Source organism: Amblyomma mixtum, chromosome 9, assembly GCF_055824585.1.
Source record: "Amblyomma mixtum isolate Tamu chromosome 9, ASM5582458v1, whole genome shotgun sequence".
Taxonomy (NCBI): Eukaryota; Metazoa; Arthropoda; class Arachnida; order Ixodida; family Ixodidae; genus Amblyomma; species Amblyomma mixtum.
In genome coordinates this window covers 119,032,648-119,175,038 of record NC_143020.1, presented here as the reverse complement: position 1 = coordinate 119,175,038, position 142,391 = coordinate 119,032,648, and the positions used below count along the sequence as shown (strand labels likewise).

At 45.1% G+C, this 142,391-nt stretch overlaps 7 protein-coding genes, 1 non-coding gene and 1 pseudogene across 11 annotated transcripts in view; 8 read left to right on the top strand and 1 right to left on the bottom strand.

The window, feature by feature from the left end:
• The window catches only part of LOC149330972 (uncharacterized), a 14,129-nt gene extending 12,529 nt beyond the window's left edge, over positions 1–1,600 (top strand). The window contains exon 6 of the mRNA XM_089559522.1: positions 1,458–1,600. Within this exon, the coding sequence (XP_089415648.1) occupies positions 1,458–1,600 (143 nt within the window). The remainder of the gene's footprint in view (positions 1–1,457) is intronic.
• A 12,939-nt stretch (positions 1,601–14,539) lies between these two features.
• Positions 14,540–19,625, top strand: LOC149330971 (uncharacterized; annotated as a pseudogene).
• A 10,697-nt stretch (positions 19,626–30,322) lies between these two features.
• On the top strand, positions 30,323–37,063 carry LOC149330970 (uncharacterized). The gene is made up of 5 exons (XM_089559520.1): positions 30,323–30,454; positions 31,775–31,932; positions 33,983–34,056; positions 35,710–35,793; positions 36,816–37,063. Exons 1-5 carry the CDS (start codon positions 30,323–30,325, stop codon positions 37,061–37,063), a joined length of 696 nt encoding a protein of 231 aa, XP_089415646.1.
• Positions 37,064–49,148: 12,085 nt separating this feature from the next.
• LOC149330969 (uncharacterized) lies at positions 49,149–57,172 on the top strand. Its single transcript, XM_089559519.1, has 5 exons — positions 49,149–49,280; positions 51,207–51,364; positions 54,141–54,214; positions 54,489–54,572; positions 56,934–57,172. Exons 1-5 carry the CDS (start codon positions 49,149–49,151, stop codon positions 57,170–57,172), a joined length of 687 nt encoding a protein of 228 aa, XP_089415645.1.
• A 4,055-nt stretch (positions 57,173–61,227) lies between these two features.
• LOC149330968 (venom metalloproteinase BumaMPs1-like) lies at positions 61,228–78,933 on the top strand. The gene is made up of 14 exons (XM_089560033.1): positions 61,228–61,276; positions 62,054–62,226; positions 64,392–64,484; positions 64,585–64,708; positions 66,094–66,156; positions 67,617–67,753; positions 70,034–70,105; positions 70,943–71,064; positions 72,384–72,436; positions 73,459–73,567; positions 74,369–74,536; positions 75,042–75,183; positions 77,195–77,308; positions 78,889–78,933. The coding sequence occupies exons 1-14, from the start codon at positions 61,228–61,230 to the stop codon at positions 78,931–78,933; spliced, it is 1,464 nt and encodes a 487-aa protein (XP_089416159.1).
• Positions 78,934–97,907: 18,974 nt separating this feature from the next.
• LOC149330964 (uncharacterized) lies at positions 97,908–134,270 on the bottom strand. 2 transcript variants are annotated; one of them, XR_016285754.1, is made up of 5 exons: positions 133,886–134,270; positions 123,988–124,080; positions 106,161–106,281; positions 103,711–103,845; positions 97,908–99,140 (listed from the first exon to the last, which is right to left on the bottom strand). XR_016285754.1 is itself a non-coding variant. In XM_089561695.1 (4 exons), the coding sequence occupies exons 1-4, from the start codon at positions 133,902–133,904 to the stop codon at positions 99,089–99,091; spliced, it is 327 nt and encodes a 108-aa protein (XP_089417821.1). In that variant the 5' UTR covers positions 133,905–134,270; the 3' UTR covers positions 97,908–99,088. The 2 variants fall into 2 exon arrangements, 1 of the variants encoding a protein (XP_089417821.1); XM_089561695.1 differs by lacking the exon at positions 123,988–124,080.
• On the top strand, positions 102,682–102,773 carry TRNAI-UAU (transfer RNA isoleucine (anticodon UAU)). The gene is given in 2 exon segments: positions 102,682–102,719; positions 102,738–102,773. It is a non-coding gene; the product is annotated as a tRNA-Ile (tRNA).
• LOC149330966 (uncharacterized) lies at positions 107,701–118,900 on the top strand. Its single transcript, XM_089561283.1, has 7 exons — positions 107,701–107,840; positions 110,478–110,666; positions 113,567–113,724; positions 115,255–115,328; positions 115,996–116,076; positions 118,199–118,422; positions 118,502–118,900. Exons 2-7 carry the CDS (start codon positions 110,556–110,558, stop codon positions 118,898–118,900), a joined length of 1,047 nt encoding a protein of 348 aa, XP_089417409.1. The 5' UTR covers positions 107,701–107,840; positions 110,478–110,555.
• LOC149330965 (atlastin-3-like) lies at positions 121,034–131,618 on the top strand. Of its 3 annotated transcripts, none has more exons than XM_089561693.1 (12): positions 121,034–121,122; positions 121,304–121,373; positions 123,259–123,583; positions 123,641–123,853; positions 123,931–124,149; positions 125,115–125,279; positions 125,333–125,389; positions 125,453–125,524; positions 125,586–125,732; positions 128,428–128,679; positions 130,316–130,552; positions 131,408–131,618. In XM_089561693.1, the coding sequence occupies exons 3-12, from the start codon at positions 123,266–123,268 to the stop codon at positions 131,456–131,458; spliced, it is 1,731 nt and encodes a 576-aa protein (XP_089417819.1). In that variant the 5' UTR covers positions 121,034–121,122; positions 121,304–121,373; positions 123,259–123,265; the 3' UTR covers positions 131,459–131,618. The 3 variants fall into 3 exon arrangements, with proteins under 3 accessions (XP_089417819.1, XP_089417820.1, XP_089417818.1); XM_089561694.1 differs by having other exon boundaries at positions 121,043–121,373; positions 130,316–130,393; positions 130,448–130,552; XM_089561692.1 differs by having other exon boundaries at positions 121,043–121,373.
• Positions 134,271–142,391: the final 8,121 nt, after the last annotated feature.

Below are 142,391 nucleotides of genomic sequence, written 5' to 3'. Positions count from 1 at the left end.
ACAACCACAGCGACGGCGCGAGGTGGGCCCCCGTTTCTCACCTGTCGTGACGTCATCGTGTCACGTGGTGTGACGTCATGTATCACGTGATTTGGAGGCGCATAACCACGGTGAAGGGCTGAAGTGGTAGCTAAAGTAGTATGCTTCGCATAAAAATTTATTCTGCATTTAGTGGGAATCTACATCATGTTTATCAACTACACCGGCGGTGGCTCTACTTCTCGAAGTTGTTTTGAACTTCTGTTTGCAAACGCGAGGACGCCGCGTCGCAAGTTGTGCGCACCAAGTTGGTAAGTGAATCCTATGTTTTTGTAATTCTCACACATACTTCCGTTTCAAAAAAATTATTAACGTAAAGAATGGCTCCTTCACTTCATCTGGGCACGTTTTGAATGTGCAAAACCTTTTCATTATGCCGTGAGGGCCACGTTTGGGCCTGTATCACATGTGATGCACTATGCAGTTAGGGGTAATTTTTGTGTGTGAAAACGCGTTGGAACTTTTTTGAGAGAAATATTAAATTTGTATTGTGATTTGCTTTATTTGCGTTTGCGCGACGGTGAAGAATTCTTTTTTCCATATTCCAGGCCATGGATGTCGGCACTTTTTAAAGGGTAAAACAAAACGTGGAGTCCGGCCCATTCTAGGTGATGGCGATAGAAGTAGCGATAGTGAGCTGTCAGACGACGACCAGGAAGAGATTTTTAAGGCGAAAGCCTTTAATGGCTTATACTGTTGTGACCAAGGCTTGTTAGCAAATTTGTCCGCGTTTCAGATTGGTAGAAATGGTCGTGATGTCACTGCGCGCGAATTTTGACGGGTGTCCACCGAAATATGCGAGACAGTTACAAATAAAATTTCCTTTTGTTCATTACGGTCCCTCTTCCTCTTTCTTCTTTCACTCCACTTCTTCTCTTCCTGTACGGTGCGGTTCAGGTGTTCACCGAGAGGACAAAGGATTACAGTGCCATTTGCTTTCCTCAAAAAGTGTTGCGTTCAAAGGGCAACGCATCATCCCGCCGGACATGATGCGCCGAACGGGTGTTCGCGTTCCGCTCCTAAAGGCAAAGGTTAAGCGTCATTAATTTACAGTTCATTAATGCACCAACAGAATGTCAACAATCGGGTAGCAGAATGCAGCACTCAGGCTTTCGCCTTTCACCAATTAAGTCGCTAAAGTTCCTCGTAATTTTTCCGACCCAGGCGCCGCCACTCCTGGCAGATGAGTCATCCGAAAGCGAGGACGATAGTGAAGATGAAGCTCCGCTGGCAGCATTGAGTACTCGAGACAGAAAAGGGCTTCTCAAATGCCCGCCGAAGTGGACAAAAGCCTGCCTTACTAGGGACCCAAAAGAAATAGAGTTCAATGGTAGCGCTGAGATGCCGTCAACTATCTCATACCTTGTCACACCCTCAAATTTCTTTGTCCTGTAGAAATTTTTGAGATCATTTGCCAGGAGTCATTTGCGAGGATCTGCTGGACTCGAGTTTGGGCTACTATCGGATCAAAATACGGTCCAAGAAGTGGTACCATCGGATCTTCTTTCACTTGATGGACCTGACCGTGGTGAATGCCTGGCTGCTGTGGCGAAGACAATGAAGTGCCAAAACTCCCCTTCTTGAATTCAAGTCTGCCGTCGCAGAAGGACTCTGCAAGGCAGGGAAGCCACACGAGCGAAAGCGCGCAGGGCGACCAAGGTTGGGAATTGAGACGCTCATCCCACCCAAAGAAGGGGGCTCCGCTCGTGCCGCTGCCTACTGCTGACGTCCGCCTGGACAAAACGGACCACATGCCTAATTGGCTTCACAAGCGAGCGCGCTGCCGGCTGCCCTCTTGCAACCGGCTCACAAATGTTTCATGCAAGAAGTGCAATGCTGCTCTCTGCTTCAACAGGGAGCGAAACTGCTTTGCTTTGTTCCATTAGCATAATCATCAGCATGAGAGGGGCACAGTCGATGACGTCACCTCACTGCAGGAGTTTCACTGTTAAAGTTGAAGAGATTTTCGTTTTTCTGCAATAAATTTTGTTATTTCACTTACTCTCTACATATTTGTCACTTTCTTTTTTTCTTCATATCCTATGTTTTTGTGTATATCCACAAAATATACCCGTAACTGCATGATGTATCATATGTGATAGGCGAGGAAAATACTGTTATAAATTGCAACTGCGTATTTTTTTTTAAAATAAAGCATGGCATGAGTGTTTCTGTTACAAATCCAGGCCAGTAAAATTTTTTTCCGTAAAAATAAAAATTCATGCGGTAAGGGGTTAAAAAGAGCACGGCCGAGAGCGGCCCGAATTGTGTTCGACGACCGCGGAGCTCGCCTGCTGCTGCGTCGCAGCCGAGTCACTCAGTTCTTTGCCGGCGCAAGTCAGCCCAAATAAAGAGTTTCGTTTAGAAGCCATTTTCGCCGTTTTCCTGCTCGCCGTACTGCAGTCAACATCACGTGAAATGTTGCTCCGGCGAGAGAAAGGGTGTTCAGCGCTCTCTCGGCCTGATTTACGTTAACGCATGCGTACGGCACAGTTCAAAAAGAGATGTCGCATCCTTTCCCCTTCCTTCCAAACACCTAGTGTGGATAACCTACCCCACTTTGCGGCTTGATGTTACGAGCCGGGATCTCAACAGGACGAACAATGTTGCTTGGATCTGCTTTCCTCATTCTGCAGCTGCTCAGAGCGATGGCTAACAACCCGTTTTATCCGGAACTTCGAACCGACCTTCAGAGTCACCAAGATATCAGTCACGTGAGCTTGGTGAAATAACTTCAACCCTCTCAAACAAATCTATCTGAGAGCTGCGCTCCAAACGCGAATAGGCCTATATGCGAGTGAAAAAGAGAGTAAGCTGTAAGAGAGTTTGCTGCAGGAAAGCTTACTCTTCTTTAACTCGTTTCTTTCCAGGGTGTATGTCTGCCTCATGACAACCAGCAGTGTTATGTAGGGATTGAGAGCAAACGCAGGTCTCTTGGGGCTAACATGTTTCGTAGTGACAGCTCGTGAAAATTTACCTTCGGAAAACACGCGAAATCTTAAAGACCAGACCACAGAAAATCTCTGGCTATTCTGTCGATAAAACAGACCGGGATTCCTAGAACCTTATTTGTGATGAGAAACCCTAGCCAGGTGTGGAAATGGCCTTTTGTCTGTACTCCGTGGTTTGTCTCTAAGGGACTAAACAGGAATAAACGCATTTGATTTGGTTTAACCTACTTCGAAAGGAAAACTTCTTTTGCGCCCACGATTTGAAAAATGCCTAAAATTCTTCACGTATTTTTTGAGTGTTTTAATACATACCCCTGCTTTCTATCATGCTGTTGATGTTCGGAGATAAGTATAAGCATAGAATGTATAAGAAAGTGGTATACGGCTGCTGCCATCAGAAAAAAAAAACGGCGTGATGTCTATCATATTTTAATTTTGTGTTTCAAATGTCTCACAACATCTGTCTGCATAAAATCTCACAACATAAGCGCCATGGTATGTAAGTCAATTACCAAATACGTTTCATTGCTCTATAGTTTCCTACAGCCGATCGCCAGCGACGCTGGTACAGAACTTCAAGCGAACTCTGCATATTATTGAACAAGGCTGTGGCTTTCTGCGTAAGCCGCAGGAAATACGCATGACTAGCTGACTGATGGCATAACCTGAAGCAAGCTTCAAAGATGTATTGGTTGCGTGGAACTGACGCCCGCAAATCATACCTATAAGTGCGCCATCATTATGAAACGATAATGTTCTGTTTATTCGTGCATTAAGAAGTGCCTCAGATGTACTACAGGCACTGTATTAAGCCCGAAATCCTACCTTTCAAAGTGACTTAGATATTTCTCAGAAGGCCCGAGGCTCCGAAAACCGTGAAAAATCCTTTTTTTCAGCGGAGCAATAGTAAAGAACACCGATATCTAAGGAGTCTTTTTTAATTTTTGAGAAGGCTGCATTTGGGCTACAAAAGGCGTCCGAGGCTTGATTTTCCATCAACTACGATTGCTGCGATTTCTTCAAAACATACTTGCATATTCAACCATAGAAAATGTTTCCTTTTATGAAGGCAGACGCAGGTACCTAGCCTATCAACAATATTGGGCTGTTCGTATCCCGCCAGGCAATAGAACACATCCTGAGAGCTTGATAAAATTTGCACAGTCATTTAGAAGAATAATGTAAAACGAATTTCATAGTAATGGAAGCCCAATAAATAGCATTGTTTCTGTACTGTGTGTTTCAAGAATATGGCCGACTTGTTGCCAACATGGAATGTAGTCTTGGAGAAGCGGACTATCCTTTTTCCTATCAACAAATCATCCATATGGCCCGAGTACCCAAAAACGAAGAAGAAAGCAGCACACTCCATGAAATTCCTGGCGAAAAATTTCACAGTGTGCATCTTTTGGACAATCGTTATTGTCGCCCGAGTTCTTTCTTTTCTTTTCTTTTGGCAAGTGCAGTGCTTTCCAGATGTTGGAGAGTGGACACTAATGTACAGAAACTACTACGCTGACGTCAGTTTAGGAGGAACGGAAAAATGCACCAAATTCGGCCGATACGGAGAATATGCTAACTTCAGTACGCCCGTTGTTTATACTTTTGGACAAAATGGATCAATGTAAGTATGTCGGCCGCTTAATCTAATTAATACTACTGCAATTTTGTTTCTTAATCTTTAAAGACGATCCCAAGCAGATACTCGGCATTATGTCAGAATCGTACGATTTCTTCCGCCATGCTTCAATATTTTCCGTTGGAGATCAAAATTTCGTAAACGCCTATGTTAAGCTTCCTGTGCGTTTTTCGGGACCGGTTCAGCTTCCTGCTAATGGCATATTTAGTTTATGTTTAGTTTATGGTGGTTTAACGTCCCAAAGTGGCTGAGGCTATGAGGGACAACGTAGTAACGGGCTCCGGAAATTCCGACCACCTGAGGTTCTTTAACGTGCAACTGACATTGCACACTAAACGGGCCTCTGGAATTTCGCCACCATAGAAATTCGACCGCCGCGGCCAGAAACGAGTAGCCGAGCACCATAACCACCGAGCCACCGCAGTGGCTAGACATAATATTTGACAGACTAAAATACTAACGTTTCTATGATGAAAGCATGCACTGACGCTTACATTCCTGCGACAAACGCTCGCATTTCAGCAGGTATGCTTTCTAAACAAGCTAATAAAAATGATGCTTCATTCCATTCCTACCCGCCGCGGTGGCTCAGTGGTTACAGCTTTCGGCTGATGGCCCGAAAGACGCGGGTTCGATCCCGGCCGCGGCGGCTGAATTTCGAAGGAGGCGAAATTCTAGAGGCCCGTGTACTGTGCAATGTCCCTGCACGTTAAAGAACCCCAGGTGGTCGAAATTTTCGAAGCCCTTAACTATGGCGTCCCTCATAACCTGAGTCACTTCGAGACGTTAAGCACCAATAAATCATTTCATTCCGGCCTCGAGTACAAACAAACATGGTGTGCTTTTATGACAAGTCTGATTTCTACACACATTCGAGTATATATGTTTACATGGCGGCGCATGCTGTCTGCATGTTAAATAACATTTTAGGTACGCGTTACGAGAGCGTGTACGATTTTTTCACGCAAACACCGGCTGTAAACCAGGACAGCACATTAGTCGTGACCATAAGGCATTTTCCTGAGTGAGCCGCTAGAAAGTATTACGACTTGTTTTAGATGGCGACCGACTACATGAACATGCAGCTTTTAGTATGTGGATCTTACGAGAAGACCGCCACCTTACCACCATAAAAGGAGTAATGAAGCGAAAATTAGGCGCATATTTTAAAGGATAAACTTCTTACTTTAACAATGAAGTTTTACAAGGATGTAACGGCAAAATGGTGATGATGATAATCTATGTGGCACGCTAATGGTTATGAAGCATGACCTGTTTTCTCTTCTGTAGGACCGCCAAACTTACCTTTACTTCGTCGAGCTGTTACTCTGCGAAAAATAATGTTTCTCTGGTACCAGATGGTAAGAACGCACATGTCGTCTGTTTTATTTTCAAGCGCTGTGTCTATCTCTTGGGTTGGCAAGTTTCATTCGCATGAGTTAGGTAAAACAGCCTGTGCAAGGGTAATAAAAGACAGTTTTAGCCGAGTGATTTTACGGTCCAATCCGCTTACACTGACCTGCTCAGCATAAGCGCAGTGGACGTGCAGCGAACATGTTTCAGCAAATCGTTGTGCTGGTACGGCTGAGCGGAGTAGGTTTGAACTTGTGGCGCAATCTGATGGTGAAAATAGGACCACTTTGACAAACAGGTTCAAAATTAGTCTTTCTAGTTCACATTTCTTTGTTGTTGCTTGCTTCCACGGTGCTTTATTGTTGTTAGGTGAACAAGTTTCGTTGAAAAACACCTGTTCGTGTAGCTGAATTAATAAAAACGCGACTTTCATTGGTAGCTTGATCCATTCAGACTCAAGCCGCACTGTTGTTTGTACGAGTGGCCGCTTTCAGCCGTTATTTCGGCGTTTTTCTTGCTTCCTACGCCGTACACAACACGAAATGAGACCCCGGCAATGTACAGTTTTTGTCAAAAGTTTAGAGCCCAGCGGGCTTGCTTCTAAGCCTTGTAGTGGGAATCCTGAAGCATTCGTGGCAGCCCTACCCATTGGAGGAAGCAGGACCAGAAATCTTTTTACCTTCAGGAAATTTGGAGCGCTGGAGATGCATTATGAACCACACAGTGTGGCTCAGAAGCAAACCCCCTGGGCTCCAAACTTTAGACAAAGGCTGTACGTTCCCTTTCTCGTGTCTAAACTGGAGATGAATAGACGGCCTGTTCGGTTGGAAACGGTTGCAGTATGTCGAGGTGAACCCCTTTGCATATGAGTGCACTAACTTTACTTATTAGCGAAATATACTGAAACAGGTGTGAAGACAGCGTCTTACTTCCTCAAACTTAATTTGCATCCTGCCGAAAATAGCCCGCAGGGAGGTTTACGTGGTTCTTCAGAGCGCGCTACGTCAAATCGTGCTTGACTGTGACCATGGCTTTTTCTCGCACTCATGTCCACATGTCCACACAACTACGCCGCCTTGCAAATAGGGATCCTTGTCGATGTTGAGCTTCTGTAGTAGGAGAAATGAACCCCTCATATAGTGACCGTCGGGTCGGAGGCAACCATTTTGAACTGACCGGAAAACCCGAGACGTTTCTATACGACGCGGAGCTCCGATAAGCCGGCGCACCAGCGGAACAGAGGCGCCGCTCCGCTAATACGAGTGAGCCTGCAGGGCATGCTTACTTCAGCGCCCTCACCGCTCAGTCGTGGAGCGGTGCGTAAAAGCGGTCAGCTAAAACTGTCTAATAATTTTACAACACTGTGTTCAGGACAAGCTTCCTGGTTCTACGGCATCGGCAAAGCGCAGGAGTAGTCAGCAAATTATGGCGTCAGATGTGACATCAGTGTAGCGCACCTGAACAATGCATCACAGTCCGTACGCAGTGACGTCATGAGTGAGTGCGTAGTGACGTCAAGCACATGCTGTCAAAGAAGAAGAAAATGAAGAACGAATAAACGGAGTAGCTGACCACAGCGAAACGATGGCGTCGAATCCAGCAATGCACAGTGTTAACAGCACAGCGATTTCTTTTGTTCGGTACTTCAGTGACTGCCGAATAAATAACATCGGAATTAAATAGCATTACGTCTAAGATCAATGATACAACGTCGCCGAAGCTATCAAATATCGCGGTAAACTTGTAAAGCAGCGAATTGTTGGCAGGAAGAAAGTTTACCTTTATTTTGGCCAACATGCGGCGTTCCAACAAAAATGGCGTTAATGTAAGGCGCTCACCCGCTAAAATCTAAGACACCTTTAACTAACCTGGTAATTATAACACGCAATTAGAGCAAAATGCTAGGCAGCAACTCCACTTTGGAGGCTGAATACAAAGGCACCAATTCATCCGTATATGCCAGAAAGGAAAGTCCAAGGGGGTTTTCCCCAACGTCTTATACAGACAAAAACCGCCTCAGTATTATAAATATTGCATTGAATATGCAGTGGAGAAGGCAGGTGGCATAAAGTTTATATTGTGCTAGCTCCTAAAAAGTGTTTTATTGTGTAGTGCTGAAAAATACTCAGTTGTGTGCGGAATATCCCCTAAAGCTAAGGTTAAATTCAGGCAAATGCCCTACGTACATATGGACCACTGTCTTTGCCCAGTAGTTGATAAGCAAGTTTCAATTACAGGACACGGATTTCTGGAGGTCTTCCACGCGATATACATTGACTGCGACTTGTGCGTTGTGGTTCGCCATCCTTATGCGGCAAATTGTAAGGTGCACATGGTTGTCTGGAATTATGACATCAAATTTAATTGTTAAACGTGCGCATGTTCTAAGATTATGCAACCTCTCCTTTTTCTGTAAAAAATGCGTGTTCCCACAATGCCGCACCCTTTTCTGGGAGTATTTTCTTGGAACCAATAAACAAGAAGCCTGTTTGCTTATTTCCCTTCGTAGGTATATCACAAGTTCCTATCGACTCCTCGAATTTTTGCCGTTTTGAAGCCATAAAACATGAAACTACAACGAAATCTGGTTTGCGGATTTAGAGCCCGTAAGAAATAGGCAACTCTGATGCAGTGCCCTGTCACTGCAATCATTTTAATCTAGAAACGAATCTATCGTGAAAATTAAACAAGCGCCATTTTTACTAAAAGCTATTTCGTACTACTATAGTTCTAAACATGCGGCTAAAATCAGCATTCTCTGATTTAATTAGTTGTCACTACCGGTAGAAAATGTATTATTGCTTCTTGAGAGCGATTTAACGGTTTTTCTGCAAGGAATGAACAATGCCCCCCAAACCACATCGGTAAATACAGCGTTTGGAGTGTCCCATGCCTTTGTGGTTCGAAACTTTTTGCTCTAGTGCACAGATATTTCAGTGCAAGGTACAGAACGACTGTGTTCTGAATACTTCTGCGGTCTTCAAACGTGGCGAGCTTTACTAGTATGTGACGCATATAGTAATGGCGTTTTAAAGTTTATTGCTTATCAATACAAACTCTTCGCAGCTCACTTAATGGCAGTGGCACGAACTAGATAGATACCAAAGGACCGAGAGCACTCAAACAGGCAGCGGAACGCACGGAACAAAGGTATGAAGAAGCAGCACATATTTAAGGTGATATAAGAGCTCTTCTGCTTTTGAACGCCGTCATCCTAGATCGCCATCCCGATTTGCTGGCACGTGAAATGTCTAAGCCTACGCCATAGGCCACGGTGGGCGCCTTGGGCTAGCAAGAGATAGGTTCTGCTGTAGCACCAGGACAATGCTCGTCTTCATTCTTGAAAGGTGGATCTGGTTTGCTGGCATTTGTTTCCTTTACGAGTATTGGCTCCTCTTTGTTGCCTTATTTGTGTTAACTTCAGTTTGGGCTCTAGCCAATAACTACAGCCAACAAGCTATCAATTCACAAAACTTGGGATACAAGCCTTATGCCTCGCTGCGCAGGCTATGGATGTTCGCTGTGGCGACCCTTGAACGCACTCAATCAGCCTGCCGATTGTTGCGATTATATCTACGACGAGAACTGCGGCTCATCACCCAAGTACCGAATGTACGACTCATCCTGCGTCTGGTAATGGTGTATATGTGTAAGCTACTCGTGTAGCTAGCCTTATTCAATGAAAATAAAAGTGTGAAGTGACATTCGATGTTTCTTGTGTTACGTGCAGTAGTTTATTGTGAAACAAATGACGAGAAGACACACTCGCTCCAAGAATCTCTCGCTAGAAGCGCGGCGTTGGAATTCAACTCTACTGCTGTGATTGCTGACGATAATCTATAATCATATGTGTCGGGCTTGCAGTCGTAAACAGTGTCAGTTCTTAGCCTATTCGTATTTTAAACACAACTACAACACTCGGTTTTCAGCATCAAGGCCTGCTAGTGTTACTGCAGACGGGGTGCTCTTATGACGGGCTCCTCCTGAAATCCAGCCGAATGCTGCTCAGTGCAGGCCACGCAGCGAGCGTTTCCTTTCTTTAGAAAAATGCCATCTTCAGTTTCTTTTTTGCATATTTCACTACGTCCAAGGCTCCAGTGGACGGGAATTTCATGGCCGGATGGTTGTGCTAATCATAAATGTGTCATTCAGTGATGCGCACCAAGTCGGCAAGGTGGCGTTGAACGAAAGCTCCAGCGGGGAGGTGACTGTGCTAACAATTCCGCAAAAAGAATAAGAAAACAAGGAGAGGACAAGAGAGCGATTCATGGTTGTTTTATGCGGCAGGAGTTGTGCATGGCTGGTGCATGTAAAGATTTTTGATTATATGATTTAGGAAATAGGCAAAGGCCGACGGGATAGCGTCCGGAGAGAAGGCGTGGACCGTTTGATTTAGATTTAATAAGAGTTTTACGGGAAGTGTATTACTAATAATAAAAAAACTTAGTCGAGAAGCCCCGTTCTTGACTGTCACGTAAAATTTAGGTGTTAGTGTGGTAGGTGTTATGAGCGACGGGTGCACACTGGTCCACGTCCTGCCAAAGATGCAAAGGCATTAGCCCTTTTTTTTACGAATGAAGCGGCTAATAGAGCTTGTGTATATCATTTTTTTCTGTTATATCATTTGTCATTGGCTTTTTGAAGTGTACAAATGTGCTTACCCACCGGTCATTATGTTGTTTTAAAGATCGCAGTATTTAAAAATGAACTAAAATAAAAAGTGTAGTAACTAGCGCGCAGATCTCACTGTCCCTACGCATACTGAAATTCATCATGCGACAACAATAAAAAAGTACTAGCTCTAGACGTGAGTCAGCCTCGATAACCAAAGCAGTTTACCATTTGTCATTTTCCGCCTGCTGCTTCGTGCACGAAAACAACTTCCCGTTTCTCACAGGAATTCGGGTATTAGACTAAATTTGAAACATCCTTCCCCCTAAGGTCACTCAGCTCAAAACGCCCCATGGTAAAAAACAGGGCTATTTGGTGTAAAGGAACAGCATACTTAAATCATCACAACGATGTGCATGAGCAACGAAAAAAAAAGAGTAATGTGTAGGGTCAGGTTGACAACACTTTATAAAGCTCAATTGGAAGGCACGGTATTTACTATAACAACTCCGTCTCGCTGTCCCTTCTTAACCTGATGACCTGCCCTGCACTGCGAACGATTTCCAAGAGTTGTTATTTGAAACCTTAGAAGCCTTAGACGACATCAGCGACAATAAGTAGCTCCGAGCAAACCATAACTCAGTGTTCACGGCGATTTTTATGCAGCGTATGTCGCTACTCTATTGCAATTGTTATTAATGCCTAATCATTCTATGGCTCATCGACAAAAATACCCGGCGGTTACAAAACTTGCGACTGGTCGAAACGGTGTGACATCCTCAATGGCGGGAAAATATGAAATGTTAACCAGTAGTGTTTACTTCTAGCAGTTACAACTGCATCAAGATCAAAGAAATAGAACGAAAACAAAATTCAAATTAAATTGGAATACAACTATGATAGAACCAGAGTGAATTATAACGGAACTGCAATGCTTTCGTATTGTTTCAACCTAAGCTTTTGAAGCGTCCTTGCTAATTTTTTCCTACATGTTTGCAACATGCATGTTCGAAATTCCTTTTAATCAGGGGTTAATTACTCATTAGCACCCACACAAGCGCATCCATACGGCTAGGAAGGAAAGCCAACAGATTTCAGAGAAACTTCGTAGTTAAAAAATCCGTCCTGGTCCTGTTTTGAATCTGGAACCACTGCATCACCAGAGCAGTCACTGCACCAACTCAGCGAAACTGGACGGCTAGCATATGGTTAAGCGAGCGTGAATGGATGAGCGCGAAGTCGGAAAAAATCTGGCACTAATGTTTAGAGGAATTCGCCAGGGTGGCATAGGTTTGTAATAAGGGAATAATTACTCAGTAGCTTAACCGAAACTTCATTTTTGCTTGTAATTTGCATTCCTGAATAGTATCTGAGCATACAATGAGCAGTGAAGTTTGTGTTTGTTTTTCCTAACCTTACTGAAAAAAAAAGCCCAAATTATGAAAACAGGAAAACTGTTTCTTCTTTGCTGCCTCGGATAACTAAAAGATAATTTGATATCACAGACAAGAAATCGGTGTCATCCTCTACGCTAGCAGGGTCATAGGAGAACGCGAAAGATGTGCCTTACTACAAATTCAACAACGCGCAACTTTTGACAAGTTACGCACAAATAGGATTCACAGCTAATTCGCGCATATCTGCTGAATCTACAAAACACGCAGCGAAAAACATGTCGAGAAAATTTAGTACTCTTCTCCTTGCTTCTTCGTCCCAAGCCAGTTAACTTACAGAACTAATGACGCCAAACTTTCTCATGATGTGGGTAGTCAGACCTATGTCATACTTCCAGACTTACAGAAAGCATTCGACTAAGTTCGAACCCCACGCTGCAGAATACTTTCCACGCTAATTACGTTGTTTCCTTAGCTGCCGGTCACATTACGCATGTTTTAACTCGACTTAGTCTCCTTCGGTGCTTTTGTCATCAAGAGTCCCACAAGGCTCAGTTCTCACATCCCATCTCCTGTATAGTAATGACGCGTCATACCATGTCAATTAAATTCACTTATATGCTGATGGTAGCTTTCCTTACCGTACGATCATACCTTCGTATTATTATAAACCTGTTAATATGGCGAAGAAAAACTGATATTGGCTTTCATAGAGAGGTTACCGCATTTGAACGACAGACACTGTTTTCATTAAAAGGGGATATTTTAGAGGTGTCGCAAACACCGACTTCTCGAGTAAGCTACTGTCAACAGCTGAGAAGGGTTGTTTTGTAGGCCAATTGGTCATACATATTTCAAGAAATGCTTCGGCGCGGCAGACAAGGACAAAACGTAGAATAACACCACAGAGCGCCAACTAACAACTGATTTCATTGGAACCCGCGTCAACGAATATATGCTTTGCGCTCATCAACGACAAAAGAAAAAAAAAGATAACATGCAGTGAAGACAGCATTAGGCACAAAATGATCAGCACCCATGGCACGTGTGACAAACGCGTACATCGTCATGCCCCAAATCTAATCATTCTGATAGGAATTCTAATTCTCTCTTGAGAAGCGTCACTCATGGATTGCTCACGCATGTGTTTGTCCCCGAACGAAGGATCACTGCTGCTTCAAAAATTTCTCTTGGAAGCTTGTCTTTTCTGCGGCCTAAAATAACTGTACCGCTGAAGAGCGGGAAACAGCCACATTCTTTGCAGTGCGCCGGCACTGCCTCTCTTGGCGCTCTGTGGTGTTATTCTACGTTTTGTCCTTGTCTGCCGCGCCGAAGCATTTCTTGAAACTACTGTCAACACTTTTTTGGGGGCTCCAGAGGCTAGGCTGTGCCTTGGCTACACAGCAAGTGACTGAAAAAACAACGGCGATCACGGAATCTTTTTTGCGCCGAAGTCACAAGTTTTAATCATGTTGCGGAAAATTTAAAACAATAATTTTTTTATGCTACTTATGGTATTTAGCGCTTTGTATTCTTTATGAGCAGTGTACGCATACGTCATTAAGCACTTGCTATTTGATTCGGTGTACCGTCGTTGTTCTAATCGTTTATGGCTCACTTCTGCTACTTTTAATTCCCCACAGGTTTCGCCTCAAGACGTGCGTTTTACTGAGCACGAAGCGAAAGCATCCATAACATATTGTCGACAGAACGAGAGGAGGACCACTTTCTTTCAGTGCTTCCTGCGGCGCCTGTCCAGTCGTTTCCTTGGGAACATATACTGCATTTTTTCCGTTCGTCTACACAAAGCTGTGAACCGGCCTCGCACTGTTTTATTGTGCACCTTTTAAGCATACCAAAAAGCCACGTAATCGAGCACAAGATTTTACTCCATGCTCCCATGGGTGGGTAATTGTTTGGGCGAATTCGCTGTTCATGACGACAAATGTAGTACTCGTAACACAGGACCAAACGCAGAGGACATCGCATGCGATGGGACGCCTCGTGAACCAACATTGTTTGATGAATGTAACCACATCACTTCCTCAGCCCAAAAAAAGGCGGAAATTTCGCATGCTTTTATTTTGCATCAACTATTGATCTCCGTACTGTATTATACGGTGATTGTAAATATAGGTGTGAAAACTTTATGCCTTACCTTTAACTGTATTAATCTTTTAAGCAAATAACTCATAACTGTCCACAGAAAATGAAGTGATAATTATGACTGCAAATATACGCGATGCTTTTGTGTGAGCAAGTGATGAGATTTCTCTTCTTATGCACCTTCCGCTTCGTAGCACCACTGCAATTTGATGGGTGTTGTTGCCTGAAATGCCACAGGAAGTTTAGCGCTACCTCGGGATATTTTGCGTTGACACGTGCCTGAAGCGCAATTACTGAAACAGACGCTACGTCCTTTAAACTTCCTTTAAAGCACGCACTGCGGATAAACTGCCACAGTTTGGGGTTTAAGGCTGGGAGCCAGGAACTCTGCAAGGCTCAAAATGTTTCTTTCAACTTCCATCTTCATTCTGCAGCTCTTCACAGCGATGGCTGACTTTCCGCTGTATCCGGAACTTCGAAGCGACCTGCAGAGGTACCAAGATACCAGTCGAGTGAGTATGCTGAAATATCCTCAGTCCTGTCTAGCAACGGTGTCTCTCGGAAGCAAGAAATGCGTGTTAATGACAGGTAGGGCTAAAATCAGTGAATTGGGAGCGATCAGAGGAGTCTTGAGGTTTACATCTGTGCTGCTATTATCGGTATTTTTTGAAGAATTTGTCGTCTCACAAGAACTGAAATTAAGAAGACCGTAGAAACCTGTAATTACTCCGTCAAGCAAAGTCTACTCTCAGATGCCTGTACTGTTTAGAAGATAAATTCAAAGCGTAGAATTTGTTATTTTTTCTGTCCGAGACTTCCTAATCAAGTTTTGACATTTAAATGTACATAGTATCTCGTCATTCTCACATTCCTGTATTTATTTTGATGTTTGGATTTGTCAGAAGCTGTTAAGCCTAATGCTGTATCCTTAAGTCATCCGTCAACTTACCTTTTCTGCTCAATTTTGGCAGGAAACCTTGTGTTCCCATATTCTATGTACCACTCTGTCCCTTCCGCTGTGTCTTTGATGTTCCTTTCTTTATCTGTATGCATGATTGGAGTGCTGCCGACCTTTTCAGGCTTCGAGAGCCTGACAAGCTGAGGGGAGCTTTTTGCTCTCGATGTCCGTACTCGCTAAAGAGTAAATAAACTTCATCTTCAACGTAGGCGTCTAGCCTGTTAACATTATTGGTCTACTGTTGATCCCCCAACTGACCAGAGAAGGGGACCTGCGAGCTGGCTAAAATATACTCAACCATTTCGGAGAGTAACGTAAAAAAAAAATTGCGCAGTAATCGAAGCCAAATAAACACCATGGTTTCTGTATTGTCTATTTTACGAATTTACCAAATTGATGTAGATGCCAAGAAATAGGCCTGCAGTAGCTAGAGTTCCTATTTGCTCATCAGTGAATCATTCGTTTGGCACGCATACCCGAACTCTAAAAGTAATGTAGCAATTTAAGAAATTCTTGTGAAAACTTGGCACTTGATTCATTGCTTTTGTAATGTTGTATTGGGCACCTGATTTTTTTCTTTACTATTTCCATCAATGCAGTGCTTCCCGGATGTTGGAGAGTGGGCCCTTATTTACCGAAACTACTACGCCGATGTAGATCTGGGAGGAGCGGCAAAATGCGCTAAATTCAGACGAAACGGCACCTATGCCGACTTCAGCACACCCGTTATCTTTACATTCGGACAACATGGATCAATGTAAGGGTACTTGCGACTTGCTAGAATGAAGTCGATAAAAGCTCGTCTTGTGTCACTCACTACAGGCGACGAAACATTTTCTGTATTCATATCAAAACTTTATGATTCCTTCAAATATGCTTCATTATTCTTTCATCGAAACGTAAAATTTGCAAAAAGAAAAATGAAATCATTCTGTTTCCCTGTGCGTTTCAAGAATGATTAACTGAAATAATGAACCAGATAGTGTGAGCCCCCGTTCAATATGGAGTGATATCATAACATTTGAGAGAATAAATGAATACATGCCTTGTTAGATGCAAGCATTCATTTACGCCTACATTCTTCTGGCGTAGTCTGCTGTTTGAAATGATGTGCTTTCTATAGGTTCAATAATCTTGTAAGGACAATGAATGCCAATTTTATTGCGGCACGTAATCCCTGCCAACAGTCGTAGGGAAATTTTTTTTCATGTCAGTGGGGCTCGCATAAAATTATAGTTGTTTACATGATGGTGCTTGTTGCCTTGGCTCTGAAAGTATCTAAGGCACACGTAGGGATATCGTGAAAGGTTAACACCAAAAACCAGAACAACATTATTCATGATCTTAAGGCCTTTTCCTAAGTGGGCAGCTAAAAAGAACTTAGCACGGCATTCGACTGTTCACCGCCTTGCTGAGCACTCAGCTTGTAACATGTAGACCTTCGTACCGAATCTTGCCACCGAATGATACTAATAAAATAAAAAATTAGTGCATCTTTGGGAAGATGAAACTTACGTTTTAGCAATCGAACATTGCAAGCGTTTCACTACAAAAAGTAATAGTACTTCGGTAATCAAGTATTATTTGCTCTCTTTCATGCAGGACAGGAAGATTTGACCTCGCATCTTCTCCGTGTTACTCTGCGAAAAACAATGTTTCTTTTGTACCAGATGGTAAGAACGCACATGTCCTCATGCGTTTGGTTCTTGAAGTACGGACGCCTTCTCTTTTCTTTCCTTGTTTCAAATACTTGACATTGGTAAACTAAGAAGAACGAGTTGAGCATGATGCTCTGATAACCATTTTACAGCGATATATGTTAAGGGCACCGCCGTTAGCGATGTCAAGGTTTCACTGCGTCATGTTTGTTAATCAGCCTGCATGACGTTACTGATTACGTCATCGCAACGCGTTCCGATATTAGACTCGCGTGTAAAGGCACCACGTATTACGTCACTGTAACAAGTCATGCCTGCACACTGCAATCTGAACACGGTGACACCCATTTGAGAAAGCTGCGCGAAAATATGCGGATGGAAAAACAAAACAAATACACACAAAACAGTTTATGCTCTGCGTATGCCTTTTCTCGTCCTCGTGTCCTCATATTTTTATGTAGTTTTTAATATTAAGGATTCACACAAACTAGCCCGCAGGACACCTTCGACAGTGACGTCATGTCACAGCATAGTGATGCCATGAACACTGTGCCTGAAAACAAGGCAACTAGTCAGAGAATATGCGATGTATTGCACCACATGACTCGCTGAATCTCGGGTTGCAAAGTGACAATCATCCCGAGTTCTTTTACTGGAGCCCCTGAGAGACTGCCCAGTAAAGAGCATCGTAATCGGTAACAGTTTCCTTAGGAACTTCCGGCAAGCTTACTGTTTCTTTAGGAAGCATTGCAGCGATTCCTACCTGTCGCGGTGGGCAGGAGCCGAAATCTTGTCTCCAGGCGGTTTTGAACTCTGGGAATTAATCATGAGCGACACGATGTGGCTCGGAAGCAAATTCCTTGGGCCCTAAACTTTTGACAAAGCGTGTACCTTAAGCGCGTTGCGTGAGCGGGCGTTACTTCCGAGTGTTAATACTGGGCATGTCTTCTTGCTTCGCTACATTTTTCTGGCCGGATGAAAGCTAGCGAATGGCTCTTACACATCCTGTTTGTTGTCTTTGTCTGCTGTATACGTTAGAATGCTTCCTGAAAACGTAAACCATCTTGCCTGTTCAAAAGTTCATACACTTACTTTCGCCAGCATGCTGCGTACCTGCGCAAATTTCGTCAATGCAACATTGCTAGCAAAAACAGCGTACAGGGCTGTTTAAGTGATCTGATCATAAAGTTATCATGAATTGCTAGTTAGCAGGTAATTTTTGGCCGCAAAATAAGTAGGTGTCCATATCGCCTATAATGCCTATATCGCCGTATGGCGGGAAGTCGCATACTAAAACGAAAGGTTTCTTCGCTCTTTTTTCTAGCCGGTCCCTGCCTTTGTGGGCCGAAAATTTAAAAAGATATTCTACGCAGACAGTGCGATGATTAATGTTAATGATATCCATTTGCATCACATCAGCGATAAACTGAAACAAATGCCTTAGCGTAGTAGCTGATAAGCTACTATCAATTTCAGGAGACGGAGTTCTGGAGGTTTTCCACGCAATATACATTGACTGCGACTCATGCTTTGTGGTTCGCCATCCTTATGCCGCAAACGGTAAGTACACCGCATAGGAGTGTCCGGAGCTATGGTCGAAAGGGCAATTATTAAGCCTGCGCATATCATCACAACCTGCAACCTCTTCTTTTTATGTGAAGAACATGCGTGTTCGGTGATGTCATATGCTTTTACTTGATTGTACACAAGATGTGAAGCGATAAAAAATTTCAAGGCTTCCCCAAAGGGAAGCTAATGAACACTTGACACTCTCACAGCTCTAAACAGACGCAGGGGAGACAACGCGAGCGATGAAAAGCGCTCGCCTGCCTGCGTATTTCATACCGTGGGGGTATCAAAGATTCCTTTCAACTCTATCAGCTTTCAGCAGATCTCAATCAAGTAAATATAAAACTGGATTAAATTTAATTCGCGGATTTACAACACGAAGGAAAGAGACAGGCTTGATGTCATGCACTTTAGCCACAGTTCTGTTTAGAAAAGGGTTCGATGTGGAAATAAAACATGTGCAACCTTCTATTAAATTCATTTCGCACTATTCATACATCTAAAATTACCGCTCTCAGTTTTAATTTGTTTTCTCTACACGTGGAATATGTAGAATATGTCCTTGGTCACTGTTCCCGGTATTTAGCCAAGGAATGGCCAACTTTGCCAAAAACACAGCGATGACTACTGCGTTTACTGTGGTCCAATGCTTTCTCGCGTCATAAAGTTTTCGTCACGCGTGCTGTTTCGTTGTGAGGTAGAGACCAAACGTAGTCGAAATAATCTGGCTAGCTTTCCACCATTACCTTTCCTAAAACAAATTTTGCTACGGTGCTTCAAAGTTTTCTAATCGTTTTACATACGCTTTCGAGACTAATTGGCGGAAGGTCCATGAACTCGACAGACAGCAAAGCACAGAATACACTCAAGACAAAGAAGCACAAAGCAGCGGCACACTTTTGAGATCGCGTAACTGTTCTGCTTTTTGACGTCGTCATCCTCAAACACCACTCCTATTCGCTGGCGCCGGAATTGACGAGGCCTAATTTTTCGACTGTGGAGGGTATCTTGAGTTAGCAAGATATTGGCTGTGCTGTAGCGCCTGGAGTCATATTCATTCATGAAAGGAGGGTGCATATTCCTGCAACATGTTTTTTTTTTGTTTTCCGCGTTCTCTTCTTTGAGTTATCTGTAGTTTGCGCTGTGGCCTGTGATTATGCTGTCAGGCTACCAACTGACCAATCTTGGGATACAATTCCTATATGTCACTGCACAGGCTATGGGTGTTCGTTGTGGCGACGCTTCGACACACTCCATGAGCCTGCCGACTGCTGCGAGTTCATCTATGACGAAAATTGCGGTGCATCACCCAAGTACCAAATGTACGACTCATCCTGCGGCTGGTAACGACCTATACGCTACATGAGAAGCTACCGTCTTCTTTGTCCAAAATAAAATGTGCTAAAAGGCTACTGTTTCTGTGCAGTACAAGCTGCAGTGATATTGTGAGAGAAATAATTAAAATACCCACCTACTTTATGAATTGTCCGCTCGGAGCGCGAAGTTGGCATTCAAGACGAAAGTTGCGATTCATCATCCCAATTCTTACACGTAAAGTGTTCTGCATGCGAGCAAAAATCTGTCTTAGTTCTTGTCCTGCTTCTATTCTGAACATAGCTACAAGACACGGGTTACGAAATCAAGGACCACAAGTGTTACTAAAAAAGTGGTGGTCAAAAAGAAGGCTTCATCTAAAATCCACGCGAATGCCCCTCACCTTGCTCCATGCATTCGGCATCGCTATTCTACGAAATGCTACCCTTTAGTTTTTTTAGCTATTTTATTGAGTCAAAGGCTGCCTGAATAGGCCAGTCTACGGCAGGAGAGTTTTAATAATTACAGATGCGTCTCACAACAGAGAGATAGAAATTGTCATAGTTATGGTGAACGAAAGAGCGAGCGGAAAAGTATTAACTTTTGAAAATGTGTAAAAAAAGCGAAGCGAGCGAGACATGGCAGAATACTGTTGTTTTAATCAGTCAGGGGCTGCGGTTCACAACTTCATGTCACAATTTATATAAGAAGGACGGTCGGGTGGTTTAGCGTGAATGTATAACAGGGAGAATATTAGTTTGTAGTTTAATTTCAGTAGTTCTGCCAGAACTAGAACAAAAACTTGATCCCGCCGCATCGTTCTCAAATAACTCGAGGAGATTATGTTGACAGGGGTCAGTGAAATGTTTAGGGGAATCCCCCAAGGTGGGGTATATATGTAACAAGTGAGTAATTACTCATTAACATCCACCCGAGCGCAGCAATACGGCTACAACGGAAAGCTATACAGCTTTCTCAGAAACATCGTAGTTAAAGAAAAATTCGTCCTGGTACGAGGTTCAAACCCGGGACCACCGCTTCACCGGAGCAGTCGCTCCACCAACTGAGCTAACCGGGACGGCAAGCTTATGGCAAGGCGAGAGCGAATTGATCTATAACTCGAAGTGGGAACTGTCAAGTGTTTGGGAAATACCCCAAGGTGGAGTAGCTGGAGTAGCTTTCCCTTGTAGACGTATGGCTGCGCTCGGGTGGATGTTAATGAGCAATTACTCCCTTATTACTTTACAGGGGTCGCAAACATGTTCCCACGTAACTACAAGTCTTATGAAGGCGCAGAACGTTAGCAGTTATGAAAAAAAGGGCATAATGAAACTTCACGCCGATATGGCAGCGGAGGACGTGGTTAGATGCTTTATTCTAGTTCCTTGAAAAAGATGGCCCACGGAAGGTCGGCACAAAAGTTTGTAATTACTTCTGTGCGGGTGTAAAAGAATCAGGGAAAAATGGCTGTAATAAAGGTCAATTCATATGCGTTGCGAAGGCATAGCTCGAGTGCTGCCTAGAACCAAGAGAGAGCGGCCTGAGATAGGACAGTAAAAGGGAAGCTTCAAAATGTGATGAGTGGTGAATAATTGATTATATATTTCTGTTTAAACACCACGTAAAACACCGTTCTAGTTACTAGTAATAAAGACGCGTGAGTAGCGCGCATTTCTCTAAAAAGTACATGTTCCCTAATAAATAAATATTTATATTCGTCTTCTGTCACAGTGGTGTTCAGTGTCGAAGTGCCGCTGACCAATGTGCCGCTGACCACTGAAGTGGCAAGGCATTTCAGTCACTTTGGTATGCCGTGTCACTCGGTCCCTACAGCAAACATAAAGGTGCCTTAACTGCCTTGGTGAGAGGTGCCAGGTGAGACTTTCGGATGATCGCTTGGTAGTAGTAATACATTTATTCGCATTCATTTATTATTCGTAGCACCAAGCCAGTCGAGACAGGTGGTGATGAAAAGGGAAGGGGATAGGATGCCGGCAGCTGAGCAGCCTGGCAGTAGAAGAGGCAATGGGATAGGACCTCATATGTAGAGGATCAGTTCGGACAGGAAGGGTCCGATCGAGAGCGATAACAAAATAGTTAGCGATGGGGGATGAGTGCATTCATTTGATGCGCCGGAGAGGCCAGCCACCGGCACGATGAGTGATGAATGAGGGAAAAGGTTTAGGCGCTTGTCGAGACGAAGCTTGAGGCAGAGTGCCTTGATAGCGAGGCGCAGGACAGTCTCCTATAGTGCTCCGAGGGTATGGACCAACTTGGTATCAACGGCAGCTGGTCTAGAGTTTCGCGTGCGACCAGATGGGCGAGCTCATTGCCGACAATCCCCTAATTCCCAGTTACTCAGCGACCGGCCGTCGTTACACGGCCGCGCAGCACCATTCCCCTCTCGTTGCTACCCAGAGAACAGCCCACACAGACGCCTGTTGTCATGGTTCCTCGAGGTTCTTGCGGGTGCACTCTATACCATCTCCATCCTCCTGCACCTGAACCCAAACCGGTGACCTCTACCGCCGCTCTGCGGATGCATTCTCCCTCGTGGTCCTCAGCATTGAGACTGCGACTCCCAAGAACCGCACCCTACCCTATTCACACCAACAGGAGGGAGCACTAGAGGCCTCCGCACTGCGACCTTCCACCGTTTACCGTTTACCATCACTTGGTAGTTTGCACGAAATAGCGTGTCCTATAGTTTATTCCGCTCAATTCCTTGCACCTGCATTTTGACAGTGATTGTGCGTTGTGTTGACTGTACTGAGTGAAAATAATAATGATAATCTTTTGTACTCAAGGAGAAGCAACGCCACGATCAGCCTGCACTTGGCAGCGCTTTAATGTCTATGATAAGATGTACAGGGCTTGCGTGCTATGTAATTGAGGTAGATTGAGGAGTATATATATATATATATACTTCAGATCTCTCTAAATGCTGGAAAATTGAAAAAAAAAGACATTGGACAGAGCTCTGTCTGGTGGGGAAAGAAAAGGCACGCTGCAACTCGCCCGCAGTCGCCCCTGATGAAGGAATTGAGTAGGTTCTGAAACCTTGTTTTTTCATTTTTTGTTTGTTCTTTTCTAACTGAAACTGAATGTTGGGGAATGCTTTTGAGAAAACTATAGCACGATTCGTCGTGAGCTGAACGCTGCCTTGAAAGTTTGCGCTGCTAACATGCTACTGTGCACTATTAACAAGGTCTGAAAATTCTTCGGTATACATTGAATTTTGTAGATATTCTGTTCTTGCACCCATTTTATACGGTCTTATTATCATAGGTAAGAGAAGAAAGTAATGTATGCTGCATGGCATGGTCTACTCTTTTTGCAGAATCTCGATGCTGAGACGTATTTTTATTTGTTCGTTAAGCACAGAAATCTTTAATCCCGTTGTTTCATTAAGAGCTTCGAGCAAAATGTCTTGGTGCAAGTGCTTGCTAATTGCCGTCACTTGCCAACGTTTTGCCGTCATTTTTTGGGTCAGTTCAGCTTTTTATCGCAGTGAGGAAAATGGCTGCACTCTGTATGTACTAAAAGGCAGCGCTAATTTGACTGGGAAAGTGCAACGCTTTTTTACAGCGCTCTTATGCCAGCTATAAACAGCAGGCAGGTAGCTAACGAAGCTCTTCCAGTGTAGATTTCAAACTTGTCTTGTGGCGTAGTCTAGCATTCTCATGTTCCATCATTAATGTTACCCTGAATGATATATCCTTGTTTTCAAATAATAAAATATTTGTTTAAGGAAACGCACTACTGCTCCATTTTCTGCGCGCAAAAATCGATCAACGGAATTCTGTCACATACCATTCCTCTCAAACTCTAGCGCTCGAAAACAGGTCCAAAACACGGAGTCAAACTCCCAAAAATGTACCATTCGTGCATTAAGACAAATAACTGAGCTCATTGTTACGTTAACACCTTGAAACTCAGCATTACACACAAGGCGAGGACGAAGGAAGAAAACTCAACTAGCGCTGATTGTCTAGAGCTTGTAGCGGTTGTCATCGCGCGTCGTGTCTTCATTCGTTCTTGTCTTGTGAGTCGCGCTGAACGTCGAGACTTTCGAGCATGTCTCTTTCCCGCTGAACGACACGTATACAATGAAGCCATGTTTGGGGGCTTTTAATTATGACGCCATTCTTTAGCGGTGCACTGACTTCGCAGGAGGCAGTTACTCCGCATAACAATCCACCTTGTTTTGAATGTATGGGCTTCTATGGAAGCTAGGCTACCACTCTACATCTACCTTGCAGCAATATAAAGACAGGATTGTTATATCTAAGCAACTGAGACTGCAATTAAGAGAGCAGTTAAACGAAGCATGAAGTTGCTTTTTTTCGGCACTTCAAGGCAATAACTATGCACTGCACAATGATCAGATGTGACACAGCCAGAGTAACGTCGCTTAGGACTTAATCGAGTTTGTTTTGAAATGGACGAATACTAGTAGATAGGTAAGCTTTGCTGTCGTTATTGTTAAAGAAACAGAAGCGAATCACAAGCAGTGCCCCTGTGGAAGACCTGAGATAACGTGAGAGGCGAGTAACTTGCGTTAACGAAGCGACGCCGGTCGTTAAATAAGTCGCCCATTCAATCTTATCTTATAGAAGCTGACTAGAAGTCGGACAATAAATTTGTAGATATATACGTTTATAATGCACTTACCGAACGCGTTTTCAAAGCCAAAGCTCAGTTTATAATAAAGAAACGCTGAAAAACCTGGTACAGAAACAGCCTTGACTTGCAGCTGCATAATTTCCCCCACTTTGTCGGGATGCTCCGGACCCATCGCATTGTTTTCGGCGTACTCTCACAAACCAAACACGACAACTACAACGCCTGTATCCTGGAATTATCCCATTCGCGGATGTAACTTTCACCCAATCACAACGGGCCGGAGAAAAACAGTGTTGCTAGCTGAAAACAGTTTACTGGCGGCACATCTGTCGTCAATATTTATCTGACTACATGACGGCTGGTGAAAGAATAGCACAAGGCTTATTTAGTGGTGTCAAATCTTCTTTTGAGCTTAGTCATCAGATCCAGGCGGTACACGTAGAGGCAAGAAGAGCTCAGTCAACCTGGCGTACCGCTCCCACAAATAGAACACAAAAGTAAGCCGCCCTTTTTTTTTTTTGCAACTTCTGCACCACGCCATCATCACTTAATACTGTTCCTGCGCTTAGGATGCCAGGTCCTTTTTAAATTCGTCGTAACCAAAGCGGCTAAAGCCACTGCTCAGGATAATAAACAAGCTGGACCGTCAGAGCCAACGGGTTCGGATGTAGCCTTGGTAGCTTGCGTGTTGCCCGAAAGGCGGCAGTCGAGGCGAGACCAGCGCGCGAATGCGAATTGAAAAAAAAAAACGACAAAATATTAATTTGATGTTTCTTTCTTCTGCTCTATATTCTGGGGTTCGTGCACTGACATCGCACAGCACACGGGTCTCTAGAATTTCGCCTTCATCGAAATTCAGCCGCCATGAAAGTAGTGCCAAATATTGTTTTAAGCATAAGGCTCCAGTGCTCACCTCAGTCTAAAGCCACTCGATGTCTCGGGTCTTCAGCATGTATGGAGCAAAGAAATCAACGCTTAACGGAAATAACAAATACCAATTGACACTCCATCTTTGTTAATCCACAATTGTATTGCGTCCGTTGCCATTTCTAATAAGGGAGTCGATTTTTTATCGCTGTAGCATGGTTTGCTATACGCAAATATACAACATAATTACCATTATTAACATCCGCTTGACTCAGAAAGCCTTTCCGAAGATCATTTAGAGACCGATATCAGAGAAAGGTGCCATCGATCGAAATAAACTCAGAGTGCCACGACTGACAAAGCGCACCTCAGTGAACGCCCTAAACACTGAGAGGTTTGTTTTGCATGGTTCGGTTCACCGTTTGCATGGTTTGCATGGTTCGGTTCACCGCGTCTTGATCATGCCTTTAAAATTAAAGACATCAGGTGTAAAGCGAACTTCTTCAAGATGTCGTCCTTCCCCCGAACAATTCGAGAATGGAATAAACTGCCACATGATATTGCTACCATTACCTCCACTGATGTTTTTTTTTCCTCACTGCGAAATATGCATTGTAATTGAGCCATTGTTTCTTCAATGATTGTGAAAGTGTTACCTGTCTGCTTGTTTGATTGTAAATTCAGTTGCTTGCCTATCTTCTTTTTATCTGCATTTCCTGCTTTTTCGACTGTGTTTGAGTCGTCTTCCCCCCCCCCCCCACTGTAAAGCCTCACGGCGCTGCGGGTACTGCAATAAATAAATAAATAAATAAATAAATAAATAAATAAATAAATAAATAAATAAATAAATAAATAAATAAATAAATAAATAAATAAATTGCAGTGTGGCATACATGCTGTGTTTAACACGATCATGGGCACATGATACTTCCCTGATCTCCAGAATTGTGGTACACATACTAACAAGACATAGCAGTTCGCTATTTCGCAGGTATTTCCATTATTAACAATAAATTCAATCTGGTTCTCGGCGTCATCACTCTAAGTTATCACTACCACCTGAAGGAAACAACGTAGAGCGATCTCATCACACCACACGGTTAATATAAGAAAATTTTCAGGAAATATAGAAAATGACAAATAGAGATAAACAATTTAGGGGACTGGACAAAAAGCGAAGTCAAGAAGCAGACGAGACTATAGCACGAAGAATCGGGGCCTGAAAACAAAAATGAACCTGGCATATTGAAATAGTGAATTTAAAGAAAGTATAGGAGACTAAAAGGTCGCAACTACTCCGCACCAGGGTATCGGCAAAGAGGAGACACATGTCATAGCTCCTGTAGCATGTTTCCTCTCGGTCCGTGTTTGTGTGCGCTGTATTCACGAAAGCGCGAATTGCCAGCATGCCCACTCGGTCACTGACGACCATAACGGGAACAATGTACTGCCAACTCGAAATACTACGCAGCCTTCTGCCGCGGGAAAGACTGGTCCTAACAGCCCACGGGGGTGTAATTGCGGTGGAGTCGTGAAGTCTGAGAGCCCTCGGATGGTCCAATGTATTGGGTTAATTTTTGGTGGAAATTCTAAGCTCGAGACGTCATGCATAGCTTATGATCATAAGCTATGTTTACATTGAGGTTTTTTCTTTTCCGTGCGTAGTTCGTTTTCTATATTCCTTACTTTCTCCTCCTTTTCTGCTTCACTTAAGTCAAGCTCACAGATGAATATTCCGTGTTTTTTATTTTATATCTCCTCAGCTTAAAAGTTACGCTCAGTGCTACGCTTATTAAAGATGTCGTACGTAAATCTCTCTTCGAGCTTCGGTTCAGACAATACAAAATGTCTTTGCGGAGGGCTCTCATCAACTCCTACTGCGCAAACATATTGCCACGTATCATTGTAGCGTCCGTTCGTTCGCGCAAGGCCGCAGAAAAGGGGTGTTATCATTTTTGTTCGTGACGCGAGAAACGGCCGGACTAATCTCGATTGTTCACAGCCATGAACAACTACATCTGCGTGTTTCTAGATTACTCTAGATGATCTCGACCTGTTATCTCGAAGTTTCCTTGTCGGCTTTAAATTGAACGATGCCGCGAGCAGCGGGCATTCGTAATTCGACGATTGACGAGCACGCTTGTTGCTTACGCCGCCACCGAGTGAGTCAGTTCTTTTGCGGGCGCAAGTCAGCCCAAATAAAGAGCTTCGTTTGAAAGTATTTCTGGTGTCTTCCTGACCGCTGGACTGCCGTCACTACAACGTGACAATATGATGTACGCCAGTGATAAAAATGCCAGAATTGGGTCTAGTTGCTTGTTCACAATGGCAGCAACGGGCTAAACATTTGACGGACAAAACAGAAACGAAGACATAATACGAAGGGAGCGGACCATCAAGCCAGTGATGCCTACAAGTGGTGAATTATTTTTTCTCGCGCAGATAACATTTCGTCAGAATTTATGTCAATGGCAGGGGCGGCTGTGTTGGTTATCTTAGAGTGTCTGATAAAAAAGTAGGCAGTTTTTTAATCTGAAATATGAGGCACACGAAAAAGTGACAGAACACCACGGATGAAGCGAGGAGCAGAGTATACGCATGCATGTGAGGTCTGCGCTTATACAAACAGTGAGAGCGACAGAGGCTTCAATGAATAAAGGAGAGGTATGCCTGCTTATTAGTCTAACATGCTACGCCAGATTCAAACAATGATCCGAGTTCATAGACTCGTGTCTAATATTGGAGAGAAAGAAATGGAAAGGAGCCGATTGTAAATACCAAGAGAACATTATCTCCCTGACATTTATTGCTTACGACGTCAGCTGTATAGTTCAAAAGTCAAATACCCAACCCTAAGGTAGGCTGTGGGTTGAGGACGGTTTAATTAACGTTAAAATTGTAAAGAAAACCCCAAGCAGTAAATCAACGTTTCACCATACAACTTTTCGTAGTTAGTGACAAAGTGACACTACCACTCGATATTCAGAATTTTTTACGCAACGGCCAAAGCAACGGAAAGCACCACTTAGCTCTCGATTTGAGTCGCCATCGCTAACCACCCAAATTTCCCGCTTGCCATTTCCTACGTCCTGTTTTGTGCAGAAAGGAATTAGCGACTTTTCGCAGGAAGTCGAGTATTATAATAAACTCGAAGATCCTTCCGCCTGAGATCACTAAAGCTAAAACGTTTCACGGTAAAAGCTGGGCTATTTGGAGTAACAAAACGGTATAGTCAATTCATCATGTATCCCACATGAGCCTCAAAAATGGGTAATGTGTAAGTTCCTGTATATCACACGTTAAACGTGTACTGACAACTGTAATATTTGCTATGACAGCCTCCTCTCGCAAAACCCTTCCCAACCTTACTAATCAACTAATCAATCAATCACTTCAGTTTATTTGTTCTTCACAACATGACGTACACATTGCGAAAGGGGCCAAGAAGAAAAGCCGTTCCTTTAAGGATTGAAAAAAAATCTTGGCCCCCCTGGCATTGACGGCAACGAAGCAACACAATCCAGAAACAAATGTACAGAACAAAATGTACAGAAACATACAGAAACAAACAAAAATATAATTTGACATTTTTATGAATGATATGGCGACAAGCTCATGTCACGGTCGCGGAATAAAGATCGTTATAATGAAACAGTGGCGAAATATCTCTACTACCTTCCTGTCTCTGCAGTCCATATCCAAGCTCTCACCCCAGACAGCATTCGCCTAAGTTTTCTCAAAGGGAAAGTGAACAAACATCATGTTCCATTAAGCCGCATTCATAATGCTGTGCCTTCACACAATTCAAAACAGCGGTACGAGATTACCGACAATCGAGCACCTTACACATTTGTTCACAGCAGTTTATCTGACACGCTTGATGCTTTTCAGATATTGTAATAGTTACTCCGTTACTTTTCAGTGGGGAACAAAGGCAAAATCTGTATGAAAATTTCTAATTCGCGAAATATTATAAGCTGAGCCAATATGAAGATAATACTAAAAAGAATTTTAAATGCTTGGAGATGGGAAATATACGGAATAATGAATTAGCCTCCGCGGTTATACACTTTTGAATTGGTTCTTAATTTTGCTTGGTTGATAGAATACATGCTCAAGATAAGGGAACGGTGCTCGGTTGCAATAAAATTTTATGAAAAATTTCGGCATTTTTTTTGCCGTAGTTTTTGTATATCTTGGGAAGTGTGTAAATAGATTGGCACTTTGCTGTGTACACGAAATTGTGTGCTAGTTTGCTCGAAGGCCAGCGAAAAGAAGTTTTTCGCTATGGATAAGAGGACAAAGACATTTCAGTGAATGGACTCTAGTATTGCCATCTTTATAAAGTCAAATATTGCCTGACTCTATAAAAAAAACCACGAAGAGAGCAATCAACGCCATCGCGTCATACCCTTAAAGGCTGTACGCTTATTTTTTTACGTTTTTGTTGTGAGCGCGGAAGCTACGCCGGTGTCAACACGTGTTTTAACCGCATTTACAAGTGCTCCAAGTTTCCGTCCAGCCGTCGGTCCAATATGAAATCTCTTTCAGTGCGTAGCAGAATTACATCAAACAAGGCACCATAAAATGGCTTCAAGTTCTGGCACAGCTTATAAATGCTAGCTCCAGTCTAGTGGATTACCATATAAAAATAACGATACAGAGGAAATTATTGCTACGTTTCTTGGCCCTTATAGGGCATTGTTCTTGTAAGCCTCTAATCAGCGCAGCACGTTTTCTACACTACTTCATCGCAGTTTTCTGAAGGAAACGGCAAATTACCTGCTCGAAAAATTTGCATTCTCTTTTTATCAAAGTACCCCACGTGGACTATTTGATATAAACAGCTTAAACTAGTGACAGTGATTGACTTAGCTGAAACACATTCGTTGAGCAGGAACCTCAAAGCGAACCGATTTCTCTTTCCATGCCCTCAAAGGGCGGATGTGCTAGTTCTGGAGCTTCGGAATTTGGACAACGGATATCCGGGCATTTGAACCGCTCACCCATAAACGATGAAGACCTGTATAGATTAGCTAATGTAATTTAAAAATTTATTACAGAAAAGCACGCCGGAGAGAGTGCACATCCGGAAAACATGGCGGTAATGACGCGTTGATGACAGCTGCACAAAGAGCTGATCGACCGGGACAAATTATAGTGGGCTGGTTTATATTGGCCTAAGCAAAGCTTGGAAACGTTAGCAGGAGAAGTGCCCCTCTACTTGTGAAGGCGAAATGTCTGCACGACCAAACCTATTGTCGATATGTCTCTTGCTCTTCACTTTGAACCTGCTGATAAGGCTGGGAACAAGTAATTTCTATCCAGAGTTACGAAGTGACCTACAAAAATATCAAGATTCAAGCCGCGTAAGTGCTTTCTCAGTTTTTCGTAAATTGCTCACATTTATAGCCCGCTCCCCCCTACATCACGCAAAATCATACGAATTCTAAGAGGGAATCTGGGCGAGACAGATGGCGTATGATGTTTAGTGATAGAAACAGCGCTAATGACAAGGAGTTTACAAGGTTACGCATGTTACATAAACTCCTGTGTAGTGTTGTCCCGTCCTTGTCATTAGTTCTGTTTCCCTCACTTAACACAGTAACTGAAGTTATTCAGTAATTAATTCGCCGTGCTCTGTTTCTACATCGGAAATTCTCTATGCACGTCTCCCGAAGGGCCAGGAATGTAACGGCACAGGTGGTGCTGAAATTAGGGCATTGAAATACATAAGATGAGGTCAATACATGAGCTAGACAATTTCTACCATTTTCTGTTTGTTTATATGTATTTAGGATTACTTGCGCGGCTGCAGGAAACAGTACTTAAAAATATCTGATGAATAAACCTCACGGAGATGACAGGTACAACAGTTAACACTAAATGACGTGCTCAAGACAAATGTTTAAAAAAGATCTCGCGAGATGCTGGCAAACGAAAGTGACCGGGAAAACTTTTCTGTGTCCAGTTGAGGTTTTATTCGAGCCCAATAACGCGAGGATTCAACTGATAACTGTTTTGCTCATATCATCTGGCGGTGAGGTAATAAATATGTGCAGCGACTGTGAATTCCTCATCAGTAGAAAGAAAATAACTTATTCATATATCTGGTCATGCATGATGCACGCTCACAGTTTGGCAAGCAATAGGCGGCAGGTATAGATGCGACTCCGTACATTTCGACGAGTTGAAATGTACGCTAGCAATCATGCAGCTTTCTTCGCTGCCTGTTTTACACTCTGGAGGCACCGCCCATCGCTACATATTTTGTTCTGCTCCAGCTTTTTTTAAGCAGACTCTGTGCCTATTTCCTTCCTTTAACTCACCATAGGATGTATGAATGCAAACCGTTGCACTGAGATTAATGAACCAGGAAAAAAGACAAAACAAACCTTTGTAGTTTTTTGTTTTTGCTTAAATCCCACACGCAAGTCCGCACTCAAAGCGAGAGAATACGTAGGGTTTACTCAGTGCATTATTATGCATTAATGCACTTGATGAGCAACATGGCGTATTATGTGCTACATTAAATGAACTCAACCAGACTGCAGTTATGACCTCCAGAACAATATGATAAAAACAAACGCTTCAGCCAGCCACAGCGACTGCACTCGACATACAACTAATTGTAGTCACAGACGCACTGAACCTTAACCTTTTCTATGTGGTCAACTGTGTCTTTGCAGTGTTACCCCAATGTTGGAGAATGGTACCTCATGTACAGAAACTACTATGCCGACCCAAACTTCGGTGGAACGGCTAAGTGTGTCAAGTTTAACAGATATGGGGAATACGAACAATTCAGCACACCGGTTGTCCTGACTTTCGGACATGAAGGCTATCTGTAAGAATGTTTCAAGTATATCTTTTTGTTGAGAGTGACCTCTGTGAATATGTCTAACCTTCTTGCACTTTATAAATAAAATTTCACGCACCGCTTAAATGATGTCAATGCCGACCTTCTATTCCGGCAGAAAATATCGAGAAATATCTCCCGAAAATCACGGAGGTAGCTCCTATTAGTTTTGAGAAAACGGACGAAGAGACTATGTTTGCAGACGTCCTGTCATCGGCAGTGTTTCTACTGGCAAAATCACGAGGACACTTTGGCAACTGAAGTGTTGAGAGGCGAAAGCCGAGGGCACTATGCCCTAACGACTTCCATTCGATGTGACGTCACAGCGTTCCCGTGGCTATATTGATACCCAAATTATACATCTTTCGGGAACCTTAAGTGTTCATTACGCTTAATTACACATTTTTTCCATCTCATTGGACACAAATCCGATGTTTTTCCGACCATTCTGTGACAGTTTTCAATATGCCGTGACGACTTGCTGTGGATGTGACGTCACACCGTTCCCGGGGTTATAACGACGTCACCGCTGTTACGACGCAATTTCTACTTTCTTGCCTGTAATAATTAACTAAATAACCTACGGTCATGAAATTTTGCTTCTAGGTTCATTTTTTCCTCCTCTATCTGAAGCAATCTCTGGTATCCTTCTATATTTTTAGGTTCTCGAGGGAAATGCGTGTGACACGCTTCGTTAACGGACGACAGTATGAGACATTAAAGGCTTTCGCCTTGAAACCATTGACAGTACAAACTGACGACGTAGTGAATTGCACTAAAATCCACTTGAAAGAATTTACTAATATCAGGGGATATATATAGAATTCTAAAATGTGTTGCAGTGAGTTTTTAAAGTAAAAAGACGTCACAATATCTGAATGGTTTTGATTAGGCAAATTCGAAAAGAGATTTTGTGTGGCAGCGTAGACGTGAGCGGAATATCCGAGGTCTGCGTGACGGAGTATATGATGTCCGACTATGTGGAGCGAGAATACACGGTGACGTTTGAGCAGTGACGGTCCTACCGCAGTTTCCCGCAGTCTATACCATCGCCACCATTCGCGTAACGATGACGCACTGATAGCTGTACCAAGATCGACGCAAGAGTGACGAAAACTTGGACAGTGCATTGACATTGACAGTTCTCGCTTTCCTTAGCAGTGGCGATATGGAAGTGTGCACTGCCGCTTACCTCATGATTTTGATGGGAAAGCACTACTTGACGATGTCTAACCGGCTCACTGAGTCTGTGTAAAGCTTGAGCTTGAATTTGACCTTGACGATACCTAGCATAGCAACAGCCCATACAGAAATAAAATAAAAACTTCCGCGACATGGTTTTGAACCCGCGCCGGCGCGAGCATAAGAGTTTCGCTGGCCACTACACCGCAGAACTATGCCAGCTGATCACACCTCGAGTTAAATTGCAACACATACTCGAGATGTGCATTCTTTCTCGGCAGCGCGAGATTGCGCTGCAAGATTTCTCCGATTTGTGGGCTTAACACTAACGAGTCATTTGAAATTTAATTGCTGCGTAGAAACAGGCGTGATTATTCATGTTAGAAGACATGTGAGGAGTAGTTGTCTTAAGCTTTTCTAGGCATCGCAGGCTTCCGACTTCTTTTATTCATTAATCCAAAGAAACCCATACTGAGAAAAGCATATGATTTAAAGATAACCTTCTCGTTACCAGCTTTACATCCCAAGATTTCAGGTACACTGTGAATCGAAGGTTGTGTTTTTCGTGGTGACAGCAAAGTGTTAGTGTAAAAGCTGCCCAAATGCAAATAAATTCTCCCTTCAGTTACTACGAATTTATAAGGGTTCTATTTGAAATCCACAAGAGTACCGTATATATTGAATGACTCGACCTCAATGAGGGATGCAGTGGTCTCACGAAGGATCAATAACAAGAGTATGCAACCTGATTGGCACTTGTGTTGCCTCAATTCTTTGAGTGCGTAAAATCCTAGAAAGTTTATGCTGCCTGGTGCTAAACATAATAGCCGGCAATAAAGCACTTTTCACCTTTCAGGAAAGGAAGAGTAACGCTGAGCTCGTCACCATGCTACGTAGGAAAGAACAGAAAGATATTCACTCCATACGGCGGTAAGTACATCAACACAAATGCGATACGGAACGTTTCAGATGGGATGACCATGAGGGTAGTGCAACTGAGCCTGGCACTTCCCCTTGCAAAACTTTATGAACTTTTCGCTTTCGTATTCTCATTTTCTCTTTTTGTGTGAAGAAAAACAAGCACATCAATTTAGGGAAACGCGCTCCCATACAGGATCTTTCAATCGCATCGGACCAAACCCATGCGGAACCATTGTTTTCAGGCCCGGTCACGTCAGTCATTACTGAAAATACTTATGGGGAACGAGACTGAAGTGACTATCAAACGTTCGTTTTCCCTGATGAAAGTCCAACCTATAGCGGCTATACTGAACCTGCATGAATTGAAAAGCCGTAAAAAAAACCGGGACGATTTTTATGAAACCGACAAACTAACATACGTTCTGCAGGAGGCAGTAAAAGCCGCTCATGGCCACAGCCATGTTGAAAGGCATACCTGCAGTTCTGTAGCAGTTCTACCGCTCTAAAATATTAAGGATTGCTTAGTTTGTTTGGCGACACCTTGTCACCACGTCGTCCAGTGCACGTGCTCCGCGTGACGGCAGTGGAAGCAGTTTTACAGGCAATGGGTGCCAATTTCACCAATGCAGCCCTTTGTCGGCTATCAAACACGTTAACGCGAAGGTGTGATGAAGGTTAAAAGGAATGCTTTTCTGCAGGAGTGCTTTCTGCCTACAAATACTGGAGACACGAGATAAGGCAGCCAATCACAGTTGCTCTTCGCATAGCTTGGGTTAGTTAATTGTTTTTGCCGCTCGGAATAGTTACTAGCAGAGCAGGGACGGAGCACGGGGGACATAGAGACGGGCACAGACAAGACAAACCCCATTACGCTGTCTTTAACTTACCAGTTTATTCCGAAGACAGAAAAATAACGTCTTTGCAGTCTTAATTTGAGTAAGAATCAATCTGCACTAATTCTGAAAAAAACTTCAAAAGCTGAAAAATTTTGTAAACTTTTTTTCTCATCCTGGAGCCTGCTCACAACAAAAATTCTTGCTCTCGGCGTTCATTGCGACAAGCTCGCTGCATTTCTTATAAACAGGGCACCAAACTTTTTTCTATTTATGCCGGTCCTGCAGTTGCTTTGTACGATGGCAAAGTAAAAGGAACGAATACCTGATTTGGTCAAAGGCTTAAAATTTTCATAAATTCATTGCAGCTTTCAACAAACTTGAAGCCGTTCGTTACTGCAGTTCATGCTTGTTTTTTTTTTACGAGATTGTGAAGGAAACAATGTTTAATCAACCTATAAATGAGTTTGAACACATAAGAAGTCATCGCGGGCAGAAAATCTATCAAGCAAGCTCGTTTACATGCCTCTAGATTGCAGCTACGCGCAGAGGTCTCAAGAAATACATGTACGGGTTGATGAATTATTTACTGACTGTGTAGAACAAAACATCGCGACAGCATTACTTACACAGAGACCTTTGTTCGTCTGACGAGAAGACGAGACTCTGAAACGCGGGTAGAGATACCGAAAGAGTGTGCCAAGCTTCCGGCAGGCAGGGCTTGTGTAATGTTTCTCAGGGAAATGAAAGCAGAGCAAAACATTTGAAACTCCACCACTTTATTTCCCACTTTCCATGAGCTCAAATGCAATATTCTACTCTCTTTCAGATGTTGGGATTCAGGAATATTTCAATGTCATCTACATAAGCTGTGAATCTTGCTTTATAGCCCGTCATCCATATGCTGCCAATGGTGAGTTTAGATAACTTTATCATCAACAAAGCTTTTTTATGCCCCCATACAATACAAATAATCTGTAGAGATTCCTCGCCATGTCGTCCAGGGTGCGCACCGCTGCGTTCTATTCTAAAAATAAATTATTCACTGTTCATTCCTGTGTAGCTGCGGTGTCATATCATTCCTTGGCTAAGCAAAAATACCAAAACGCAAGACATGTCTCAGTGTGAGCCATATCCTTTCGAAAAGATGGGCATACATTGGAAAAACATACATGCATTGTGTGATCCCTTTGCTCTGTATGCCACCTGATGGAGGAGCTGATTGCTACTATGAACACCAACCTCGCATGCGCATTTAACTCCGGCCCCACTTGACCATTATCAGACCAATTAATCAATGTCCTTAATGCACTTTTGGTCATTATGTGGCCACTTTTAAGTGAAATTGAAGCGGTATTACTAAGTTAACTTCGTTTCCTATCAAAACCTTCCATTCAACTTTTTCTCCTTTGAGTTCAAGTGCGAAAAGGTTCAAAACATTTTTAGTATTAGAGCCATCGACACGTAGTAACCAAAACATTTTTCTAGCAACAGCAGACTTTTCTGTAGTAATGCGCCGTCCCTTGCAGTAGATATAGAACAACAGAATTACTAGAGAAGAATCTTTAATCAAGGGTTGATGGTATGACGTTTGCCGAGGAGGGAACATTTCCAAAAGGGTCAACATACACACGCCCACATTGAGAAAACCAATGTGTCTTTCTTTTGCTCAATGTTCACGACTGTATGTTGAATCGTTGGGCAGAGAACTTATTTCGTTGTCTGAGAGCGGCAAAATGTTTTCTCGCATTTTGGGCACGGTTCTGTCTTTTTTTTTTTTGACCGGGTAGAAACTGAAAGCAGCGTAAAGATTTCTCAACAATCTAGCCCAACAGCGCACCTTTTTGAAGTGGCTACACTCTAGGTCTGGGTGCCTGCGTGCTTTTATATATAGATTGGTAAGATTTCCATCTTTCTCTTTCTTGCTTTACACAGGCCAGGGTTGCTCGTACTGGCGCCGCGCTGAGGTTGCTCTCGAGCCTGACGACTGCTGCGAGTTCATCTACGACCAGAACTGTGGAACGGCACCCAAGTACAAGATGTACGACCGCTCGTGCACTTGGCCTGAGCTCACGGACGCAAATTATACAGCGGCAGAGTCCAAGGTTGCGCCTAAAATTCCGAAACAAAGTACGAAAAAGTCAGAGCCGCACGGCGCCTGGTTGTCGGAAGAAGGATATTAGTCGACGGCCATAGCACTCGCCCTTGAACGCGCGTGCCTGAGCAGCTCCGATGTGCACGCTTTCTTGCATAAATAATACAAATATATCCTACTTTGCTCTTCGTGACGGCTGTGTAACCTCTCCTCAATGTAGCCGCTTCACACGGGCAACATAGCGCTGGTGTAGAACGGTACCAGACCTTCGCACACACGCGCTACGCCGTATCAATCCACTGCTTAATGTGAAAGCATTCGAAGTCGCATAAAGCCGCGAACCTGGTGGGGACTCAAAAGCGGCGACACAAACTTCATTACGTCACAAGGTCAGCCAATAGATAGTGAAAGATAGTTGAGGGTAGGCAATAGATGATGAATAGTTAACAGATATACTCGATTGAATTCCTCTGGAGGAGAAATTCTAGAGGCCCGTGTGCTGTGCGATGTCAGTGCACGTTAAATAACCTCAGGTGGTCGTCTCTCATAGCCTTAGTCGCTTTGGGACGTTAAACCCCATAAAACCAACCAATCAACAAGGCATATAAGGGATAATTAGCAGACACGAAGTACTAATCAGTACACATAGATTAACGTTAATGCACCCGTAACTAATACAGAATAATATTTACAAAAAATTTGTACACGCTGATAGCAAAACCTATTTAATGTTTACTGAACGCTAATTAGTACTTGCTGTGTTTAAGAAGTCCTAAAAAAGCGCGGGAAATGCATTTCTGTCAACCGCACCTAAGAACCTTAAGAGCGCCCGGTAATTTTTTTACAGCTGCCTCTAGGCATAAAGCGTGATTAAACTCACCTCTGGTTCCTTAGTATGCTGTTAAGTTGCGCCGTGGTAAAGGGCTCCGGTAGTTTAGAACACCTGGGGTTCTTTAACGTGCACTGACATCGCGCAGTAGGCGGGCCTCTTGCATTTCGCCTCCACAGAAATTGGACCGCCGCGGCAGGGATCGAACCCGCGTCCTTCGGGTCAGCAGTCGAGCACCATAAACATTGAGCCATCGCAGCTGTGAACTATTTAATGAATTACGCGGCAATGTAAAAATAATCTGTAAAAACCGCCGCGAAGTAACTATAATTTCACAAGATACATGCATATGAATGGGACAGTTGGGAAAGTTTAGCCTAAACCATGTAGCTTGTAATTTGTGAAACGGCGAGTTGAGCCTGTTGGTACATTCTTGAAGAAAACAGCGCAGCAACAGGTACAAGAGAGAAGACGACGGGACAGGCTAATTTGTGCGAAATCGTGATACTGAAAAGATATCGCCATTTCTTGACTGCACTTCGCTGTTCTCGAGATGCAAGATATTGGCGGAGGGACCAAGTAAGGGATGTTGCATCCCTGCGACTTGTGTGCTCAGCGACAGAAAATTTTCTCGCCTAGAATGGTCAGTACCACGTCCTCAGGAGAGTGTCCATAGCGGCAAAAGTTCATAATCATAAAAGTTGTCTACTGCTTCAAGTAACCTTCACCATAGTAACTCTTCTGTTGATTCCAAAAACCTGTAGTGTTCCTGAAAACATATGTGTACACCAGACCGCGTTAAATTTTAACTGTTCATGTGATTCTATGAGAAACTAAAGATTGGACATCATGCCTAGTTGTTCAGAGGGAAGTTCACCAGAAAAATCATAGTTCAATACTGGCAATTCTAAATGGCGCCGTCAGGGGTATTTTCGTAGAGCATTATTAATCTGGAATTCTTTGGCGAAATTTCGACTAATTTTCGCCTTCCGCCAGCATACTCAGTTAACTGCAGATGAAACTGCTCTAAGCCTGTGCTAATTGCGATAGTGACGCGAAGCTTATCTTATCACAGTCTCTTATCTCGATTGATCGCACCCAGGCCGCGCCGATTCTGGGTTCAAACTGTTGTGGTTACTTTGCCGGTCGTATCTCGAAAGTTCGTTTTCGGCTTTAAATTTAGAACAATTGTCACACATCCCAGCGGCGGAAAAAGACACGGAGGACACAGGAAGAACTTTCATCCGGGTCTTTTTTCTCCGCTGGAATGTCTCACGGTTGTACAAACAACCAACTAGCCCAGCTTTCTACGCTTGAATTGAGGACGGCCGAGGGCGGCGGGCATTCTGTTCGACGACCACCGAGCACGCTTGTTGCTACGCCGCCACTGAATCATTCAGTCCTTTGTGGGTGCTGGTCTGCCTAATAAATATTTTTTTTTAGAAGCCGTTTCTGCTGTATTTCCGACTTCCGTCACCACTACGTGACAATATCCTGCTTTTTGATCAGTGGCGATTTCATTTCCAACTAAAACAATGGCTAAGAGAAGGAATACTATGCCACATCACTTGCAAGCGAGAAACGAAACACGTGAGCTGCTATTATGCGTCATAGATGACATGACACTGCGCCTACGGGAGAGTTTGGGGCTAGCAGCTGCCACAAATTTTGACAAGTGCCAGCAAATCTTAGTAAGTTGGTCATTAGCTTCGTGGTGATTATTAGCAGGTGCTTTGAGCGACATGTCCGATCCTTCAAGTTTTTAGAGAAACCTGCCATTAAAATCCAATTCATGATGGTCTCATCAGAGTACGCAATGCGTATTTTAATAGATAACTGAAGAACCACTGAAATAGCCATCAGAAGAGAACAATCTGAGCAATAAGAGCGGGAGAGAGGAGCGGTTAGCGGGTAGCATGTGCGACGAGCGATTTCGCGCCTTCGGAGCGCTGTCATACTGCGCGAGGGCACATGATTACGTCAACCAGCTTACACTCGCATCCGGGGAACAGCGGCCAGAGCCTTACAGCGCCGGAGACCGCAGCGCCGCCGCTCGGCTCCGAGCCCGTTCCGGCCCTTCTACGAACAGTGTCCTGTAGCAAACCTGAATTAATTGCACGAAGAGAGAAGTGTGGCATTTGCCGTAAATGAAATGATAGTAGTCCGTTCGAACCGCGAGCTCCCGACTTTTTTCAGAAGAGCATGTTGTAAAAAGCAATTTCATAAGGTTAGGCGAGCCTGCTGAACTTATCGACGGCATTTCTCAACTCGAAGCTTTGTCCATGCCAAAGAATCCCTGACGAAGCCCGGCCAGTAAGGAAGTGAAAGCAATTTTTCCCTCTCGACCGCATTACATTAGTCATGCGTCCAAATCAAATACACCAACACAACTGTTTCCGGAACGATTGTTGTCGTGGATGTAACTTTCACCTTATGACGTTCGAATGCCGGACCGAATTCATGCTTAACGAAAGCAATTTGCTGACGGAAAACGGCCTGTCAATATGCAATCGTTTGCGAGTAGTTGTCCAGTGCAGAAAAGGTTTCTTAAAGAGGCCTCACACCCGAGCAGCTGGGAGAGTCTTCAGCGGGTGAACTGCGTCGCCACAAACACCTTAGCGAACTGTCACGGTCATACGTGAGGCGTATTTCTCGCGAAAGGAACATACTGTAAGCTTCCGTTCATTTTTATGACGCCATCATGATGCAATGTAGCTGTTGCGTTTTGGCTGCCTGTACTGTACTGACGTTCTTCACCGCTGAAGTCATAGTACTGAATAGTAGAGCAACCGGTCAACTATGGCCAACGGGGTCGGCTCTGGCCAAGGTGACCGGGGAGATGCGCCAAAAGGTTCAAGTTTACGCTAGAGCGATCTCGGTTTTATATCGAAAGGAAAAGGATAAATCTTGAACACTTAAATTGTTCTCTGCTGTTGGGCGTTTAATTAAAATACTTTCGGCATGGCGTCACTCGCAAGGCTTTCTACAAACTCAAGGACGTGTTTTGATATCGACAAGGGGCTGATTCAAGGCTTCTGTAAGTATTACCTCACGGGAGCTTTCTTGTTGAATTCAATCCCTTTTGGTAAATACTTTCCCTGATCTTCAATCAATCAATTTTATTTCCTTAAAGGCCCCTTTTCAGGGGCATTACATAAGGGGTGGGTACAACGTTTGGTGAGACAAAATAATCATGCGTTATGATGATGACAAAGAGCTGTTAGCTCTGCGTGCGAAGTTCGCGGGACAGGTTATTGTTGTAATGTCAGCGGGAAGGCCATTCCAGTCCGCGGCGGTGCGTGAAAAAAATGAAGCTGCGAAGGTGACTGTGCGTGCACGTGGACGGCTGATCTGGAGTTGATGGAGATACTCAAATTCTGATTCTGGTTTCTATTGTGAATGCTTCTTTGGGACATTCACAATGAAATAAGGACTTTCTATGTTACCAGAGGCCGTTTGTCGAGTGAAGTTCTACCTACATGATGACGCTGGACTGAAAAAGTACGGCAGTCGCTGTTGTCTGAGCATCTCATAAAGCGCATTGACGGCAGTGCAGGTCCCTCGCCAACGCGATGGGATTCCTCGCATTAATGCAGCGACCAACAGGGTTTGTGGACATGCCCTAAGTAATCGCACTAGTAAGAACAATAGATAACGTAGGTTTTCAGCGTGTATGTTGGAAAAAAAAACCTTCACCTAATGAAGAAGATATAAATCCCTATTCGTTTTTCATTTATGTTAAACACGACAATGAAGCCACGAAAATGAGGAAGTCGCTGTCAAAGCAGAAGCGAGAAGCCGTTGGCTTGAATCATTTGTGCTCCAGTGCAGAAGACAGGACGACTGTGGACCTTTTTCGCCTTAGTCGCTCGTCAGTCATCCTGGTGTTCAGGGAATTTCGCCAAGCTGTGAACGAGCAAGTCGAAGGGGAGGGTCGCCGAAATGACTGCTGAATTTGTAACTGAGGGTTGGGTACAAGAAGCAGTGCGACCCATAGAAGCACACGTCAACGAAATTTTCCATTCAATATTCACGTATTAACTTCAAGAAAACCATAAAAAATGAACATGGTCTTTATAAAGCTGATATTCTCATAAAATATATAAATGAATGCGTGTTATAAAGCCAGCAGCCGTGTAGGCCCTCAATAAACTGGGTTGTTTTCCGAATCGCAGGAGCTTCTCGTGTAGCCTGATACGCTGCCGCGTGCGCTACATCAGCTTGCAAATAAAGTCTTTGAAATCAGGTAGCCTAGACTTCTAGAGGACAAAAAGTTGGGCGAGTGTTTGTCTCGCCTCGTTTTCTTTTGTCTCCGTCTTTCGCGCGGGACTAATGTGGCAGCCTATACTCCTCTATATGAAATGAAGTTGTCGAACTTCGTCATAAGTGAACTGCACATCGTGGCAGACGCAGCAAGTGAAGACGTCGCTGATATACCCGAAAAGCTCCGTCATCTGCGAGCGTTCACTATGTTTGTAACACGTTGTTGGCCACTGTGCAGCTGACCTAAACATAAACAAGCGCAAGAAAGAGATTACCCCAGCCTATGGCGCGAAGTTAAGTCGTCTAAAAGGAATTTAAAAACAATCACAGAGAAACCTATTTTCATTATGTGTTGGCAGTGCGATAGCACTAGTAGCTGTTTATGCCTTAACCAAAGGTGACTTCTGGTTTGGTGACGTAACTTTTAATTCGGTGATGTCACTTTTCTCCAGCCAGCCAGTGGGAATTCTACCGTCTGGTGACGTCATTTCCCTCCAGGTACAACTTCGAATAAAGAAAGGGAAAATCAAAGCTGGCGACTGCAGCGCAAAACGGCTCCGGCGTAGATGAAGCAGACACCACAGCTCTTGTGGTGTACATGTTGCCTGTGTCCTTGTTTTTGCACACTATAGTTGAATACCACTAACTAAGCACATCCTATTACTCACTCCATGGCAGAAAGTACATTTTATTTATTTATTTATTATTAGTACCTCAAATGCCCCTTGGTGTGGGGTATTACATGAGGGATGGGCATAATGTTCAAGTGAAGAGTGGTTCGATGGCAGTCTTGAAGGAATGTGGGTCGGAGTGGCGCACAGCGTCGACAGGCAGTTTGTTCCAGTCCCGAGCGGTCTGAACAAAAAACGAACGAAGATGTGCTGTGGTCTGTGCTGGGGGCGGATAGACGGCTTTAGGATGGCTGGTGCGGCTTGACTGTCGATGAAGTGGTAAGATTGCTGAAACATTAAGTGGCGTATGGTAGAATTTGTGAAAAAGGCACAGCCTGAAGATGCAGCGTCGCTTTTCAAGATTAGTAAGATTAGCCCGTGATTTGAGTGCAGTGACACTGGAATGATAGGAGTAGTCTGAGAAAATAAACCTTGCAGCGCGATTTTGTAGAGCTTCGAGGGTGTTAGAAAGATTAGCTTGATGGGGATCCCAGACTGAGCATGCGTATTCTATTTTAGGTCTGATAAATGTAAGATAAGTAAGTGTTTTCACGGATGCAGAGGCTAGGCGCAAGTTTCGACGGAGGCAACCAAGAGTGCGATTGGCTTCGTTAGTAACTTTCATTATATGCTCTGACCAGGTTAGTGTATCTGAAAGGGTGACGCCAAGGTATTTGTAAGAGTGGACAGATAAGATTACCGAGCCACAAATGGTGTAACTTGATGCCTGATAGTTTTTCCGACGGTGAAAGGAAAGCAAAGACGTTTTGTTAGTGTTTAGGCACATTAACCATTTGTCGCACCAAGTTTCAATTCGTTTAAGGTCATCCTGTAAAATTCTAGAGTCAGAGGTGGTGTGGATGGGGCGGTAAAGTACGCAGTCGTCTGCGAAAAGGCGGATGTTAGAGGATATGTTATCAAGTCTCCCTGTCCGAAGCATCAGGTCGCCTTTCGTGAGCAGGCTGGAAAGTGCTGGATAAAAACTTCCTCTCAAAGTGAACCTTGGTGTGTCGTGTGACGTAATTGCAGAACGTAGACCATGGGCGATTAAACTATGGATGGCAAGATCGCTGTTTTTTGCAGTAACCAACGGAGTTGGTAGGTTTCTATGTAACTCATCATCATCATGATCATCATCAGCCTGACTACATCCACTGCAGGGCAAAGGCCTCTCCCATTTCTCTCCAATTAACCCTGTCCTTAGCCAGCCGCGTCCACCATATTCCCGCAAACTTCTTAATCTCATGCGCCCACCTAACTTTCTGCCGTCCCCTGCTACGTTTGCTTTCTCTTGGAATCCACTCCGCTACCCTTAAGGACCACTTGCCTTCGCATTACATGCCCTGCCCAAGCCCATTTCTTTCTCTTGATTTCAACTAAGATATCATTAACCCGCGTTTGTTCCCTCACCCACTCCGCCCTCTTCCGATCTCTTAACGTTACACCTATCATTTTCTTTTGCATATCTCGCTGCGTCGATCTTAACTTAAACTGAACCCTCTTTGTTAGCCTCCACGTTTCTGCCCCATAGGTGAGTACCGGTAGGATACAGCTGTTGTATACTTTTTTCTTCAGGGATATTGGTAAGCTACCATTCATGATCTGAGGGAACCTGCCATATGCGCCCCACCCCATTGTTATTCTTCTAGTTATTTCCCTCTCATGATCTGGATCAGCTGTCACTACCTGCCCTAAATAGACATATTCTCTTACTACTTCCAGCACCTGGCTACCAACTGCGAACTGCTGTTCCCTTGCTAGGCTGTTGAACGTTACTTTGGTTTTCTGCATGTTAATTTTTAGCCCCACCGTTCTGCTTTGACTCTCTAATACATTGATCATGCTTTGCAGTTCATGTCCTCAGTGACTTAGCAAGGCAATGTCATCAGCGAATCGCAAATTACTTAGGTATTCTCCATTAACTCTTATCACCAACTGTTCTCATTTCAGGCCCCGGAATACCTCCTGTAAAGAGGCAATGAATAGCATAGGCGAGATCGCGTCTCCCTGCCTTTCCTTTCCTTATTGGAATTTTATTGCTGACTTTATGGAGAACTATGGTAGCTGTGCAATGGTTATAAATATCTTCCAATATTTTCACATAACGCTCTTCTACACCCTGATTCCGCAATGCCTGCATGACTGCTGAGGTTTCTACTGAGTCGAATGCTTTCTCGTAATCAATGAAAGCTATATATAGGGGCTGGTTATATTCTGCGCAATTCTCTATCACCTGATTGATTGCGTGAATATGGTCCATTGTCGAGTATCCTTTACGAAAGCATGCCTGGTCATTTGGTTGATTGAAGTCTAAGGTTGTCCTGACCCTATTAGCGATTACCTTAGTGAATACCTTGTAGGAAACATACAGTAAGCTGATCGGTCTGTAATTCTTCAAGTCCTTACTACAAAAGAAATACAGCGACACGAGATTTATTACCTGCTTCTGGAATTGTATGCATGTCAATTCAACCAGAACCCCTAACCTTGCCGAAGGGTCAAGGTTGAGAAAGCTTTTCTGTTTTTTTTATGTTAAAATATTTAACAAATGCGCACCAGTTATTAGAGTCATAAGGATAAAAGTTTTGTATCTAGTGTTGTCATGACGAAGACAGATCTGCACTAATGAAATGTAGATTTAAAATATTTTGCAGTCATAACAAAACCAACCTAAGATTCATATTAGCTTTCTGTGTGTAGCACCGCACCTTATCATCGCGAATTTCCCATTTCTCATTGATAGTGTTTTTGGCGCGCGGCTCTGTGCAGAAAATTAGCTTCCGGCCCTTCACAGGAACTCAGGCATTAGAATAAATTGGAAACATCCTTCTGCCTAGGCTTATTCGGATCGTGTCACCCACAACAGAGCTAAGTGCTTCAAAACAACGGTATACTGCCAACACCGTCAAATGCTACGTGAAGAACAAATTTCGCTCGTGCATGCGTTCCGGTTCACGACGAGTTACAGAAATATTTGCGACTATTTTGTCAGTCGCCTCGAAGTATCTTCAAAGTTTGATGGAGTTGCCTCACTTCGTAGTTCGTTCCAACGGAAGGCCTCCATACTAAGTCCGCTGTATTTTCTGCTGCCGAAAAGCATCATGACCCGATCACCTTTCAAAATTCTATAGGTTCCTACATACCGTACAAGCAGCCGGTACTAAATTGTTGGCAGTCAGTGTCATAAGCCACCAGCACGTATCCCACGCTTCGAACCCATGTGTTAGCAGGATTTCGATGCTATTGATATAGTTAGTACAACAGTTATTAACGCCACAGCATTAAGGAGCTCGTGGCGCAAAAAAATCGTGCTTCGGCGTCGTTGACCGTGACCGAAAAATCCAAGAAAAATTTCCGGAGAAGGAAACTAGCCAGCAGATGGGCAATCTATGTCAAGTAACCTTGTGGCGTCATCAAAACCTGCCCACTGGGTTCTGAGAAAACTGCGAACCCTGGGAGGTGGCAATTAAATTAATCATTTGTCGCGAAAGGTTTTTCGAGATGAGCAACCTGCGTCGCACAAGCCCCGCCGATGGAAGCACCTGCCACCGCAGGGCAGTGGCGCATCTCCTAACCGCTGCACCACTGCGCCAGGAGTCGTGTGAGGACTCCCAGGGATCTCTGAGTGTTAAGTGAAGAATGAACATTACTGCATGCATCTATGTCGCCGGAATAGTTGTTTGCTCAAAGAGTACACGCTCAAAAAGACGACGAGACGAAGGAACAGGCGCAGGACAGGAACAGACCCTTCGTAAAACCGAATGGCTCAAGTATATTGTCCGTCTTATTAATTTTTCACGTTTCTCGCCAATAAGCCCTTGAGACAGTTACGTCAAGCACTGTCCATAAGGCATTGCCATGGCCTGGCGCACTGATGCATTCAAATAGTCTCCCCGGTCAGTTGTTGAAAGCTTGAAGTTTAGGCAGGGTTGGGTTCGCTTAGTTCCGCCTCTACCATTTCTTCCTCCCCTAAAATGTGTTCATGCCTCTGCCCTTTGTAAGCCCACTTCTGAATTTTTTGCATATCGGACTATTATTACGGTTGCTTTCGGTAACGTCATGTCCCTTCCCACTCCTGAAATACCCCAGCCGGCTTGAAATTAGTATAAATAAGAAAGAACTCGTGGTCATTTCTAGGTGGATTGTTAGCTTGTATTGCTGCTGGTTTGTTGTCGCTGAATAAAGCTCAGATATAAATTTACTCACAATGGCTTATTTATATATATTCACTTTCATTTTTACAACACAGTGTATCTGTTCTTTCGATCACGCACACGCACTGATTGTTCTTTTTGTAGTGACGGTATATTTAGGCTCATTGCATCCGAGGTCACCACTAGAAAGTTCGTTATATCCGAGGTAGCACATGACAGTTATAACCACAGTGGACAAATGAAAGTTCGTTATACCAGAGGTTAACACATGAAAGCTCGCTGTATCCGAGGTGGAATACTTAGGTATGCTATATCTGCGGTTTGCACACGAAAGTTCGCTATATTGGATGTGGCATACCAAGGCACATTATATCCGAAGTAGCCACGTGTAATCGCGATCACCATTTCCGCTTGCACAGACCACTTTATGCTAACGAATTAATGAAAAGGAACAGCTATTCTGGTACCAGTTGCCAGGCTGTAGAGTTCTTCCCAGAAATATTGTTACAGGGTAGTTCCGCCACCAAGATGTTATAGGGTAGTTCCGCTTGGGATTGCAGAGAGCGGACACGGAAAACACGGCTTTAAAACCACAGGCGTTTACTGCAGGCACCAGCCGACACTGCTCGACCGTCGTCTTCTTCACAAAAACTCGAGCTTCTTCTTCTTCCTTCCTTATGCATGCACCGCGTAATGTAACAATATTGTGAAAGCAGTACCACAGACGGCTACTCTCGGGGAAAAGAAAGCGAGAACCAAGGAGAGAGCGAAGACGAAGTTCTGTTTATTTAAAAACACAAGCTTTGTTTTCTCCAACAGCCTGGCTAATATGCATCGTGACTGGTTCTCAGAGTCCATAAATTTTTTCACCTCTCAAGAGAACTGTGTACAATCGCTAAATAATGCAGAAAGAAACAAACCGACATTTGGCGGCTTCTCAAAAGCTCGCGACTGCACACCTGGCACTTCCGGGCTATTAGCCTGGTGAGGACAATCTAGCAAAAATATTTCTCCCTAACGATAGTTTTGCAGTGAACACTGTACACCATACTTCTGACCGGATGAGTTCATGCCAAAGCTTCTATTTAGAGTCAAGTATTTCAGTTCAGTGCACACCAGAATTACGTCAGGGTACGAGGAGTGGGTGAGAGGTGAGGAGTGAGAAGTAACGTAACGGCTGACGTATCAGCGCAAGTTCCCCTCTAATCTCACATCCTACAAAAAAAAAAACAAAAAAACAGAATCGACGTCCGTGGCTATTTTGATGTCTAAGTATATTTTTTCGGGTTTTTTTCCCATGGCAACATTTTATCACCCACTATCTGTCACAATCACACTTTCACACATTTGTCTGCAGTGAACGACGTAATCGTGCGAACAAAATTTGCGGACACTTTGCTGACGCGACCGATTCATGTTATGCTCTCGCATTATTAACGAGTGAATAGGGGTGATTGCTACGTTTCCGAGTACTTAAAAGTGGCTTTCCAAGAGTGAACCCGCTTGCGCAATTGAACACGACCTTAATTTTCTGCGGCGAACCATGAACCAGCAGCTTTCGAAAGCCCCTCGTCACCATGTCGTTAAAGTACCATGTCTCGCTTTTCTCATAAGGTGCCTTGAACCATTACCTTCGTACATTTATGAAACCGATTAGTTAAATCAGTTAAGCTAGTCAAGTAGGGCAATAAAGCATGTTTTCTCTCACTGCCCTCAAGGAGCTTTTGAGCAGCCGTTAAGCGCAAAGTTCCCGCCGTAGTGGCTCAGTTGCTGGGGCATCCGGCTACTGAGCCTAAGGATGCGGGTTAGTTCCCGGCCGCAGAGGACGCGTTTCGATGTAGACGAAACAAAAAGCGCCCATGTACTGCGCGATGTCAGCGTACTTTGAAGAAACCTACGTGGTCTAAACTAATCCGGAGCCCTTCACTATAGCACCTATCACATTGGGACATTAAACCATACGTCCATACCATGTAGAGCTGAGACTTTTAGATAAAGGATGTCCGGGTGTCTGAACGCTCCACTGATGAACGACAAAATCCGGCTTTGTTGGTCGGTGTGCTTCACCGTTTTATTGCAATAATGCACGCCGGAACGAATGCACTTCCGGTAAACATCGCAGTTATGCTTGGTTGATGACAGCTTGAAGTGCGGCGAATCGAGCTCCGTAAATAAAAGTTGTGTGTCTTATATATTGGCCAAAGTAAAGCTCGGCAACGTTGAGTCGAAGAGGCACGCTCTATGGCTGCGGCCGTAATGTCTGCGCGGCCACATCTGTCGTCGACATGTTTAGTGATCCTTATTGTCAATCTCTTCACAACACTTGGAAGCAGTAATTTCTATCCGGAGTTGCGCAGTGACCTACAAAGATATCAAGATGCTAGCCGGGTAAGCGCTTTTTCGTTTTCTCGTAAATGAAGTGCGACTTGTAAGCTCCGGTACCAGACAGGGCTAAGTATTGATTCAGTCACCTGAAGTCATCAGAAGCTCTATTATTCGCTTCCCTTCCTTTCTTAGCAAACCGTATGCTGAAGCAGGTACCGGAGTCTTCAAACCCGTTATGCATGGGATCCGGCCCATATGGGTGGATACTGCAAAGCTGACGCTGAAATTCGGGCGTCATAACGCCTAGCGGTCGAGAGTTCGTTACAGACCCCCCCCCCCCCCCCATATATGTTCCGCATTCATGTTTTAGTGCTCAATAATTTTTGGGAACTCTGAACTCCGCGGCTGCAATAAACAGCCGTAAAATGCATAATACGTGTAATAATGAACAAACACGAAATGTTCTGTACAACGCACAACTAACCAGAATGAAGCATTCACGATACAAGACTTAACTTTAGATGCTGGTACATGAATGGGTTCGGGCAACAAATTTCACTTCCCTGAAGTCAACTCAGACAGGGAAAGGGGTATAGCTCTCTTTAAGCGCATAAATTCGGAAATAAATGAGGTAACTGTAATACCCGCGCTCTCTCCTCTGTTAAAGTGCTTCTCCATCCTGGCACCACTGAGCAGCGAGATAAATTGTGCAAGTTTAATAAATCCGTCCAGAGTAATCTCTCTGGTCGAGCAAAATCTTCCTTTTGAAGCTTTCGTTGCCATAATAAGACTGCCATAATAAACCAATCGGAACGCTTTTGTCGATAGCAAAAACGTTAACAAAAACATGTAAGCCTGCCCTCACACAATTCTCAAAAGAAAGATATGAAAGGACTATTGAGTAAAACGTAGTTAAGTGGAATAATCACAAAAAATGAAAAAAATATGGCAGCGTAAACGGTATTCATAAAAGAAATGTGTGGCTCAGAAATAATAGTTCTGTTCCTTTTTAAATTTTGATGTTAGCTTCAATTCTCTCACTTCATATGGTTATGTATTTCAGAAAGAAAGTTATGACAGTGTCAGTTTTCCAAAGCAAATGCGCATTTTAAGCGAGATTCAGGTGCTTGTTGAAAGCAAACGTGGTATTACTAGCATTTGAAAAGGAGCGGCACTATCAGAATTTCACGCGTTGTCCAGAAAAATTCAAGTTTTACTCCAAAGGCTGTCTTAATGCGCGAGAATGGCTTTCGTCTTCTGCAACGACACAATTTTATCAGCCTCAGGCTTTCATTCATATAGCGTACACTCGGACCGTACTTGAACATCTGCAGCATAATTGTTTTGCAGCGTCGAGGTAAATGTCTGCCTTTTAAATAGCGATCGCTTAAAGGTACCAGTGAAATTTCTCTTTCTGTCTTGCACCGTCGAAGGCCGAAACTTTCTACTCAGGGCACTTTGAGATATTCCTCATTTACGTGTCTTAGTCGTTTTCTTTCATCAACTCTCACATTTTACACGTCATCTTTCTCTGTTTTGTATACTCGTTTATACTCCCGGTTTAATTCATATGTCGTTCGGACTTTATACCAATAACATTTTTAACTTTCTCCTTCAGCCCCTTCTTAAGCGACGCCATCTTTTTTAGTTTATGACGCAGTGTGCGTCGTACTCACTGTTGCGTTCAAAATCACACAATAGCAAAAACACGGAGGTTTATTCTCTTCGCTTAAGTTTTGACACCTTGCACAGTTCCGTATAATCCTGTCAGGAGCGACATGGCGTAACCCTCATGTACAAATATTAATCACCTAAACCAGTAGACTCCTAATGACCTCCTAACATATGAAGAAAATGCAGCATACTTCGCCTCTGGAGCTCAGAAATAGTGCGTAGAGAAACTTGTGGTCCTGTGAATAAACAAGGAGTCTTGTTTAGCTGCGATTTCGCTGCTTATCTCGCTTTTCTATGCGTTCAAATTTTTTTCAGTGTTACCCCGATGTTGGAGAGTGGTACCTTATATACAGAAACTACTATGCTGATGCGGACTTCGGTGGGGCGGCCAAGTGTGTCAAGTATGACAAAAATGGAGAATACGAAAATTTTAGTACATCAGCTCTTTTCACTTTCGGAGAAGAAGGATCTCTGTGAGTGTATTTTATATGCCAATCTTTTTTCTTTGGAAGTACAGTCAAGCCAGAGCGGAACGCGAGCAGCACCTGTTAAGAAAACAAAATATTTTACCTGCGTAGTTTCAAGCAGGGTGTCAAACCGGAATTTTTCGGGTTCGGTTCAGGTTCGGGTCCACGCCTTTCGGGTTCAGTTCGCGGTTCAGCTCCAGAGCGACATTACGTTCCGGTTCGAACCTTATTGAGCCGGTTGAAACGGGTTGAAACGGGTTCAGAACAAAAAAAATTAGAACGTAGGTGGCTTTTAGTCAACCTTGTTAAGCTGTTTACTTTATCTGGCACATCGATATAAAAAATAAAAATGCAAAAATTGGTTTAATGCGACATTTTCTCTCCTTCACCATTTTATTGTCCGCGGCAAAAAGAAAAATATGCGGCAAGAGCCGCAAAATGAAATGAACTCGAAATTAGTGTAGATCGGCTATGTACGTGTACGCTATAATCCATCTGATGAGGTCTAAGGCGAAAAGCCGATGAATTTTGCACCTACAAAAACCTCCAGCTTGAGCATTGTCGGAGACCCCGTCGCGTGAGTAATTGCTCTCCCCTGAAGATATTAAAAAATAAACCAATATAAAATAAATAAATAATACATAAGCACAAGGAAGCCGCCATCAGGAAGTTTAACATGGACAAAATCGAGCATGCTCTAAAGAGCGGAGGTAGCCTAAAAGCAGTGAAGCGAAAACTATGCATAGGTAAAAACCAGATGTATGCGATAAGAGACAAAAAAGGGCAATGTCATTAGCAATATGTATAAGATGGTTAAAGTAGCTGAAGAGTTTTACACAAATCTATACAGTAGCGACTGCAATCAGAATGTTACTGAGAGAGGCAGTAGACCACATCAATGGGACCTCCCGCCAGTAACAAAGGAGGAAGTAAAGAAAGCTTTAGGAACAGCGCAAAAGGAAAAAGCAACTGATGAAGATCAGATAACAGCAGAGTTGTTGAAGCACAGAGGAGAGGTCGTGCTAGAAAAACTGGCCACTTTGTTTTCCAATATCTTCTTTGCATGTGTTATTGTATATAGTAATATCCCCCTACAATAATGCCTCATGGGCACTGTAGGTACTTTCAATAAATAAATAAATAAATAAATAAATAAATAAATGAACAAATATATAAATAAATAAATAAACAGATAAATAAATAAATACGCAATGCCTTGCCACATCGAGCGTACCAGGAGCTTGGACGAACGCTAACAATATCTTAATTCATAAGACAGCAGACGTCAAGGACATGAATTTCAGACCGATCATTTACTCTCCGTTGCCTACAAGGTATTTACTAAGGTAATCGCTAATAGACTCAGGATAACCTTAGACGCAATCAACGAAATAATCAGGCAGGCTTTCGTAATGAATACTCGACAATAGACCATATTCACCCTACCCATCAGGTGATAGAGAAATGCGAAGAATATAACTAACCGCTACATATAGCCTTCATTGATTACGAGAAAGCATTACTCAGTGGAAACCTCAGCTGTCGTGGAGGCATTGCGGAATCATTGCGGAGAAGAGTGTTATGTGAAAATATTGAAAGATATTTACAACAACTGCACAGCTACCATAGTTCTCCATACAGTCCGCAGCAAAATTCCAATAAGGAAAGAAGTCAGGCAGGGAGACACGATCTCGCCAATGCTACTCACTATCTGTTTACAAGAGGTATTCCGAGGCCTGAAATGGGGACAGTTGAAGATAAGAGTTAATGGAGTATACTCTAATCTGCGAATCGCTGACGACAGTATACTCTGCGTATCGCTGCGAATCGCTGACGACATTGCCTTGCTAAGTGACTCAGGACATGAACTGCAAAGCGGGATCAGTGAGTTGGACAGGCAGAGCAGAATGGTGGGGCTAAATGTTAACATGCAGAAAACCAGAGTAATGGTCAACAGCCTAGCAAGGGAACAGCAGTTCGCAATTGACAGCGAGGTGCTGCAAAAGCAGGACATTATAGAATAAAGCACTCTCGTTTGCAATAACTAGTGAAAGTTTCATTTGGGCGAGTTGGTTCATCTTTGAACGGGTACGTGCTTGCGCGGAGAAGACGGGACAACAAAGAAACACACACGACATATACAGAGCGCCACTTCTAACTGGTTTATTTTGGTAGAAGGCAAAAGCTTTTACACCGGCGCTGAGCAAACACTAGATTAACAGCAAAAATACGCACTGTTCATGTCAGCACCCGCCGCCAAGTGTGCCACCAGATAGCAAAACGTGTAAAATTCATATCCTTCAATACAATAATCAAATACAAGAAAAGACTATGACTCATGTATGTGTGTCTTGTATTTGATTATTGTATTGAAGGATATGAATTTTACACGTTTTGCTATCTGGTGGCACACTTGGCGGCGGGTGCTGACATGAGCAGTGCGTATTTTTGCTGTTAATCTAGTGTTTGCCCAGCGCTGGTGTAAATGCTTTTGCCTTCTACGAAAATAAACCAGTTGGAAGTTGCGCTCTGTATATGTCGTGTGTGTTTCTTTGTTGTCCCGTCTTCTCCGCGCAAGTACGTACCCGTTAAAATAACTAGTAGCAGAGCGCCGCTCATAACGGAAATCTCCAAAGCCGTCACCGTTTGCAATATCTAGCCAAGTACCGGACTTCACACAATATGTACACGCCTAAAGTCGTGCATGCGTTCAATGCTGGTAATGTTTCCGTACTTGTACAATATGCTGGCAGTAAAAAGAAGACCGCCTTTCACACTGCAGGACAGGAACACTAAAGCTCACCTCGACGCCATGCTATACAGCGAAGAACAGAAAGATATTTGTTCCTGAAGGCGGTGAGTACCCCGACAGAAATGTAATTATAAGCGGTTCACACGGACACCATGAAGATTATGTCGTTCAACCTAGTATTTAACGCTGTAAAAGCATAGTTCTTCCTTTTTTATTATTTCACTAATCTGTGAAACCATGCTATTAGTGAAAAGAAACAGTTATTAGTGAAAAGAAACAGAAAAGAAACAGGTAAAATAAAAAGTTAAAAGAAACAGTCGTTGTTATCGTTCGTTGTTATCGTAAGCAAATTGGAATACAACTATCTTTCTCTTCCAGATGATGGCGCTCGGGAGGCCTTTCATGTTATTTACATAAACTGTGCGACTTGCTTCGTAGCTCGTCATCCGTATGCGGCCAATGGTGAGTCTAAACAAATTCGGAGTTCTATTATCTTTCAATCAGCAAAGCCTATAAGATTCTCTCAGTCCTCTACAAAATATGCCCACCAGTATGCGAAGTCGTATAGTCTGGCTCTGCTAGCTTGTCACCTTAAAATACATTGTCAAAAGTTGTTTAATGTGACAATGCTGGGTTATTTTATTCTTCCCCACAGCATAACATTAAACAACATAAAATACGCTTCAATGACGCTCAAATATTTGCTACGGTGAGGTCGCACATTGCATAAAGTAATAATAATAATAATAATAATTCTTTATTGCGCCAAATATAAAAAAAAATGTACAGAAATCCGGCCTGCCAAAGCCTCATAGGGCTTGAGCGGCAGAGCCCGACAGGCAGCGGAACCGCGCAGACATACACACAGGCAAAAAAAAAAAACACATTCAAAATAACGGACATCAAATTAGCATGACGGTGAGAACAAAATAGACACAAGACTCATGTTACATGAAGGAAAAAAAAATCCTCATCAGATTAAATCGCAAGGAAGAAAAACCAAAGTGGCATAACAATACCTCAGATCAGTGCAATAAATACAGCAGTAACCAATGACATCACAAGATTTCCTTGACAGGTGGTAAAGCACATGCATGATGTCGTAAACCCTCTAATTAATGTATCGCAGCATCTTTTTTATTTTTTATTTAGTTTTTGCCCGGCGAACACTTGGAGGTAACCTGTTAAAGTGAAAGGGAACGTAATAATCTCTTAAACGCCTTCCATATCTTGTAGACCGTCGGGGAATACAAAAAGGTTCCTTCGGTCGAAGAGACCGTGTGGGAACATACGGAATCTTATAGTCACTAAGCCAAAAATGTTTTAGGACGATCGTTTCCATCAAAAGGCGATCAAAATCAGGTAGAGAAAATACCTTAAAGAGATCAGAATTGGAGGGAAGGCCTAAATCATAGCCGATATTTTTTAATAAAGATCGTAGGAGAGAATTAATCCTGCACTTCCAGCGAACTGCACAGTGACCATAAATCGTTATGCCATAGCGCAGTATGCTATAACCAAGGGCGTTTACGATAACTTTGCGTATTGAAAGCGGCATGTAGTATCTGATGTTGTAAAGCACACAGGAGACGGTTCGGAGCTTTTTGCAAATGTGGGACAAGTGATCATTCCATGAAAGAGCACTGTCAAAGTATAATCCTAGGTATTTCACTGTATTTGTATAGCTCAAGGGTATACATTGACATTGGGAACAATCAGATCCGTGCAAGAAAAGGTGATGGTTTAAATCTACCTTCTTCATCGGGCTGTGAAAGCATATAAGCTGAGTCTTAGAGCTGTTAACTTTAATTAGGTTGTTTGAGAACCAGTCCATAGAAATTATTGCTGCAGCTTGAAGAGAAGAAATTGAGTCAGAGTAGTTCGGTGACTGGGTTACAAGTACAGTATCGTCAGCGTACTGGTACAGGCCTACAGGAACAAAGTTTGAAAGGTCATTCACGTAGACGTTAAATACAGGGGACTAATTATAGAACCTTGCGGGACGCCAGCTTTAATTAACAAAGAAGCGCTCTTTGCCCGGCCAATGGAGATATATTGCGTTCTCTGCAGTAAAAAATTTTCTAAAAGCGAAAGAAACGCTCCACGGAAGCCTAACTTGGACAGTTTACACAATAACACACTGTGACACACGCTGTCAAAAGCCTTGCTGACTTCCAGAAACAGTGCACACACCACTTGGTTACGTTCAAAAGATCGATTTAACATGTCAGAAAAATCCTCCAAAAGCATTTCCGTCCCTTTACCTTGTACAAAACCATATTGACACGGTGACAGGATTTTGTGCTTATCTAAAAAACTTGCCAAGTGCATAGTGCTTTTGATTTCCACGCTTGTTGAGTTATCCCTTTGATGCCATTTGCCTACTGAAGCCCAAGCTAGCTGACGCGAACCCCACTTTATGTAGGATTATTCAACGTAACACACTAACTGATTGTAATCAAGCCTACCGATCACTACCCGGCAGAGAGATTTGATGATTATCTCGAAAATGTAGCGCGAAACAAAATAAGTTATGCCAATTTCGGTAAACTAAGGCTCCTAAATCAAACATACATGAGTATGGCTTCTCCGCTCAGTCAGAGAGCAAAAAGTAACCTATAGTGCAAGCAATTTACATACATATCTTGTTCACCTTTTGAGCTTGCTGATTTGTAGGCGTTCCCTTGCGCTCTCTTCGAGATAGATGTCAACAAACTAGCTCACAGAGCATGGTGTTGACATTGCTAAATTATAAATTTGTGTCTCTGCCCACGTTAACAGTTCGATAAGACCTCTACCTTTCTTATTTCTTGCACTGCGCAGGTTATGGATGCTCGTACTGGCGTCGCTCAAACGTAGCTCTGCAACCCGACGAGGGCTGCGAGTTCATCTATGACGAGAACTGCGGAACAGCTCCTAAATACAAAATGTACGACTCTACATGCACTTGGGAGGAGCCTACTACTCCGCAGGCAAGCTCGACACATTCAGAGCCAGGAGAGCAGGAGACTACGGTTACGGAGCCGAACTCTACACAGACCGTTTCCGGTGCTTGGATGTGAGACAAAGGCCGTTAGTTAACGGCTGTATCGGAGACCCTAGTATGTGCACACGTGAAAAGATTCTAAAGTTGTGCTTCTTTGTAAAATAAATCAGCTAAACATCATCGAATATCATGTTCGTTGCCCTTTTTAACTATTGCAGAACGCAGCCTCTCGTCACGGATAGCGTCACGTTACGTTAGTGTAGCAAAGTACAAGATTTATGCATTATTATATATATATAACTGTTTAATATGACCGCCACTGTGCCTCAGTGGTTGTGTATGTTATTAGCGAGTGTTTTTTTTTTTTGACAAATCAGCATGGATTTTCCTCGCCAGACGGGATTCCGTCGAACCCTAGGCTTCAGTGGCTGCGGTGCTCGGCTGCTGACCCTTGAGACGCGGGTTCGATCCCGGCCGTGGAGGTCACGCTTCGATGGAGGCGGAATTCTGATGGCCCGTTTGCTGTGCGATGTCGGTGCACCTCAAAGAACCTCAGGTGGCCGAAGTTATCCGGAGCCCATCACAACGGCATCCCTCGTTATATTCTCTGTTGCTTTGGGACGTTAACAGCTGTGAAATATAAACAAAACACCATTTATCTCATTGTGCTTAAGCAATCATGCCAGAAAAGTAATTTTCAGACATAAAACGTAGAACAGGTCATCAGAGCTCTTTCTGTGTACTACTAATAAGTTATTGAAAAGTGCCGGCCCAAGACGTTAAAACGGACTTCCCCAGACGAAGAAAAGGAGAACTAGAGTAAGCCTCTTTCGGAAAATACCAACTGACACACGACTCATTCCACGAGAATTTCAAAAAAAAGAAACTTGGAATCATGGCACAACGAATATATTTCGCTTATCACCTGCTCAAGCAAGTCTCTTTGAGTTGAATCATTCTCTCATTTGGTGATGTTAGATGTCTAAGCTCTGTGCTTGCATGTTCTTTTTGCTTAGACAGCTCCGCATGGCTTCCTTTTTTGCAGACGTAAATAAAAGTCAATAATATACGAACCGCCAAACAAAAAGTCGTTGCAGTACTGTAGTAAGGGAGCAAAATATTCCGGCTGTGGAGGCGAGGTCGCAGATTCTGCGGGAAGTCAGCGCTGCGGGGACCTTCGAAAATGACATTACGGCAAGGCACAGGAGTGTTCTCCTTTTTGTTACCTCTAGTTATAAAAACCAGTAACCCTTCTGTCACTCCTGAGAGCCTAATTTTGCCTCCGATTTCCGGTTTAAAGTTAAAGCTTGATTTTATAGTAGGAAGAAAACTGCAAAATGAATTCTTTTACTTTAGTTTTTGATTAGATTATTTCCTTAATGTAGTTTTACCTCCATGCCGGTTAAGCGATTATCAGTCTTACACAGTAAGCAAGTTCTCATTGTTCCTGGTCATGTTGAAGCGAACACATTGAAACCTAGCTTCACTTTCGAAATAAGTTTCTACATGGTGCCTGCCAAGTCGTAAATCTAATTGAAGCATATTGATTTTATTCAGGAATAAATTTATATATTTTTTAAAACCTCTTAACGGAACATTGTTTAGCTTACCAGTTAACCTACAGCAATGAAAGGAGTCCGAGGTATTTCGGAGAATGCGGGCTTTCGTTTGAACAAAAATAACAATAATTGCTTTCGTCGTTACTTCAAAATAATTTTTAATTACTAGTGGTTCAAGTTCCTCGCTTTCTACAAAGTAAAATTTGTTTTAAATAAGAGGGTTTGAATGGAATACAGCAGTTTGCACTCAGTAAACGCAACAGGCATGTACTGAAAACTGACGAATTACTCGACGTGAATGCCACTTTGGTTGCAGCGAAAATGTTCTCGAAATAAAGGAAAATATTGTTTTCTGAATTTGCCCCCCAAAGCGTGATTGCGAAATCAGAATCCTGATTGGCGCCTGGTGCAGTCTTCGGCGTCGTTTCATTGAACTCCCTTATAATTCTGTTCCTCGTGCATTCTTCCGCCGCGGTGGCTCAGTGGTTACGGCGCTCGGCTGCTGACCCGAAATATGCGGGTTCGATCCCGGCCGCGGCGGCTGAATTTCTTGAAGGCGAAATTCTAGAGGCCCGTGTGCTGTGCGATGTCAGTGCACGTTAAAGAACCCCAGGTGGTCGAAATTTCCGGAGCCCTTCACTACGGCGTCTCTCATAGCCTGAGTTGCTTTGGGACGTTAAACCCCAATAAACCAAACCAAACCATTCTTTCCGGTTCCTTCTATTCCTGCTCAGGGCGGAACATCGAAAATCTTCTCTCTTTACCAGGGTGTTGTCACTGTGCTTCAGCGCCACATGACAAAACAGGTCTAGTGTAGTATTGTCCAACGATTGGAGGTCCCAGTTCAGTTTTCTAATGGAAGACCTCCTTCTGAATTATTATTTTCTGTAACGCGTCTATGCACTAAAATAAAACCAATATTCTGAAAACTCGCGTTCTTTCACGAGTTGACCGAGAGATGAGGTATCGCAATAACTGCATTGTGTTCCAAACACAGAAAGCAGCTGCCAGCTTTAAAAAAACTACAGAAGCTTGGGTTTCGACAAACAAAACAACTGTTGACGCTTCAAGAAATGCTTCGGCGCGGCAGACAAGGACAAAACGTAGAAAACACACCACAGAGACGTTTTGTCCTTGTCTGCCGCGCCGAAGAATTTCTTGAAGTATGGATCGCCAACTGGCCTACAAAACAACCCTCTAAACTCATGATCGTTCAACACAAGCGAACAGTGGCAGCGTGCTCAGTAATGTCCGAAAGTAAAAACTTAAACTAGAGCACATTCTTTTTACTTTAACAAAGGAAAAACATTTTCGTAGGTTTTATTTCCTTTAAACAAAAAATACTTGTGCAAACTCTCCCTGCTTCAAGCAACGCCCCATTAAAGGGCGAATCAGTGTGGTTTGCACCATTTTCAAATGTCTTCGCGCGCTCATACAAGCATGTCGTTTGCAGGAAATGTTCCTGGTGTATCCTAGAATTTTTAAGTGAAAAATAGAAAACCATGTTTTTAGTTAACTTCTCCTACCTTTCCCCTTAACCGATGGAATTTTCTCACAAAATAGCAAACTGTTCTCAGATGTCATAAGCGCTTGATGAGATATTCATTCGTGAGAGTTGTGAACCGTTTGAGGATATTTCCTGGCTTTTATTTCTTCATTTACTCATTCACTGTTTCAATTTGAAAGAAATTAGGCGAATTGTGTGAAAGCCGCAAGGAAGTTAGTTGCCTATCTCTCCTCAACCCCCTTTGAAGTAGCAGGAACACAGATGAGTGGTGCATTTTGTTGCCTTGTGAGGTCGATTTTGTCAGACCTTATTAGTAACGAAAGAAACGAATAATCATTGACTCTGATAACCTGTTCCCTTCCTTCTGTTATGCATGGTAACGAATTCCTTGCTCTTGTCTTCTCAATAGCATGTAAGTTACTTTAAACAAAAGCCGTCTTGTTTTCGTCATATAATGTTATTTCACACATAAGCTATCGTTAAGCTTTACGCAATTTAGGCTGACAGATATGACTGGAAAAGGTCTGACGCATTGTTTATTTCTGGTACTGGAACTTAATTACACACACTGAGTGCTCAATGAACAAAATGCAAACTATAAAATTTATGCCAAAATAGGATTTAAACTCTGATGATTTTCTTCTCTAATCCTCCAGCAGTATGCTTTATATGAATATGAAGGTGGCTTCACTTATCTTTTGTTTAAATGGCTTTTGTGTGGGCACTAACATATAAATAGAAAGGAAATGACAATCATGAACGCGTGCACTGAGGCAGCCATTGTTTTGCCCCAAGATACTGCGAATGCAAAAAGTCGTCATATGCGTTCGCTGACTTAAACTATATTTTTCGGTCTCCTGCCTTTCCTAGGTACCACGGTAAACAAAAGTGAGCTCACCAAAGTAAATTTCAAGACGTTGTGCACAGCTTTGTTCACCGTTCACCTTAACAACTCTCGTCAAGAGCTGTCCAAGCTGATAATGTCAACCGCAAACACATATATAGGCAAAAGCGACGTGACGTAGGCTGCTAGTACAGGAGACCACTACCTCAGGCCCAAGCAGTATGTTCATTCTAGCCGCCGTTTTGAGTTTAGTCAGCATCTCTTCAGCAGGTAAGTAATCACAGCCACAGAATTTGCACAATGAAGGAAGTTTTCCTTCTCTTCGAACTTGGTTTGGTTTGGTTTGGTTAATGGGGTTTAACGTCCCAAAGCGACTCAGGCTATGAGAGACGCCGTAGTGAAGGGCTCCGGAAATTTCGACCACCTGGGGTTCTTTAACGTGCTCTGACATCGCACAGTACACGGGCCTCTAGAATTTCTCCTCCAAAGAAATTCTGCCGCCGCGGCCGGGATCGAACCCGCGTCTTTTGGGTCAGCAGCCGAGCACCATAACCACTGAGCCACCGCGGCGGCCTCTCCGAACTTGACATTCTTCATAATAATTCTTTTATTTCTTGTAAAATTCGCAGTATAGCTGTCAATGTCTGCTCCTGGTATTGATAATGAAATTTGGCCTACTCATTTACTATTGATGGCTACATGTAGAAGATAATAAATCTTTCACAGGAAATTGCGACTAACATTCTTAAGTATTTCCACGCAGAATATTCTAAATGCCGCCGCCGGGCTTATTTTCGCATCCTACGGTGCATGTGGAGTATGTCACGCATAGCATGAACTACACAATTTATTTTTTCGTTCAACCCGCATTCACAATTTGATGCGGATAAAACTTTCTTGAATCATTGCGCAATTGCGATAGCCCGCTCTCACTTCCATAAACTACACGTCTTCCGCTCACTGTTTTGCTCTTCTGCTTTTTGTTTTGTGCAGTATATCATTCCTAGCGGTGACCAATAAACTCTTCCTTTTTCTTCCTCCTCCAAGTATCGTTAAAAGAAGAATTAGTTTATCCACACCTGCTCCAAGAAAGAAGCAAAAATGGCGAACTCCTCCTACGCGTCAATGATGACATGACACTGCGCCTACGGAAGAGCTCGGTGCTGGCGTCTGATCTCTTCTTCACCACAAACGCTGATGGCAAGTCCGAGCATGCCTTGGTGAGCTGATAATTAGCCTCACTGTAGTTAAGAGAAGTTTCTTTGGGCAACATGACTGCACCAGACTGAAGTGTTCTGTCCTGCCATTCTTCAGACATGTTGAAGTTGCAACACTGGAAAACTGATGATACCGACAAGTAACAGTGTTGCGCTCGTCCTGTACCCGGTCTTGAATGTGTGTGTGTTTTCGCGAAACTTTTCCATGTTTGATAAATTACACCAACTAGCCCAACAACTTGCCTTACTCATGTACTCCCATTAAGTGCCAAGCGATGGTGTCCTGATGAGTGCTGTTTGCGTATTTTCGTTTAAAGTAAGCAAGAACCAGTGAATTAGCCGTGAGCGAAAAATATCCAGATCGCTGCAATTGAACGACATTGTTAAGTGTTCAAGTTATCAGCACCAGGCCATTGTACATGAAAAGAAATGGAGTATGGGGAAGAGGGGGGTGGGGGGTTTCCAGTGAGTACTCTGGACACAATGTTCGGTTAAATATTGTTTTCGCTAATCTGTAGTGCAACCGCCACAGGAAAAAAAATTATCGGCTCTGTGTCACATACCGAAAAGCAATCTTAAATAGACATGACTCCACAAACATATACCATACAAGCATGCATAAAGCGCAACTTCGCTCTTGTCTTCACAGCAACCGTATATTAAGTTATCTACGCAATTAATCGAACTAGGGGCCTAAGTTTGTGAAGATTTTTCCCTCGATGCATCCTTTTGCTTCGCGGTATGGCCATTTGCGTCTTGAGAGGCCGGGACTAACAACCAAACCTGCAATGCCATTCACTAGTTTCGATGTCGGAGGTGAGGCTGACCATTGTAATAGAAGCAAAAGAAAACTTCGCCAAAATAAGTGACAAAGCATAGTTCCAGGTGTCCCCCGCATTGTACACTCTCAGCGTTGAGGATCGACCGTCTCTCGGATACAGGACCTGCAAGTGGCTTGTATGCTGGCCTACTGTCTTTGTCAGGGCCTGTGGTGTTAGGCAGGGGCCTGCAGGTCTGATGCAAAGCTGGAGGCGTATTCGTCCAGCGTCGCCATCACTCGTCATAAACGCACCTTCCACGTACAGCCTGCCAAATCTTTAGCTGGCGTGCGCGCCGGCCGCTTTTTCTTCGCTCCTGCGCTTTGTGACGAAGCAAACTTGGGGAAAGCTCGATATTAAGCAGGGGTTTAGTGAGCCTCTGCTTCAATTTGATATCTTAGCAAGTTTGCGCCGTCATAAGCTGCAGGAGCACGGAAAACGCGGCCGTCGCGCACGCCAGCTGAAGATTTGGCAGGCTGTACTGCAGACCAGGCCTCGATCAACCTCTGCACCCCCGTCTTCGCGCCGAACATGCGCTTCGTAGATGTCAGCCTCCCACCACTTTCGGCTTTTTCTCGACATTTCAATGTTGATGTTCATCACTCTGTAAGCAACCCTGCTAGAATGCCTGCTAAGGCGATGCAATTATGTAAGAAACTATTAACTTAATGAATTCATTATTAGCCGTTACCGATGTCAGTTCTGTGGTCTACATTTTGGGATCTCGAATCAGGAACTTTTAGTCACAAGAGCTGCATCTCTGTCAATCGCTGCATTAACCACCGAGTCAGGGCAGGTGGAAGGCGAGAGTCCTTGCTTTCTCCTTTTCCTCGTAACGTCTTCCTCCTCGCAGTGCCCAGTGCTGCCGAGCTCGACTGCCCTAGTACGCAGCTCATCACTCCCTTAATTTCCTCACAACCTTGTGACGCTAGACGCACCTCAACACGTGTTCTGGAATGCAATGGTTTGATCTGGTGTCTAAAATTGTTACAATATCATGGTGACGCCACGTAGAGCGCGAACGCTATAGGAAGAGCGGCACTTCAAAACAGTTCACGCAGCTAGTGCATAGGGCATCCTAGTTATTAAGTAGAGTTTTTAGCTTTAGTTCTTTCACTCTCACGCTTTTCCCAGCCTTTGCTTTACTTCAGCACCTGTGGTATCCTGTACGCACAAGTATTTTGGTGCCAGCATCCTTTTCGGAGCGCCCGACTCCTCGGCCACACCGCGTGGACGTCCTTCGTGCGATGCTCGTAACCAGAAGCTAACCTAATTATATATTTGCAGTGAATGATTTCTTTGAAAACATCGCTCTTTCCACTGTTCTTCTCGCGCTGTCACGTTTTGCAGTGGAACGGTACAAGTTTGGAAGAGAACTTGTACCACGACAGCCAGTACCAATCGTCGTTGATGCTCTCCGAGGACAACCATGCGTTGAAAGTGGTAAGTGTAGTTACGATCGGTTGGAAGTCACACCCCACTCAAAACGGGATGCCTCTTCTATACAGAAAACGTATAAACTAATATCGTTTCTCAATTTCAGGAAGGAATTCTCAGCCCAAACTTGAGAATCAAGCCCTTGCTGACTGAAGAACGCTCATTCGGCGCTCCCATTGTTCACAAACTTTACGAAATTGAAGAACCAAAGATGAACCTGCGTGAGAGCGGTTAGTAAAAATAATGAGTAAAAACGAACGATCATGGTCACCTTCACCGATGATTTAATGTTCGCTCTTTTAATGTCACGCTCCGAGGATGCTCTGATTTCGCACTTACTCAGAGAAAGAAATCTCAGCCTCACACGCCGAAAATAATTTAAGGAACTTGTAAGAGGTGATGAGGATGCAGGTGATCAAGTGCAAATAAATACAAAGGTGCATACCTGGCGCTTCAATTCGGAATAACTTTTTTTCCTTCTCAGTCATATTCTTATAATTGTTTGGCTCCCCTTGAACAAATATTAAACTAAACACCATAATGCTATAGAGCGTCCACACAAGCTAAAACACAAAAAGCAATTGAAAAATAGGTAACCAAATAGATAATAACACATAATCCCGGAACAAGTGGCGCAGCAGAGTGGCGATAGAGAAGTGGAATGCTGAAACCCTAAAATTTAAAGGATCTGCGATAGCCCTTAGGTTCCCTGCTGTGGTGTCTACAACGAGTGTCTTATGTTCTACCTGCGATTTTCCCACCAGAGACTCTGGTTGGAACCGGTTCATTGTCCTTACGTGGTATGCCCGAGTCACCATCTTCTCAAATGTTAAAGTCTCTCCTACTGGATTAACCTCTGAGACCATACTAATTTAACCCATTAATCCAAATTATACACCCCAAAATACCCCTAATCTAACCAATGCATTTGCTGGGATCGGAATACTTCCAAAATTTTGGGGTGCGCCTTGTTCTAAATTTTGGGGGCCCTAAGTTTTTCAAATTTCGCAGTGCCCTGTGATTTGCCCACTGGAGATCACGTGGTATTGAAAGCGTCAAGATCCTACCAATTTGATTCATATATCGGGAGGAGCCCTCATACCACTATTGGAGAAGTGGTGCAGCGGTTAAGCGGTGCGCCACTTCCCAGGCAGGTGGCGGTTTAAAACACAGCGAACGGCGAGGTTTGTGAAGACGGCTCCCGTAAGGCCCGCAGCGCCACGATTGGCGGGTGGCAATTGCACGGAATTTCTCAACGGTAGGCACTTTGCTCAGTATCCTGAGGGCAGGTTGCTACTTACCACAGTGTGTTTACGTCACAAGGTCATGTGGTTACTCTCGACCAATCAGAATTTTGTGACAGTAGCCGGAAATTTTTTGTGAGACGACAACCTAAACGCTATCGCATTAGAGGCATGACTTTTTATTACTGCCCCCTCCTCTTTTCCATTTTTTTGCTCTTATGTTAGGTGAGTGCCTTATTCCAGAATCTCGCCTAAGCAGCTTCTTAACATTCGGTTGCTTGTGTGCTTGTCTCACGTTCACGTTTAGTTTCCGGAAGCCTAATATGTTGTAGACAACCAAAGGCGTTTGTTTTTTTTTTGTTCTTCTTTAGCTCAGGATCCTTTCGATGTTGCCTTCAGTTTTCCCTGGCTATTTAAGACATGGCAGCAGCCACGTAAGTAAAATCACTATTTTATAACACCTTTGGTTTCAAACGACTCAAAAATTTACCTTTAACATTTTCTGCGGAAGTTTCCGCTAACTTAGTTTTGTCTGAAGCGATTTCACGTGACATTCAAATGCATCGATTACTCCGGACATGAAACTTTATCTTTCCCCTTAAATTTCTTTTAGCTTCATTCTCAAAATTGTGAAGAAAAGTTGTCCGATGCTGTTGCGTGTTAGGACGGGCAAAAATTAATGTAGCAAAAAAAGTTTTGGCTAGGACAATGCGCATGGTTTTACACGATGATGGAATGTGAAAATATTTAGGGGCTAATCTAAGAGATGAAGCTCGACGAGGGCATAGACTGGGGGATGGCAAAACAAGAATGTTGTCGACAACGTGAGAGGTGAACAACTACTCCTGGCAGACGTCGAGAATGAACGCGAAATCAGCGGGAGCGACGTCGCGCTACAACTGGAGAGATTAGGCGAGTTAAATAACAAAAAAGAACAGAGACCGAGGCATAGCAATAGAAGGCCGCAACTCGATCCATAGCAGGTCCGGCTTGTTTTCCTCCGGGAATAAATATAAGCACGAGGAATCAGCAATTCCACTCCTGGCAAAACTTCCCGTGCTAGCCTGCACGCGAATAGCTTATAGAGAACTATCCTGGGTGGGTTGGCACGCATGTCTTGCTCAAATGCCTGCCTTCATATTTTGACGCGGTCATGAAGTCGATGGCAAGACAGCACCTCAAAGTATATGATCACAATAAGCGTCAGCGGCCCTGTCAGCCCCGTCCCGTAAAGACGCGGTCCCGATCGCTTCAGTGTGTAATTCAGCAAATACAATGTACGCACAGACCCTTTCCCATTCTTTTTACCATCCTCAAGGCTGAAAGGCAACCTCGTGCTCATAATAATAGTATGTGCTATGTAAAAGCTACCAGGCACGTCTTAGTGGAGGAGTCCGCATTTGTGGATCAATTTTGACCACCCGGGTTTCCTTAACGTGTGCTCGCATCTGACAGCACGCGAGTGTCTTCAGCATTTCTCGCCTAATCACAAGCGACGACCGCGACCGGGATCCTATCTCGTTTGCTTCGGACTCGATCGGAAAACGCCATAGTCTCTGAGCCGCCGCTGCGTGGTGCCTGTTCTAAATAAACTGTTGGGTGTAATAAGCTGCACTCCGCTAGATAAAAGGAACTACTTGAAGATTTCTCAAGTGCTGCATTTAGGGAAGGAAATTTTTAGGTATTCGGCGGGCTGCTTGACAGGTCACTACCTGCTACGGCAACCAAAGCGCCAAATATTTCGTGCCAATTGATGCCGCGTCTGTGGAAGCCCTTTTAATGGCATCACCCTTTCTTCATATCACCGTATCCTAAAGTGTACAATGGTCGTCATCCGCTGTTGAAGCCCCTACATACAGCGAGTCTCTAACACAAATGCGTTGTTGCTGTACAGCCCAGCCACCTGCAGTGGCAAAGGAGCTCCCAGAGGAATACATCAGCGAACTGCACGTGGTATCCTGCAGCAGTCACGAGAGGCAGTTCGCGACACACGATGAGCTGATCGCGTACATTGCTGTCCTCATAAACGCAGTAAGCATCCTGATTTTTTTTTCTTGTGAGGTAAATCTGCAGAAGCGGTTCTCTTTCTACCTTCGTGAACCATACAATACGGAAATTGAGCGAACACCGCCACAGACTTAAGATCAGCTTTCTTCCACGTGAGCAATAAAATACTGCGCCGAGAAAAAGTACTTACGGTGTAGAGCTGAACTTTCTCACAAGTTGGACGCTCTCGGTACTTGAGCATGCATGAACGTAAGCTTTGATGTAAGAGATAGAAGCGAGGTTCGACACAGCCCAGTTGGGAAGCTGCTAAACCATACGGTAACGAAGTGGAAAGCGTTTTTCATAAGCTGGCTCAAACCGGGCCTCGCTCTAACTATAGAGCCGTGGCTCAAACCGGGCCTCGCTCTAACTATAGAGCCGTGAATTGTGATGCCTCGCATGCTGTTTGCGGACTCGCTGAGGGGAATAAATTATTCTGCTTTTACAACGGCAGGTCTTAAGCGCACGTTCCTGAGTTTCATTTCGGTGGAGCAGTAGTAGTAGCAGTAGTATTAGTAGTAGGTACAACCCGTAGAGCGTTGCCATTAGACCCTTCCGGCGGGTGTTTAGGGTGGTTATTGGTTAGGTATGGCAAGAGCGCATAATGCGCAGCTGGAGGCTGGCTGCCGCGGGAGCCGTCTGAAGGGTGGGCAACATTGAAGGAGGCGGAAGCGTATGGCAAAAGCGGAGGAACGTAGCAGGCTGTGTTTGCGGAATGGAAGAAAAAGATTCTAGGAGGGAGCGCGACGCTAAGCGGCCTGTCTTCGCAAGCCAGGGCTCATGAAGCCGCTCGATCCCCCGTTTTTCGCTCTTACACAGCGCTCTGTAACAATGCATATATGAAGATGCTGTCATCTTCTCCTGACTATTTCTTAATATATTGGAAAACCTTAGCAATTGTCGCTGAGTCTCGTTACGCAGCGGTAACTGACTCGTGAGTTTTTTCTTCGATTCTTTCAATGATTCATCTTCACAGCAAATTTCGTTGCAAGCATTGACACAGCATGCCCGTTTTCTCCAGTACCTTTTTGCAAGCATTGTCCTAACAATGTCACGAATGGGTCACTTCCAGGATTTTTTTTTACGCGCCTAGGTGCGAAGCGATACTGGTACAGCTGCAACGGAAAAAGAATGGCACAAGTTAATCATGACCGGAGCGAAAAAATCGCGACACGCGGCGCTATTGTTGTCGAGTACGCCGACAGCGAGAGTGCCAGGAACATTCCATTTCCTAAAGCGGGGGTGGCCGGCAGAAAGCAGCCCACATAGACATTCGCCCATCAGAAATGCAGCATCTTAAACGAACGCCTGTAGATGCCTTATCAGCCAAACCATGTGCAGGCGGCTAAGCGCATAATCTCGTTTTATTTATTTTTTTTTTTGCGCTAGCGTGGCGAGCGTTTTCCTTAAAAAAATGTGCTGGAGATGCACTGTCGAAAGTAACGTGTGGCAGTGCCTACTTTCGGATTGCCTGCTTTCTGTCGGCCGCCCCCACTTTGGAAAGTGGAATGTGCCAGGCACTCTCGCTATATGCGCATACGGCTACAATAGCGCCGCGTCTCGCAATTTTTCTGCTCCGGTCATGAGTAACTTGTGCTAATCTTTTTCCGTTGCAGCTGTACCTTATCAACGGCATCCACGAAATTATTCAGAATGGGATAAATACAGCCAATTACAAACGCATTTCTGAAAAAGATTGGAAAAACTTGCGTTAAAATCGCCGAGTGCCGCTTCGCAGTATTTAACTTCGTTATTCATATCAATCCACGATATCCCCTCCTTTCCTGGTATATTTTTAAAAGTTTTCCCGGTGGCCTCATCCATCTAAAAACGGCGCACAGAAAAAACACGCAGAACACAGGGAGAACGGACAGGACTGAGCTTCACCTCATATAAGGCATTCCGGGAGTGTGGAACATCTTTTTCGCTTCCAACCTTGCCTGCGCCAAGGTTAGAATAAGCATCACCGAGTGTCTTGACGCACCATCTATGCCAAAGGCAACCAGGCAACGAGATTTTCTGCTCAGCCATATCGTAGAGCCCTTAAAACATCCTTAAATACCGTGTGGTCTTGAAAAGTGAGGACAAGCGTCCTCCTTGCCTTACACAGATTTAGAGCTTAAGCGGTCTCATAAGTGCCCGGATGAAAGGCTAAGAAACAAACCCCATTTCTTGGCAACTTTTTGGCAAAAGATGGTACATAACTTGCCTACAGCAGAAGAAGCAGCCATATAATACCGATACATGGCCGATATTACTTTCTAGGTAAACATATGGTATGAAGGAATGGAGAACCCAAGACTCAAGTTGAAAGTTGTCGGAATCACCCGCAATTCAGTGAGTATACGTACTGAATGGAATAAAACAAAATTTAATGCTACGTAACTATAACTAGTACTTGAGAAAAACTAATTCTGAACAGGTTCTGAGTATTAGACAAGGGTAAGAGACGCACCTGTGCGTAGCATCAAGGAATTGTTTTGGTTTGGTTTGGTTTATTGGGGTTTAACGCCCCAAATCGACTCAAGCTATGCGGGAAGCCTAAGTGAAGGGCTCTGGAAATTTCGACCACCTGGGGTTCTTTAACGTGCACTGACGTCAATATTAATAATAACACAACAATGGACCCCAGGACTTGAAGGCTTTTCACTCACCGCATCGAAACCTTCATCGGGTGCTTAGACTGGCAATGTGTTCTTTAACATAACAATGGTAATGTTATGAGTTCTACAAGCACATAAGCGAAACAGCGCATCTCCAGTGGTAGTAGGGACTCGCGCTACATAAAAAGCGAAAGAACTCCTGAGCCGATTGAAGAAATTTCCAAGCAATGGGCCAAGTTCACAGTGTGGTGTCTTCTGACAATACCTCGGCCAACTCGCCAAGGAAATGACTAACAACCTGTCGCGAAGAATAGCATTCAACTCTTCGTACTTGATTTCATTGATGCGACGGCATTAAAAGCCCCATGGGGCCAAGGCGCGCCATCCCTCATAAAATTCACCCGTTGGCTAAAAGGAAGTAACGCCATCAGGCAGGAGCTTTCCAATTGGCTAGAGGGAAGTGACGTCACTTCCGGTGGGAGCAACAGCTGCTATTGTTGTCGCAATCCAACGCAGAATCTAATTTGTCGTTCTTGCGATTTTTTTTATACATATAACGTGGTGCTTCCAGGGCGGGGAATCTGAAGTGAAAGAAGAAGGCTACTTGATGGCTGACAGGACCCTCAACCAGTTCTCAGATTACGCCGATAAAAACATTGGGGGAAACCCTGATGCCATTTACATGATCACTAAGTAAGTTTTACGCTTTCAATCTTTAGTTTTGTGGGCCCACGCAAAAAAAAAAATCAGATGGATTTCATTTCAGCATAAGAAACTTCAGCGTTCGCTTTAAAACCAAAATGCAGGTATGCTCGGAAATTCCCGAAATTACCATGCAGACATGAACGTTGCCTAATCGAAATTTGCGATTTCTTCCTGGCTGTACTGTTCATACGATGTATTCGCTAAGATTGCAGTGTTGGCACAGGCTAGCGTTCTGAAGGTAGGACTTGTTCAGGCAATATTTCGGTCTGGGCAAGTTAATTCATCCTTCATTAAACGTACTCTTCGGAAGCATTGACAAGCAGACGAAAACAAGTACAATATGCAATTGCTTTGCGTGCATGTAAAGGTTTTTCGTTCGTATTTGTCTTCGTCGGACAAGTGCGCTTTTTCACGCAGTCCAGAGTTAAACCACGTATCATACCTTCAGAATTTGCACTGAAATTGGTGTATGTCTAACTAATAAAGCGTTCAATACGGGTTTCTACGATATAACAAAATTATTCTTTGGACTGTATTCGGACTATAGTTTAGGTTCTGTTGCTGTGATCTGCCTGTACCCAAATTGCATTCTCCGAACTGTGCCATGTGCATATAAAGAGAACTATGCACTATACACTTTAATGTTTCCCTCATAAATTACATTTATTTTTATGCATTGCTGTCAATACTTTCAGCACGCAAAAATTTCAATTTAAAAGAAGTAATACTTCAACGGAAACCAATATCTTCATAATTTTTTTAAACTTTCTGATAACCTAGTTTTGCAACTTATTTCGTACTTAGCTTCCCAAACACATTATGAGGACAGAACTCAGGCCGGGGGTAGTTTAAATTTTTTTATGCCTTGAGATACCTCATGACCTGACCTAATTGGGTATCTCCAATGCTTAGAACGTTTGGCGAGAAGGAAGTAACATTGCTCTTGCTTACTACGGGCGACAATAAGCAGTATGTAATACAGTGAGCTCCAAGAGCCAGAAGTTTTCATTTATATCCAGGACGGTAACTTACAGGACAGGATTGTCTTGCAGTGGATACGACATAGCACTTCACTCTGGGAAAAACGTTTCGTCAACGCCATCCTTAGCGCCACCGAGTGTCCGCAGCGGGAAGCTACACACAATCTTCTCTGGTTTTCGGTTTAGGAATTTGGCGTGGATACCAGAAATGTATCAATGTTCTCAATCGTACGAGAATTTGAGTTTTTCCGCCCAGGCTTTACTGTCTTAGCACTTTATGAACATCAAGAATTTGTACGCCGACACTTTTTATTGTCATCATTTCAGTCAAGACATGGCAGATGTGACGCACTCTGGAACTATAAGCAGTGGCATCGCTGGTGAGTGTCTTAACTTCTCCAGACAAATGACAAGAAACAAACTGTTTTTACTGTCAGAAGTTTAAGCACATAGTGAAGGTCGAGCGCCTCAGTTCTTCTTCTTGGAAGAAGTGTTTCGTAAGTTGCATAACTTTTGAAGCAAGCTATTCCGCAGCCTTGGAACGTTACATTTTCAGAATGCGAGTACACGTCAGCGGAACAAGACGCTCTTGCATACCTGCCGTACTCGCAGTTAAAGCTAAATTTTCGCAGCGTGTATCGCGCAACCTGATTTCGAGTTACTGGTCAATTCGATCTGGTCTTACCATTGCTAGTTATCCCCTTTAGCTCATTCAGTAGAGTGACTGCTCCGATGAAGTGGTGGTCCTGGGGTCAAACCCCGGACCAGGATCAGTTTTTTATTACCTACGAAGTTTCTGTAGAAGCTGCGTAGGTTTCCTTTCTGACCGTAAGGCCGCGCTTGGGAGGATGCCAATGAGTAATTTTTCCCTTATAACATGATTTTACTGGTGCAACTCGCTTTACCTTACCGGATTTTTCACTACCTGCGGCGTAAAGCCGCATTGCTATGCGTCGTACATTCTGCCGCTAAAGCCAGACTTCGCTAATCTTTCTGACACAGAGTGATCAGAGGGAAGTGTGGAGTCGAAGAGGAAAGACGTCTTGCTGCGGCGCCTACACCACGCGCCAAGCGTTTTTATATGCTTGTACTGGCCTGCGAGCATTATGCGTGGGTAGGTTTGATACAGATTTGTCGGTAGCTCGCAGCATGCGCACACCTGGTAAGGCTGAACAGGGGAGACGGTTCAACCGATTCTCGCTCTTGTTCTCCAGTTACCTCTGGCAGCAGCACCCCCTTTATTCGGCTGCCTTCGGCTACGAGGCCCCAATGCTTCGGCCTTGAGAGAAGATAACCGATATCATTATGAATCACAGTTTAAGACAGCTTGTGGACGACCGATTTAAGTTAGAAGGACGAAGCATTTGGAAGTTCGTTTTTAATGTTCTTGTGTTCTGCGTAGGACTCGCATTCGTAGGGACCCTCTGCATTTACCGGAATGTCGGCATCGGCGAGGACCCCGCGCGTAGCTACAAAGGAATCTACGCAGCCGCCCACGAGATTGCTCACATGTGAGTGTTCCACTTGCCTTCTTCAAGCCCTGTTACTGACATGCATTGGTCCGCCCATTCATACAACGACACGCGTGAGCTTTGCAAACCTGAAGTGGCTAGAGCTATGTTCAGTATTGTGCATCTTTATCCTGAAGACTTCAAAACATTTTCTCGCCTTAACCGCTGGCTCGTTTGCAGCAAAACTGGGCACAAAGCTTGCGTACTGGGGTAGCTTCTGTCCCGTAGCAAGTTTTACAATGATACTCACTTGAAATGGTGCATCTCTGTAATAGTTTGCGCCAAGATCGACGAAATAAAATCTGCCAGCGCCGGGTTGCCGCGAAGGGCGGCAGTGGCGCCATCAACGGACCTGCGCAGCTTGTAATGTTGACCTCGGCGCCCTTCGCGTCGTGGCGCTTTCCTACGCAAACAACAGATGGCACCACAAACGCCCTTTTGCTAAAACCTAGAGTTGCCGGCTTTCGGCTCGTCGGTTTCGAAGCAGACGATTACGTGTTTGCCTCATGCGCGGCTGAAACAGGTGAGTACTGTTGACAAACTTAGTACGAGACAAAAGTTACCGCAATATTCAAGTTCTGTGCGCAGTTTCAGCAGAAACTAGCCAGCGGCTGAGGCGTGAAGATTTTTTAAAGCCTTCATCATAAAGATGCACAATACTGTATAAACGTGCCATGAATCATATGCTACTTTCATAACATTTGTCGTGCGCGGGGTCGCGTCATCGCCGAACGCGGGCAGAACGTTCATTTTCACGTCTAATTCTGATTTTGAAATCAACGTTTGCTTGTACCGCTTCAGTTTAGGCGCTGCTCACGATGGCGACCCCGGAGCGCCGGACATCCCCAACAACCCGGGAGCCAGGGCCTGCAGCTGGAAAGAAGGCTACCTCATGAGCTACGAAGACGGTGGACGCAAGAAGTACCAGCTCTCGCCCTGCAGCCAAGGCCAGATACGCGCGTTGCTCAGGTGATCATTGTGGCGCGAGTATTCGGGTGGTTTTCCTCGCAGGAGTAGTAACGAGGAGGCAGGGAGGGTCAGTAAAAGAAACAGTCACAATGAAAGATACGGTACAGAGAAAGACGCGGGAGAAAGATGGAATACAGCGAACAAAGGAGTCAGGTAGTCTTAAATAGCTTTCTCCCGTCAGTTTTCCGCCTTTTCCCTCCAATGACTAGGCACTTTCCTCGAGTGGCCACTGCATTGAGGTTTAGTCGCTGCAGGCAACTGTTCCAGATGCAGCCTGCTAAGGAACTTCTTCCTTTTTGGAACTGCTGCATTTACTTCCACCACCCGACGGGTGAAGTGTTAGTAAATTCTGACACGCCAGCGTCCAGCGTTTCAGTCGCCTACTCTCCGAATGGCGGCGCTCGGAACCCAGAGCAGAACTCAGTCCAGGAAGGCCAGCACGGAGGGTCTCGTAGCTAGGGCAGGAGTGTCATGTAAAAAAAAAAAAAGCCTTTTTGCTTTTTAGGCACGTTCCGCAGAAATGTCTGGATGAGACATCTGCAAAGGATTACATGACGAGGCACAAAAAACTTCCGGGCCAAATGATCACTGAAGAGGAGTACTGCAAAGTCCTGTTCAAGTCCCAGGGCACTGGAATGCCAGTGAAGGTGCGTTCAGCAATAGCCTTCATCTTAGTAGACTGCGATGAATGTAGTTTTGCTTATTCATCATGTTTCGCCAGATTCAACACCACAAGTGATGTGCGAGAGACGTCCATGCTAGTAGTGTTCAAGAGGAACTGTGTGGATTGCGTTACTAGAGTCCTTAACAGGACAAAGTATTTACGATTGGATGCATCTGAACATATTCGTTAACAGTTATCAGGTATAGCGCAAATAGACTGAACAGAACGGCAAGACAGTAAGCTAAACTAACACCTCCTCGTGCAGTTGTGTATTCAAAGCTTTTATGGCGAAAGCCTTGCTTATCAACAACGGAATACCGCATTACACGGCGTCAAGGAAAAGTGGAACCTGGGATTAGCGAAGAAAAAGTATATTTTTTCACAGGACGCGGGGAATCGAACCAAGGACCTTCAGATTACGAAGCGAGCACGCAACCCACAGCTAGACCACAAAGCCGCGTTGCTTCTTGGCGAATCAAGATGAACTTAGTGTGTGCGTTGGCTTACGATCGTGTGCTAAAGAGTAGGTGTGTCATTAGAAAGGAAGCGAAAACAATATATAATAAACAAGCAATGCTTACGATTTGAAAGCACGTAAGTGACCTCTTTAGTGTCCTCCGTAATGTTCTAAACCTCAGTTATCAAGTTTCAAGACACGCTATTCAGGGATGCAACGCTAGCCTTCTTTCGGGATGCTTATAATGAGCTTTCATATTTGTGAAATACACAGCAATTGCTTTTGATACGGTCTCTGCGGCGTCTGAAAAGAACCGCTTTGCTTGGTTTTCGGTTAGTAAGATTATTTGGTTCTTACTTTGAACCACTCTTTTGGTTTATAGCTTTAGGGGGGTTTAACGCCCGAAAGCGACTCAGGCTACGAGGGACGCTTGAAGGGCTGCAAAAATCTCTTCTACCTGGGGTTCTAACGTGCACTGACGTTGCACAGTATACGGGCCTTTAGAATTTCGCGTGCATCGAAATTCGACCATCGGGGCCGGGATCGATCCCGCATAATTCGGGTCAGCAGACGAGCGTCGTAACTACTGGGCCACTCATTAAACATTTTTAATTCTTATTATGCCTTATTATTGCCATCCGAGTGGAAATGTGCACCTGGCTAAATTCATTCCGGCCTATTCTTTCCCCACTTGTGTGGCAAATATTCCCGACTGCGGCACCAGCCTATACAAAGATACGATAGGCCACGTTCTTCTATGCATCTGGGGCTGCTGGTCGATATGGTCGCTGTCCACAGTACTGGCACGTAATCGGCCGTTGTGCCCACAAACATCCTTCAAGAACGCACTGAGTCTACACCAGCTCACAAAGTTAGAATGTGCATCGATTAGTGCGCCCAAATCCCCCCCCCCCCCCCCCCCCCCCCCCCTCTTATGACTGTGGGCTGCACTTCCTGGCGTTTATGTTCCTCTTCATTCACTCCTTTTACTTCCGATCGGTACGCTCCAGTCCCACAGCGCACGGTTAGAAACCAACACCGCACCTGTTTATTCTAGCTGCTCTTCCTCCCTTCTCTTCCGCCGCCGCGGTGGCTCAGTGGTTATGGTGCTCGGCTGCGGACCCGAAAGACGCGGGTTCGATTCCGGCCGCGGCGGTAAAATTTCTATGGAGGAGAAATTCTAGAGGCCCGTCGACGGTGCGATGTCAGTGCACGTTAAAGAATCCCAGGCAGTCGAAATTTCCGGAGCCCTTCACTACGGCGTCCCTCGTAGCCTGAGTCGCTTTGGGACGTTAAACCCCATAAACGAAACCAAACCCTTCTCTTACTCTTCTTTTCTGCAAGCTTCAGCATCGTTTCAATCATTTGCCTGGAGGCCAAGTTTTGCTCATATACAAACACCTTGTTTCACGTGGCTCTAGATGCTCCAGTACACGTCGTCAGTAAGAAAATAAATGCATTGCTGTAAGAAGCTTTTTTTTTATTCATAATCTTAGAAGGAAAAAAAAGAAATAAATCCTGAATCCAATTTATTCAGGACCCAAAATCCCTGAAAGACTGCAAGATGCAGTGTTGCCTCCGTACTTACTACGGCCCCGGAAAATGTGAGCAAGAACGTATCCTGGAAGGGATGGCCTGCGGGGACGGCAAGGTACGTGCTATCAGCAAAACAGTGCTCGTCGTGGCCCTTGAAGTAATTCCCATCAACAGATCAGTACAGCCATGCAGGCACTACTTGCTTCGGAATCAGGCATTGAGCTTCCGAGAATCTTCTGCCTTCAACATTAGTGAGCTCAGGCCTGCTTTGTAAAAGTAAATGGGCTTGATGGACGCCAGACAAGGCTTTGGAGACCAAAGAAAAAAAACCTGGCTTTCTCTCGTGTCTCATTTACCCCGGCGTTTCGCGTTCTAGCCCGCTTTTAATCTGTTCGAACATTCCGCCCTGGTGTCTTGACTCAGTGACAAAAATATATCAGGGGCTATACAGTGTGCGCGGAAGCAGTTCAGCTAATCCTTAAAATATTTTCTTGCCACGCTGTCAGCATTCAGGATTGAACAAGGCTAAAAAAAGGCTGCTGGTGGTCAGCTTTATAAAACTTTGGCAGGTGACAACGATTCTGGCAATGATGACATGCAGATAAAACGCCCTATATTTTATTAAGCGATAACGATAAAGGCCCGGTTTGTCGAGAAAATATGGTGACGGCGTTGTCGGTGTCGGCATTGTGAGCGAAAAATCACGACCATGACTCTGGCAGGTGTTGCCAGAGAGCAACAAAGGAGACAGGTAGGCCACCTAACTCGTCACAACCTGCCCACCGGATAGTGAGAAAACTGCTCAGCATGGCAGGAGGCAGTTAAATAATGATTGGTCCTTCGGGAAGACCAAACTGGGCTACAAAGGCACACCGCTGGGAGCACCTAGCATCGCAGGGCAGTGGCGCATCGCTTAACCGCTGCAGCACTGCGCCAGGATGGGTATGAGGACTACCAGAGACCTATGAATGTAGAGAATGACCTGCATAAATGGGAGCTGACCCAATACGCTATCGCAGAGAGCATGCTTTTAGGAATCTTCTCAATATTAAAGTGCAATATGAAAAAAAAAACATTCTTTTGGGCTAGTCTGCCTGCCATTTCTTTTAATTTAACCAGTATAAAAATGGTATATACACTTTCTGTAGACTTCTTATAGACTTCGTTGCTTTGCTGTAGTATTATCCTTATGTCTATTTATAGCCTATAGCCTGTCTATAAGCAAAAGCTTACAAAAGAGGCATAGCCGTAAATGTATAAATTTTCGAGTACAGACTACCTATCGCTTTTTTGTTGTCAGACTTTTCTATAGGATGTCACTATAGAAAGTGTATAGACTTCATTAAGAAAAGTTTGTGGACAGTCTGTAGGCTATCGAAATTTTCAACAAGCTTTTTTTTTTTAAGGAAGAGTTAGTAGAAACGAAAAAGGACAATTTACGTCCATGAGCTGACGTCTCCTAATTGAGTCCCAATGTCGCGGACGTATTCTCATAGCGACAAGTTAGGTCTTAAAAGTGCTCTAGCATGCCCCAGCAAGTGTACTATAATAATTACCACAGCTTCTCTAAAATTATGCGACGCAACTACCAATGTCAAAAGATCCACTTCTCTTGTCTTCTCTAAGCGCATTTTTCATTGCGCATTAGTCTACTTACCATAAAGCCAATTTACTCCGAATATTCTTGCATTTCAGACTTGCATCAAGGGAGTCTGCGATAACCACACTTTGCCGGAATGAACACGTTTAACAAGCACAAGCGCTAGATTAACCACGCCTGGACAAATGACCCCATTTCTTTCTTCTTAGTAATCTGCGCTGTGAAATAAACCAAACATCACTCTGAATAATAAAATTTGTCCAAGAATGTCCTTGTTGCTGCTTGGATGGATTTGAGAAACAGTTAACTTCGTCTTCCTCATTAAAACCCGAAGGTGTTTTGCGGTTGTGTTAAAATAAGTATGTAGTTCTGGTCAAGGCCAGAGCCGAATGTATCCGCAACCAACCTGTCACCTGCACAGCAGCTTGGGAAGAAAACATCGCGAAAGAAAACTGAAAGAACACAAATTTTGCATGTGCACTCAAAGGCCGCTAGAGTGGGCCCGTATCAAAGCAAGTTTAATATAGCCGGAACACATCAAACTTAACATTATATTCTCTAATGACACAGTTCCTCAAATTTTTTAATCCACGACCTTGTTAGGACTGCGTTGCTCATCGTTAACGACCATATCTGTTCCTGATTAGTGAAATATAATGCCGCCATTTTTATTCCCCTACTATCCATTTGCCTTCCTTCGCTCCAGTCGCAAGGCAATCTGTTAAATGAAAAAGTAAGAAGATATGCCAGGACATCTACATCTGTGCGGAGGTATTTCATTTCATTTCATTTTATTACTCTCAAGGCCGGTCAGGCGTTAGAGAGGAGCAGGCAAAAAAAATAAATACAAAGAAATAAACAAATAAACAGTTACAATTCATAAGCATTAACAGTATCCTTGAATTTCTGAGATTCATTGTTGACGACGACGGGGGAGGGCAGGTGATTCCAGTCCGAGGCTATTCTGGAGACGAAGGAATTTAGATATTGGACAGTCCTGCACTGTGGAATGTGCACCTTTAGTTGATGATCTCTGCGGGACGATATGTGCACCGGAGGAGTAAACAAGGACTGCTTTAAGGTTTCGTTGCCGTAATATATTTTGTGAAATGTGCAGAGGCGCGAAATGCGGCGCCGTATGGCAAGATCCGGAAGACTAAGCGTTCTTTTCATTTCTGAAACACTGGCATGGCGGGAGTAATTTGACATTATGAACCTTGCAGAGCGATTTTGGGTGGATTCAAGCAACCCAATGAGAGAGTTAGTGTATGGGTCCCACACTGGAGCAGCGTACTCAATTTTTGAACGGACGAGTGTTTTGTAAAGCAGTAGTTTCACAGGGATAGGGGCAAGGGAAAAGTTACGACGGATGAAGCCAAGCATGCGGTTGGCCTCGTTAGTAATATATTCAATGTGAGCCTTCCAGGACAGATCATCTGTTATTTGAACTCCAAGGTACTTATACTTGTTAACTTGGGTCAGTGGGGTGTCGTCGAGAGAGTATGAGCACGGAATGTTGTGATTAGTCGCGCGTAATTCTCATTAATTTACATTTGTTAACGTTTAGTTTCATAAGCCAGGTATTACACCAAGTTCCAATTATGTTCAGATCATTTATGTTCAGAACAGGGAGTGGCTTTAATTTTGGTTAGTTTTTTGGGTAGCACTGTACAGCCCATTTTTATTGCCCGCTCGATGACTGGCGGGCTAGCATAGGCTCAACTACGCGATTAGATCGGCTTAGTTCTCCGAATCACGGACATTTTAAACAATATTTGTTTTTAATAAAGACGATGGTGGAATGCTGGGGGAACATAACATTTATCTCAACTTCAGTCACGTCATTCAGGATTATCCAGATGCACTTCGGGTACTCCCGTTTGCGGAAGAAGGCATTCATTACTGGTGAACTATTTCGGACTGCGAACTCACCTATCAGCTCCTCCTGATATTTCTAAAACCTCTGCCATATTCCCCTATTTCTTGTACGCCTTTCTGAATCTTGCCTACTTTGGCATTGAAGTCGCGCATCATCAGAATGTACTGCGTTCTTATGTCCAATTCTACGTCTTCCTAGAGCCTTACGATCATTTCGCTGTCAAGAATGGGTACAAGTAATGTAGGTCTGTACAATTAAACTTGTACCTCTTGTTTAGCGGAATTACAATCAGAGCTGTCGTCTCGTTAATACAGTGTCAGTTGAAATAAGATTGTTTTTCCGATGTTGCCATACAAAAGGCCGAGGGGAAAAAGGGTGCAAAGTGCAGCTTGACATCCCCCCGGTACGACAGATTCGAAAGCAGCAGCCAATATATAGGGCTTACAAATACACCACCCACAGGAAAATTACGTACAAAGCACATACACGTTTTTTGCCGAAAAGCTGACAATAATAAAAAATCAACCGTGCACACCACGCAGAAAGGTAGTACGAAAATTATGTTAAAGGGCAATGCGCGAGAAACCGATCAGTAGGCGTTTTGGCATTCGGTCTCAGGATTTCCTGACAGAGAATGAAAAAAGCAACACAGATGCTAAGAATATAAACTACAGCGCATACACTCTATATATCTCTTCGGTATGTTCCTGACGCATTAACGCTTAGATTTTTATCTTATCTTATCTAAACAGTGAGGCAGAGTGCACGCTATGCTATTTGTGCTATAATTGAGCGGTGCGTTGGGAAAGTTCGGTGCATCTGCTGTTGTGTATACTGTGTCCACTGGAGATGAAAACGATAAAAAAATCGAGGTCATAACACAATGTCAGCTCGTTTATCGTAATCCGTTCATTTAAATGGCACTTGCGAGAGAAGGTTACTACTATAAAGCCAGAAGATTAGTAGCAAACTGCACGTCAGCGTCTGGCGATACCTAGCGCGAACCGGCACTGACAGATACATCCCCCTCCCCCGCAAAATTTCTCATTACCGGTTGGCAGTTTGTTGAAAGTTCATGCCATACCCTGATGAACATGATGAAAAAAGAAAGAAAAGTGTCATGTGGCGGAAGTTGTTTCCGATTTCCTTTATTTCTTTTTGTATTCTTTTGGCAATCTAACATTGCACAACTAATACATTTATACTAATGGCCTGGCGGAGTTAATCGGACGAGATGATGTCATAATCGACATTTATTACCGCACATTGTCCTTGTCGTGTAAAGAATATATTTTATTTCTTTATGTGTACCTGTAGGTTTCTCTACAAACTCGTGGACGTTATTACAATTCGACCTAGATAAAAAGTTTTCGGCAGGTAGGGTAGGCCTGGCGAATGCAAGCGACGAGGACGGTAGCCTTGTCACTTTCCCCGGCGTGGCGAACACACCAGCTTCCTACGTCACAGTTTTCGAGAACATCCATCGTGATCTCGTCTTCGCACCTCGTTAACGCGGCATTTAACTCTGCGGCTTCCTTCTTTCACTCGGCGTTCTCTGGCACAACAAACAAATTTCACGCTTAGCAACTCAGCCTCCAAAACTGGCTGCGGAGGACGTATTCCCGAAAGAAGGGGCTCGTATTCGTCTGAAGAAGCGTGAAATTTGTTTTCGACCACCTGGGGCTCATTCACATTCACTGACGTTGCACAGTACACGGGCCTCTGGAATTTCGCCTCCATCGAAATTCGACCGTCGCGGCCGGATCTTAACAAATTTGAGCCATTTTCCCCACCATTACAAAGCAGCATGCCTGCGGAGAGAGCAAAAGGATGTCCAGCACTCCATTATCTTGCAGGCGAAATATCACCTCTTGCCTCCCAAATTCTAAGACGCGCTCCCGCCGACACAAAAGTGATCTGGGCTCCTGGCGACCAGGGTCTACGAGGCAATGAGGCCGCTGATGCGGCCGCCCGAGCGCTCACACACCGGGCTCCTCATCCTAGCTCTCCTGGCGCAGAAGCTCATAAACCTCTTCTGCGGTTCCGTGATATCTAATTCATTATTGCGACAGCCACCGTCTCTACCCGGCACCTGCCAAGGGGCTGAGTAAGGCGGAGGAGCGAACTCTGCGGCGCCTGCAGACAGGAACCCTTCTCTGTCCTTCCATAGCAAAACACTTCGATCCGAACACAGATGGGCGCTTCCCGCACTGTGGAGAGATCTGCGATATCTTTCACATGGTGTGGGCATGTACTCAGAATCCTCACCTTCCCCCTTTCCCCCACCCCCACCCGAGGCATGGGAGACTGCCCTCCTCAACTGCTCTACACTGGAGTCCCAAAGGGCTCTAGTAAAGCGGGCGCGAGACGGGGCCTCGTTGTGCGGTGTCCCGGACTAAGGATACCGACCATGCAGCAGGGTTTTTTGACCCTCAAACTCTCTTTGAATAATCAAGTTTTTCACCACCACCACCGTGGTGCACGTATAATGTCACAATCTCTGCCCCTGTGTGCTGTGGTGCTCCCAGCCCCACTGCACCTCACTGCTCCAGCGCGGGTGCGCCAGAGAATGCTACGTGGAGCGTGCGACACGAAGTGACGCATGCTGATGGACGTCCCTTTGCGCTTCAGCAAGCTCGTGGATTTTGAGTGGCGCTAGAGATGGGCCAAATTTGTTGAGCCACAGCGGTGACTGTAGAAGCGTAGAGCACTTCCACATCCTCTACGATGCCAGGGTAAGCGCACATTATGAAGTCTATTTCATTTTTGTCCCACAATTGGGGCTCTTCCACTTCCAATTCCTGTTTGCTCGTTTGCTGAAGAAGGTCTTCATGATCCGTAAATTATTTCTATCTGCGAACTCTACTAATAACTCTCTTGCTATTCCTAGAACCTATGCCATAGTCACCTACCGCCTGGTCTCCGGCCTGCTTCTTGCCTACCTTCGCATTGAAGTCCGCCATCAGTAAAGCGTACTGCGATTTTGCTTTTGTCATTGCCGATTCCACGTCTTCATAGAAGCTTTCAACAATCTGGTCATTATGGCTTGATGTAGGAGCGTAGGCCGGCACTACGTTCAGCTTGTACCTATTATTAAGCCTAATTGATATACCTGCCACCCTCTCGTTAATACTATAAAACTCCTCTATGTTACCAGCTATATCCTGATTGATGAGGAATACCACACCTAGTTTTCATCTGTCGGCTAACCATTGATAGCACACAACATGCCCGCCCTTTAGTACTGTATACTCCTCATCTGTCCTTACCTCACTAACCCCTATGACATCCCATTGAATACCCGCTAATTCCTCCAACAGCACTGCTAAGCTAGCCTCACTGGATAAGGTTCTAGCGTTCAACGCAGCCTGTACTGCTACCGTGGCGAGCAGGCCGCTCTCCTTGCACGGTGAGCGTCTGGGGAGCGAGAGCATCCCTTCTGGCTTATATCCGATGTGCGCGGCGTGACTCCGCGCATGAGCAGTGCGGCGAAGCGGCTGCGGCCGAGCGACGGCTTGCGGTACACACCTGTGGCTTCAGCGCAACTGGTTGCCATGGTTACGCGCATGCGCAGTACTGGCCTTTGCCCGGTTCCGCGAAATGAGCTTCCCCTAGCCTAGTGTAGCTTTCACTACAAAAGTGCAGCAAATAACCTCCAAATTCTTAGCTCTCTCGCTAATCTCACAAAAGCGCAGCCCCCTATACAACTCGAGCCCTTGAGACTTGCTGTGTTCCTCACCTAAAACTAATTATTGTCAACAAATGTTATGCAACCTGTTGCCGAAGTTACTAATTGATTTTAGAAATCTATTATCGATGTTCTCTCTTGTGCTGCTAGAATTTTCTATGAAAACCGGTTAATCTCCCTGCCTTTCCTCTTCTACCTCCTCCTCCTCTATGAAAATGTTTTTGCGCTCATGACTGCGTACTCTCACCAGAGGTGTTGTCTTGCATACCGCACCTAATTTTATATTCGTTGTATAAGTTTTCCTTTCGCGTTTTTTGTTTGTTTTTCTCCCTTCATGTCCGTTATATTTCTCTCCACCCTGCTGCAGCCATTGCAGTGGAGCTTGAGGTCAGTCAAGCTGACTCTGAGCAGCTCTCTCTTTTTTCCTCCACAATCAATGTACCTCTTTGTTTGTGGAAATAAATCAAATAAAATCAAAACACCTGCTGCGAGTAACCAGTGAAATATTACGGCACCACAGGCGACACCGTGAATGGGTGTCACAGCCACTGGATAGCCAATGAACATATTCGTTAGTTATATGGGGTTTTATGGCGCATAAGCAACTATGAAATCATGCGCCAAACACAAGGTTAGATGATGTTATGTCAAGTGTATAGAGGTTACATTATAATAGATTTAATACATTGGCTTTCTTCAGAAACTTACAAACAAGTGAGAACTCTACAAGTGTTTGCTCGCCTAAAAGCAATGCGGGATGAAATGGAATGTGATCATTAGAATACCGTAAAAAAAAATTTTCTAAGTTCTTCGAGATGCGAACAAGAGATTAAAATGTGATTCACTGTGAGCTCCTCACCACACATTTCACACACAGGTTTGTCTTTTTTTGTTAATAAGAAGTTATGGGTGATGTCTGTGTGGCCTATGCGTAAACGACATAAAATTTCTTCGATAAAACGATCTTTATGGCGGCATGATTTCCATTCTTTTAAAATGGGCTTTATGGTATGCAGCTTGTTGTTTCCTTCATTTTGCCAAGAAGCTTGCCACTTGGCTCTTAGTTTGCTATGTACTAACTTCATGTAATCCCTAGGAGGCAAATTCACATGTTTTATTTCCATGGTTCTGGAATGTGCAGCACACATGTCGGCTCTCTCGTTGTCCCTAATGCCAACGTGATTCGGAACCCAGCAGAATTTTATAACATGTTTTTGTGTTGTGACCTTTACTATATTGTATATGGTGGTTCCTATCAGTGGCTCTGTGGCATTTTTGGAGTTTAATGCTGTAAGGACGCTCAGTGAATCTGTATAAATGATGCTGTTTTTGATGTTTTCATTTGCTATTTTCTGTACCGCAGCACAAATGGCATAACACTCAGCGGTGAAAACTGTAGTACATGAGGGCAGTCGTACTGCATTTTTATTTTTTCCTTGTATTACTGCACTTCCTACATGAGCATGAGTTTTTGACCCATCAGAATAAAATGCAATGTACTTTCTGTATTTTTCTTGTAGTGCTAGATATTCTTGTATTATATGGTCGTGTGGTGTACAGGTTTTCCTGAGGCGTGTTAGTGTGACGCCACACACTGGTGGGAGAGTGTACCACGGTGGTAGCGCTTCGTGTCTTGGGGCAATATTTTTAATTTCATTTAGTATGTTCGGAGCTTTGCATTATTCTTAGAAGCGCAATAGCAACGGCTTAACTGCGTGAGGCTTGTTGTTGAATAGGATTCGGGATGGGCATTTCGTGACTATTGGGTAACAGAGATGTTTGGGCTGAGAAAGGATTTTGAGGATGTATGTACAAGTTAGTGCAGTTCTTCGGTCTTCTAAGGAAGGTTCATTCGTTTCCACATACAGACTTCCTATTGACGAAGTTCTGTAAGCATCGGAAGACAACCTTAAACCAAGATTGTGGATAGGATCCAGTCGTTTTATGTAAGACGTGTTAGCGGGCGCCATTTTGACGTGTTTTCTATTTGTTTCTGCGAGGAACGTCCGTCCCTTTTCTTTTTTTTTACGAGCGACGTGTGCGTGGCACAGGAATCAATGCCCATTCACCCACCTCGAGCCAGCTCCAGCAGAGCGGCTGCGGCTCGTGACTTCGGAAGACGCCCAGCTTGAGGGTGAATCCGTCAAGTGGGTTACCCTCACTACATACAGCGACCTGACGGGACTAGTTGTTGTAAGCCGTTTGGGGCAGGACATGCTTGTCGATATGGTAGGCGGTGAAGTCACGCTGCCGCTCTGTCCGATCGACCGCGGGAGAACGGTTATCAAGAAAGGACACCTTTTTGGGCGCGCGGTGCCGGTTGACATAGCCGAAGCGGATCGAGGGTTCCCGAGCGATATGGAATTAGAGGAAGGGAAGGAAAAGAGCGATGAAGTACGTTTTGTTTCAGAGAGACGACCAATTCTTGAGCATGCGGTTGACGTCGGAGACAGTGTCACCGCCGAGCAGAAGGCAGAGCTGGTGAAGCTGCTCAACGACTATCGAGACTGTTTTGCGATGAGCCTCGAGGAGCTGGGATGCACAGACGTGCTCGAGATGGACATCCAGGAGGTCCCGGGAAGTTCGCCGGTGGCAGTGCGTCCCTACAAGACGAACTTGGAAGAGAGAGACACAATGAGAAAAAAATCGTCCAGGAATGGAAGCAGCAAGGCATAGTGAGTGAGACCCATTCTCCGTACGCGAGTCCGGCGATTCTGGTCAAGAAAAAGAACGGAGAAAAACGGCTCGTGGTCGACTACCGCAGGCTAAACGCACAGACGGTTAAGGAGAAATATCCCTTGCCAAGTATAGACGACCAGCTCGAGAGACTGTCGGGAGCCAAACTGTACGCCGTGTTGGATCTCGCACATGGCTATTTGCAAGTGCCACTCTCCGAGAGTGCAAAGGCGAAGACTGCCTTCATAACTCCTGACGAAACAGGGGAGTTTGAGCGCATAATATTCGGGCTCACCAACGCTCCGGCGGTTTTCCAGCGCCTCATGAACAGAGTTTTGGGGCACACTCAAGGGAAACGTAGCAATGTGCTACCTCGACGACGTTCTGATTCCCGCCGAGAACTGGGAAGACCTGATCATCAGATTGAGGAGGGTGCTAGAGGCTCTTAGAGGCGCAAACCTGACCCTGCGTCTATCGAAGTGCGCATTTGGAAGGGAAAGCGTCGATTTCTTGGGATTTCGCCTGAAAGGAGGAGAAGTTCACCCCGGGGAAAACAAGGTGCGAGTGATCTCAGAGTTTCCCGTTCCGACAAATGTTCATGAAGTGAGAAGCTTCTTAGGGCTGACGGGCTTCTTTAGAAAATTTATTCACAGGTACGCGCTCATCGCTGAGCCCTTGACACGGCTAACAAAAAAGCACGCGGAATTCGACTGGGGAGAAGAGCAAGATGAGTGTTTCTCAATGCTGAAGCGTTTACTTACAACTGACCCAGTTCTTGCCCTGTACGATCCGAGTGCAGAAACAGAGTTTCACACGGATGCCAGCTCAAAGGGACTGGCAGCCATGCTTTTGCAGCGAAGGGAAGGTGAGGATAAATGGCGCCTTGTGTACTGCGTGAGTAAGAAGACGACCGAGGCTGAAAGCAATTACCACTCATCAAAACTGGAGCTGATGGCCATTGTGTGGGCTGTCGACAGACTGCGGTTCCTTCTATTGGGAATACATTTCACCGTCGTGACAGACTGCCAGGCTCTCGTGTACCTGAACGCGCAACGCACGCAGAAGCCACAAATTGCCCGCTGGTACGACCTAATTCAGGAATTTGATTTCTCTTTGAAACACCGACCGGGAACGCAGATGACGCATGTGGATTCCCTCAGCCGAAACCCTCTGGAACCCGCCGAAGACACCTTGGGTGCAATAATGGATGACAAGCTGGAGGTATTTGCGGTTGGGACATTCGACGACTAGATACTGACTATTCAGAGAGGTGACAAGGAGCTGAGAGAAATAATCAAGATTTTAGAGAAACCGAAACAGGAACGCACGAAGGAAGAAACTGCAAGGGTTGACGGCTACGCACTCGACAACGCTAAACTTGTGAGAACCGACCGTGGAAGCCAAGTTTGCAGGTTCGTCGTGCCAAAGTCGATGAGGAAGGCAGTCGTTGTGAGGTGCCACGACCTGCAGGGACATTTTAGAGCGCAGCTCTTTGGCGTCCGTTCCTGGGTTTCGCGTCGTCGTCGGCGTCGGCCTCGTAACCAGCTCCGCCCCCAATGTCACGCTTTTCAATTGGTCGAAATGCTCGTGACGTCACAGTGCGCGAATTTCAAATGGGGCCAATTGTACTTTGGCTAGTAACCATGCAACCAATCAAAGGGATCGTATAGTGATGCTGCAACTAAGTTGGACTGAGTTTAGTTAATTACTTAATTAGCCTAATTAATATAGAGGAGAATGAAGAGGTCAGAAGAAAAGAAAAGAAAGACGCGCGCCGCAGCGACAACAGCGTCCGCGGAAGGAGACGCTGCTGAAAAAAACAAGTACGAAGCCGCGTTCCCTCCACCACCACGCACTTCCCCACTCAGTAAGACGTTGCTCGTTTCGTATACGTTGTGTCGAACATCCTAGACAGTTCCAACAATTGACAGGTTAATGACAGAACACGATGGATAGAACTACAAGAATATAAATATGAAATAGCCTAATTAACCTTTCTAGTTAGACCGCATAAATCAATAAAACCGAGAACGAAATTGGTCGAGTTGGGGAATCGAACCAGGGTCTCCGGAGTGCGATACGAGCACGCTAGCCACTCCGTAATGCCAGCTGAATGGTTTGGAATGAACAAAGGCGCGTCTAGCTAATACGGCGTCTTCGTTCACTCCCATCTTCCCCCTTTCCCTTACGGCGAGGTGCAGGTGTCCACCCAGATATGCGAGAGAGATACATTTCCTTTCCTCAAAAAATAAATTTAAAGGTCCAGCATGGCGTACAGCCGAATTGGCGATGGCGTTCTGTGGACTCCCTGGCAGCGTTGCAAGACGCTGTCGCGTTCCACTCTTACAGGCGAAGCTTAACATGTTAACCACACATCAGTAACACACGCAGACAGCCAATGGACGCGTCATTCGCTGGCAGCACTTGATTCATCATTCACAACCACATTCTTAACGTACGCTCCCTTGCCGCACATGCCAAGGACGTAGACCACGATCACATTCTGCGCCATTCCTCTGTACTTTGGTTTGCTGAAACCTGGATGGATCCCGAAGAGCCTCTCGAAATCATAGATTTCCTATACTGCTGTGGTGCTCGCAGAGACCACAACAGAGCGGCGGGAGTCGCTATGTACTTGCGCACAGGTCTCTCTGCAATACCAGTCGAAATGTTTGGCACGTCACATGAAGTTGGCGAACTGTGCGCCGCAAAGTTGCCCAACGGCTTGCTGGTAGTAGCTGCCTACTTCGCCCCTACCGCACTCACGAAAGACGTCGTGCACTTCCTGCAACTCGCATTAACCGTCCATCGATCCACACCGATGTTAGTAGTGGGGGACTTTAATGTTGACATAAAGACAAACAGCAATTTCCTAACACTTATGCGGGAGAACATCCCGTTCCTCTCGCTCGTAACGCGTCCCACGGCTGTGACAACCTCGCGAGGCACTTGTATAGATCTCCTCTTTGAGAATCAAGCATTGGTGTACCAAGTCGAACATATATCAGTCTATTTCTCCGACCACAAAGCTTCCTTCATGACTGTCAAGAACTGTTAGTGGAGTCTTTGTTAAAGGAATACGTGTGAAAAATAAAAAAAAAAATTCTGTGATAGCGCATACATGTGTTGCTCGATTTCTTTGCCTCAATCTATCGAAAAGGTGAAACAGCTTATTTGCTGCGCTCAAATTTCGCATTAGGAAGTAACGTAATCGTCGGTATTTTTTTTTTCAACTGACAGAACGGATCAAAAATCAAGGAAAAATTTTGGTTCCTAGGATGCACCGATAAGTGCGAAGGCATATCGCTCAATGCTTTGAATGCATTTACAACAAGGTGCCAGGAGGAAAGAGACCAGGACTTCTTCACCCCATCCCGCCCGGAAGGCGGCCGTTCGAGGTCTTGCATATGGACCATCTGGGGCCTTTCGTGAGGAGTAAGAGGAAAAATCAATTTTTGTTGGTTGTCGTCGACAACCTGACCAAGTTTGTGAAGATATTCGCCACACGAGACACGTCTGTGAAACATGTTCTTCGCGCTTTCGAAGAACTAACATATGAGAGAGGACTACCGGCGACGGTGATAACAGACCGTGGGAGTTGCTTCACATCAAAGGAGTTTGAAAAGTTTTGCAACGAGAGGACAATAAAACACGTTCTGAACTCCACTCGCCATCCCCAGGCAAACGGACAAGTGGAAAGGGTTAACCGCACTGTGTTGCCAGTCATCACAACATTGATTAGAGATGCTGACCATCGTGACTGGGATGAACGGATAACGCAAGCAGAGAGCTTCATGAACAATGCTGCAAACAAATCCACGAACAAAACGCCGTTCGAGCTACTGCATGGCTACAGGCCAGACTTCTACGCTGCAGCCTTGCAACAGTTAAACGCAACCACAGATCCGCGTGAAGACCCAAACGAACTTAGGGCTAACGCTAGAGCTCGGATTTTGAACGAGCAGCAGCAGAGCAAGCAAGCTTACGACCGCCGACACTTCCCCGCAAAGCTCTATGAAGTGGGAGAGGTGGTTTTTATGAAACGAGCGCCTCAGCAAACAGGAAAACCGACGAAAACACAAGAGAGATACCGTGGACCGCTTTTCATAACTGAAGTCCTGCCGTCGGACACCTATCGAATTGCTGATTTGGCAAGACGAGGCAAGAAACAATTTGCGACGACTGCGCACGTGTCGCAGCTGAAGGGATGGCCGATGACAGACAGCGGCAACAGAGATGACGACGACAGTACTTCGGACGAGGAAGATGAAGATAACGCGTGCGATGACGCAGGAGAGACCTGCTTGAGTGCTCGACCGCAGAGAACGCGACGACCTCCCGAAAGGTTTCAGCCGAACTAAGGAACTACAAAAAAAAAACTGCCTGAACGAGGCAGGCAGTCGCATTTAACCAGTGTTTCTCCTTATTCATCGTCTTTTTGTGCATCTAAATGAGTGTTGCTTTATACCGTGTCAACAAAAAAGTGTGATGTCTGTCCATATACGTGCATTGCAGTTTATGAAAATTGTACCCCCCTTTGCTTGTTTGAGAGCTTTTGAATTTCTTCTTCTTCTTTTGCGTGTGCTTCCGTTTAACGAGGGCGTCAAACAAGTCAGGATGCCCGAGTGTTAGCGGGCGCCATTTTGACGTGTTTTCTATTTGTTTCTGCGAGGACCGTCCGTCCCTTTTCTTTTTTTTTACGAGCGACGTGGTGCGTGTCTTACCCCCCCCCTTCCCCCCCGTGCGAGAGTCGGTGGGCGGCAGCTGCGGCGTTGCGCGCTGTGCCCAAAAGCAGTGTTCCCGTTTCGGAGGGGCGGCCGAGGCTCGGACGCTGGACCGCTCCTACACCCCGGCGTTTCTTGGAAGAGAGACTCTCGCACCTGTTCGTCTTTTTTCTGTGTGTTTACGTGTTTTCTGTTCGCATTTGTGTGCTTGTAACTGTGAGAGTGTCAACTCTGACACAGAGCAGACGCCCCTTCGTGGGGCCCACAAAAAGAGCGGGAAACGAGCGAGACGGGTTTTGTGCGGCAGTGTGTGTCCGAGCGTGTGCGCGTGCGGTTCGTTGAGCGGAACGTTGTTCTTAGTGTGTGTAGGCTTTGTACATTGTGTATATATTAAACGTGCATATTCTTAAGTGCAATTTATAGTCCGTCTTTCTATCTACATATATAAATATTTCTTCATTTTTATATTATTTAGCCGAATAAGCTAACAGACGGTCTTGCTGAGCCATATACCGTATTGTGCGTTTTTATCGTAAAGACTTTCAAAATTTTTCTTACCTCAACCGCTGGCTCCTTTGCGGTGAAACTGCACACAGAGCTTGCGTATTCTGGTAACTTTTGTATCGTAGCAAGTTTTACAACGGTACTTACTTACTTGAGCTGTGCATGATGCAAAAGCGCAATCGTGTGCGTCGAGATCGGCGTACCGAAACCCAAAACACCCGAGTTTTTGCTGAAGGGCGGCAGTAGCGCCATCTGTCTTCCACAACGAAATTAAACAAGGAGAACACAGCTCAGGACTTCGCGACGTCGTCCTCCAACGCTTTAGGAGAGCCACGAAAGCAGACGATATAAGCTGAATTGAATAAAATCATTGGACGAAACAAAGACGTCAAACAATGTTCTTTTAATGGCAAAGCCTCGTTAAAATAGCTGATTCTGGCATTTATTCCGCTCAGTTGGCCGAAAATGTTCGAAGCGCTTCAGTTGAAGCAGACGAAAAGGCCCCCACGCTCCTTGCAACCATGCTTGCAACGCTCGCCTTGTGACGCTTTTCACTGCAGACGACAGATGGCGCTACTGCCGCCCTTCAGCAAAAAAAACGGTGTTTTGGGCTTCGGTACGCCGATCTCGACGCGCACGATTGCGCTTTTGCATCATGCACGGCTCAACTAAGTAAGTACCGTTGTAAAACTTGCTACGATACAAAAGTTACCATAATACGCAAGCGCTGTGTGCAGTTTCACCGCGAACGAGCCAGCGGTTGAGGTAAGAAAAATTTTGAAAGTCTTTACAATAAAAACGCACAATACGGTACTATGCACCCATAGTCTAACCTAGAGCGAACCAGAGAACGATATATATGTAATAGGCATGCCCTATCAAACCCCCAGCGTTTTCTTGACAGTAGTTTTAGCACATTGAGGGCCTGGGAGGCTTTTTTCTTTAAGCTGTTTATATGTGGCAAGAAAGTGAGCTTTTAATCGAAAGTTATCCCTAGAAATTTATGCTCTTGTTTGACAGGTAATGGGGTTTGGTTTAGATATAGTGTGGGGTCGGCCTGTAGGCCTCGTCTCAAAGAGAACAGAACCGCTACTGTTTTCTGAGGGGAAAATCTAAATCCCTTTTTATCTAAATCCCTTTCTATCTGCCCAGGTAGCCAGTTTATTTATTGTTATTTGTATCTGTCGCTCACAGGTAGGTATGCTGGAAGACGTGCATGCTATTTGGAGGTCGTCTACGTAAACTGAGTACATTATGGATTTTGGGATTACTTTTCCTATGGAGTTCATTTTAATGATGAATAAGGTCCTGCTGAGGATGCACTCCTGGGGTACTCCAGTTTCTTGAATAAAAGTGTTGGAGAAGGTTGCACCTAGGCGGACTCTGAATGTACGGTTGCTTAGGAAGTCGCTCAAACAGCCCAGCATCCTACCGCGGATACCTAGGTCCGCTAGGTCACGGAGGATACCGAACCTCCACGTGGCATCGTTGAACATATTCGATAAGCCTAGCAGCCATTAGTGCCTGCGGTTCGAATACGGTTGTCCATGTAAGCTTTCGCCGGAGAGCGGAGTCCAGGATAGGGTGATCATCGAAGCGTGACGGTGGCTGAGCCGGCAGCTTTGTCGATATGTCATCATCATCATCAGCCTGACTACACCCACTGCAGGGCAAAGGCCTCTCCCATGTCTCTCCAAATAACCTTGTCCTTTGTCAGTTGCCGCCACTGTATCCCCGCAAACTTCTTAATCTCATCCACCCACCTAACTTTCTGCCGTCCCCTGCTACGTTTGCTTTCTTTTGGAATCCACTCCGTTCCTGTTAAGGACCGGCGGCTATCTTGCCTTCGCATTACATGCCCTGTCCAAGCCCACTTCTTCCTCTTGATTTCAACTAAGATGTCATTAACCCGTTTTTGTTCTCTCACCCACTCCGCCCGCTTTCGATCTCTTAACGTTACACCTATCATTTTCCTTGTAGCTATCGTCTATCTTTTTGTTGTGGAATGAGGCATGCCGACGGGCGGCCCTGACAACGCGGTAGCGGGCCAACTAACTCCGAGGCCTTCCGTGCCGTGCATCTAGAGCTGCAAAAGAAGTGAATATGTGATGCTGCGTCACAAGCTGCTTGAGAATGTGCGGGGTATTCGCAGGCAAGTGATGGCGAATGAAGACGACGCCGGCGAGCAGGTGCAGGTTCTGAAGACGAATGGCCGGAGATTGAAGCTGGACGTGGCCACCCTGGGACACATCCTGCTCACCGACCGCGTGAAAGACAAGCCTGTCGTGGTGGTATCAGCAGTCGGGGCTTTCCAAAAGGGGAAGTCTTTTCTGCTGAATTTCTTCCTTCGGTACTTGCGCAATATGAGCCGGGTCGACTGGCTGGGTGATCCCGATGTTCCTCTGCAAGGTTTCGGATGGCGCGGTGGAAGCGACCGGCACACGAACTGAATCCTTATCTGGAATGAAGTTTTTCTGGTGAGGCTTGTCTTTGCACTCAACAAGGAAGGCCGCTATCTGAACGACGCGTACGCATGTCACGACTCCCTAAGGCCAGGAGCTGGCAGTGGCGCTGATGAACACCCAAGGGACGTTCGACTGCGAGACGACGGACCAAGTTCACAGCGCCATCTTCACCTTGGGCATCATGCTTAGCTCGGTGGTGATCTCCAACATCTCACAGAACATCCAGGAGGACGACCTGCAGCACCTGCAGCTCTTTGCCGAGTACGGTCTGCTGGCGCAACTGGCACAAGAGGTATAATATTCTTTACAACATCAACTAGAGCAGCGCCAAGACGTAAAATATGCCTTCCCTTTCGACGCTTTTGCAGGGGACCAATAGACAGCCTTTGCAGAATCTATTGTTCTTGGTCTGAGACTGGCCTTACCCGTACGAGGCAAGCTACGGTGCCGAAGGGGGCCAAAAGGTTCTAGCGAAGCGTCTAAACATCACAAGCAAGCAGGGGAAAGACTTGCGGCATCCTCGGCAGAAGACACGAAGCTGTTTCTCAAAAGTTTCTTGCTTTCTCCTGCCTCACCCTGGACGAAACATAAATTTGATGTTTTTACTGCATGAATGCAAAAGTGCATTGCTCATTTCTCGTTTTTCCGAATGAAGAACTGCTCTTTGCTCTAAGCTGAGCATTTTCATGAGCTGCGTTGTTTGCCGAGAAGACTAGGCGGAGTTTTAGAGACCACGTTGCGCCGAAGTCGGTCTTGCAAACGGTGCGTGCAACTAACTGTCAATCGACCAGCTTGCGATAACCCACATCTTGCGATAACCCACTGCCACCTACGCTGATTCAAAGTGAGACACAATTACTCTCGCTCGTAGAACAGACCACTCAGATGGATGGATGGAAAACTTTATTGAGCAAGTGAGTTTGGACCGTACAAGGTCTCAGGGCCACCGCACAGCCCTCACATTACGCGCATGTGTCCAGGCCACGTAGGGCCATGGCACTGGCACCCCGGTTCACACAGCGAAGTTGCGCGTCCAGGTCCTGCGACGCAAGGATTTGCTAGCGCGGTGCTAGCAGCGTAGTCATGTTTCGCGTCACCGCACACTACTGCATGATCGCAAGGGAGCTTATACCCAATTTTCACATTAATATAGTCTCTTCTAGTCACGCTTGCATACTCTTATGCCAAAAAAAGAGTGCGCTTGTCGGATAGAGTCAATCACTAGAAAAACACTGGGCGGCACCACCAGTTTCATAACGCAGGACATGACTCACAGAAAATCCCGTTCTCCATCATTATAGTGGTATGAATTCAGTGGTAAATACGGACACACATTCAGCGTCACTGGCTTTTGGCCAACTGCGTTAGTAAAAATAATAATAATAATAATAATAATAATAATAATAATAATAATAATAATAATAATAATAATAATAATAATAATAATAATAATGATAATAGTTTATTTTTCCTCTTTTACAAAGGAAAGGAGCAGCCACGAAAAAGCTGCTTCAGAGAGCAGCTTGACGGGGCGACTGCCCCCTTTCTGACGGCATTTGGCAGCGCAGGATAAATGAATGATTGAAAATGACATTGGGTTCCACCCTGAGGCTTATGTACGGGCCTTAACTTCCTCTGGCGCCGTGAACGAACTAGGGTGAACCTAACAGCTTTGGCTCGAGTAGGTTTAAAGGTTTATTTCCGCATCAAGGTGTTGCGCGCAAAGCTAGGGAAAAAGCTGTACAAAAAGCTTGAGAGGTCCTAGCTTCCTGTTTACGGAGCAGCATTGACGGTAGTCGAAGTTTTACATCAAGAAAAAAGTAAAAAGAATTACAGTAAGATAAACACCTATGCTCAGCATGGAGAAACATGAATGTACACCCTCCCACTTATTTAACCTGAACGCCGAGCGTCGACTGCACAGTGCAGCGGTGCCGAGGCGAAGCATAGCGGAAACAGGGAGAGGGAACGAGCATGCGCGCTGATCATGCCGCTTGGCGTCGTCTGCTTGGCTGTTCGGCTGCGTGCGAAGCAACCCCCGGGAAGCAAGTTTTGTGGCAGAGTTCTGCGATTTTGTTTCGTGTTCTATCTGCTGTGTGTTTGTGGCTCCGGGCTGGTGGAAACGAGTAGCGTTCCAAGCACGACTCCAGGCCCTGGCTGCATTTGCCGGTAGCGCCTCGAGAGCGTTTGCTTTAGCGAAATTAACGCGGCTCTAGCCAGCAACCCCTTCAGTCAGCTTTTTGTATGTAACGATTGCAACTGGTTTCTTGGGCATGCTAGGCTTTCTCCAAACGTATGCTCTTTTCAGAATCACCCGCGCTGTAGGCAGCGGTTAAAAACAATGGCTCTCAGCGTCTTGGGGCGCCGATGCTTAACAGCCGATGATGGGAAGGGGTTCCGTCACCCTAATCAGAATAGCCTAGCAGACGACCCTTAGTCCAGCAGCACGAACTGTGGGCGTGCAGTTGCCCTCGCTCGCTTTCTCCTCTCCTTCTTCCGGCGCCGCAGCGCCGGGCAGTCGACGCTCGCGCGTTCAGGTTAAAAAAGTGGGAGGGTGTACGCGCATCATACAATACACTTAAGGTACGAAAAAAAAAATGTCATGAGATCGTAAAAGCCATAATTGTACAGTTATGCGCAGGGCTACGGTGAGGAGGAAATAAGTAAAAATAGTGCAAGTGACAGGAGTCTGTAAAATGGTAGTAGCCACAAAACAATTACACGAATATTTGGCGCAATTCTGTAGAAGAAATAGCGGACAGGGTGAGATTGTCATGACAGTACAGCTGGTTCAATAGTGCCCGCCAGTAGTTAATAGTGAACTTCATAATATGGTGCAAAAAATTCGGAAAGCACTTCCGATTAGATAAAATTAGAAGCCAACACAGAAATAACTCCTCCCCGTCTCACAGGAGGGTTCATGTAGAAGGTCTAGTACGTCGATATCACATAACATCATCTTCAAAGGCAAACGAAGTTTCCAAAAACATAACATTGTAACGTGTTTCCACTACACCGAAAAAAAAAAAACAGACAAGTTCCTCTCGCTTATTTCGACCAGACCGGAGGTTGAAATGAATTCAAGTACAGCATTGCGGGTTATCGCGCTTAATAAAACTTTTGAGTTTAGAAAGATCAAGTGGATCAGTGAAAAAAAAAATGACATTGAAAAAAGAGGTCCATTGCTTAACGCATATAATTTGCTTCAGTTTGTCCACGTCAGCAAAACAATGAATGACAATAGCGGGATCAAATTCTTCCTGACGAATACTTTTCCGTTTCGATGCCAGGCAAAGCTGTAATTGTCAGCTGCCCTTTGCATAGACCAGCAGCTCGCGGCTTTGGCGGAGCATGTTCCGGGCGAGTGAAACAGTCGACTGAGCATCCCTTAAAGCTGTCCGCTTTTGAAACCACATGTCACGAGTTGATTGCCTTGAAAAGCGTTAATGATTCCGGGTACTATTCCTATAGTCTGTGCCCAACGTCCGCGTCTTTGAATGTTAACTCTGACAGGTTCACGAATTTTGCTACATCGTTTATTTTTTTCATCGGGTTTTCATTGTCACTGGTGTGCCGTGCGCCTCAATATTCAGATTTCTACTACGCTATTCACGGTCATGCATTGTCATTTGCATAGACTGAATCTCATCAGTGTCGAAACTGGTCTAAGTGCACGGACACGTTTCTTCAAAACCACAGATTTCTTCATCCATGTTTTATGTTGCTCGAGTATGTCACCGTATTTTTTTTTTACATTAATTCAACTGACTGTCACTCCATCCACTTGAAGGGGCAAGCCAGCGAGAACGAGAAGCCTTTGAGATATACCGGCTAAGCAGCTAGCAAGGTCAGATTTCATACTGGATTTTTCAGAGCGTTAGGCTATTGGTTTACGACACTCTGGCCATCGCCACGTCTTGCGACCTTTGTCACCTTTGGTCTTGTAAGTAGGCCCAGATATCCCGGAGCAATCTCGGAGATGGTAGGCGTACTTACATTCGGCACACTTGATGGTATGTTCTTCCCTTGGTAGGCGTTCGTCGCAGGAAGGTAGTGTCTTTGGCACAATGGTCATTGGTGTATCTTCTCAGGCATACACATATAAAAATAGGCAAAACTTTCGCGCAACACCAGAACCAAGAGCATGGCAAAAAACATATTAACAAGCGAGCAACAGGGCATAAGCGGCAGTGGTAAAAGACAAAAACGCTAAGCAGAAAGGATTTTGTTTTGCCAACCTGCCCAGCGAAAACGCAACAAATAAGGTGGGCGTCTCTTCACCACCTTCGCTACCGCTCGTGGTGTGACTAGTTTACAGCTCGGCCAGCAGAAGTCCGATGACGCAAAAAGTCTGTGACGTCACGCTTTGCGTTGTCTTGAAGCCAGGGCAGCGGGGTGCGAATGCTGAAACCTGGAAAGCGGAAATGAAACGATTAAAGTGGGCGTCTCTTCACCACCGTCTCTGCCGCTTGTGTGATAAGGCAGGCACCAGCGTAACTGTTGTGAATTTTCGTCCGTCGTCTTTAGCGCTGTTGTAACAATGCCAAATCATGATACCTGTGTCCGTATGCTGTTTTTGAAGAAGGAGGTCTTTATGCGCCGCTGGAAAAGGGAGGACGTACACCACAGGCTGCTGGGTGAAGCAAAGGAACTGTTTGAGGCCATCCCCAAGATGGGTGGTGAGGAATACTCTCGGCGATACAAGGACACTCTCATTAAGGCACGTTACTATTGGGTAGATGGTAAACAGCTAATTACCCAAGAGCTGCAATGCATTCTCCATCCTATGTGGTCCTATTCAAATATATGCCCAATTTTAATTGTTTTTAATTAAAAAGCGTGTTATTTTGAATTCAATTCACACAGCGAAGAGCGACGCGGGTCGCTTGTCTAAGGCCATTATTTCCGCACACCCGCCACTACGTAAAAAACCTGTGCAAGTCAACCGTACAACAGTAATGAATTGCCAGAAAAGCAGAACATTCTTTTTGTATGTATATTGCTGGAGGAGGGATAGTAATTCTCAGGTCGACACAAGCATTCATTTTAAGCTGCTGCAACTGTTGAAAACGAATGGATACGGCATAAATGAAAGCTATTGTGTGCACACTTGTAATCGCAAGCTCACACTGAAATATACGCTGGAAGCAAATTTATAATTTTTCTGTATTTCCGTGCGACTGAAATCAAGCGGGTGCTTCAAGGCTAGAGGCCACTTCCTCGAAATGTAATGGTTTCTGATTGATAACTTGAGAATATTTTCACTCTATGTCAAATGTCTACAATATTTTGAGAGCGTTAATATTTCGAGTTTCTCATGAGCGCGTCCTCACTCTGCCAAAAGCTAACCGTGTTGCTTTGCATAATTAGTTGAAGAACAACATCTCCGGGGATTCCTAGCTCCTTCCTAGACGAGGACAAATCTTCTTTCCTCTCAAAAAGAAAACGGCGCAAAAAACGTGGACAAAAGAGACAAACACGACAGGACCAGCCAGGTGTTTGTCTCTTTTGTCCACGTCTTTTGCGCCATTTTCCTGTTGAATCATGAACCCTCTAGCCCAAACTAAAGTTCTTCATTCCACATTAAATATTTATATAGAGCCGTACACACTTCCTTTTTTTTCTACGGCTAGGTCAGGCAGACTTCAGTGAAATTCTGACCATATTTTTTTCTCTGTTTTGACTTCGTCTTTGCATTTCCATGCAGTGCATTTAACTTGGGGCCCGTTAAAGCGGACTCCAATTAGAAAATCACCAGCTTTCGCATGAGCAGCCAAGAATGAACATGAAGCTCTTTTGAAACTGAGCTAAGATTTTTTTTTATTCACTCCAAGCAAACGCGTTGAGGGAGATAGGCAACACTTATAGTCATATATTCAGTAACTGTTGGGCCCCATTTGTCTTTCCCATTTGGTCAGTTTGGCAAGCTGGTGGCAGCTCATCTCAAGAGAAACAATGTGTGCTAAAGGATGTAAAAGTTGATTTCACAAGAGGATCCATAAAGCCCTTTTATCCGCTTCATCCCACCACCTTCGAGCTAAGAACTGGTCCGGGACGCCTTGTAGTTAGCTAAAAGCACTCCAAGCTTGAATTTGCCTTTTTTCTCATTGAGTAAAAATGGAGTAGATGATATAGCCTCTCCATCTTTCGTTGATTATCCAGAAACAGCCGCTCGTGTGAAGTATTAACTGTGGCAAATAAACCTGCGTTTTCTTTTCATACTCCGCTTAGGTATTGTCAGTGGTAGAGCTCTTACTCATAAAGTTAATAAACGGTTTACAAAGTCTGATCAAAACGGAATGGATTCAATCAGTTTTATTTTTAAGGTATCCTCTAGAGGTAGGTAACCACTTTAAGAGACATTGCAACGATGAAATCGTTCCGACGTGCCTGCTAAAAGTTAAGAAAACACTCAGATTTCAAACGCAAGGATGCGCAATTAATTTAGGTTACTTCAGATTGGTCTCTGTTTGTGCTCAAGAATACGCCAGGGTACCAGTACAGTTGAGTCGTTGCTGCACCTCCTGTTGTGATTGGGCGGGGCGCCAAAGAAGAGCCAGCTAAGTTTGTTCCCTCCACCTCCATAAGGCTTACGAATGCTCCAATGCATCCAATCCAATGAGAACCAAACTTCGTTGTGTTTACAGATAAGGAAATTGGCCACGAAAGGTACACGTTTAAAGAAAAAAATTACTTGGAGTGTAAAGGTGAAACTCGACACAAATTTTTCGGTACGGCCTGCGATGGCAGCAAGATAAACAGAAAAGATCTTTGTGAAAGCGCCGTTTAAAAAGACAACTGCGCTACGCTAGAATGTTTGGTTTAACCGAAATATTTAACAAGATTGAAAAAGCGTAGCTTGTTGGGCCAGTTGGTGCATGTGACAAAGGAACAGAAAAAAATCCACGACTGGGAGTCGAACCCGCGGCGGAGCAAACAGATAATCTTCGCAGGCCCCTGCGCGAGAGCATTTTAACCCACTCGTGCGCTGCGCATGGCCCACTGTCTTTTTCCTACACTAATAGGGCCCGTGCTTTCGCACTTTAATCGGTTCAACCGAGTTAAAATCCTGGCTCCTTTTTTCTTTATTTAGCGACAGTTCTACTTGGCAATGAACGGAAGACTTGAGGAGTGCAACATCCGTTACTGTGTAGTTCCGTCAAATAGCTCGGCCGCGCAACGGCCTATCTGGCCGCATGCCGTGTTGCGCCCTCCACGGTGCTTTAATTCATTCGCGTGTGCAGTTGGCGCCATCTGTGGAAGCTTATTGTATCTAGACGTGTGTAGCCACAACCTTCTGGATTGGGAGCATTGCGTGTGACGTAAAAAATTTGTTATAATCAAGATAGCCTTCTTCCTTGGCTTTCAGCGCTGAATGTTTCCCTTTTTGTCAGAACTATGGCTTAAATAACAAATATTAACGAGATACCATGTTTAAAAAGAAACTACCTAATAACAGCAAGAACAATGACTATATTCCGTTTCGTAGTCAGAAAGGGTGCGTTTCACCGTTGCTTCGGTCCAATTGCTAGAAAAAGTTGTCACAGAGTATATCTTCCACTGCCCTCCTCTGCTTCACTGAGCAAGGGTGTATGTATAGAACGGTTACTGCACTTTACTTTCAAGAAAGCATATCACCTTTCCTCTCTTTGCGCACAAAAGAAGTACCTGGTTAGTCCAAGGATTCTAATGAAATTACATTCCTTTTTCGCTCCTGACATCATACCATCGCCGTTGCCTCAGTGACGCCACTCCCTCAAGGCTATGGCTGATAAGAAGCGATTTTGGAGAATTGTTATCTTCTACCGACCGATACTCATGTCCGTTGTTCGGCACAACAATACGTTCAGTCCTGAGCCCTAAGTAGAGATTATTTCCCGAGTTACGCGCACCGTTTATCTTCCAGCCGGGATGTAAGATATATTCCGACGTGTGGAGACTTGCGGTGTCCTTCCCCAGTGGCGCAATTGGTTAGCGCATGGTACTTATGCAACAGTGCTCGTGAGCTATGCCAGGGTTGTGAGTTCGAGTCTCACCTGGGGAACTCTCTTTTTGTCTGTTTCTACATGACTCAGACGCGCTTAATTTTTTGCGAAACAAATTCACCCCTCAAAGGGCGACAGAACTCGAGAACAACCCTCAGAAAAGAATACGCTAGGGCCTTCGTCCACATGCCTTCGAAATTTTAATTCCAAATGGCGTTTTCTGTCCATACAATAAGTACTAAAAAAAATTGGTAGGTTGCTAACATAGTTAAATCGAGTAGACGTACGAAATCATGTGTTTAGACTGATTGGCTCATGGTTTTGCTTTGAGGAGTCATTAACGTCTGCCAAGGTTATTAGACTCAGGTTAAGCTCTGATCGTGGTTAAGCTTATCTGATCTGTTCGTGCCGCAGATGAAAGCTGATGAGACGACGATGTACAATGCACAGCACGAGAGTGATGTGCAGTACAACACAATGCGTGATTGGCTGCAGCGATAGCATAGTGCTGCCGTGCAGTAGCCAAGGGAAGCTGACCTGTTCGCTCCGCCGCTAGTACGAAACCCAATCTCGGCAATATTTATTTTATTTCTGCAAGGGCTGTTGCTATGCTAGGTTTATCCACGAGGAACCTCCCAATGGCTACAGCTGGCGCAACGCTCCTCCGAACTTATCCGAGCTTCATCCGATTGGCTGGAGCCTGTGCGACGCCCTTCGAATTAACCCGAGCTTACCCGAGTTACTCCGCGGGTTCACATAAGATTTAGTTAGAGCCGCGTTAATCAGTGATTTCGCCCTAAAACTACGGAAGGATCCGGCATCTGATGCGACCACTCTGTGAAAGCAGTTGGAATTACCCTCAATGATTGTTTTGATGGTTTCACTGTAATGAATGGGTCTGCTCTAAGCCGAGGCGTCACGCGCGCGAGAAACAATTTTTCTAAAGGGTGACGGTGGGTCGAGAGGGGTGGTGTAGGTGAGTGGGCAGCCCCTTACCTATTGGGTGGTTTGGGGAGATGGGTAGTGGGTGGGTCTTCTGGAGGGTAGCTCGCTTGTCCACTGCATCTCTCTAGTTGATTGCGCTCTCGCTTATTCGTTCCGCTGCTGCGTAGACTTCCAGTCAGTGGGGGCCTTGTGGAGGCAGAAGGTGTAGAGGGGCAAAGGGAAGGTGGGGTGGGTAGTGAGTGGGTGCCACTTCTAGAGGATCGTTTTAGGAAGATGAGCGGCGGATAGCGCCCCTGGAAGGTGAACGAGGGGAAGGGGGGGGGGGGGGGGGGGGGGAGTGATATAGGATGGTGGATCGAGGATAGCGGAGGGTGGGGCGGCAGCCCCTTGCTAGGGGAATGTGGTGCGGACATGGTTGGTCAGTGGTGTAAGTACGTGGATAGTGGAGGCTTCCCACTAAAATGCTACAGACAGACGCCGGCGTGTTCGCATTGTAAGACTGGTACTGCTTTCGCAGTAAAATTTTCTAAGCCTAGTAGCAAAGCCTAAACAATCACAAAGCAAACATCATATACCTTCAATATGAGTGATGCATTCATTTCGATCACTAACAGCATGACATTGACTCTTCGAATACAGCTCAGCCCTAGTGCATTGACATCGGCTAATGCACCATAAATTGAATAAAAAAAGATACATATCTTTTTTTACGCGCCTTACGTGCCTCAATAGCGCAGCTGCAACGATAAAAAAAAGAAAAGGAAAGCTAATGACTGAACATTATGAAAAGTAGAAACAAAACATTCGTGGAAATGCAGCAGGAATGCTCGATCGCCGCACAAAAAATTCTATCGTGTCAGCGAATCGTAAGCACCGACGGAAAGATCAATGTGCTTTGTGTTTCCAGATACACATATATAACCTACGGACAACGCCTGGCGAAATGGCGACTTAATGGTTGAGGTTCCTGGCGTAATTGACTCGACGATGCGGAAGCTGTATTTTTTTGTTCACTAAAACCGGACGCTTTCGCAAAACCTAAACATGACCGAGACCAAGCAGAGCGATATCAAAATTAACATTCTCTCTTAGTGCATTCATGTACAGTCGTGCAGACACTTGTCTAGAACGCTCGAACTGCGCGCTCTGCTACAGACTTACGACAAGGCTCCGCGGCCTGGGAGGCCCTCTATAGATTTTAAAGACATGAGGAGTTAAACGCGATCCACGGGAGTGAACATGCGTGATAAGGTCGGGTTTAGAGGCCTAGGTCGCTCGTAAATGCTACAAGTTTACCCCCGTGTGCGCCGCCGTCTGAACTCTCTAGACAGGTGTGTGGACGGCTGTACACGTCCTCGACTGCTATTATTCACTCTCAGTTTGCTTCATTAGGCGACATATACTGCTAAGCAGGCCAACAGTAAGATCCGTCCGTGTCAGTCGGCCTCTTAGGCAATCGTAGTGCTTTCGTAAATGGGTGGCGGGAAGTGCAGGAAGGTTGCAACCGTCTATAACAGCAATGAATACCGGCAGCCTATCTCTAGCAGACCCAAGAAACGGCTGCGTGAACCGTGTCCGGTTTTAAAGCAGCAGAGTACTATGCCTCACAGAAATCAGGCATGGCGTCTTGAATGCCTCAAATTCATGTACTCTTTATTCAATTCACCTCGCTTTTATTCGCTAGATAATTATTTGACATTTTCAAAGCCTCTATCTGCAAGGATCCACCACGCCCTAAACCTTTCGCCATTTTATGCCCTCACTGCACTAACTTCTTTAATTACAGCTTTTTCACCCATACCATTGAAGTATTGAATTCCTTAGCAGGCAACATCCGTTCATTATCGTTAGAAGAGTTCTTACAAGCTTGTTCCTAATCTTGTATGATTGCTTTCTTCATTTTTGGTGTTCTTATTTGCAGTGTTGCTTCTTTGTATTCTACTGCACTCCTGCAGTAGCCTCGGCAGAGGCTGGAGTATATGTAAATAATTAAATAAAGGAATATCTGTATTTTTAGCGCGTAGCTTAGTTCCTTAAAGCTCTCGACAACTATAAGAAAAAACATGAGGTGAACGTTATGCATCTTCATTCTCATTGGGTTTCATTAAGTATGTAAGCGTTAGAAAAGCGATGCCAGAGCCATAGTAACCAACGCCGGATTAAATGGTTCCTACTAATCTTCAACCGGTCATCCGCATATTTACACTTTCCACCTGACGGCACCTGCCACCGTTGGTACACGAAGGAGCCACCTGCCACGTGCTATGGTTGGCAATTGGCAAAGTGGAGAGGAGAAAATTCCCTCTCTATTGAGCAGTAATGATCAAGAATGGCTCAGCAAATACAGCGTTAACGAAGAATGACCCAGAAAAAAAAGAGAACGACTAAGCATTATGTTAATAATGAAGACGTAGGCGTAGTTCAACAGTTCGATGACAATAAGCAGCAACTCTAACTAAGCATCAAGAGCGCTTCATGTAGTCATATAAGACAATACTCACATGAGAAACACGCATTGCTTATCACACGGTGATCGTGGCAGCCGGCAGAGCAGCAAGCGGCCGAGCTGTGAGCAGCATATACATTCGTTGCATCCCGCGATGCCAGCAAGAATGCAGCCACCTGAATGAATGAGTTTTCTCTCCTTGTAGTGCCATACGCGTGTTTGCCTCTGAATGCTTGTGAGTATAGTTGGTATACAACACAAGACTGCGAGAAGACAAAAAAGACTACGAAAAGTAAGGAGCACAGCTAAGCTTCTCAGCAAAGTTGACCAAAGGACCATTAATGAGCCGAGAAGTGTATGCCAAAGCAGAGAAGAAAACATGAAGAAATAAGAACCAGAAGAGAAGCGACGAAAAGCAAGAACTAATGCTTACGCATTGTAATCACATAATTATAATTAAGCGTCCCGTAATTTTTTAACATATAAGATATCTACGTCGCAGACTTTTTTGTTTTCTAGCCACAAAAAATGTGATATACATAATGAAAATTTGTGGGCGCGAACAAACAAAAGACAGCGAAGAAACCACAGGACAAGCGCCTTTTTCACAACTAGTTTAACGGGAAGGCAACAGACACTTAAATAAAAAAAGATATCACAGGTAGGCACCGATAAAAACAGTTAAGATTCCATGTTATGACTGAACAAACTCAAAACCTACGCAGATAACCTTTTTCCTTTTTCGTAAGCGATACTGACGGCTTACTCACGCAATTACCGTGCGAGGCAATGTGGAAAGCTTCCATCACCTCCCTGATTCTTTGTTCAGGGTGACAGAATAGAACCACTGTTGCCACAAAAATAGGCCCGCAATTATTGCATTCTTAAAGGTGTTCCCTCACCCCTGAGGCACTGCCATTGTTGTGCTCTTGAAGGCGAATATTCAAACAACGCCCAGTCTGCCCTATGTACACCAGACCACAGAGAAAAGGGATCTTGTACACAACTCCTGTTTCACAGCGCACAAACGGAGCCCGGTGTTGGACTGTGCATGCGCAGGAAATACGGTCAACCTTTTCCATCATGATTTTCATCATGAACGATCTACAACTAGCCCAGCTTTCCCTTCTGTGATACACATACACGCATGAGTTTAGAGAAGACGAATAGTGCCTACATAACCGAATGTCCGAGTGAAAAATTGCACCCACCTGTCAACAACAGACAATCGAAGTAGTGAAGGTGCAGTCAGAAATTTTCACCCCCGGGCCACTAGATGAACATGTAGCACTTTGGTCGCTGATCTACCATGGGGATGATAGCAAAGGCCGTGACCATAAACTGTGGGGACGCCAGTGCAATCATCACTCCACGTGCTAGCATGCATGCCATGATTTCATTTCCCCTTCCTGCTACAACTTTCCTGCATCCGGCTTGCGATGACCACGCTCTGGGTGACAGTGAGGGTGAGTGCACAGCAGGCCAGCCCCTCGTGTGCGTCACGTCACACCCGCGTCACTGCAAGCACGCGGTAAACTGTCGCCGGGCGCGTGATCTGATCGTGCGGTGCCGCGAAACCATAATCACTGGCACACTTTATTCAGGCCCCCGCGCTTTAAGCGAAACCACCAGCTACCTTCAAGCCTGTGCTGACTGCTTCCTCTTTGCTGGCTTACACTAGAGGAAGCTCAACTTGGGGAAGCTTACAAATCACCTGGGATAATGTTGCAGCCAGGTATGTTTAACAATTATTCACCTTCTCTTTAGTTTAATTTAAAAAGGAATAGCTGCAAGTGCGTATGGGCGTGCAAGTGTGCGTTATATGCCATAGTGCATGCTCTCACACACGAAAAGTGCGTGGACGTTACTAGGTTCCATCCCTGTAGAGAGCGGCTCTCCTCAACAGCCTAAGGAGCAAGCAACGTTCATCCGCCCAGGTAGCAGTGATAATTAGAATAACGTTACAAATCTAGAACTTTTCTGTCATTTGAACGTTATGGTAGTGTAAAAAATGTCATGAAACAACGTTCTGTTTTCAAAACAGTAGTGTGTTAAAAACTCAAACGAATGATTAAGCTAAAAGATTGCTTTAAATTCTGCGTATTATATAGTTCAAATCAGAACTATAAAACAACATCGAAAGTGTAATTTATATCAAGCATTGCGTCTCGGAACTGTTCCCACTGTTCGTACAGTAATTACGTTCTTCTCCTAGAGGAACATTCCCACAAATCTCCCAGATGGGTCCTGTCTTGGATTGCAAATACGGCCCTTAAGCTTTATCAGAAAAAGTTGCTTATTATTTCCACAACTACCATTTGTGGGGCGATGTTCCTGGCTAGATAGTAAGAATTAAGGCGTGGAGATTCGATCAAAATTGTGTGCATTAAGTAGACTGTGGGGCTCAATTGTTACCGTTGTTGTCTTTGCTCCTTGCAAACTGTAGATTCAATTACTGTACTCTCACAACTAGCAAGACTGGCGTTGCGTGGTTTCTTTGCCATTTCATCGAAAGTGGCACAAATGTTGTTTCAATGTTTCCTAACAAATGGCTGTTTCATGTTCTCTAAACTAAGTTTAGGAAAATGCAATACCGAACACTTTCTAAAGTTTCACAAGCACTAGAAAAAAAAGACAATAAAAATAACGTATTAAACTTTGACCGAAACACAACCGTAACCTTGTTCTAACATTTTGGGGATTTTGGGGGCATACACGTGTGTAAGTAGCTCCAAAGCACAACTAAGAGTTTTGTTTTTTGGGGGGGCTAGCCAGCCTCCAACTTTATATGATGTTTAAGTAAAAAAATTACGCATTATTAAAATAGATTCGGGCTCTTTCAGCTAATAATGTGATGTGTAATTCATTATATGATGTAATCGGCTTAAGCGAATGTCGCGCCTACCGTGACAACATGCCTAATTTCCACCGTTTCTTAAGCTGCTGTTGACAGCGGCGCTGTAATTAGCGAATAATGTAATCGCCCAGACCTATTGCGATCATAATGCTCAAATTAGAGCCTGCTTTTTCGTCATAAAAGCCACTTTGGAACGAAGATATCATTTTTAGCATGGCTGTTATTTTGTTAATCGCCGCGAGGTCGATGTACACACCTTTAATAGTTCCTTTCATGAGCACAACGACCTTTGAGCTCAATGTAAAAGTTTATGATAAGGAAACACTTCACTGTTTGCCAACAAATACTTCTTCCCCACATTGTGCTGTTAAAAACATATGAACAGATGCTCTTGCTTGCAATAGAACCAGCTCGAAGTTCATCGACGTGTTGTGGCTCTGACGGTCGTTCACCGTAGCTTTCTAACTTTTAGCTGGTGTCCAATATGTGGAATTAAAATTAAAGAGAAGGTTTTATGAGAACACTTTAAATTCAAACTGGATGGCACATTGATCATGTCATCACAGTGTCTTTGTACCCATTAAAAGGCGCGTCGACCCTTACGGGGACCTTTTAAACGCGCGATGTCAGATTGTGCAAGTTTTAGTGACTAGTTACCTTTTCGCTGCGCTCATACAATTACGGTGATCTACGGGTTACACATACGAAGAGCTAAAAAGGCAGATCATCATCCCAAGCTAGATTTTTTTTTTCTCCGGAAGACACTGTAAACAGCCCACTAATGATTCAGTACGATTCGCTTAATACATGCAGCGGGCACCAATACGCAACTCTGCAGCGGTAAGTGTTATGCACAAAAATCTTTGCCGGCTTTGCCCCACCTCGAAGATACAGCATTACGTTTTTGCCACGAGGTGCGCCACACGTAATGAGATCCCTTAAAACCATTCAAAAGTGTACTTCAAGCAGCTTCATGGAAGTCATTATTGCTTTCAAGTGCACCCTCTGCGAATTTACTATTTTCGCTAACGGCAAAAGTCTAAAGCACTGAAATTATAATCCTGATTTCAGGAAACGGATTGATCGCTAATGCCTTTGCGAGATCAAAGCTACATGTGTACGATGAACTTAGTCAAGAAGCATTCTCACGGTTAAACATCGTGATAAGTCAAGCGCTCGATCATTGCGTTCTTTCGATAACGTCATCCTTAACAGCACTTCGCATGGAAACGACCAAACTGATTCCCCTTGTGCCTCCAAATAGCAGATTAATGTCGTTCTCTATCATCAACGCTACCTTCCTTAGTCATGTATGTCGCAGGTTAAAAACCCGGACTCATAAAATTCGACCCCGCGAAAAGCCACACATCCGGCTCTGTCGGTGCCGTGCGTTGAGCCGCGAACGGCGGAACCCGAATAATGAAAATTACAAAGGAGGCCCTGACGGAGACCCTTCACGGTGCTGTTGTGAAGGTGAGTGATCGAAACCTGCGAAAAAGGTAGCATTTTTTTTAGAGCTTCCTGGTTTCCCACGCTTAAAAGAGAGAGCCGTGCGATGGAATTCCGCGGAGACGTCCAGCTCAAGATTTGAAGATGTTGTCACTCTTCGCCTTCGTGCTCGTGGTACTCGAGCATTCTTTCGCTGCGAACCCTTCCTACCCCGAGTTACAAGCCAGCCTCCAGCAGTACCAGGACGCCAGCACGGTGAGAACATATTTCGTTTTGCGATTCTTCACCGTGCATAATTGCTATTCTGTATGAATTCTAAAGAGAATGAGCAAAAGAAGAAGTGTGCGTATACTCTAAGGCTGCAGTTTTGACCAGATCTTTACCTCTGCTTAGGGCAGGTAGGGACCGCAGATACGAATCATGAGACTGAAATAAGTCGAAGAATAAGAATGAGGTGGCGTACATTTGGCAGGTTCCCTGGGATCACGAGTGGCAGTTTATTAATATCCCTCAAGAGAAAGGTAAATAACAGCTGTATCTGGCCGGTACTCAATTATGGGGCACAAACGTGGTTGGAGGGGGGGGGGGGGGGCGAAAAGGGTTCAACTTGAATAGACTACAACGCAGCGAGCTATGGAAAAGAAAATTATAGGTGTAAAGTTAAGAGACCAGAAGCAGGCAGAGTGGGTGAGGGAACAAGCACTGTACAATGACATCTTATTCCAAATCAAGACAAAGGAATGGGCTTGGGCAGAGCGTGTAATAAAGGTAAGATAACCAATAGTCTCTAATACTAAGGGACTAGAGAGCAAAAAAAGACAGTCGTAGCATAGTGTAGAAAGTGTACAAAGCTAGATGGGTGAATGAGATTAAGAAGTTTGCGAGGTTACGGTGGCTGCTGCTGGCCCAGGACAGGCTTAATTGGAGAGATATGGGAGAGGCCTTTGTCCTCCAGAGGGCGTAGTCAGGCTGATGATGATAAGGATGAGCATCTGCCACGATAGCCTTTGCTGCGTGAAAGTTATAAATTATATTAGAGCATTCATTTATGTTTCAACTTTTTGTGCGCGATGTGGTATAACGTCCCCCTTCAAACCAGCTCCACCTAGAGGTCCTGCAAGCGTCGTAGCCAGGAGCAAATATGTTTGCCAAGACGACGCACACACACAAACACGCACGCATAACACGGATGATTGAAATAAGCATTAACCGTGCTGAGAAACCATGCAAACCTGGTAATCTAGAAATATCATGAATGCAAGAAAACGGTGCTCGTCATGCATCTTAATTCCGCCTTAATCATCACATCCCATGCCGGCCTTTTGCAAAGGTCTCCGGTCACTTTGTTGGCGCCTGGCCTGGGCAGTATTGCGAAGTTTTAGCACCATAACTAGCGCTTGCACGCACTGAACAGGTGGCACGTGAACCTTCGAGCAGGGTGGTGCCTAACGGGCACTTTGTTGTGGAAGAGCAAAATCTTCACGCTTTATAACAAACGGTTGTTGAGATGGCAATAGCACCACACAGTTTTCCAACAAGCACGGCCAGAAATTATTGAGAAGAGCATTTTGTTCAAGAGAAGTTGTTCATTAACGCAATTTCTTTGTGTGTGGGGAGTTTGCACAGTAAGAATCAATATATCCGCAAATCGCACCTGACGACGCTTTGAGTTTTTGTTATCGTCAAGAACTCACCCCTGTGGTTTTGTAAGGCAGTCGTAACTACTCTATGTGAGTGCAAGACAAACTTTAAAACAAAAATTTTGCAATAATCGGAAGATTATACCATTCCTAACAACATCTTTTCAAAAGTATCTTAGAATACTCCACAGTTCTCCTACAAATAAAAGTTACCTCCAAGAAAGCTGGATGTGTAGAACGATGCAATTTGCTGCTTCTTGAAACTTCTAACTTTCCAAGACTTCACTTCTCTTGTCTTCTTTTCGTGGAAAAATGGTTTGCTTTCCTCGCTTACGTAGCGCCAAAGTTGCATTACAATAGAACGCGTCTCGCGAAAGGCTGCGGCGATGGCCGAGCTGTTTAAATGGAAGCTGAAACGGTTTTTTTGTTAGAATTCGAGGTTATTGAAGAATTCGAATCTATCAAGGTTCTAGATAAAGCATGCAAAGTATTTTTGCACTAGCAGTTAATAGATGACATAATCGTCGATTAAAACCACGATGATGTTTCGGCTTCTCCTCACTACGTTGGAGGAGTGCGAGGAAACTCGGCAGTGACGTCATTGTTGCCGAAATTTCAGATGTCGGCCGCTTACGCCTGCATGCTGCTGTGCGTCGTCAGATGGCGCCAAACAATGCATCTTGAGCTTCACCTTCGATGGCGTCGGTTTTCTTCCATGTAATAACCGTTTCTTCGCTGGAAACGTAGTGCCATAATACGTGACGTCGTTGTCGGGGCCTCTGCCCGTCGCTGTGCACATCAGAGAAGCCTGAACGCCGACGACGACTTTATTCGCCGATTACGTCAGCATTTCAAATGCTAGAGCAGAACGATTTCGCAGGCTTCACCTTCACATTTTGCACATTCGGCAGCCTTAAACTAAAAAAATTCTAAAACCGCTTCAGTTGCCCTTTAAGGCATTGGGACACTAAGCTGCTTTGTCTTCGGTGACACTGGCTTAAATCACGCTCTCGTGTATGATGTTGACAAGCTTGTCTCTTGTAAATAGCATTCGAGCGGAAACTTTCGGGCTCTTTACGAGAGATACTGCTTAATTTTCCACCGTATATTAGGATTTATGTTAATCGCAACGTTCTCCGCTGTTTCCGCACAATGTCTACCTGAATTTGCTGAGAACGAGAGATAAGAGAATTTAATGCTTAAAAAGAGAAAATAAAGTAAGTTTCAATAATAACTCCTTTTTTTAGAGCGTTAGAGATTCAAGGCAGTTTGGCAAAGGTTACTATTCCTGCTGCTTTTAACACGCTCTTTATTTTTTATTTGCACTCTCTTTGGCGCCATAGCAGTGTTGCGGAAATACTCTCTGCTTCAAATGAGATCTAAGCTCACATATGAGAGAGAATATGCCATAATAAAAACCAGTGTATTTATTACTCTCATACTTACTCTTTCTTTTTTTTCTGGCTCCTTATGAAATGCAGTCGTAAATTGTATTTCACTGTGTTTTCTTCGCAGTGCCTTCCAGATTACCAAGACTGGAGCCTTGTGTACCGAAACTTCGCCGAAGACCCATTTTTAGGGGGCACAACTGGATGCGTTAAGTTCGATGAGGTGGGACCTTACGAAAACTCCACGACTACTATCCTGATCACCGAAAATGGAAATGAAACAACGTAAGAAGAGTGCGATGCAAAGGGTCTCATAAAACAATATTCTCACCCCATTATATCCCTCAGAAACTTTTACCCACGTTAATATGTACTACCGACACCTATCACCACGCGTGCTTATTAAAAGGGGCTTTAGAGAGGCGGTTTTGTGCACTAAATGTATTAAGCACGGCGCCCTGAACATCTGGCAGGCTCAAGAGAAAGGCCAGCTCTCCTACCCTTTACGCTCTGCCATTAGACCTAAGACGTAGCACTGTCTCCATGGTGCTACAGGGGATTTTAAACGAGATATTGCATGGCCCATTAAAGTAATTTAGGTGTGATATGTATGGCATATCTCAAACTGTAGAACATAGGCTGGGATTTGTTTCTGGCATAAATGGGAATTGTGTGTATGCAAAGGGCAACAAGGTTCTTAAGCTTCAACGTTTTCATTTTGAAGCGAAAACCTTCCTTAAAGAGCCAAACACAGCTTTTAAACAACAGCGCCGCATTTGGGTCTGCCAGGGCTTCTGTGTAGTTTTGCTTTGGGGCATCGCTTTGCGGCCCACCAAGACGGCAGAACGACAAGTCCTCATCAGGCACCAGTTACATCTTTTATCATGTTAACCAAGGCCGATTGGATTATGCTGTTCAAGCAGAAAGAAAATACTCTAATTTATTATTTCGTTACTGCCCCAACACTTTCAAAGCAATGTGATATGAATTCTGCAGTTCTCACCGACAGAATTTCCTCTGCAATATGCATCAGAATCGTTTTAGCTGGGTGAAAGCTTTAGCGTAGTGAAGTTATAAACAGAGCTCCTAGTCCTCCGGAGATACTTTTAACAACGCTAAGGCTCACTAACACTAGAAGATATCATCTGTGAAGTTAACAGGGATCTTTTGTCGCATATCCTGCAGAGGCCAATCAAGTTTCTAGCACCGGCACTACTCTGCTCTTCTTGTTTCATGTGTTAACCTTAAGCACTATATGCTTGATGGTCCCCCTGAGGGCAAACTTGGATACTGTCTGAAGACTACGACTACCGCGAATAGTGCTGCAAGAACTCTTTTCCTTCGTTTGCGTTTGTCTGTAGTTTCCAACCATTTTTTCTATGATTATAGTAGGTTTTTATTTTTTGTTATTGTGCCGTCGTTTCACATACCTGAGAAAGAGTCTAACAGACTTTGCACACTGTCGTTGGGAAATGGTGGGCCATTTCTCTTGACTCTATTACCATGCGCTTAAAGTCGTAATAGGTGGCCAGCAGGACCCTATTAATATTCGCTGTCTTTATATCGAAGCAAAGTGTGCAAAGTCCAAATTCTTGTGATGAAAAAGCGGCCTGGTTACGTGTTACAATATAAGCGATTAAAAACGGCGTGAATTTTTAAGAGCTTGGGTACATGAACTCCTTGATTTTCATATTCATAAAAGGGCCAATCCTGCTGTCAAGACAAGGAGAACATGCAGTTTTCAAAGTGGAAAGCATGAGGAAGGGGCCCAACCAAAAAAGGTTTGAAAACTAAACAAAATCTTTTCCACTGCAGACGCTTGAATGTCACCCTGGACTCTTCCTTGAGCTATACCTCTAAGAACATAATAAACATCACGTCAGTAGAAGGTGAGTGTGAATGACGGCATTCGTCACTAAGTGTCAACATTAACTCACCGCTGACAGTTAAGGCTATACATAAAATGCTTTTTCTAGCATCCGTTAAGCACTAAAACGCTCCATAATTTCCACCCATGGGATTGCTACAGTTTACGCATGCATTTTGACTGTCTGGAACTTCACCACAGCACTGTGGCACGCGGCATAAACCGTTCTACATGAGGGGGCTTTTGGCTCCCATTAAGTACGATAAAATCCTCACCTACAGCTCACTCAGCTGTTATTTTCTTCTCATTGTCTCGTGGAAAAATAGCCTCTGAAGTTAGTTTCCTCCTCCCCCTTCTCGCCCTTCTCCAGAGACGTCTAGTAACTTAAGCATGACTTTTATGCTAATCTTTTATTGCATCAATAATACAAATCCGTTAACTTATTTAACCGGTGCTTACAAAGCTTCAGAATGGTCCTTGATACGGGCTGAAGTGAACAGAGTACCTGTGAATCCAGCATTCCTTAGAATTCATAATCATCAATTCGGTTTGTAAAATCAACCGTACTAACTAAATAAAACACTAATCGAATAAAAAAATTCAGTTGTACTCTTTGAAGCTGTTATGATCTACATGTTCTTGCATTGCATTTCTCCTAACGTTGTAAATGCTTATTCTATCTTTTTCAGGAAATGAAACTGCTGAAATACACGTGATATATCGGGACTGCAGCACCTGCCTAATTTTACGCCATCCTTATGCTAAGGACGGTAAGCATGCGGGAACTCCCTGAATGCTGTTCCCAGACAGAAAGGTCGCAGAGCTTACACCGAACACAAATAGAGCGCTTCCTTTGCTCGCTAAGGTTTTGGGCTTGCACAAACCGAAAACAGCACTTCATTTTCATGCACCTTTAAGCATGCATTTGTGTTTCTTTTAAATATATTTCAGTTTCGATCAAGGGCAACGACCCCTAAACCCTAGGTATTGTCATTACACGCCTTTATTATGAGGACGATGCGCTTTAAGGTGAGAAGCATTGTTGAACTCAGACTTCTCAGGAATTTTCAGTGCAAAGAAATGGCATAAATAGCTTTGCCGCACATCGCATTCAGCAATGACTATCGATAATCCAAGCTCACTTAGAGCACGTGTTCACGCAAGCACGTTAAAGGTGCAGTGAAGAGCAATCTGAACTCCTTTTTAAACAAAGCGAATGAAGCGATAATATCGATTACTACATCCTCTGGGAAACTAAGTCACAGGGGGAGAAGCCTCATTCATAGCAAAAAAAAAAAAAAACGCAATCACTGTTATCGTTAATGGTAGTAAACAGCTTATAGAAAAATGTTTTACGGGGTTGGCATCAGAGCTCCTATGTAGGAAAATTATGTTCGTCCGTCTGTTTGTCTCAATCCTCCGTTAGCACCTGGCAAAATGGAGGGAGGCCAGTCCTCCTCTTCGCTTTCAGGTGAAAAGAGAGAGAGGAAAAGTGGGAAACGAAAGATGAAAAGAGGGTGGTTCAGGAGAGCACGCTGCCGGGCTAGTTGGTGTGGCATGAGGGCTCGTGAACGTCTTACGTGTCCTTTCTTCTGGCCCTCGTCCTTTTTTTTTGCGCTGACTTCTCTACAAAAAGAAGGTGGAACGTGACCGGTGGTGCGTGGAAGTGTAGAGGTTAATCCTAAAGAGAGAGAAAGTAGAAGAGGGCGTACAGCGCGTCACACTGTGAATGCTGGATTGGATCGGGAGAGTGAAGCGGCAGTAAGGCGCGCGGCATCGCGATTGACGGACAAGATCACGCCATCCAGAAAGATAGTCTGAACCCATCAGCGGCTATTTGCTTTGGTAAGACTCTAATGCTAATGCATACTCTGGCGCGTAAATCGAATTGATCACCTATAATTTTTTCTTTCTACTACATTCACGCATCATTACAATCAAGTAGCCGTGGAACACATTTCTCCATCTACCCCGCATTTTCCGGTACCCTTCTTGCGTCGCATTGAAAAGAAAAGAACTTTCGAGAGGCTCTAACGTTCAGCTCCATAGCACCTTCTTTCCATATGTCGCACATAACACTATAAAGCAGCCTATAAAGCAGCCCTGAATCATTCCTCACCAACAGTTAATGCATTCCTATCGTTTACTGTCCTTAGTGGATGTTGTCTCACAGAGAATAAAATACACCAAAAGACGGGTTTAATTCACGAGTTTACACACATTAAGCTAAGCTAAAAAACAGCAACAACCTACGGCGCATAGGGCTGCAGGAACCGCTAGTTAATGTATAGGGAACCCTCGCTGCACTGCGCCTCCGTGTGCAACAATGGGCACCCTAGATGTGCCAAGAGGAAAGGGAAAGAATTTGAAACACGAAAACTGTTCGAGCAGCGAAGGGGCATCAAGGTCGCTGAAAGGCTAAGGATCATCTGACGTCCCGGTAATAATTTGTCTCCTTTGCCTTCGCACAGCTCCGCCCTCCCCGTTGGAACACGTTTCTACTACGTCCGCAGCTGTGAACGAGGGTGGAGCTGGTGAATACTTTCAAGGTTCGATTACGCTACACAGAAATACCCCGAAAGCCGAAGATTGTACGGCCGTCGCCGTAACTCAGCTGGTAGAGCAATGGACGCTAAATGCGGAAGTGGTGGGATTGGATCTCACCGGCAGCATATTGTTGTTTTTTTCTGCTTTCTTATCAATTATCTTTAAGCCATCAATTAATTACAACAATAATTTTTTATTATTCAACAGCACAAACTGAAAGAACGAAACATCCCTTATGCTCGTAGGTTTCTGTGGCTGTTGGCTTCCGTCATGTATTTCATAAGGAGCACCTCTTTTCCCTTCAGTTGTATGCTCCGTTGCCTTACGTTGTTCACACCCCTGCAGGTAACGGATGCTCTTACTGGCGTCCCTCAAGAACGATGCAGCAACCAGCGGACTGTTGTGAATTCATCTACGACATCATGTGTGGCGCCGCGCCCAAATATCAGATGTACAACAGCTCGTGTGCGCCCTCACAGAACATTCCTTTTGCATGGAATCCGTTCAGTTGGTGGCCCCTGTTTCAGCCGCCTTTTTTCACTAAATCATCCAGTCCTCCCGGTTTCAAGGTACGTGAGGCTTCAGTGATGTCGAACTTCTGGGCGCATGACACCCGCGAATTCAAAGCTCTTCAATCCCTGGTTACAGATGTTTTCTTGGGGGCCTCTTGGTCAACAGGCTCCCAATGCCGCCAGCCCTTGGGCGATGTTGTCGCAGTGGCTGCCATCGTTCGGAGGTTTTTCGAATCCTCTGACTTCAAGTCCGCTCCCGAACATGGCAGAACCACCCGTGCCGCCAAACCCACTGGAGGCCAGCCCGTTCACATTTGGAGCCCCGTGGCCGAGCCCACCGTCGCATGGAAACAGTTGGTGGAACCCTTTCACATGGACTCAAACCCCGAGCATTCCAGAGCCACATTTACCCCCGAACCCATTTATGGCCATGCCGTTTCCCTTTGGAGCACCGTTGCCTATTCCAGCAGCGCCGGCAATGGGATGGTGGAACCCTCTTATGTGGTTCGCACCTCCGCTTCCCCCTGTCCTCTGAATAAACGTGGCTGTGCACAATTTCTTCAGCGGCTCTTGTCTGCTCTGCGCCTGCAGTTAATGCTCCGGTTTTCGTGACTGTTTTGAGCCCGAACCGCTGAGCATATCTGATATTCAGGAGTTTATGAAGTGGCAGTACCGCAAGCCGTAGGTACGTTATTCATGGTAGAACATTCACGAATGGTTTTAATGCGTTAGCACTGAAACCGCGTGTTGGGGAAATATGCCCTTTTGAAGCATCGGTTGGCACGTGGAAAAGCAGAGGGAAATCTCTCTCACTGCAAAGGAAAGAAAAAGTGGAAGAGAGAAAAAGAGAGTGAAAGACATCGACTGGCGGGTGGGGGAGTGTGGAGAGGGTACTGCGTGTCACACGGCGACTGACAGACGATCACCTCACCCATTTGCAGGGCCTGAACCCATCAGCGGCAACGACTTCTCCGTCTGAGGGGAGAACAGACGCTAAAACTTTTTTTTTAGCTAGTTGGGGTGTCTTCAATTCCTATACTGCGCGTATGTTTCTTTCATGCCCCACGTATGACCAACGTAGACACTTTAACTAACTAAACCGATATGATAAGTAGCAAACAAGAACAATTCCTCTTATAATGGGCTGACAGTCAACATTAAGAGAAGCCTCGAAGCCCCGCGAACGCAGTGATAAAGGCCATGCTATCGGCCGGTGGCCCGTCACCTCTACATCCTTCCCAGTGAAACTGACAGTTCATCATGCCATGTGATCTATACTGACAGTACGTTCATGTGACGTCAGATCAGGGCATCTTTTCTATGTAATCCTAGATATCATGGCAAAGTGGGACGGCATAGTTTTGAAAGTTAAATATACACTATACCTCACGATCCTGACCATCGCGAAATCTTGGAAGAACGCTAATATTACCTTAATTCGTAAGAAAGGAGACGTCAAGGTCTTGAAGAATTAAACTGATCAGATTACTGTCCGTTGCCAACAAGGTATTTACAAAGGTAATCGCTAACAGAATCAGTACAACCATAGACTTCAAGCAACCAAAGGGGCAGACAGCCATTCCTAAACAGTACTGGATAATAGAACATATTGTCACGTAGTACTGACTGCAGAACGTATTCCCCTGTGCAGCTTCATTTGCTGTCTCTGCACAAGTCTGCACACTCTGGTTCTTTCTTACTCTGGTTCTTCGTCTTTTTGCGCTGTGTGTGACAATGAGCCTGTACAACCTATCTGTCAGTTGTTATTTAATTATTCTCCAGAGTTTTTACCACATACCTGATTTAAAATACAGTACAGCGTACGCAAAATATCATCCCCGGAACTATTACAAGTTTCAGCTGAGCTGGAGTCTTCTTATATTTAGCTATGGCAGTACTGTGAGTTCCTTACTGCATTTTTAATCATGTGGCGCTGGTGTGCGTTCTATTGATGTAGAGAACAGCATGCTTGTGTGGACTGCTTAAGCAATGGTCCGAGATGGAAAGGATAGAAATTTTAAAGCACGCCCTCAGTTTCATAGACAGTGTTTACACTCGAAGACAGCCGGATTGATATAATAACTGTGCAGGCACCAGCTCGTTGCCCAATGCCAAATAATCTGCGCTAGAATTGACTTCATTGCTCCCCAGCACACCGCCCGAGCGCTCTAGATAAGTGTGTTAACTTCTGTACGTGGCGTGTCCCGACGCGCCAGTCCTCGCAGATGCATGCTCAATTCAATTTTGACGAATTACAAAATGCTCACCAACATATATTCGGTTCAGAAATTCCGGACCCGCGTTGAAACTACTTTTCTCGCCTCTACAGCCAATACGCTGGAGCGGTGTTGCCAAACATTACGCAACGATAGGCAGCGTAGCGCTGCTGTTGTAGAGCAGCAGAGCAGCTCGCGCCCTTTCTGAACTATCGCGTAAGAAAAAAAAAACGCGGGCTGCGTACGGCGACGGGCTGGCCGAACGGATGCCGCGCCACGGGGGTAACTTGAACACGCAGATATAAGGGCGCTGCTTGTGTTTGCATTGAAGCAATGTGACATCACGTACGCGCACTGCCATTGGAGCCGCATGCAGAGCGAGAGGGGACGCCTCCTCTCCTTCGACTGCTCGTTCATCGCCCTTCGCATATTCGACTGTCGCTTTCGCCTCACACCGAGAGACGGGGGAAGGAAGAAGACGGTCTCCCGCCTTCCGGGCCCTGGCACAAATCAGCGGATGCAGACTTTGCAACGCAAACGAGTGAGTCGCGCCCGCGGAGTCGACTTGTATTGCACTGTTCCCCCGCGGGGTTCTCCCTCGAACACTCCTAAAGCAACCACAGAATCTGGATCTGGCTAACAAACGCCGAGTGGCTTGCATATATTCGTAGCAGTATACTGCGGTCTGTTTTCAACGACGCTATCTCTGGAATGTGCGCCAGCCGCAGGCTCTAGTACAGCACAACCGACACAAAGGAAACGCAGTGACAACTGAGCCGCATCGTCCTGAGGGTAAGCTGGCTCATCCTATTTCTTCTTTGAGTTTGCAGCCTCTCATCCTTCGGCTGTAAAACGCTGTTCTCGATCACCGCCCGCTTTTGACGCCACTATACGAGGAAAGCAAGCGGTTCACGTGTTGCAGTGCTTCGCAGTACAAAGCTGTGGGAGATGCGACGGCGATTCTATATGCCGCTTGAATTCAGTGTCGCTTTAATTAAGTCTTCCGGACTCTGGTTAAAAACGTAACGACACTCTTTAACATCGTGGTGGAGCAGCGCAAAGGACGGGACACAAGAAACAAGGAAGGACGTACACAGGCGCTGTTTCTTGTGTCCCGTCCTTTGCGCTGCTCCACCACGATGCAACAGCACCAACTAGCCCAGCAACTTGCTCTTCTGAACTCTTTAACAGGCTGCTGTTAATCAGGAGATTTGTTGACTACTCTATTCCGACCAGATGATAATTGCAGAGAGCATCATTACTTCACCCTCTGGAGATACTTAGGCTCAGGTTTCTGTTCTCATCCTGTATGTGGCAGTAGAGTAAATTTAGTTTGAGAGGGCCCTAGCTACAGATGTGCTTAAACGCGATAAGCGGCGCTGCCGTACATTTTTGCCCTTCCTGCAATAAATAGCGGACAAGAGTGCCGTAGCGCAGCCCAGTTGACCTCAATCACGTTAGGCGGGGAGATTTAGGTTCGCTCCTGCATAATGCGGCGGTTGAACGCGTTCAGCTTGAGCAGCAAGGTCAAGCGTTCGTCATGATATAACTCCAGTTCAATTCCTGACATTAATTGCAGACCCACTGTAAGTTCAGAACGCCACTGACCACTCGCGCGTTGCGCCTGACAGCCCTCGTTTCCAGCGTAATGAGGGATAAAACGAGTTCTTGCATGGCACGTTATGCAAACCGAACCCTTGGTTTATCGGTGACCATTTGCGGTTTATCCGCAACCGTGCCAGTCAGCCACCTCCGCGTTTAAAGCTGCGTTGTTTGCAAGATGCCTGCATGTTAATAACGCTTGCCGCTGGTACGGCCTGTAGCTCAGTGATGCAAGTTTCGCCCTCATTAATGAATAAAGAAATGGTACACGGCTCAGCCCTCGCCTTGTCGCGCCGCACTTCCGACGCCAGCCTCGACTTCCTGCGCTCTTGGGCTTGTTCGGTGTTGCGACGACAGCTTCCCGGAACAGTAGGCGTGATTTCAGTACCCAACCACAGAAGAAAACACGGAGCGACTGCGGCAGCTTTGAGGACAGAAAGCTTGAGCTTTCTTGTTTCTTCGCTGCCATGTCTAATTCGTTTATGTTGTTATTTTCATTTCTGGCCAGGCTTAAATAGTTTCGCTCTCGTCCTATATACCGTGCTTATGAAGCTACTTGAAGCAATGCGGATAACCCCGCAGGTTGATTTGCATTGATATTTGAATGTCACGTAAATCCACACCTAGAGGACAACAACTGCAATACCTGCTACGATTTTCTTTTTTTTTATTGGGGCAAGTATACCCGCGGTTAATATCTACGCCGATTTTGGGTAATATTCCAAAAGTACCTGTGAACGTCCAACGCATATTTGAGCATCAGCGCATGTCTACGTGGTGGAACTGTTTTTTACTTCTTATTTTCAATGGGATAAGCTGGACGTCACAGAAGAGCTTTCCGCGCACTAAACTAAGGTCCATAAACGACGCAGAGCTCGTATTTTCTAGGCAGGGGCAAATTATGGAAAGAGGAGCGAGTGCACACGATAATCTTGATTCCAGCGTATAATATGAGCACAGTGTTCGTTTCACAGACATGTCCTTTAACTTCAAGTCAGAGATACAAGCGCATGCATTAAGCCATCTTGAAAGGCGTTTCGTCTTGCGCCATGAGCAACGTACGCGCTTCACGCAGGCACGAGATGGCCGGCGTAGTCGGAAGTGGCCGCCAGGTGAAGATCCTGGAAACGGACGGCCACAATTTCCAGTTGGACGAGCACGCCTTGGGACGCATCCTGTGTGACGACCGCGTGAAGGACAAACCTGTCGTGGCGGTCGCGGTAGTCGGAACCTTCCGCAAAGGCAAGTCCTTCCTGCTCAACTTCTTTCTGCGGTACCTGCGAAACTCGGGTCGCGACGGCTGGCTGGGGGACCCCGACGCTCCGCTGGAAGGCTTCGAGTGGCGCGGGGGATGCGACGGGCACACTACAGGCATCCTTGTATGGGACGAGGTTTTCCTGGTAAGTCAGCCATTCGAGTGATTCAGGGTAGGTGTGTTCAGAGCGATGCGCGCGCAGGTTAAAACATCCGGAGGAGAAGAAGTGGCTGTGCTGCTAATGGACACCCAGGGGACGTTCGACTGCAAGACCGCGGCCAAAGTACACACCGCCATTTTCGCCTTGAGTACCCTGGTCAGCTCGGTGCTGGTGTACAACGTCTCACAGAACATCCAAGAAGACGACCTCGAGCACCTTCAGCTCTTCACTGAGTACAGCCGCCTGGCTCAGCTTGTGCGTACGGCGAAAACATTCACGGGCGAGGAGGTTCTATGGATTTAATATCCGCTGCAAACTCACTCCTTCTGCAGGACACGAGTACGGAACCTTTCCAGAAGCTACTCTTTCTGGTAAGAGACTGGGCTTACCCGTACGAAGTAAGCTACGGCGCGGAAGGCGGCCAGGTGATCCTGGAAAGGCGCCTGGAGGTCACAGAAGACCAGGATGCTGGTCTGCGGCAGCTGCGGGAGAGATTGCGAAGTTGCTTCGAGAAGATTGCTTGCTTTCTCATGGCTCACCCGGGAATGAGGGTATGGTATACAGATCCTCACTAAATTAATGCGCTGTTGTCAGGAGCACATCTCGTAACTTTATGTGGGGATGCAGTTCCCACTCACAGTTAAGTGCCATGAGCTCCATCGGCAGGGCTAGCGGCTTTCAAAGTGTGGCTGTCAGTACCCGTGAATGCGAGGTCGAAATTAGCGGCAGCAGTAGTCACTCAAAACATTCCTGTGAATTGATAGGCGGTCCGCAACAAATATTCAGAAAATGAGAGGGAGGAGGGGGGGGGGGGGGGGTGAAGTTTACATATGGGGCGTGTGATCACTAGCGCTGCTTTTCTCAACATTTTTTTTTGTTTTTTTTGTCGGAGGGCACTTGACGCATATTTTATTAAATGCACAGTTTTTTTTCTGTCCTGAATGCTTGCTCCTAATGTGCTTTGTGATACTGAGCCCAACACTCCAAACGAGTTTACCACGACTTCAAGCGCGGCAGGCGCACGGTTTCACACAGCTGGGTGCTCTTTCAAGGCGACCAGCTACCACAGTAACGTTATACTTCGACGTGTTGGTGTATATGTATATATATATATATATATATATATGTATCTCTATGCCAACAACTATTCCAGCTGAGTCAACACGCACGCCGCTGAGTATTTTACATGCAATCTTCACAGGGCGTTACGCCGCATATGGATATGTCAAAGGTTGCACAAGCAGGCGTGGACCAATGCCGGACGGCACTGTGCTGCAAGCAAGCACTCAAGACCGGCGAAACATCATTTCACCCATTCATGATTCGTTGTGCTATGTCAGGCGTGAGAGAAAAACCAAATTTTCCCTGCGCAAGTACGCATTTTTAAAGCGTGGCACAGCGTTCAATATTCGCTAGACTAATCTGCTTGCATGCAGTAGCTCACAAACACTCTGAGTGCTTACAGAAAGGCACAGAGACTATCCACAGAGTGCTAAAGCATTGCATTCCCTCGCAGGCAGCGACATCACAAGCATTCGAGGGCCGCCTTTCGGAAATCGACGAGGATTTCGTAAAACTGCTTTTGCAGCTTGTGCCGTCGATTTTGGCGCCAGAGAACCTTGTCGCGAAAAAGATCAACGGCCAGACAATAACTTGCCGGCAAATGATGGCCTACTTTGAGGTGAGCTAGCATACCTTGTTTTTGGGACGTGTTACCCTCCCTTCTTCCTGCAGGCTTACGCCCACGCATTGAAGAAAAGTCCTGTTCTCGGGCCACAGTCTGCATATGAGGTTAGCCCCTGCGACTGCCGCCAAAAGCCTCAAGTGACACAGTTTTTTTGTTCTCCTTTCCAGGCGACCATACAAGCGAGCAACCTCGCGGCGGAGTACATCGCCAGGGACTTCTACACAACGAAGTTGCTGAAAGTAAGAAGTTGGGAAATGGTAAGAAGCTTTTCGGGAATTGCCAAGCCATGGTCTTACCCAGGTGTGGAGCGAGCAGCGCCGTGTGGACCGAGGGATGATGGAGAGTCACCACTATCGTCTGCTTGAGGAAGCAAAAGATCTCTTCGAAAACACCCCCAAGATGGGCGGCCCAGAGTACACTCAGCGCTACAAGGACAGGCTCACAAGGGCAAGTTCCTTTTGCACGCAGTCGGCCTACCACTTGAACAGCTTAGCAAGCAAAGCTGGAAATTTGTTGTTGTCACTGTTGACTTCTCCAGACATGACAGATGCCCAAGCGAGGTTGCGGGTTTGACAAAAACCGCGTCGTGTTCTTTGTTCTTAAGACATTCTCCGAAGCACACAAATACATTCTCAGGGCAGCTGCTGCTTTTCGTACGCACGTGACCAATGAAATATCGCGCAAACATAATTTCCTTCTTACAGTCACTGAAAGAATAATTTTACTGAAGGCTATAAAAAAGATATTAGGGAAACCCGAGACAAGCTGTGGAGTGTAATAATGAAGACTTCATTACAGGCGTAAAAATCTTCAAAAGTACGTGATCCACCCACCTATAAAAACTAGCATGTGCGGTAACCCTATAGTACCAGTATTGACTTCACTTTACAAGGCCAATTAAACTTGCTAGACGGCCAAACAAATCGCGTAGTCCTTGCAGGGAAGGTTAGGTAAAAAAAATCTCATTTTTAAACTCCCATTTTGAAAAAGAACACGATCTCATCGCTCCGCAATCCTAAATAGAGTAAAAAAAATATTTTGTGCCCTTCAGACCGCCACCTAGTGTCTCGTCTGCTTTTTGTTCAGATGTGTGAAAATGATGGCGAGGGACGTTCGCTTGGCTACAATCGTCGCTGGCTGACTTCCAGCTTCACGGGCGCCTGCAGCAGTGCAGCATGTCGGATAGCTGCCTTTTTAGGCTTCAGTAAGCCACATTGAACTGCTCCATTCAAGCATCCAGCGCGCTACCACTATATTCATCTTGCTTTGTTCGCGTTACCACCCCGTTTAGACCCCGATTAAGCCTAATCATCACAGCTTCTTTTCAGTGTGGTTCGCATGGTGTGTTCCCGTCCACTATAGTGTGGTACTACATCGACAAGGAACTGCGATTGACTAGTCTCAACGCCGAACACGTGATAGAGCTTACGAGGGTGCATTGTTCCTCAGTCATTATGAGAAGAGAGAGAGAGAAAGATGAAGGAAGAGGCAGCGAAGTTAACTATAGGCGACGCCCAGTACGCTACCCTACACGTGGGAAGAACGGAGGGACAGGCAGAAAGGGTAGAGAGGAAAGAGAGATCACAAGTGTCCGTAGGCAATTACTAACAGTGTACACAGGACACACACTGAAAGTTTACAACCTTCAAATCAATCCTGAGTCCTTCAAGAACTTGGAAAGTGCCTTCATAGCTGTACTCTGAGAAGGTTTAGTCCAGAGACCCAGAGTATAGGCTTCTATGAGGGGACGAGGATCTAAGAGGCGGAGCATTGCAGCCAGGAGGACACGCTCACGCTCAAACCGAGGGCAGTCACATGGTAGGTGCTCAAATTTCTCGTCGCATCCGCAGTTATCACACGCACGAGTGTCTGCCATTGCGATTAATTGGGAGCAGCCATTTGTAAACTCCACTCCCGGCCACGGGCGACTCAACAGCATAGCATCGCAGCGGCAGAGGCCGAACGAAGCGCTGGGCTGAAGTAAGGGGTCGAGGCGGTGTAAAAAGCATGGTTTCCAGGGGTAGACCATGACGCTAAAATCTCATTTCGGTCAAGCACTCGCAGATGTCTTGGTGCGTCGGATCTTGTCACTGGCATCTGGACAATGTCGGTACTGCCATGGGCAGATCGAGCTACAGCGTCAGCTGCGTCTTATCCGACAATGCAACTGTGTCCCGGTAGCCACTGGAAGATGATGTCACGACTCTCTTCCAGTGCCTGATGTTAAAGATGTCATATCTCCGCTACGAGTTGCTCTAGACTGCCATGGCGTAAAGCAAAACTGAGACATTGTAGGGCAGGTTTTTAATCGAAGTACACAGCCCATGGGGTGTTTGTGCACTGATGCACTGCACAGCCCCACGAAGAGCGGCTAGTTCTGACCCTGTGGAGGTTGTCTGATGCGAAATCAGCAGGTTATTACATGCCTGTCTCGCAGGAATCACCACGGCGCAAGCTGAAACAGTAGAGGAGACCAAGCCAGCTGTATTACATGAGAAGTCATTATCAGAATCTAATCATAAGTGTCATGCCAGATTATCTGCGGGGATGTTCTCGTTTCCACTTGTTCTGTTCAGGCGCCACAGTGGCTCAGTAGTTATGGCACTCGGCTGCTGAATGGAAAGACGCACGATTCGATTTCGGCCGCGGTGGTCGAATTTCGATGGCGACGAAATTCTAGAGGCCCGTGTATTGTGAGATGTTAGTGCACGTTAAAGAACACCAGGTGGTCGAAATTTCCGGAGCCCTTCACTACGGCGTCTCTCATACCCTGAGTTGCTTTGGGACGTTATACCCGCATAAACCATAAACCAATTTCCTGAAACACCTTGAACGTGGAGTAAATAAAACCTTATGGGTGTGTGCTAGAGGGTGTGTACAAGCCATTTATTTGTATTAGACCATTTCTTTGCTAACAGTGTGGGCCGAGCTAAAATTTGTGCTGATTGCACAACCAACGCGTACGCGGTAGCGTTTTCCTACTCGCTAGGGGAACACATTTTGCGCAGGATTCTTTGCTCCTTCAGTGGATATAGCATGACACAAAGCGAACCAGCAAAACAACTGCCTTCAGAAAAGTGCCTACTTCCTAGTGGTACCGGACCGCGGAGAGCCAACTGTAGTTCCTTTTGTTACCTTGCAGGAAATAGAAGGACTTTTTCACCACTACTCCCAGTACTTCAATGCTAATCCGGGTGTATCAATGAAGCGCATCGTTGACTCAGTGGCGTTCAAGGCAGCGCACGCTGTCGTCACCACCGGCTTAACTGGCGTGGCCGTCGGCCTCGCTGTCATCGAGCTGCCAGTCACCGCTGCCGTGTGCGGCGCAATCGGAGCAGTGTCGCTGACCGGCTACATCGTCCACACGGTTGACACTTACAGGCGCAAACGCAAGGTGGGTACCTACCTTATTCGGTCCACTCGTGCACATGCTTTGACACGCAGCAATTTACTTATGGTAGTTGCTAACCTTCTTTCACAGCCATACAAATCTTCTGATCAATTTCTTAAATTCTTCATACAACGATATTTCAACATTTTTTTTTTATCGTTACCCGCCTCTTGGCCTTGTGGCTAAGCATGGTACGGAGCCCTACAGCGATTCATTCAACCTCTGGTAAATGGAAAATATATAAAGGCTGCAAATTTTTCCTTCATGGCTTTCTTGTTTTGTGGCATGATGTTTAAATCATTACTATTCATGGTGACAACATAGAAATCGCCCGCATCCTTTAAATAATTTATCATATTTTTATTCAGTAATGTCATTTCCCTTAATGGTAACTGTAACGCTGCAGACAAGTTAGGGTCATCTTAAACACATAAAAAGTCTGCTATTATAGAGGCTTAATTACTTATTTAGTGTAATTGGCTTTTGGCGCAGAATGGTGTATTTGCCAGAGCGAAATAAGACGTTAAACCATTGATTAAATAGAGATCTTGTAGGTCCCATGCGATATCAACTTGCCCTGTCCGTCACACTCGCCTCTCGACTGTTGAAACCGAAGTGAAACAACATGAAAGAAAAAAATTACATTATAAATTGTTTACAAAGCGCAGGTGACTTCTACGTGTTGATCCATATGTAAATGTTTGCGCATCATTCTAAAGAAATAGCACGCAACCGAAATTAGATGTCCTATACTTTAATCCTCACATACCATTACATGCCATACAATCCATATAACCTACTATTAAAATTTTGCATTCTTTCTTGAATTGCCGATGCTGCTATTGCGACTTACAGAAGGCGCTACACGTCGCCTTCTACGGCGTGATGTTACCACCTCCATTAAAATAAAAAGAAACACTGCTAAACACCGCTAGAGGTACTCGTAACAGGACGTGCAGCCTCACAGAAAATTCATCATTTTATTTAATTACACACCCTAAAGGCCCTCAACGACACGGCGAGGGGGCGGGGAAGAACTAGAACGGGATCTTGCAAATCAGCACGCACAATCTGTATAGACATTCTTCACTGAAGTTAACGACCAGCGTACACGAATATGGCTACAGAAGAAGAACACCATTGTTCTGCAGTAAACATTCTAAATCTAATAACAGTGAGGATAAATATTTTTCACATCGAATAAACAATTTATAATGTGGCAACGTTTCAATGGCGTTAACAAAAAATGAATGGTCAGCTGTTTCGGCCATACTGTCTGGATCGGAGCCATGCTGCTGAACAGCTACCACACATGGGAAGTTCAAAACCTCCAGGTAGGGATAAAAACTTCTGTTCTTGCCTCTACGGGCTCTTAGAAGTTCCGGGGCATTGTTATTCGGCTGAAAAGCAAGTGCAGTGGACTGAATGATTTTCACAAGGCCCGTAGGTAAGCGCAAAGGCTAGTAGGCAGGCATCGCATGGGCAGCGAACAAGCTGCATTAGTCGTGTTCCTGTCTCTAAAACAAGTGCGCATGTTATTTTTTTGTTTTTTTTTATCCTCAATACATTCAAATAGCGCATATATCGGCACAGTATCGTAATTGCGCACTACAGTCATCCCTACGATCACACATTCCAGGAGAAGACTGATAAGGAGATGAGTAGACCACTGATTGAGTCAACAGCGGAAGGCGCCGACGTCAGCCTCCCAGAAGAAGTGAGTGCACATGTTTTTGTACCGGGATTTCAAGTGACCCAACCGAGGACGCAGGTTTCTAGTGAAGAACGGCCGACTTACACTGCCGAGATGCCCGAACGTGCTACTGAGCCCCAGGCAACGCGGTCAGTCGAAATCAACGCGGCCGTCAATGAGCTGGTGAGTCTACAGCTTTCAAACATCGAAACCCGAAGGTTGAGTCATTAGTTAACAGTCAATGTATGGTAAATGGTAACACGACAGCGGCCAACGAGGCCTTAGAGGACTTCGAAGTCAACAATGAATCTTGTTGGACATGCTCAAAGTGCCAACCCGAATACTTGAAAGCTTCGCTGGAGATTTTGCAGCACTTTCTTTTTCGTCAGTTTTTATGCATTGCATTTTCACTGTCAGTTTTTGCGCAGTTCTGAATTCTTAACGTTATGACCAAAAAGGCGCACTGCATTTTCATCTTTGACTACTAACGTAGAGGTTTGGTCAAAAATTCCAAGGCTACAGGGTCTGCTTTACTTATTCGGTATATCCTGGGACTCAAAATGCCGATAGAGCAACCAAGATTGTCAGAGGTAAGAACAATACTTCTGTTACCCTCTATAGATACCCTGATCTGCACGGGTGTCGTAACTCCCCGACTATATGTACTGCTCAAAAGTTGATCCTGTGGCCTGGAAGCTTTTGACCGACCCTGTACCTACGAAGCGCTTGCACTTGCATTATAATGTCGGGGCAAAAAAAATTTCTCAGGACCAAGGAGCTACAGTTTTGAACTCTTGCTCACCCTCAAGAAATTTCTCGCACCGAGGTTGTCGTAAATGCATCACTTCACGGCTCTAAAAGACACCATGTGGTCTGGGAACGTTTGACCATCTCTGCGCATGTATTCAGCAATATATTTGTCCTATACACAAACCCATGTAGTACATAGAAGAAAGCCGGTGAAAATCACGCTAGCAAATAGCTGCTCGTCTCCCGCAGTTGAAATAAAATCAGATTCGTGTTTTACTTGGATCACAGGAAACGGACGAGCTCTTCGACAACTTCGCCAACGAACGCGTGGTCAAGTAGGGGACAGGGCACGCATCCTGGACTGGCCTCCCCTGTTATGAGCGCCCCTCTGCACGCGCACAAGTGACCTGAGCTAAGGCTGGAACATCCAACTTGGCATCCTTTTAGGGGGCCCTAATGCTGTACATACAGTGGGGAATAAAACATGGTGGGTTCTCAATGTCACGCTTCATCTCAAAAGGGGCCACAAGCATCGCAAGTCGTGCTGTGCAAAACCGGCGACAAAGGTTCGTGGCCCGGCGCGCAACTTCTCTTTTCGATATTTTTTGGCCTATACTACCTGCTTCAAGAGGCCTGAGGAAATTTTTTGTATCCGGGGGATGGGGAAGGGGCGGGGATTAAGTTTACCCTTAGCGTAACTTGTGCTTCACCACTTCAGTTTTGGCCCTATCCAGCCTCATCGTTTCAAATCTCATAACAATCGTTGCTACAAAGTCGCACGCATTTTAGAATAAGTCTTCTCGTTTCATCAATCTGTATATGCTCCATACTTGAGCCGAGTAGTGAAACTATAACATTCGAGAGCAGCCTTTTTTGCTCATCACGCTTTTTCTGCTTGCGTCACAACCGAAGTTAATCCGTGATGCAAATTTAGGATGATCTGGTCCTTCCAAGTTCTCTCAGGGCGATATGAAGTTCTCTCCGACATGCCACCGGACCCACATAAGAATTTTGTTAGTGTTTCAAGGCCGGTGCGATACCTCTGGCCCCGCGGTCCACTTTCCTAAAATTCCAGAGTCAGCAGCCATCTCCTGGTTGCGTCGTTGTCTTCTCGAAGCTGCGAAGATTGTAAGCGATAAGTGTCGCCTCCCTCCAGTAACATCATCCCTCCTTGCTTCTCCGTCTTCAAGTGATAAAGATTTTTTGCAGTACGATTTCTTGGGTGGCTTAATTTCTATACCTCTCAGATTTTTTTAGGGCCTCTAGGCATTTGCTCTTGACAAATATCTGGAAAAGCCGGTCACGCTTTTTTTATTAGGCTTACGAATTCAGTCATTATCTACGGTTTGCGAATTTTGTTTGACCTAGCAAAAGGTTTGTGCGGAAAGCACAGATTATACAAGAATAAAAATCACACGCCATATCATGATTATATTCGCCGAGGATCTCATTCCACCTCACTTCCATGATGAACTCGCGTAATGTAGACAATGTGCGCGGATTAATTTGCCAGGGGAAGGAAGGCTCCTCAGATTTCGCATTAATTTGAGAACTCTGATACACTGAAATAAAAATTGGCAGGCGAACAATCACACAGTAGTCAATCACACCAGATTTGACACGACTGATTTCAAAGTTGATAATAGAACGATCAAGAAGTTTTTGTGAAGGTCCTGTCAACCTTGTAGCTGACATAATCACGTTTTGGCAGGAATGAATATTCGAAAGAGATTCGAACGACGTGTGCGTACTATTTTCGGCAAGAAAATGAATGTTGAAATCCCCGCGCAATATAATATATACGTTTCGAAAAGGGACAAATTCCAGGAGGGAATTATAAAAGTGAAAAACAAAGAAACGTCACCGCAAGGTGGGCGATGGTAGGTACAGCATAAGTATTTGCGTGGTTTTAAAACAAGAGGCTCGTAGCCAGGAGTAACGCAACAGAACTCAGGGATCAATTCGCATTCGATTTGGTTAGAAATCAGCACAGACACACCGCCGCCACGTTTACCAACACGGTTAAGTAAGGCTTATGGCCGGGGAGATTAAACACATCCTGTTCGCAATGAAGCTATGTTTCTGAAAACATCAGAACATTAAATGTAATATAGGCTCCGCTACATAAAATATCAAGCTTATTGCTCTTATTCCTGCCAGAGATAAAATGCATGTAGTTCAAACTTCAAGCACTGGCGAGAATCAGCAGATACGCAGCCGTCCGATTTAGCAGCATCAAATCGGTCGCTACCGAGCTGCCCGTTCAGTGGCCACCCTACCCGCAGCTCGGCAGGAAAACTGGCCGCTGCATTACACGAAAAGATGTACACGACTTGCGGCTTTCAATATCAGTGATAACTGTCAGCTACTCATTCAGGACACATCGGTGATAAACAGCGCATGATTAATTACCCAAATTCCAAAACTGCCACCGCAGAAACTCATATTGAAAGCGGCTCTAGTCTACGGTCCGCTGAAGCTTCAAAGACGGTGTTTCAGCAGAAATTTAAAGCGTCATAGCTGCTTTATTTACGCGACATAATAGTCGAGCAAGTAGTGTCATGCGCTAGCAGCACGAACGGCAGACGCAGCGAGAATGCTTTGCAGTTTTGATTGCAGCACCGTATCGCTGCTTCCAATGCGCAAGACCCGGAATCTCGACCGGTTGGCAGCGATTCCGCTAGATTCAGTACTAACACGTCATCTTCAGCAAATAAAGACGACAAGTTGAGCTAGCTAAGCTAGCAGACAAGCCGAATCACTCACCTTTCCAAAGACGGCTCATCGGACGTCGGCGCCCTCACTACAGCTCGTTAGGATCACCCGCTTGTCAAGCACTCGCACGCTCTCATAGATATGCAGGCTTTAAACTCTTGGCCTGTCGGCAAACTTAAGCCGTGCACAAGGTGGGCATCGATATCGGTGAACTCAACGCGACGCAGCCGTCCGTCCCGTAGACGTCGCACATCACGCCGCCGCCTCCGCCTTCCTACCAGCCGAAGTTTTTACGACGTGGAACCTTTTCACTGTGCCAGCTCTTTTCTGTTACGCGCAATTCATGGCGTATCCACTGAGCTATACAGTTTTACGGGTTGGGCAAAAATTATCAGTGAGGAGACGCGAACGCGAAATACACGTTTCATAGCGCGGCGACCGCGCGCGCGACTACCAACATGGCGAATGTCGCGCAGGCCGTTGCGCCCCTTGGGGATGACGTCACGTGAATGACTCCTGTTGGCGCGAGTGGGCGATCGCGGCGCCAGGTAACAGTCAGGGAAGTTTTGTTACATTAAGGTAACAGTCAGTGTACGTAACGCAGCACCGCAATGTATCACACGTACGGCAGAACTTTCACTTCTTACTTAACTTAAAAAGACGCTGAGGGCAAATAAAAGTTGGTCTGCACCAATTGCCTACCTCATTATAATGAAAAAGACGCTACTTTTGGATCATTTCTAAGATAGAAAAGGATGAAACAAATTAAAATGCCGCCACCACCGGCAGTTTTCGAAAGCAGTCAGTTCTGTGCGAAAACAGACATTCAAATGTGGATCCTTTAGGCTAAGCAAAACCGCCAATCACTTCCAGACGGGATCGCGGAACTTTACTCGTTGCGGGTTTTGCAAGTTTCAATCGTGTGGCGTAAAATATTTCACTGTAATTTTCTCGGCAGAACCGGAAAATCAACTAAATGGCCGAAGAAAGGCGTATAATCATTTTTTACTATGAACGCGAGTGGGGTGGAACTGTCTTGACCGACCGTTTAAACCACCGTCTGCTTTGAAAGCCCCGAAAGCCGTACATTTGGCTTGTGGCGTCTGCGTGGTGTCTGCACTGTGGTAGTACCAGCACTAGAACTATAACCGTAGCAGCCAATTGCTTTGCTCACATATTGGAAGTAGTGCCAATGCTACGCAAACAGTTTATGTTGCTTAAGTTGAATGGGAACGTAGTGTGTAACTCTGCTTCTCAGCATGTGGCCGAAGAATTCGTCGTTAACCACACCAGATCGCACCTATTATCTTTCGCAACAAACTTACAGGCGAAATATTGTTTGCTCTTAAATTACCTTTAAAGAGCAAATGTTCTGTCAGCTTACTGCAGTAAGAATTTTCCATTAGAGAGACCGAAAAAAATTAGTTTCAATGGCCCGAATCTTCATCTAATCAACAGCACAGTTAAAGGAACTCAAAAAATCTAAGTGAGCATCTTAGCTATGCTGAAAACTCGAAACACAAATGAGAGCTAAGGGCATACCATTTAATATAAACAAATAACAGAAGGCTTGCCAGCAAACAGTCGCGCACTGCGACTCAAATGGCATTCTGTAGATTGCTTAGTGGTGTTTTTTAGCCGCTGTCACGGACGAAGCGCCAGAAAATCTTCTCGACTGCAATATTTAAGCTTTCAATTCTTACTCTTTGCATTACCACGTAGACTTTTCTCGGTTTATAGCTTGGAATACAGCATCAACAACTTAATTATAGCAAACGTCCGGTAAAACCAAACTAAAAAGTAAAACTGCAATAGTTAAGCTTCTGTTTGGAGATAATTTTTTAGCGACTGCCAATGCACCTGTTAACTTTACCAAAACAATTATCCGCAATATACACACATCTAGTAAAGCATTTTAATTTTATTGATCTGCACCGAATGGCAGGAATGTTCCAAGCAACATTTTGCAGAACCAACGTGGAGAAAGCAATGCATTTGGTGCATTGTATATCGGGAACGCCTCGGACCGACAGGCCGCCTGTTGCGACCAAATACTAAAGGTTGACGGTCTGATTGAAATATTATAAATATAAACAGCACCGCTTGTTTACTACCAGGCAACCCACTATCTTCAGAGAGCAGTCTGCGTATGTCACGAGGATGGAGCCGAGGGCCCGAGACATTGCACAACATTAGCCAATATGGGGGGAGGTGACACACCATCTCGCGCTTCCTCCTAGGTCGAGGCGGGATAAAAAAAAACGGTTTCAGGAAAAAGACGAGAGAGTAATCCGGCGGATGCAGCGGCAGCGGCTCTAGCATATATGCGTGCAAGCGATCTTGCGTCATGTATTCACGCGGCGATTGGATGGCCACGCTGAGAAAGAGAGGGCACCTCCTCGCCACCAACCCTCATCCGTTATGCGGCAGCCATTCTCCTGCCAGATTCTCCTCGCTTCGAGTGAAGTGGAAGGGAAGAGAGTGCTTCCTCGCTTTGCAGTCGTGGATGGGGAGCGATGGTTGAAAAGCCAGCCCCTCTTTGTGTATATAAACAGACTTCGCTGCAAAAAAAAATGCAGCAAGGAATTCGGAACACTCGACTGCCTGGTCGGTTGGGCCTTGTTGACGGTTCTGCTTTTTAAAAATATGCACGGGGGTCCTGACCTTGGCTGCTTAGACTTCGAATGGCAGACACCGACCGTTCGCTGCTGAATCTGGGTGCTAACAAAATGGCGCAATGACATAGCAAATAGCCCTGCTGGTGTCTGGGTGCTCTCTTAACCCCATGCGTCCTTTGGACAACCCAGGTACACTAAAGCGCTTTATAGCGAGTGCCGTCAATGACAGTCCACCCTGAGTAGTCGTGTATGTGGTTCCCGTTGTAGTTGTGAAAATTTACAGCAAATAGGGAGAAGAGAATTAAGAAGACGGGAGGAAATTTGAATACGAAGTATAAGGATGTGAAGAAGGAAAGAGGTGCAAGAAGACAAGCCAAGAGATAGACGAGAAAGAATAGAAGAAAACAAGAGAAAAAGAGTGAAGAAGAAGGGGGAGAAAAGAAGGAATGTTAAGGCACTCGCAGAACTTTTTTGATAAAGTCGTGGTGTCCTTGATCTAGTAATTGTTTTCTTCTAATCTTCCATGCTCTGCAGTCGCCGACGCTTTCACTAGGCCTGTTCCCAAACGGTTTCGCGTGCTTTGCCGCCGTGCTTTGCCGTGCTTTGCCGTGCTTTGCCGTGCTTTGCCAGCACTTAAAGCATGCACGTGTGCATGCTTTAAGTGTGAGTCAGTGAGCTACGGAGTGTTGGGTATTTTTGAACCAGAACTGATGATGTTGTGTTCAGGAAAGTAAAAACAGCGCTAAATTTTACACAAAGGACACAAAAAGACGGACATGACGGGCGCTGACTCCAACTATGTTTATTGAAAGCCGCAAGGTTGCATATATATAGCCCAAAGAAGATGAACGCATGCTCATTTCTTACATGGCAAAAAAACACACACACACGGACGAAAACTTCTCATGATCACGAATTTTTTAGCAATCTATGCTCAGTACCACGTAGGGAGATAGAAGTGTTGCTGACACACATGCCACACCTCTCTTTGATAAAAGAGGCTTCTGTCAGCTCACGAGCTAATCTATCTTTACTTCTAGCTAGAATTTTAACCTCGTCAAGCCTTGGTACACAGTTCTTTTTATTTTCATCAATGCAAGAGCGGCAATGGGCGGGTAGGTTTTCGAACGAATCTAATGTGTTCCCTAACGACCTTCTATGTTCCCCAGCACGCTCGTTGACGCAGCAGCCAGTCTGACCGACGTACACCTTGCCACATGTAAGGGGGATCTCGTCGACCACTCCCGTGGCACACCTTATGTAGGGCTTCGAGTGTTTCACCTTTGGGCTATATTATGCAACATGTCGCTTTCAATAAACATAGTTGGAGTCAGCGCCCGTCCTGTCCGTCTTCCTGTGCGGTTTGTTTAAAATTTAGCGCTCTTTTTACTTTCCTGAACTCAATGCCACGCCCACTAGCCCAGAAAAAGGTACAGCACTGATGAGACGCGTCCTCACCGCCGGGGGAGAGAAAGAGACCGCAACCGCCAAGGCAGAAAGACACTCGAAATCTCGCAAGCGCTTCAAGCGCATCACAACACAAGTGCGTATGTTTTGTGAACGTAGTTTCGAGGAATGAATATATTGCTTGGGAGGGTTTGTGAAAAAAAAATGAAGAAAAGCGAAGACCAACAGCAATAACGCATGATCCATTATAAATCTCGCACATTTTCGTTTTAGGAACAGCTGGTAGTGTTCCACAGAAGAATAGAAGTCAAAAGGAACCAATTGCCGAATGGCATGCCAATCATGTCGCAAAAGCCTAGCCATCGTTCACGTGCGCCAACTAAACAAACTAAACCACCGCTCTGTGCGAAGGCATGAACAGCCGGTTCATAAGGCACATGGCACCAATAGCTCATTTAGCCTTTGCTAAAGCCCCTTCGAGCAGAGTCAGAAGTGTTGCTGAGTCCGTCTAAGAGTTCCAGGCCCTGTCTCAGGTGCACGTAGGAAATACGTGCAAGTAGATGCTATAGAAAAAGCTAAGAGTGTACGAGTGGTAAGAGAGAGTACGTAGAGGAGCTTTGCGTTATCGCGACCTGGTGCACACAACACCAGCTTTTCGTTAATGGTTCCTTCCGTGCCAAAGCCAGAGGCGCGTGTATAACGCGTGCAGTTCTGGAGGGCCTTTAATGTGCACTCACACTGCACAGCACACGGGTGCATTCGCATTACGACTACATTTGGACCCAGTGGTCCCAGCCGCAGTTCGCTGTCCAAGACATCACCGTCAGCACCCTAGTCGCATAGCTGAACAGCGATTGCGGTGGCCTTCTGGAAACCTAAAAATCAGGCTCCTAAAGAAAGCGCAACCGTGGCCTAATGACTGCGACAGATGGTTGCTTGAAAATCCTCCGCTGGGCACCCACCGCTTAGAATGGGTATAATTACGATTATGAGATTCCTTTCTTGAAATAGCTTGAAGACACTTTTACACCTTTTTTTATTGCTATCCGATTTCTGCGGTTATTTAATCTGTTAGCACATGGATGAAGCATGCCAATCAAGCATGGAGAATCCAAGTAAAAGTTTAATGGTCCGGTCGAATCATCCAATCCAAATGTCCGACTCCCTATTGTTACAGACTAAGTATTTAAATTGAATGCGTATACAATGGCCACCATTCTGGTCCGTGGTTCAGTCCCTGGCTCTCAATGTTTGCCTCTTTGAGGCATTATTCCTCCTCTCCACCAGGAATGGCTATAAATGAAAGCTCGACGTACACCCTAGCCAATCAGCACACACCATCACACAGCTTGGCCTCAGTCGCGTGTTCCCTGGCGGTCTATACTGGTCCATCCAATTCCAGGAAGTGCTCTCATGGAAGCCCAATTCACCAACCCTGCTGGGCACGAATCATTGTGTTCTGCTGAGGCCGAATCATATACACAAAAGGTCAGTCACTGCCGCTGTCTCTGCCGTCTTTCGGCTTGCCACCTGTTCCGAACAAGGACCGACCGCAAGGGAATATCAAAGCAACAAAGCCAGCGCAGCATCACGCATGAGCCTCGAGCCCACGCTTCACCCCGGCAAGTGGAGACCTAGCCACGCTAATCCGATTCGTTTCAGGTTCGTCGCACCGCGGTGCGTGGGTATCTGCTTCAGGAGGGACAAAAAGCCCAAGTGCACGGCCGTCCATGCAATGACCCTTCTTGTGTGTACTCACCGCTGACACCCCAATCATGCAAGCGCGTCTAGCCACCGCTTTCCTAACTGGCTGGCCGTAAACAAGGAGAAAACGACTCATTTTAATGTTATAGCGCTAAGGATCCCCTGACGCCTAAAACCGTCGTCGCCAGTCAAAAAATCCCTATAGCAGCGAGCCAGTTGTTAGTTGGAGCACCAAGGTTACGTGACCTCGTTGCGTCATCGCAACCTGCCCACTGAACTGTGAGCAAACCGAGCACCGTAGCAGATGGCAGTTAAATTAATGATTGGACGCGAGAGGTTGCTCGGCCCTGGGTCGCACAAGCCCCGCTGGTGACAGCACCTGCCACCGTAGGGCCGTGGCGCAACGCTTAACCACTGTGCCAGGAATGGCGTGAGGACTCGCCAGCAGTCTGTGAATGTGAAGTGGAGAATGACCACTTCCCCATGCAAGCGCATTAACCCATTAACGCTGTCCTGTCATACCCTTAAGGCGGAGGTAAAGTGTCCCCATCAATTTCTTACCCACCGCAGTGGCTCAATGGTTACGTGTTCGGCTGCTGACCCGAAATACGCGGGTTCGATCGCGGACGCGGCGGCCGAATTTCTATGGAGGCGAAATTCAGGAGGCCCGTGTACTGTGCGACGTCAGTGCGCGTTAAAGAACCCCAGGAGGTCGAAATTATTCCTGAGCCCTTCACTACGGCGTCTCTCATAGCCTTAGTCGCTTTGGGACGTTAAACCCTATAAGCCAAACCAAACCCTCAATTTCTGAACGCTACCCGTCACTATATTTTGACACTGATATGCCTTCGCTGCTTGCAGACGAGTGTGGCATTGTAGCAGGGCCTGTTCGAGACAGCCGTTCAATTAATCTTTGCAGTGATGTCTTTCGCTTGCTCTATCCTCCGAGCGTCACAGACACATGCACGTTTCCCCCAGTCCGCCGCAATGCTTACTCAGGGGTGGGCGCTTGGGAGGCTCCGCACACCACGCAGCGCTCATTCCTGTGCTAACCCAGTTTCCAGCAACACAGCCTGCAAAGGTGGTTGGAGTCACCGTCTTCGCACGGTGACTCCTAGAAAGAGGTCCGGGTGCTCTTACCGTGACGTCGTCCGTGTTAGTCGATGCGTAATGCTGAGAAGATCAGAACGAGGACTTCTTTTTTATGCGAAGCATATTGCTAGAGCTACCACTCACGCCGTCGCCGTGGGACCCCTAGCCGTGAAACCACGTGACACCGTGACGTCACACCACGTGACATCGGATGAGAGAGCCGGCCTCCACCTCGTGCCGTCGCCGTGGGACCCCTAGCCGTCACGCCACATGACACCGTGACGTCACACCACGTGGCATCGCATGAGAGAGCCGGCCTCCACCTCGCGCCGTCGCCGTGGGACCCCTAGCCATCAGACCACGTGACACCGTGACGTCACACCACGTGACATCGGATGAGAGAGCCGGCCTCCACCTCGCGCCGTCGCCGTGGGATGCTTCGCATTCCCAAGGCTTAGCCAAGCTGAGCCTCAGCAATTTTTTTTTTGGTTAAACTGCGTTTTGAAATTCCGGAGCACAAATGCCTGCTATGACCATGGCTGAAAAAAAAATGCTGTCCCACAATGTCCAACATTCGTGTACAAAAGTTTCGAACACTGCAAAACTGTAAGGCACTGTCGCGGAAATATTGAAGGTAATGATACATCCTTCCGATGTGCAGCAAAAGCTTGCTTTTAAAGTCTTTGCCATCCCTCGCGTCGAGCAGTTAGGACTGCCATGGAAAACCAAAGGGCAGCGCTTTTGGCGGTAACGAGAACGTTAATATGAAAAGAATTGCAAGCCTGCCGGCGGGAGATCTGCGGTTATATTGATTGTGATAGTGAAATCTTAAAATATATGAAAAAATTGCGTTCATAAACTCTTGCCATATGAAAAATACTTCTGTCCAGAAGTGTTGGGTGTACACAGGCATATGAAAATTTTCATTAGGGACAAACAGCACCATGGCACCATGGCCAACAGGCTAGTATGGTTGAACGTGTAAGCGTCGATTTACGGCCACTTGATAAATTAGTAGTGTTTTTTTTTTGGCCACTGTATACAAATGAGAGAAACAGGTGGATGGTGAAAACGCTGTTCTCTTCGCAGCTTGACAGCGCTCCAGCCACCTTTCCTCAGCAGCAGCGACAATGGCAAGAAACATGTGTCCAAAAAAAAAAGTTTTTTTTTTCTGAACTGAAATTTTCTAAGACGTAATCAGGGTTTAACACGGTGGGGAAAAGGAACAAAGGTTTAATTACAATACAACGTACGGAAGGAACACTGGGGAAAACAAAAAATCATGATAAAATCACGGCGTATAATTGTCACACAAAAGGATTGGAGATTTGTCTATGCGGCATTCAAACATCTATATGCTGGAGGTCCAGCTTATTAAAAATGGATGATGAAGAATGCTTAATCCTTAATCCTTGTAATTAATGCTTAAACATGGTTACCAAGCAATGCGCGTGCTCCCTGGTCAGGCATTGCAACATTTATTACAAATGAAACGCATAAGTCATGTCAGCAGGATTCATGAACAACTGGCTTCACAAAGTGAAAACAATTTGTTACTAGGCGACCTATTATTTTCGGAAAGTGCACAATCTTGCGAAAAATGGAGTATGCTACCTGGAAAAGATTTATTTCCCCAAATAACAATTCAAATACTTAATTACATTTCTACGTATTCCAGAGAGAAATTTCATAGAAGAGGTGCAATCGATTCCGTTTCCTATCCTGTATCTGTTCTC

What these genes read in the sequence shown, in the direction of transcription:
- LOC149330964 (XM_089561695.1), bottom strand. An exon ending in AAGCAATGCGTGTTTCTCAT is followed by an intron (nt 103,846 to 106,160) that starts GTGAGTATTGTC and finishes TGCCTCCACAAG; the next exon opens with GCCCCCACTGACTGGAAGTC. An exon ending in CTCCCCAAACCACCCAATAG is followed by an intron (nt 99,141 to 103,710) that starts GTAAGGGGCTGC and finishes TCCGCTTTCCAG; the next exon opens with GTTTCAGCATTCGCACCCCG.
- LOC149330968 (XM_089560033.1), top strand. Translation starts at nt 61,228, where the DNA reads ATGTTCATTCTAGCCGCCGTTTTGAGTTTAGTCAGCATCTCTTCAGCA. An exon ending in GCAAGTCCGAGCATGCCTTG is followed by an intron (nt 62,227 to 64,391) that starts GTGAGCTGATAA and finishes CACGTTTTGCAG; the next exon opens with TGGAACGGTACAAGTTTGGA. An exon ending in TAAGACATGGCAGCAGCCAC is followed by an intron (nt 66,157 to 67,616) that starts GTAAGTAAAATC and finishes GTTGCTGTACAG; the next exon opens with CCCAGCCACCTGCAGTGGCA.
- LOC149330970 (XM_089559520.1), top strand. Translation starts at nt 30,323, where the DNA reads ATGTCTGCACGACCAAACCTATTGTCGATATGTCTCTTGCTCTTCACT. An exon ending in AATATCAAGATTCAAGCCGC is followed by an intron (nt 30,455 to 31,774) that starts GTAAGTGCTTTC and finishes GTGTCTTTGCAG; the next exon opens with TGTTACCCCAATGTTGGAGA. An exon ending in TCATCCATATGCTGCCAATG is followed by an intron (nt 35,794 to 36,815) that starts GTGAGTTTAGAT and finishes TGCTTTACACAG; the next exon opens with GCCAGGGTTGCTCGTACTGG.
- LOC149330969 (XM_089559519.1), top strand. Translation starts at nt 49,149, where the DNA reads ATGTCTGCGCGGCCACATCTGTCGTCGACATGTTTAGTGATCCTTATT. An exon ending in TTCGGAGAAGAAGGATCTCT is followed by an intron (nt 51,365 to 54,140) that starts GTGAGTGTATTT and finishes TTCACACTGCAG; the next exon opens with GACAGGAACACTAAAGCTCA. An exon ending in GATATTTGTTCCTGAAGGCG is followed by an intron (nt 54,215 to 54,488) that starts GTGAGTACCCCG and finishes TTTCTCTTCCAG; the next exon opens with ATGATGGCGCTCGGGAGGCC.
- LOC149330966 (XM_089561283.1), top strand. Translation starts at nt 110,556, where the DNA reads ATGTTGTCACTCTTCGCCTTCGTGCTCGTGGTACTCGAGCATTCTTTC. An exon ending in AGTACCAGGACGCCAGCACG is followed by an intron (nt 110,667 to 113,566) that starts GTGAGAACATAT and finishes TTTTCTTCGCAG; the next exon opens with TGCCTTCCAGATTACCAAGA. An exon ending in GAAAATGGAAATGAAACAAC is followed by an intron (nt 113,725 to 115,254) that starts GTAAGAAGAGTG and finishes TTTCCACTGCAG; the next exon opens with ACGCTTGAATGTCACCCTGG.
- LOC149330965 (XM_089561693.1), top strand. Translation starts at nt 123,266, where the DNA reads ATGGCCGGCGTAGTCGGAAGTGGCCGCCAGGTGAAGATCCTGGAAACG. An exon ending in ACAGCCGCCTGGCTCAGCTT is followed by an intron (nt 123,854 to 123,930) that starts GTGCGTACGGCG and finishes CTCCTTCTGCAG; the next exon opens with GACACGAGTACGGAACCTTT. An exon ending in ACAAGGACAGGCTCACAAGG is followed by an intron (nt 125,733 to 128,427) that starts GCAAGTTCCTTT and finishes GTTACCTTGCAG; the next exon opens with GAAATAGAAGGACTTTTTCA.